This window comes from Sinohyriopsis cumingii, chromosome 11 (assembly GCF_028554795.1).
Source record: "Sinohyriopsis cumingii isolate HCF-2022 chromosome 11, ASM2855479v2, whole genome shotgun sequence".
In the NCBI taxonomy this organism is placed as follows: Eukaryota; Metazoa; Mollusca; class Bivalvia; order Unionida; family Unionidae; genus Sinohyriopsis; species Sinohyriopsis cumingii.
Window position 1 is genome coordinate 38470076 of NC_142971.1, and position 144179 is coordinate 38614254.

The window sequence follows — 144179 nt, forward strand, 5'->3', positions numbered from 1 at the left end:
AGACATTCATTATGCCCACCACAGCAGCCATGTTTTAAATCTTTAACACTACTCCTCCTGAAAGGGTGGGCTTGGTGTTTTCACTGAAAGATTTCTTATGATGTCGTCTAGTTGGTCATAAATTAAAAACTGGTGCCTAATCTTATGTCCAATATGGCCACCACAGCAGCCAGCTTGAAAATCTAGTTATTAATACTTCTTCTGAAAAGAAAGTCACATCAACTTGGAATTTTCACAAGAATACTTTTTTTAATGGCTATTCTTGGACATCAAATATCGCCACCAAAGTGTCTGTCCTGAAAATCCTGTTATCACTACTTCCTTCTAAATGGATGGTCACAAAAGGGTTCAAAAGGACTTGTATCATATCTAGTTAAACCTGCATGAACATGGTTCAGATCTGATTTAGGTATGTCACCATGAAACCCATTTCAGACATGCCAATCCTAACAAGACCTTCTCAGTAAGGCAGTTTTCTCTCACAAGTTATACCACTTTTTATTATGGTGTAACAAAATAACATGCCCTGCTATTGTCAAGCTCAAAAACTTGCATTTAAAAAGTCCAGATTTAAGACTGATGCGGCAATGAAAAACATTATGCTCAACTAAAAAGTTTGTCATGTTTACTTGGACCTTAATTACCTCCAGTACTGTTTGACAAACTGCAGTTCCAAACCCTAAGGTGCTCAGTGACTTCTTGCTGTCTCTCAACTTAAGTAATTCTTAAAAATGTTTTACATTTAATGTGGGATGTGGCAATGGTGATCAGCTTTCCTACTTTTTCCTCAAGAAAGTGAATATTTCCTTACATTCTTCTGTACTGATTATTACAACTTTTTAAGAGGTTTAATGTTCCTTCCATCCTGGAAATGTACCATGACACAATTTTTACAAGAAAAATAAGCAGCAGCTTGATCATGCAGATGTTTTGCTTCACAGAATATGTGCAGTTTAAGGGAACTGAGGTACTCCTGATCTGGTTTCCTGAGCCTTTACACTAAATATAATATAAAAACCAAATCCAAATCAAACACAAACAAGTCAGTATCCACATTTTACCACACACATATTTTCATGATTTGTGCTTTTATTCCATAAGTCTACATTTTAAGTATGATGTCCATAATGCTTGTGGAAAAATTTTAGGGGTTGACAGGTCTGCCATTTTGAAAATGTTGTAAATGCCTCCTCATCAGGAAAATCATGTCAGCATGGGATTTTAACCAGAAGTTGTTTATGATGTCTAGCTGGTCCTAAATGAAAATGGTTCCACTCAGATAACCAATATGGCCATTACAGTGGCCATTTTGAATATATTGTTTTTACTACTCTTTATGAATAAAAAGTGATATCATCACGGGTGTTTACCAGAAGACTACTCATGATGGTTGCTTCTATAAAAAAAATGATACCAATCTAACATCCGATATGTCCGCCATACCAGCCATCTTGAAAATCATATCAGTACAAAATTGAAAATCATATTGAAATGAGGTTTTATCTAGAAGATGATGTCTAGCTGGTCCTAAATACAAATTTGACTCTCCATGGTGACCATCTTGAAAATCTTGTTATCGCTGCACCTCCTAAATGGATGGTCATATTCACATGGGGTTTTCAGTTAAAGATCTGATTTAGGGGCCCCAAGTGGCTGAGTGGTCTAAAGCACTCTTCATTACGGAACACTGCCATCTCACCTGTCTGCGTGGGTTTGAGTCTAGGATTCGACCAATGTGGGTATGTGAGAAAGCTTGCCAGTAGCTTTTTGTGGGTCAGTGGTTCTTCCCGGGTTCTTCCTCCACCATTAATACTGGCCGCCATATATAGCCTATCGTGTGCTGAAAAATGGCATTAAACCCAACAACAACAACAACAACAACAGTTAAAGACTAATTACATCCATTATAGCCACAGTGTTAACTGTATTGGAAATCTTATCACGTCTTATCCTGAATGAATGGTTATTTTGATATGCAGATTTCACCAATGAAATTGTGCAGTGTTCTTCTGTTGACCATAAATAAAAATGGTGGCAACCTTTCATCCAGTTTGGCAACAAAAATGGCATTCCTGAAAATCTTGTTTTTCCTCCAGAATATTGGAGATGGTTTTAACACTCATCTGTTAAAAAGGACATGATTTATCTTTGATTCCTGGCCAGCAGAGCAACTCTTATTTGGCTTACAATAAATACAGTTCACTTTTCTGACAGAAATGAACAAGCTGAATTTGATATTTTGTATTATAAACAATACACTGAAACAGCTTACTATAATCTTGATCTCCAATTTATTATTAATCAGCAAACACTGATATAAATTGATGAATAAGTCAGATTTGATAAAGTAAAGCAATTTCAAGGTCAAATTTGTTCTCCATTAATCTTTTCTATAATTTAGTCGAGTCCTCAAAACATTCTGTCCCTGACCTCCAACTCCAAAAAGCGGAGGTCTGTCAGAAAGATGATTCACCTCAAGTATTTAGGCTGATGACAAATTTCTAAGGAATATTGTGACTTTATTCAAATTCTGAAATAACAATGGAGAGATTAACCAATTTCAAGTTACACTGACAGACTGAGTATAGTGAATATAAACTACAGCATATTTACTTATCAGTTCACATGACATGTCCATTCTTAAAGCATGACTTTAAATGCATTGTCACTCAAGTGCCTTCTTTAGGTAGAAAGAAGCCACCGTTTTGGTGAGGAAATAACTGGACATTGACTCTGGAAACCAGGTGAATATTTGATACCAGACTTTAACTGAGGAAATTTCTTTAGGGGATTCGGTAGAATGGCATTTTGAGAAAAAATGATTGCTATGTAATACTGATATGGGCAAATTTGACTGTACATGCACTTTAGACATGTTATATTACTGTAATGTTGTTGCAGCTGTACTTGTTTAGGTATTTATATCACTCAATGTAACTTTGGTAAAACCAATTTCAGTTGATATATGTGGATTGTGATAGAGATGAATAAATAAGGCCCAGTCCCAATAGAATGGAATTTTAACTGTCAAAACCAAATTTTGTTTAGTTGTCTTTAATGTGGTGTCTGCCTCCTGGGTGCAACATACAACACACTGCTTTCATTCCCTGTCATCCTACTGCTCCATTGGCCTAAGTGGTTAGAGCATCCACCTCATATGTGGGAGGTCGCAGGTTTAAACCCCAGCCAAGACTTACAAAAATGGTACTAGCAGCTGCCTTGCTTGGTACTCAGCATTAAGAGATTAGTGTTAGAACTGGTCAGCCTGGTGCCAAGATAATGTGACAAAGTGGGACATGATGTTACATGTCTGTGGTATGATACCCCAGTGCTAGATATCACTATAAACTGCCATAATGCGGACATTTAGTGATATGAGCAATTTTTTAAAGCTATTTAATCCAAATCACACACACACACACACACACAACATCCTTTCATCTTACCAGCTGACAAATGAAAGGTTCACAATAAAAAGCCTTAAAAAATTTTGACAAATTTTATTTCATGGATATCTTCATCTTCAAAATCTTACCATATAGAATTTGGATATTTGATGTCTAAAATAAATAAATATATTTCATAAAAATGATCTTATTGGTATTTACCTCAACATGAATAAAAAGATATGTACAGATATGATACCTTTGATTACTTTTTTAAAAGCTAATGCAGCCAATTGAGAATTATTGAATATACTTGTGTACAGTTCAGATCCATCTACAAACTACATAGACCCAGAGCTAAAGCTGTCATTGGGTACTCAGGCACCCACCCATTGAAAATAACCCAGGTAATAAAATGAGCAACAGGGTACCCATTTATTAAAAAACACAACATATTTCCAGTTAAGACCAAAGACATCAAGCAACATCAGGAGCGAGACAGAAGAACGTGTACATTTTGAAGCTCTTGTGTGACTTAGCTGCTTTGCATTTATTCATCATCAGCCTTCCATCTAATTTCTTTATTTTCTATTTATAGTAACTGTACATGAAGCATTTCCAAGAAAACAGATGGATTTCCTTAATATGAAACCACATGTTAGATTCATTACATTTTTATACAAACTTACATAGTTGACCAGTCTATATTTTTTAAAAATGGTGCTGAATAATAAGCAAAACAGGCATATTGATATGACTCATGGATCTTATATGATTGAAAAGGGACAGAAGAGAGGGATTTTGTTGAACTTAAAAGCATGTTGCATCCGGAAAAGGAGAGATTAAAGAATTTGACAGTGATGTAATACAGCATTCATCATTTGTGAATTATATAACCATTCAGCGAAAGTTAGACATGTACACTAGTTAAAGTGAGTGTTAAGCATAAATAATTTATCTGTTTTGTGTGTGTCTATACTCTCATCCTAATCCATGTGGATTTAGCCAATTTGTGACAAGCATTTGAACTCCATATCCAGGTAAGTAGCAAAAATAAATTTGTTTTTCATACAGTTTTCTATAATTATGGCATGTAATATATATATTGCTCTTTTTATGCTCAGAAAATGCTTTATGGCCACTTGTGTATACCTTTCTTGAGACTTGGCATTTATGAACCTACAACAAAGCAATTCAGGTTCACATTTAATACCATTTCCCTTTGATCTGGTACATGGGTCAATAGGACTGATGGGTACCCAGTAGATGTTTCCTAACATTTTGACAGCTTTGTTGTCTCTACAGTTTAATAGAAATAATTACTAGTGTTACGTGTTTAGGCTGTCATAAATAGTAACAAGAAAAAAAGTGAAGACAACAAGCTTTGTAAAATTTAACAAATAATTTATTTCCCTAGAAAAACATTGTAAAAATGAAGAAAAAAAAGAACTTATGGTTTTAAGAATCAAATCCAAAAATAATCCAAGTCCTAGTAATTAAATGTTCTAATGAAGTTGAGTTCAGGTCCCATCAAAATCCAAAATGGAAGGTGATGATGTAAGCTATAGTCAGTGTAGTACTGATGTGTCAACAATTCTTTGTTGAACCACAGAAAATAATATTCCAGTTTTGAATTCCGAATAAAATTTCAATAAATGTCTTTGTCTAAGAATTCTGTATGAGCACTTAAATATTCCCAGGGAAAAGAATTAATCTCTTAGAATCCAATAAACTGAAAACGGGTCACAACCTTCACAACTAATTGTTTTAAAAGCCCAACTGAAATTATTTCTCAAAACATCACTTTTAAATCTGACTACTGCACAATTCCGGTAAAACCAGAATTTCGAAATAACAACATACAGGCTATTTACATGTCTAAAGTCACATACCCCCAGTACAACCTCAATTTCACTCGTTAAATCCCACACTAAGAATAAATATAAAAAAATTTAAGTAAGTTTTTTACTTTAACTAATTCTGAATCAAGGTCAGGAACTAGGTCAGCACTAAGATACAAAGTTCTAATATTAGGCTTTTGAAAAACTGAACTGAATTTCTGGTAAATATCTAATCCAGTAAATTAAATTACATTACAATAGCATGTAATGGAATAAAAAATATATATATAAAATTTAAAACTAACAAACAAACAATTAAATCAAATCAAATATAAATTATATATAACACTAGAATAAACAAAATGGACCTGACCTGCTGCCTGCTGGTGCATTATGAAATGGCAGATCAGGGTTCATGTTTCCAGGTTAACCCAACTTGTATAATATATATATATATAAAATTTTGGGTTTTACACACTATTGGAAGTTTCTTCATAAAAGACAGAAGTGGCCTGCATAATTCTCAGAAAATGGAAATCTAAGTACAAAACCAGTGTAAAATTCTCTAAATCCCTCATAAAAAGTCAAATCATGTGTTGCCGATTAAGTTTTTTAACAAGAATTCTGTAAATTGGTTTTGTCATTTTACCAAGAAACTTTCAACTATAACTTAATACACAGGTGGGAAAAAGAGATTGCAAGGAAATGTACAATTTATTATATAATCTTTCTTATCGGGTGTTGTTTTCTTGGACTAGTAATGTTGAGGTGTACATGGTTGCTAACATGAAAATAATTATTTTTCAGGACTTGGAAGCTTTGTGTGTGTGTGTGTGTGATTTTTGAACTCTTTATAAACTACTGTGAATGCTTTGTTGCTAACTTGAATCAATTAATGTCACAAGTATATTGTGATACACAGTATATAAAATGACAAGGTGGATAGAATTAATACTGACATTATAAATTTGAGATCCACTTATCAGTAGGTAGATTTGACATGTACCTAGTAGCAACCATGTTCTGTTCACCTTTTGATTCACCAATTAAATTGAGCTTTCATACTCCTCACAGTGGAAAACCTCATTTGAAACATTCTGTAGCTATCAAAAATCTCCCAAACATGAATTACAATGCTTTTTCTCAAAAACTGCTGAAAATACACAGAATCCCAAAAAAGTGGACTCCAAAGATTTGAGAACATGAGCTTTTTTTAGTGTGTCAAATCCTTATTGTGGACGAGATCTCAATTTTAATCAGACTGGAATGGATTTACTACATAAGCATGTGCCATATGATATTTTTAAGCTTCAAATTTATTCACAGCTTATTTTTTTTTTTTGACTCAGTTTCCTCCCCCTCCAAATATTGCCATAATAATAGGTATTGTCACAACAACAGCTGCATAAATGAAAGTTACAGTCCCAATGGCATGAAATTTTAACTTTCTTTCCAAGTTTTGCTCTGTTGTTTTTAACATAGTCTCCACCTCAGGTCCAACATATACTATGCTGCCTTCATTTCCTTTTATCTTACTAGTTGCCAGCAACTTTTTAATGTCCTGAATTTCCTGATCTATATGTTTTTGTTGTGTTCTCACTAACCCTACAACTTCATCCACTTTAGCTGTCAGGGGAGATAATTCATTTTTGGGGACTAATTTGGTATCTGAAGCTGACCTTGAAGTTTGATGCCCAATTGTTTCTCTAACATCCCCAATAAAAGCCTCCACCTTCTGGTTTTGTTCTTTAAGGGAATCAAATAGCTGCATGGTGAGATCCTTGTAGTCCTTGCTACTTTCTGCAGATGTTGTAACAATCTGCCGCAGCTCTTTCATTCGCATGTGATTGTTGACTGTGGTTCCAACAATTCCAATCACCGCACCAATGACAGACCCTGTTATTCCCCAATACTTCATTCTCTCTGCTCGAGCTCTCTCCTTTTCATGACTTTCTCTTAATGCTGATGAAAGGACACTGAACTGCTCTTTTTCACCCTCCTCAAACAACTCCAGTTTATTTATGACTATCTTTTCCTCTTTTATTATTTCATTTTCCTGTGTAACAAGTTTTATATAAGCATCAGTGCCACGATTGGTCTTCTCTATCTCTGCTGAAATTGCTTTCAATTTGGCCTGGATGTTGGACAACTGTTGTTGCATTGTTCGTCTTTGTTCTTGTAGCTCCCTGTATGTATTTTCTGCCTGCAACAAAATCAGAAACAAAAAAAATTAAGTTATAACTGCTAAAATAATGTCATTCTCTTCAAGAATTTTCACTCAAACAAGCAAATATTGAAGTTTCAGAAGAAAATGTTCAGTCTTGATAGTCACTAAACTTACAAGCCCATATGAAACATGTGATTGTGTTAAATATAGACCTCATTTCAAACAAAAAGAGAAGTTAAGCATATGAAAATTCTAATTCACCTTAGTATAATGTTCTTTTTCAGAGCTACAATTATTTCATTATATACAGCCTTTGTCTTGAACATATATGTGGTGTATCATTTCCACTGCTTATGGTAGTGAAAGCTGTATTAATAGGAAAGAGAAAGAGGAGAATGATAAAGAGTCCTTCAAAGGGACTAGTGCCCTATTGGCTGAAAAAGAATTCCAGTTATTTAAAGACAAGTCTGCTTCTTTTTTATAACTGCTGAGTATATGAACCATTTCTGTTGTGAAACTCCAACATACACTTTACCAAACTTAGTAACAAAACTTTTTTCTTATGTTTGAATTAACGTGTTGGCAAATACGTTCAGTACAAAATTCATTGCCACTGCCTTGACTTTTAATCTGATTGCAGAAAACAATTCTGAACTTGTCTCGGTGTAAAAATATAATCACATAAGTTTTATTAAATCTTTATGTAATAGTTTTAAAAAAAGAATATAAGAAGTTATTCAAGTTATATCATTTAAGGTATTCAGATCTACAAACTGATAACATGATAAAATTCCATTCATACTTATTATGTTGTCATGTTTACAAACCAATCAAACTAAAAAACCAAGTCAAAACATTTTACTATTAAATCAGTGTTAGAGTGCGGACTATCACCTTGTTTTCAAATGTAACTAAACATAAAGTCTTATTGAACTTTATATGTAAATGTACAAGTCATTGTGCTTAAAAGCTCATCGATATATTTTGTTAAAATAAAACAAGCAACAAGCTCTGACTTGACCCCAAGGTCAGTTAGGTCTGGTATTTAAAATACTATGGCTCTGTTGGGTGTATATATCTTCCATTGGTTTACTTTAAGTATTCTTTGCTTAATGATGCAAACAAAGTTAATAGATGGACAGGACCAAATCAAGATGTATCATGTAGGTAGTTGACAGCATACAAACAATTTATGTAGGCAAGTAAAATTTGGTGTTAGTGTATTTAATTGAGGCCACATGAGAGAAGTGGGATCGCTTAACAATGGGTTGAACATTAAACTAGTGCCCAGAGCCTCTGGAGTTCAAGCCTACTTGCTGGTTGTTTTGAGCAGCCTTAATGTACCTCATTTCAGCTCATATGTTGGGGGTCTTTGGGGGGGGGGGGTCGTGACAACAAAATGGACTGACAAAAGGTAATGGCACTTGCTGGCAGAGTGAAAAGCTGTGTTAGCACTAGTCCATGTTTCCTCTAGCTCTGCTCTTCCCATTTTAGCTATTTTGACATAAGTAATCAAAAACAACTTAATGTTTAAATATCTAAAATGGGTTGGGAGGAAACTTGGGCTACATTGGCACAAGCACTATGAATACTACACCAACAAGCAGATCTCCAATTTTTATTTCTGACATTACTTCTAGTGGATACCAACTGAGCAAGACAGTATATAATGGATCTTACTGCAAAAATAATTCCAGACTATCAGCCAATTTTTAGTAATTAATAAATTTATTTGGACTGAACTTTGTATATGGATGGTAAGTAAAACCTCTTGTCTTTTAACCCACAGTATTAAATCCTACAGAACACTCACATTTTTAGTAGTAATCCCTGTCAGAACACCTATATTGCTGAAGCATGCATAGAAGGCAGCACCATTCCAAGGTAAGAGTAATGCATGGAGACTGCCTAGTAAGGATACAGTATATAACTAGGAACTTGATGTGTTACTCTAACCTTGTCTTCTAAGCATGCATCAGCAATTTTTGTTATAAAAAAAAAAGTCTACCGACGATGGATAAACAGGTGTTCTTTTGGTCAAAAGAAGAGGGATTTTACTTATGATCTGCATAAAAAGATCAGTCGAAATAAATGTATTACGAGATAGCAGTCGATAGTACAGCTACCAGTAATGTCAAATATATATTTTAAAAAAAAAGCAGAGATCTACTTGTTGGTCTATATGAATGTTTGGTAGTAAAATCAATCAGCCCTCAAACCTGTACTGGTACTGGTGGACCGTCCATCAATATCAGTCCAAGTCTGGAGGCTGATCTATCGGACTACATCATTGGCACCATACTTAAACAAACGTTCGCTGTTCAGTCCGTATCTAATCCTGCAAAGTAAGATGTCGACCCGGATGGTTAACACGACTATTGGGGTGGAAGCCTTACGTGATAAAAACCAACTCTACTGAACACATCTAGTCATACAGTTTCAAAACTTGACCTGTGTGACACTGTACTGTGCCTCTTTTACTTCTGTCAATCCAACAAAGTCTTCATAAGCCTGCAGCCAGCGACTGATGCGACCCCCTGTCATCTTCTCCAGGGCCTTGTCCGTTGCTGCGTGACCTGTGATAGACATCAAGCGAACAGACCGTGACCAGCTAAGAATGCCATGACATCTACATACAGATCCAAATCTTCGCCATGCCAGTGCCATTAGAAAATTAATATGAAGTGCAGAAGTGACCTAGTCGATAATGTTATTTCCTATTATTTTGGAAGTGCATACAAATCCTCCCTTATAAAGATTCAAACAAGGGAGGTAAACTTGTTGCATACAACTCGGCAGACAATGGCTGCTTTAAACTGATTCCAGGCTGATTCGGCAGCATGTGAAATAAAACCCAATGGAACACGCATATCTGATTTATATTAATAGTTATTGCAGTTTCTGTAAACATAGAGAATGTAAAAAGTTTATTTTCATCTGTTGCATTTACATAAGATAATTATTACCAAATTTATTATGAAATGTGAACAAAATTGATATAAGCTAACTTTATAATATTTAGATTTATTTTAACCTGAAGTAACTGTTCAGTATTTACATTAACGAAACTTTAAATTTATTTGAATTGATTTACCTTTAACAATCATTCTGAAACGTTTCGTTAATCAGGCCAGTATGATCAATTTTCAACACTATCAAACAGTAATGCATATAAATTTACACGTGACTTTTATATATTTTTCATGCAACTCGTTGGCCTATTTTTGCGGTGTATTTACCCACCCACCTACTTCAAAATTGCAAAGAGTTATTGATGAGTAGCTGTAATTACAAAAATGAGTTTGGTATTGGCTGCCGATGTGTTTTTTTTTTTTTTTTTTCCTAATTGTTCTAGTACTTCATGTAATATTTCCACGACAAATTTTTCTTGATCCCCGGTTGTACTGGAAAACTTCAATGGGATAAATAATTTCTACAAAAACGCTACTTCGCAACTGAGTTCGTTGTCGAGTTATTTCGACTGGGATAATTTCGACGTGAAACAATACTTGTTGTTGGTGGGAAACGCCACATCCCGAAAACTGTCATCGGGTAAAGTTAAAAATTTTATCAGAGTCGTCTCCCGTTTTCAAAGGACTATTTTTCAAGGGGTTGTTGTGCTTTTGTTGTTCTTGTTGTGACTTTAGTGGCCGTTGCTGCTGCCGACAGTATATTTTAACGTTGGATAGGAAGATATAGCCAATGCAGTTACTGAGCAAAACGGTCTACAGTTGTTCCTTGCCTTGCTGCAATTTGGTTTCCAGCAGCAGCTTCATTACACGAAGACGATTTGACAGAATAAGACGGATTTGTTACCTTAGAACACGTTCCCCACACGACATCCACGGTTAACGGTGGAATCAGAAGATAATTAGTATACGTGACGGAAAATATGTGCAGTGAACTCTGTCTCCTGTCAAGATTTTGTAAGTGAAATAACACAGAGTATGCCCTCGTCTCATTTCTAGGAAACTTTAATTTATATATCGAAATCTGTGAAAGTGTAAAAGGACTACACATGCATTTATTTTTTAGTCAGTCCATTAAGAAACCTTCAAATGTTTGTGGATGTGTTTTCTGGTTGGATTACCGCAGTCATTAATACCACACGAATATCTCGTCAATTTTTAAAGAGCGAAATTCTTTTACTTGCGATTAAATGTTTATGCCCAGTTAATTGTGAACTTGGAAATATTTCTTTTCAAAGTTACAAGTGTACAGATCAATAAAGCAGTGACTTCCGTATGATAGACGTCAGCTCTAAGACCAACTTGTCGATAGAAGGAAATGTTGGTTTCGAATCGGTTTGATTAAATGGCACGGTTTCGGTTGTTGTATAGTACACACGTTTTAAAAAATTGTAAACGTCATGGCCTTGGTAATTTCAGAATATCTGAGTTTTCTCTGAAAAAAAAGAAAATGAAATCGTCTTTCCCATTTTGTACACCATCTCCACGATATATAAATATGTGTGCGTGTGGGTGAATTTTCTCAAGACATCGATGTACAAGACTTAATTAGTAACGTTTGTAAACCTTTCTCTGGACCAAGGATTTCTGAGAAATCAAATCAATCACAATTAACTATTAATAATAAATTTTGTAATGCTTGTCATGACGACTGAACTCTTCTAGTAAATATGAGTTACCATCTTGACATGAAATGCATAGGCAAATATATACTTTTAATAACAGTGATCATGACATTTAAATGTGACTAGACGTTAGATAAATAAATAATAAATAAATAAATAATGTTAATATAATGTTACGATATAAAGGATATCTGCGCAAAGTTTACCTCATTAATTTATTTTGTACACATGCAACCCGGCACTACTACGGATGCCCTGCGTGTATACAAACAGGGCACATTCCGGTTGTACTTTGCCTGACACATTTTGTCTATTTGACCTATTAAAAACAATGTTGTGTAGAGTGCACTAGGTAAATAAAAAAATTCATGCAACGGAAACTTAAAGTAGGACTTCACTTATTATAAGGTTTTGTATTTTTTGAAACTCATTTGATCATTTAACAAAATTAAACAAACATGATGCAAAAGGAAGTTACGGCTACACTGAAATTCTGCAAATATTAGATTCTATAAGTTAGTTCAAATGACAGCTTATTTATTTAATTTGCTGGAAATGTGCATTTCTAATGCATTTGGCGGTGATTTTTCAGTCCTAATGTCACTTGTTTGTTTATTTTATATTTTGATTATGATACGAAATATATTGATTCCATGTTTAGCCATTTAAAGTATAACGAATTTCTTTCTCTCTCTGCCTCTCTCTCTCTCTCAAAGTTGAAAATGACTGCGTGCTGGTGAGATGCACCTGAAACGACACATAATACACTACTTTGATGTATCATGGAATACTGTAACGAATTTTCACAGTGAAGGCAACATTATTTTCCTAAACTGCATTAGTGAAACATTCAAATTAAAAATATTAAATACTCGTCAAAAGTAAGCTCTAACTATGTACATTTAAATCCAAATCAACCCTAGTCATAAAGAACATTTTAGATTTTGTGCATGGCTATACATATTTCATTCTTGCAACAAAGATTGCTAGTGGGGGAAAATCAGGGGTATACCTCTTTTTCTTTGAATTCTAGCCCAGTGCTGACTCTGAAACGTTACCTCATTAATGATATTTTGTTTTTATTTTCGGAAAATTAATCGAAAATTATGGAAACGTCAGTATGTGTATTTTTCATGAAACGGTATAGAGTAACTTTATCTGGTAACTTTCTATGGTTGTACAGAATTTCACACATGGATGAGCATCAGTAGTAAATGGGGCCACTTTAGCCTCAAGGGGAATTAGCATTAAAAACACCCCTGGGCCACTATAGCCTCAATGGAAATTTAACATTAACTACCCTGGGCCACTTTAGCCTCAATGGAAATTTAACATGGGCAAAAAACCCTGGATAAGATTAGCGACAATGGGAATTTAACATGGGGAATAGAGTTTGGGTCTGTCTAGGGACAAGGGGAATTGAACATGGGAATAGAGTTTGGGTCTGTCTAGGGACAAGGGGAATTGAACATGGGAATAGAGTTTGTGTTTGTCTAGGGACAAGGGGAATTGAACATGTTAGAAAAAAAAATACTTTAGGGACAAGGGGAATTGAACATGGGATTTTTTTTTTTTTAAAATTTTAAAAAATGGGTAGGCAATGGAAAGTCAGTCTCTTTTCGAGAAATGTGGGTGGCCCTGAAAAGGGCCTTTGGTTTTATGTTAATATTAACATAGACGGCATCTGTCACATCTTCTTCTTCTTAAACTCCTTCTAACTGCAGGTCCATACACAAGTACCCTCTTGAGGCATCCTTGTCTTTCTATGTAAACTCTTCTCATCCATAGACTAGTATCTGTCCTATCGACAACAGTCCACTTGGACCGGACATACATGGGTATGTCCGTCCTGAACATCATTGTTGACACAAGGGTGGAAGATTGAACGTAGGTCCACATCTTGAGGCTCCGAGAACAGGTGAGTGATCGCGCTGAACTGCGCTTATTTATAGGGAGAGGCAGGATTGAAACGGATTGAGTTCATTGACCAATCCAAACACGCGTGACAAAATTCAGTCAGCCCGCATCCAATCCGAAGAGAGCAGTCTGTGACGTCACGTGGTCTATATAGATTCGCTAGCGCCTGTGTGCATTCAATCTATGCGACAGTGATTCAACATGACGGAAACTCAGAAAACGATTCACTGGGGTGCACCAGCAGTGGAGACCACCCAAGGGAACCCGGACTTACTCTCAGAAGAGGTACATTGGGATTTTGTGGATTTTCTTACCTAGCAAGAATTTGTTCCGGAACCTTCGTCTCATTGTTCATTACCGCAAGTGGAGAATTTTAGACAGAGACAGAAAGAAGAATTGGAGAAATTTATGCAACGACAAAAGGAAGCGGAACAAGCTTTTCTCCTACAGCAACAGCAACAGCGACAAGAAGAGGTAAGAAAAAAACAAGAAGAAGAAGAAGTAGCAGCAAAGAAACAAGAGGGTGAAAATCAAACGGCCACGGTACTGTTGGACATTTTAGCGGAGTTAAGAAGTCTGAAACAAATGTATCAGACTTCTTTATCACGACCGAAGAGAATACGACCTTCCCGAGCTAAACACGCCAACCCTGTGACTAAGCCTACCGTACCACCCTTAGTGATTTCAACCCAATCATCATCATCAGAAGTAGGCCTCGGCCGTGGCAAAGGCTTAAGGCAGTTAAAGTTGATTGCTTAAACTCACCCCTACACCAAAAAAAGGCCCTTTTCAGGGCCACCCACTTCTCTCGAAAAGAGATAGCCTTTCAATTTGCCAATAACTCAAAAATCAACACAAAAAAAAAACAAAAAAACATTTTACCCCTATAGTACGTGTCTGTGTATGAGTGCGTGAGTGTAGCTTCTTATTTAAAATCAAAACTCAAAGACACTTACCTTATATAATTAATGTATTCTTTTGTCCATAGTTACAATCCAATTCACAACAGAGCACTTTAAAAAGTTCATACACTTCTTCTGTTCCTTTTTTTTATTCTCTCTGTTTTTTCAATTTCTTCTCCGTCACAGTCTTTTCCTCCTCTTCCTCCTCACTTTCTTCCCTTCTTCTTTTCTTCTCCTGTTTCTTTTTCTTCACCTGGCTGCTTTCTTCCTCCGAAGAATCTCTCTCTTCTTCTGAAGAATCCCTCTTTTATTCTGACTCCTCTTGTTTCTTTTTTGGGCAATCTGGAGACCAATGTCCTTTTTCTTGTCAATAATAACAGGTATCTTGACTTTTGTCTTTTCTAGCCCCTGTTTTTTATTCTTTTTTGACGGTCTGGACACTCTGAAGACCAATGCCCTTTCTTCTGACAGATATAGCAAGTATCTTGACTTTTATCTCGAAAGGAAGGAGAGTAGTCCGTCGGCTGGTCTGAAGATAATTTTCTAATGACCCCTCGCAAAGCTCTGATGAAACGTTCGATTTGGCTAGTCTCTTCCATCGTTGTGCTCGGTTTGAGAGTGAAATGAATAGTGAAAGGACAAGACACACACCCTTTTATATACGCTGGTTTGCTATGACTATAAATTAGTCTATGGTGTTTAAACTTGAGTCATTTGACGTTTTGCACTCAAGATGAAACGATCCTATTCATTCGAGAAGAAAGAAGAAGAAAGTAAGAGGCAGAAACGTGATCTATCGCCTCGTACCAGAGCTGAAGTCTTGGCACAAATTCATGCCAGTGATTTTGAACAGGACATGAGTGAACCAGAATCCGAACCCTCTAAACAAAGTTCACCACCCTTAGTCAACCCTGAAAAGTGCTATTCCATTCGAGAGACGGAAAAGCGCTCCTCTAGAAAATTTAGAACCACGGCTTACACCTACACAGTGAAGTTTAAAGATTTCAAGGCTGACGTACCGTTAGAGAAAGCAGAAGGGTTTATCACCGAGATGTGGGATTCTTTGCTCACCGCACTCAAGCGACAATGTCAACCCAAAGAAGACGATCGCTTGACACTATCCATAGATCACGACAGCTTGAAATCCCCTGTTTGGATCGAGTTTAGCAGACCCGCAGAACTGGCCCCTTCCAAAGTCATGGACAAGATTCAACACGTACAACAATCAAATGATCAGTTTGGCATCACCGATGGTAAAGCCACACTGAAAATGGCTCACGTCTCTCTTCCTCAAGGGACAGGACGCAAAAAGGTCTTATTAGTGAACGACCTTCGCAGCACCAAAAAGAGTCTCGTCCAAATTAACAACCCTCAAGACCTGATGTGTTTAGCCCGAGCCATCGTGGTGGGACGAACCTATGCCAACAAGAACGACACGACAGAATAGAAAAGAGCCTGGAAAACTATTTGACAATCGGACCGAGCCAAACAACGAAACGAAGCAGAACTCCTGTTACAACAAGCTGGCCTCTCCAAAGACACACCCTGTGGCATTCCTGAAATGCAAAAATTCCAAGATGTCCTAGCTCCACGCTACACCTTGAAAGTGCACCCTCAAGAAGTGCGTGGGCCTCTGTTGTTTCGAGGGAAAGACTTTAAGGATGGAAAATACATTCATGACTATTATCACGATGACCATTTCGATACCATTACCAGTATCACTGGATTCCTGGGATACAGATATTACTGTGAGAAATGTGACTATGGCTATAATAATCGAGAGCAACGCAAGCATTGTGGATTGAAATGCTCAGGATGTTTGGCCTCTCCACCCTGTCTGAGCGAAGGGCAAAAACCAGTGCATTGTCCTGCTTGTCTGCTCACGTTTGTCAGCCCTGCCTGTTACCAACAACATCTGAAGACGCAAGGTTCACAGCAGAAATGTGCTTGTCAACTGCTGCGATTGTGCCCTATATGTGGACAAGGCCTACGTACCAACAGTACCAAGGCACACGTATGTTCAGGAATGAAAAAATGTCACATTTGTCACCACATCGTGGACTTGGAACACCAATGCTACGTGCAAAAATACCAACCCCCACCAGAGAAAGAGGATGGACACAAGAAGAAAGGCAATTTCATCTTTTTCGATTTCGAATGCATGCAAGAGACTGGTATTCACATTCCTAATTTCTGCGTGGCTCATCGAGCGTGCAAGAAGTGCATTCAAGAACCTATCTTCAGTCATTGCCCTCACTGCAGCAAGATTCCTGGAGGGCGTGAAAATAATCTTTCGAGGACCGAACACGTTAGCCAATTTTGCCCAATGGGTCTTAGACCCCATCAACAAGACGTGGAGCCAAGAGGACATCGAACGTTACGGAGATTGTCATCGTCATGCCACAGTGATGGCTCACAATTTCTCCGGATACGATGGACAGTTTCTTCTCAGATACTATACGGAACAAGGCACCGAGCGTCCTAAAGTGACTTTGAACGGAGCCAAAATCATTTTCATGCAAGTGGGACAAGTGCAGTTTAAAGATTCGATGAGTTACTTGGCCATGCCTTTGAGTCGAATGCCTAAAACGTTTGGAATGACAGAAATGGCTAAAGGGTACTTTCCAAACTTTTTCAATACGGAAGCCAATCAACACGCCATTCAACCCCATTTGCCTGAGGCTCACTATTACGACCCCGACAACATGCGTACCGAACAACGAGAAGCTTTCTACGCTTGGTACCAGGCTCACGCCGCGGACCCTTTCGACTTTCAGGAAGAAATACTAAAGTATTGTCGTTCCGACGTGGACATTTTACGACGTCGCTGTGGAAAATTTCGAGAACTGTTCATGGAACACGGAGGGGTCGATCCTTTAAAAGAAGCTTGTACCATTGCCAAAGCGTGTTCCTTAGTGTACCGCCAACGATTCATGCCTGAAAACACCGTGGCTGTCATCAGTCCTCAAACGACCCACTATGTCAAACGTCAATACTCGGTCAAAGCCCTACGCTGGTTACATTACTTGTGCGACAAGGAAGACAAGTGGATTCAGCATGCCCGCAACGGAGGAGGTGAAAAGACCATGAGAACGCATTCGGTCGATGGCAGGGACTTAGAAAACCCCAAGATCGTGTACGAGATTAACGGTTGCTTATTTCACGGATGTCCCGTCTGTTATCCTGACCGTGGCACTAAAAATCAGTTTTTACAACGAACCATGGAAGACTTGTACCAGACCACTTGTCAGCGACGCCTAAAGTTAGAACAGGAAGGATACCAAGTGGTGGAAATGTGGGAACACGAATACGATCACCGTTTGAAAACCGATCCCGAGTTTAAACGCCTCGTGGAAAGTTACCAGTTCATGGACCCCCTGAACCCGAGGGATAGTTTGTACGGAGGAAGGACCAATGCCACCTGTTTGCTGCAGGACACCCACAATTGTTCACGGAACACATCGACCTGAAAAACATTCAACAGTACGAAGGCTTGATCAACTGCAAAGTTTTGCCTCCCACGGACTTGTACCATCCCGTCTTACCTCACCATTGCCAAGGCAAACTGATGTTTCCTTTGTGCCGTACTTGTGCCGAAACGTGGAACCAAGATCAACCTTGCCAGCACACCCAGGAAGAACGCGCCTTGACGGGGACGTGGGTCAGCGTAGAATTGTTCAAAGCTCTGGACATGGGATATCAACTGTTAGAAGTGTACGAAATTTGTCACTTTCCCAAGACACAACAATACCACAAGGGTGACCCCACGCAGAAAGGCATTTTCGCCGACTACGTGGATGCCTTTTTGAAACTGAAACAAGAAGCCAGTGGCTATCCGTCCTGGTGTCACACTCCCGAAGACCAAATACAATTCAAAGAGAAATACTGGGCACAAGAAGGCATTACTTTAGAACACATCGAGAAAAACGAAGGCAGGCGATCGTTTGCCAAAGTGATGTTAAATTGCTTGTGGGGTAAAATGGCACAACGTCCGTGTTTACCCAAGACGGAATATTTGACAGAACCTTCCCGCTACTTTCAGATGATTCACGACAAAACCAAATTCATGAAACACGTGGACGTCGTTCGCGAGGATTTGATCTTGGTCAATTACGAAGAAGATCTGGACTTTGTACAAGATGACCCTTTTGGAAATGTCATCATTGCGGCTTACGTGACAGCTCATGCTCGCTTAAAATTGTACGAAGCTTTAGAACTGTTAGGGGAACGCGTCCTGTACTTTGACACGGACAGTTGCATTTACATGCATCACCCGAGTCAACAGCACCCTGACATCGAAGGAGACCGTTTAGGAGCCTGGACAGACGAGCATCCCGACGACAAGATTCAAAGTTTCGTCAGTGGCGGTCGAAAAAATTACGGCTACGAATACCGGGACCCACAAGGAGAAGTGCACACGAAGTGTAAAGTGAAAGGATTGACTCTAAATTATCGTACCAGTAGTGTTGTCAACTTTGGGGTATTGAAAGAAGCCTTGCAATCTGGAGAAGATGAACACTTTAAAGTGACAACCTATCAACCGAACAAGATTGTACGTTTACCCACTCACCACATCGTCAGTCGACCCTTGGAAAAAGTCTATCAAATCGTGTACCAGAAGCGAGTGCGTCTTCCCAACCACTTTACTTTGCCGTTCGGTCACATCGATATCGGACAGTATATCAAAAGGAATCATATGCAAGGCCAATAGTAAATGGTCAAGTGTCAGAAAAACCCGTTACCGAGGACAACCATTCCCTTCAGGACAGGACTTTCTTTTACATTCCCAAAAGACCCTTTCGGGAGGACACTTGTGTGACAATACCTCATGTAAAGACTGTCAGAACATTACACTCTGTCCCTAAGACATCTTAGTGACCAAACACATGTTTTACAGAGACTTGTTTCTATTTCAAGTTGATCTTTTCCTTATGCCTTGTATCGTTGTACATAACTATTTGACTTTGATGTATTTTAGTCTGTCCTGTTTATTTTTGAAACATTCAATAAACGTGTCCTGAAAAAAGTATATAAACTCTTGTCTGGTCTGTTTTCGTGTCACAAGTGACATTCCTAACACTATGGCTACCTCTGCTGTCTCTGCTCCCTCTTCCTCTACTGTCAAAGTGATCGACAAACACTTAGATCGTGCCAGTTGGGAGGCTTTGTATCTTCGCCATCCCTTTAACATGCTCATTGCTGGACCTAGCGGTTTAGGCAAAACCGAATTCGTCAAACGCTTGATCGAACATAAACATCATTTGATCGATCGACCACCTCAACGGATCGTGTGGTGTTACAAAGAGTGGCAATCGGCGTACAGCCTCTTGCGAGAAAGTCAAGGCGATTCCATCGTGTTTGTGGAAGGCATTCCTAAAGAAGACGACGGCATCGTCTCTGACTCCCGTCAAACCCATTTGGTCATTTTCGACGACATGTTAGGAGAAGACGAAGAAGAAATTAAACTGTGGTTCACGCGCAAAGGGCATCATCGTAATGCCAGTGTCGTTTACATCACTCAAAATTTGTTTCAACAAAGTAAAGCCCATCGCACCATCAGTCTCAATGCGCATTACGTGGTCTTGTTTAAAAGCCCTCGAGATAAATCGCAAGTGCAAGTCTTAGCCAAACAGTTAGGGACACCTTGGCTGACTCAGGCGTACGACGATGCCACTCAAACTCCACACGCCTATTTACTCGTCGATTTGAAACCTACGACCCCCGAGGATTTGCGATTTCGTACCCACTTGTTTCACCACTGGTGCCAAGACGGAGGGCCTGTCCTGTACACGTCTCCGTCTTCGACTTAATTTCACTCCACAAAAAAATCTATAAAATCCTCAGACCCTTTTCGTCTGTCTCACACACATTTTGAACATGACGTCCCTTCAGTCGCATCTTCCCGTCAAATTGATTCGTGCCTTGTATGGCATCAGTCGAGAAAAAAATCCACAAATACGAGCTCGTGTCTTAGAAGCTAGTCTCAAAGAAGTCTTACGATGGTTCACGGTGACGGCACGTCAATTACTCCAAGGGATCATTCAGATTCCTCATCAAACCAAACGCTTTTTTGACCGAAACAAAGTCGCTTTGACCCAACTGGCCGATCCCCGCATCGACACTCAAACCAAAAAACAAATCATTTTGAAACCTGGAGGGAGCGGTACTCTAGGAGGGGTCATCATTCGCTCTCTCTTAAGATGGGATCCTAATGCCCCCAAACTTCTCCCCAAGAAAAAAGTCAACCGAAGCTCCAAAAAGAAGAAAAAGACCAGGTCCCCAAGGAGAACTTCTCCAGTGGCGGGACACTCCTCTTACCAGACATCACCCCGGAAAAAGAAAAGAAGCCCCCAGTAAAAGAAAAGTCCACAGAAGAAAACTAGTCGCAAGAGAGGCACTTCGGCCAGGACGCAACTTTACACTCGCAAACCACGACCTGCCACGGCGGTGACCGCGTCTCCGGCATCCTCAAGTTCATCCACTTCTCCGTTGATGACACCAAGAACTGAAGAGTACTTGGAGACGTTGATCGCACCAAGAACATCTCCGTTGATGACCCCAAGAAGAACTTCCCCAGTGGCAGGACCCTCCAATTTAGTGGCAGTGGCTGCTGCTCACAAAGTACCTTCTCCCAAAATCAAAGTCCATGAAAGATCGGGCATGTTACAAAGTTTACTGGATTTGTCCAAGCAAGAACTGGCTCGATTTAGTCCGTTGCGTACCCCTGCACGACGTGTAATGCCTGTCCTGAATTTGATACGACGTAAAGACAATCAGTGGCGACGCGTTCCAGTATAAAAAAAGGTGTGACCAAGTAGGGTATCAGTGCTTTTGGTGCTCCTGAAGACTCAAAGATGTCACCCTCCAGAAAACACCCCTCTTCTAAACAACCCCAAGGAAAGAAAAGGAAAGGACTGCCTGCTCGTTTAGTCAAACATGGGGACATGTCATCTGTCCTGTCCAAAGCTTCTCCACCTCTACGAAAAAAACTCATTCAATCAGCCTCCAAAGAGGTCATCGATACCGTGTGCGAATGCTGATTGAACGTCTTGAAAGGCACGATCCCTTTGTCCAAACATCAGAAACAATGCTTAGGCAAACATCGTCACGTTCTCCGCCAAATGGTTCAAAAGAAAATTCCCATTCGTCAAAAGAAGAAGATGTTGGTCCAACGTGGAGGCATTTTACCCCTCTTGTTAGGTCCTTTACTGAAAGGAGTCTTGGGAACTATATTGGGAGGACTGGTGGGAGCAAGATAAAAAGGCCCTCGGAAGTCCCAAGATCTCAGAATCGACCCCTGACAACCCCATGGAAGAACGAAAACTGGCTTTAGTGCCTTACAAACGATGGATGGAATACCATCGTTGGCAAGAACAACGCACCCCGCATTTACCTCCCAATCCCCATTTGAGCGAGATGTCCCAGTTACAATACGAATTGCAGTCCTTGATGGATCGCCAAGATTTGTCCGAAACAGAAAAATCGCAAAAGTACGGTCAACTCTTGCAACGACTGCAACTCTTTCACCAGAAAGCTTTAGACGAAACAGTTCTACCCACTCTGAAAGATTTTAAGACCTTGATGAAAAGTCCAGCACCATCACCAGTACCAGTACCACCACTACCAGTGACCAAGACAAAAAAAGGAGAAGAAGAAGAAGAAGAGTTTCAAACTCCACCAGAAAAAGTACGCAAGTTAACAACACCACCTACCTCCAGAATTGGATGGATTAAAAAGATGATGGCCACCCCTTCTTCATCACAAGAGAAAAAGAAAGTGAAGACAGAAGTGAAGACAGAAGTGAAACAAGAACCGATATCCCCCGCTCAGACATCCTCCTCTTCAACACCTATTGCCGGTCGCACACGCAAAGCATTGCAATCCAAGAAAATACCCCAAGAGAAAAAGAGTAGCATCCTCCAAGAGTGGGTGTCTTATTAACACACAAACAAACACAAAAGAAATGGAAAAAGTCTTAGCCAGCATTTACTACGATCCCTCCCATCCTGCAGGTTACGCAGGAGTTCAAAGATTGTATCGTGCTGCCAAAACTCGATTGAAAAGTCTCCGTTTACCTCAAGTGCAACGATGGTTACAAGAACAAGCTACCTACACTTTACACAAACCCATTCGACGCAAGTTTGCCAGAAGTCGCACCCGAGTGGAAGGCATCGATCATCAATGGCAAGCCGATTTAGCCGATGTCTCTCATTTGGCCAGCTACAATCGTGGCTACAAATATTTGTTTTGTGTCATCGACGTCTTTTCCAAATTTGCCTGGGTCGTACCCTTGACTTCCAAATCGAGCAGCGAGTTAGTGCGAGCTCTGCAACGAGTGTTGAAACAAAGCGGTCGTCACCCGCTTCGATGGCAAACGGACAAAGGCACCGAATTTCTGAACCAAGCTTTCCAAAAAGAATTAAAGAAACGTGACATTCATTTTTTTACCACCGAGAATCCCGAAACCAAAGCCAGCATCGTGGAACGTTTTCAACGCATTTTGAAAAAACGCATGTGGAAATATTTTACGCATCACCACACTCTGAAGTACATCGACATCTTACCGCACCTGGTGCAAGCGTACAACCAGTCTTACCATCGAAGCATCGGACGTGCCCCGCAAGAAGTAACTCCCGAGAACGAAGTGTTGGTGTTTGAGCGCCTGTTTGGTACGTCCCCGACGAGGGCTGTCCCCCAAGAAAAGTGGAGAGTTGACCATAGGAGATTGGATGCGCATTGGCAAAACCAAACGCACTTTCGACAAAGGTTACTTACCTGACTGGACGACCGAATTGTTTCGTGTCACTGGACGAGTGCATGGCCGTCATCCTGCCGTCTATAAATTGGAAGACATGAACGGAGAAGAGCTCAAAGGAACGTTTTATTTGCCCGAGTTACAACGTGTCACCAAAAAAGAAGACGACGTGTACGACATCGAAAGCATTCTCGAACGCAGAACCCTTAAAGTGGGCAAACGACGTGTCAAAGAAGTCAAAGTACGTTGGAAAGGATATCCACCCAGTTTTGATTCTTGGATCGACGCTTCGCAAGTCATCGACTATAAAAAGAAGTGACCATCATGCCCTTTCACACAGATGCAGCTACGTCGACCACTCCTTCACCAAGTTCTTCTGTGCAAGATTTACAAAAACAACCCTTGTGGGTGTGGTGCGGAGAACGTGTGCCTAAAACGCAAATCGTCTTTTTCTGCCAAATCTTCGTGGTGTATTGTGTCATCGGGGCAGCCATTGCCAATTTGAGTTTGCAACAAGGAGACAAACAATTGTGGACCATTTTATTGAGCAGTTGCATCGGTTACCTGCTTCCCAATCCCTCCCTGAAAATCTCTTCGAACGGGAACGATTGGAACCTTGTGTCCAGTGCCAGTGCCAGTCACCACTCCAACAACAACCAGAACCCCATTTTGAGCGGAGACACGCCTCTGACGTCCACTAACCCCTTGGACAGCCACAGAACTCTCGAATTATGAGTCACCAAAACCAATTTTACTTAACCTTACCCAGTGACAGTTCCATGGAGTTGTTTCCCCACAACACGTTGTGCTGTTACACGGCCAAATTACCTCAGGCCATCCCCTTAGATCACGAAGCCCATTGGAAAGTGGCTTTGGTAGAAATGATTCACCCTACACAAATCCAAAACATCACTGAAAAGCAAAACACTTTTGAGGTCGAAATCCTGAACCAACAATTGCAAGAAACCATAAATGAAATCGGGTTTTCAGGGGACATAAGACCATCCAACAATTCACCCTTCAATATATACACCTTGTAAATTCCGTCAGGGTTTTATTTTAGTGGCCAACATTTGGTGGACACCATCGCTTCCAGGTTCGAGTTAGCCTTTGGCAAAGCCCTGAACAGAATCAAAAAAAGTGTCACCCTGGAGTACCATAAAGTGGCTCGTCGCTTCCTGATGAAATTTCAGGACACCCAAACGTTGTCCATCAGTTTTAATCGTGACTTGTTTGATATTTTAGGTGGAGACACAAAAATGGCTCCACATTTTAAACCGAAGATCAACAGCAATACGGAATTTTACAAGTTTTTTCGATTCCCTGTAGAACTGAACCAAGGACTGAATTTGATCTTTGTGTATTCCGATGTGGTGGAGTACAACGTGGTGGGACACACCTCCGTGCCGTTACTCCGTGTCATTTCTTTCAAAGTGGATAGTGCCACGACCAGTGACCAGGAAGGTGGGAACACTTATCATGTCCACCGCGAATTTGTAAATCCTCACTATTTGCCCGTCAGTAAGTCTTATTTGGACACGGTCAACATTGCTATAAAAGGAGATCTGGGACAAAATATTCCATTCACCAAAGGAAAAGTCACGGTGAAACTCCATTTCCGAAAACGGCTCTCTCACGACTCGTAAGTCATGTATCCAGTGTACCGAGGGGTTGCTCGACAGCGAGGACACGGTTTAGGAGATATGTTAAATTCGGCCTTTCGTTCGGTGGCCCCAGTCTTGAAACCGATGGTGACACGCGGATTGCACGCTTTGAAAGATGCGGCACTGACGCAAGGCAAAGAATTTCTCCAAAATGTCATCATCGACAAACAAAACCCTAAAGAAGCCTTCATGAGGGCAGGCCAAAATGTCTTGCTGCAAACGGGCAAAGACCTTTTGGGCCAACGAGAAACACCTATAAATGCCCTGCAGGCTACCGAGTCAGGCATTCAACAAGGACAAGGCAGAAAGAGACGACGAAGAAAACACCCTTTCACCAGACTTCACACGTCTAAAGCTAGAAAGACAAAGAAAAGAAGAACCGTTCGAGACTTAGACGTTTTCGATTATTGAGAAAGAACAGAACAAAATGATGCACCGAGAGTCTTGCGCTTGTTCCAAGTCGGAACTGGATCTGTTTGCCATGCCACCCACCATGATTACCATGCAAGAATCCCAATGGGTGGAATTTCATCCCGTCTCCTCATTGACCGATTCCGCTTCCATCGAGTTTGAAATCAAAGGACAGCCCGAAGATTACATCGATCTGAATAGCAGTTACTTGTACCTGAAAGTCAAAGTTCTAGATAAGACAGGAGGTGATATAGACACTGAAGCAGTAGCTCCCGTCAACAATTTCATGCATTCCTTGTTCAGTGGAGTGGACTTGTACTTGAATAACAAACTAGTCAGTATCGGCATGGATTCTTACCCTTACCGTGCCTACCTGGAAAATCTCTTGACGTACGGAATAGACGCCAAGAACACTCATCTCGATGCCTGTGTGGTATGGGAAGGTGACGAAGCAGACCAGTTTGAAACATTGGAAACTGATACAACTGATAAAAAGAAAGAATACAATGAGGAATTTGTAGAACGAAGAAAGAGAATCATGGGACCCAACCAAAGTTTAGAACTGATGGATCGTTTGCATTTGGACATGTGGTTGCAAGAAAAATATTTGCTGAACGGGGTGGATGTCCGCCTGAGACTGAATCGTAGCAGTAGCGCTTTCCATTTAATGGCTGGTGCTGACGATTACAAAACCAAAATCCAAGAAGCCAGACTCTACGTACGCCGTGTGGAAATGTTACCTAAAGTGGGAAACGACATCAGTCAGACGTTGAGCAGAACGACCGCCAAGTATCCCATACGACGCATGGAAGTGAAAACCTTCACCATTCCCAAGGGACAGCGATCCATGATCGAAGATCATCTGTTCCAAGGACAGTTACCCAAACGTTTGATCGTTGGTATCGTCGAGAATACAGCCTTCAACGGAGCTGCCGAAAAAATCCTTTCTACTTTCAACCCTTTGGCGTGTCCAAGATCGAAGTCAGTCGCGATGGCAAGACCTTGTGTACCCGACCTTTCGAACCTGACTTTACCAAGAAGAATTACTTAAGATCGTACTTGTCCTTGTTCGAAGCCACCGGACAGTTAGGAACCAACACCAGTCACGGCATTACGTACGAGGATTATGCAGGAGGCTATGCTTTGTGGGCTTTTGATTTCACTCCAGACCAAGGCAGCGACGAGGGACATTTCCACCCTATAAAATCCGGCCAGATTCGTGTGGAAATTCAGTTTGCAAACCGAGTCCCTGATGAAACGGTGAACGTCATCCTGTATGCAGAATTCGATAATACGATAGAAATCAACAGTTTGAGAGAAGTCATTCTAGATTACTAGAAGCCATGGAAGACTGTTATCCCTCTTTACCTAGTGGAGAAACTTTGGAGATGGAATGTAAGGAGATCGTGGAAGAAGAAGAATCCCAAGACAAAGACGAAGAAGTTATCATGATGAAGTCAAGATGGCCAGAACAAGAAGCCCATTTAGTCTCCTGTTTTGCCAAACACTTGGTCGAAAAAATGACGGAATTGATCAAGAAAAATTGCTATGGATGTCAAAACGATCATCCCAGTCAAATTCAACACGATAAATGCCTGATGTTGAGTCAAGAAGAAAAATTGGACGAGTATCTGGACGAAGCTTCGAATCTCATCTCGGACGAAGTCGTGTGGCATCAGTGGTATAAAGACTTGCGTGAACATTCTTGTCCACCATTAACCACTCAAGAGATCGATCGTATCGAAGCTCTCCTGAATCAGAGTGAGGAGACGAAACGAAGAAACGGTTATTTGTCAGACATTTTCAAGCAAAAAGTCAGGATCGAATTGATGACTTATTATTACCTGTGAAGAAGAAAAAAACATGGATACCTGGGAACTTTATGACCTTTTGAACCACAGTTCGTATGCGGCTTCTTGGAATCCTGTCGTCTGTGCTAAAGATGAACTCCCTCATCGCAAACCTCAAGACCATCAAGCTTATGTCATCAACACGGACGACAGTCATCTCCCAGAAACCCACTGGGTAGCCGTTTACTTTCCTCAAGAAGGATGTGTGGAATATTTTGATTCGTATGGATTGCCCCCTTTGGAAGACAATATCATCGACTTTATGAGAAGAAATGCTCAGACTACCCGATTCAATAATGTGAAATTACAAGGCACAGATTCCTTGGTGTGCGGACAGTACTGTGTGTATTTTCTGCATCATCGCAGCCTGGGCTATTCCTTAGAACATTTAGTGACTTATTTTGATCCTCGTTCTTCTTCTAGAAACGATGTGAAAGTAGATCGATGGTTTTGTGACCATTATGCTTATCTTTTGTCTCAAGCTAGGAAACGTAGTGTCCATCAATGGCCTAATGACTTCCAACAGTGGAAATCACAATTTCATTCACAAGGTTGTCAGCCCTGTCCAAAATAATGTGTAAATTGAAAACAATGTTTGTGATTTGAAAAAATGTTTGATGTTATATGGTTGGATTATTGTTAAAAAATGTTAGAGTTGTTGGTTAGTGTTAAGTGATTTTGAATAAAAAAATGTTGTGTTTTGAAAAAAAAATGCCTTTGTCGTTTGTTTGGCTATAAGAATGTTGATTTATTCTCTTTGACTTCTTACTATCCCTCTCATGACACTTATTGAACGTTGCGGCTCGAGAAAACCGTGGAGGGATGTTTTCCTTCACGTCCGCGCTTTGACTTTAAGAACCGGGGGCAGTTTCCAGTCTAACCATCCATTGTCGACTCATCCTCCTACAAAGATGTGCTCCAAACTAGCTAAGCTAAACGAAGCCTACGTGAATTTGCACGGGGTCAGACACAGTCTGATACCGAAGCCAGAAGAGATAGAGAATGTGAGAATGCTAAAAGTCACTGAAGACATGATAGAAGAGCTCTTCAGAGAAGAAGTGAACAGGGAGAAAGAAGAATGGACAGAGAAGTACAGACTTCAGAGACAGCAGCAACAGCAACAACAACAGCAGCAGCAGCAGCAGCAGCAGGAACCTGAACCTGACAGAGGCTTTATCGATTGTCGTATCGACACCAAAGAGTTCTTCTCTTTCCGAAGAAGCAGACCTATCGTCAGAAAGTCTATCCTCAGAGGACGTCGCATTCTTAGAAACTAAAAGATTGCCATAGCAAACAAAAAAACAAACAAAGAAAAATAGCCCTTTTCAGGGCTACCCCAATACTCTAGAAAAGAAATAACAATCGATTTTGCCAATGTGTGTAGGTAGAGTAGTGTGAATATAAACACTAACTCTTTTTTATAGTGAGCGGGTATGTGTTTGTGTATATATGATTGTGTGTTTGTAAGTGCTCACGTACGTTGGTGTGGATAGTAGATTAAGATCATGTTTTTGGCTGTTTGGGGTGTGGGGAGAGTAGATTTGGGGGATTGATTGGATTGCTTTGCGTATGTGGATAGTATATTGAAGTGATTAATGAAAATTTTTTTTTAGAATAGTAATGGGTAGTATAAAAAAAAGTGAGTGTTTCTTTTAGGTCCGCGCGTTGTTTTGGTCATGATCTAGGTAAGATCAATTTTATGTTTTTAGGGGATGTTTTCCATCACGTCCGCGCTTTTACTATAAATTGAAACTCGCTCGGCAGTCTAGCTACCCTTGTTGATTGATCAGCACCACCAGAATGAACACCAGAATTGTAAAGCTTCTAGAACTCCAGATGCACCTGGCATATGCCAGGCGCATACTAAATGAACTGGCCGCGGAGGCCATTGTCGAAGAGGGAAGGATGAAAGAGGAGGAGGAAAGAAGAAAAAAGAAGAGAAAGAAAAAGAGAGAGGAAATTTCAGAATCCCAGAGAAAGAAAATTGGGATTCTGAAGCCACATATCCCGCCTCTGCTCTCCCCCAAAAAAGAGTGAAAAGAGACTGGAGAAGAAGATGTGTGTGTGGCGCCAGGCCAGGAAGGTGCCATCATTAGATAGGTGCATCTGGAGTTAAAAACAAACAGCCCTTTTCAGGGCTACCCAATACTCTAGAAAAGAAATAACAATATATTTGCCAATGTGTGTAGGCAGAGTAGTGTGAATATAAACACTGACTCTTTTTTCATAGTGTGAGTGTATGTGTTTGTGTTTGTGTTTGTGTGTTTGTGTTTGTAAGCGCTCACGTAAGTTGGTGTGAATAGTAGATTATGTATTTGTTTATTGTTTCTTAGCGTATGTGGAAAGTATAGTTTTTGTTTTGTAACCGTTCACGTACGATTGTGTGGATAGTAGATTATGGATTTGTTTATTGTTTCTTAGCGTATGTGGAGAGTATAGTTTGGTTTTTGTAACCGCTCACGTACGATTGTGTGGATAGTAGATTATGGGTTTGTTTATTGTTTTCTTAGCGTATGTGGAGAGTATAGTTTGGGTTTTGTAACCGCTCACGTACAATTGTGTGGATAGTAGATTATGGATTTGTTTATTGTTTGTTAGTGTATGTGTTTGTGTGTTTGTGTTTTGTAACCGCTCACGTACGATTGTGTGGATAGTAGATTATGGGTTTGTTTATTGTTTCTTAGCGTATGTGGAGAGTATAGTTTGGGTTTTGTAACCGCTCACGTACGATTGTGTGGATAGTAGATTATGGATTTAGTTTTAATGCTTTGCTTGTGTAAATAGTAGATTAGGGGTTTGTTAAATGTTGCTTCACTTATGTGGATAGTATATTATATGAAATGAGAAAAGTAGAGGATGTTTTCCTTCACGTCCGCGCTTTCACTATAAGAACCCACAAGGTTTGATGTTCAAACCATTCTACAAAGAATAAAAAAGAAGATGGAAGTGTCCCAACTGTTCAATGATTTAAGACATGTTTATTTTTGGATGGTGGATGGTGAATATGGAGTTGAAAGGATTGAAAGAGATTGGAGGTTAAGAACCAGTGTGCACTATGTGAACGAACTAAAATTAGCCAGGGAGATGATAGAAGGATTAATTGAAGAAGAAGTGAAGAGACTGAGAGGGCTAATAAATCCCCCTTATGTCAGAGTGGGAACATTAAAAGAGGCTCTGGAGAAGGTAGAAGAAGTAAGAAGGTTTTTGGAAGAGATAGAAAAAAGGTCAGAGTGGCCCTTTGTCAAAAGGAGTGTTGAAAGATTGAAAAAAGGGGAAGAAAAGATGAGAAAGGTGATAGATGAAGAAGTGGAGAAAATAAAGGACAGGTGGGCAAAAGATAGAAAAGAAGAAGAAGAAAATAGAAAGAAAAAGGAGGAACTAGAGAAACTGAACGCTAACTGGATAAAAATCCAACAGAAGTTCCGAGCCATGGGTCACCCGGACTGGATACCAGAAACAGAAAAGAAGAAGAAGAAAGGAATGATGGAAAAAATAAGAGGATGGCTACAGAAGTTAAGGAGTTAGAAGAAGAAGAAGAAGAAGAAGAAACCCAAAGGCCCTTTTCAGGGCCACCCACATTTCTCGAAAAGAGACTGACTTTCCATTGCCTACCCTTTTTTCAAAAAATTTTTAAAAAAAAAATCCCATGTTCAATTCCCCTTGTCCCTAAAGTAGTTTTTTTTCTAACATGTTCAATTCCCCTTGTCCCTAGACAAACCCAAACTCTATTCCCATGTTCAATTCCCATTGTCCCTAGACAAGCCCAAACTCTATTCCCATGTTCAATTCCCCTTGTCCCTAGACAGACCCAAACTCTATTCCCCATGTTCAATTCCCCTTGTCCCTAGACAGACCCAAACTCTGTTCCCCATGTTAAATTCCCATTGTCGCTAATCTTATCCAGGGTTTTTTGCCCATGTTAAATTTTCATTGAGGCTAAAGTGGCCCAGGGTAGTTAATGTTAAATTTCCATTGAGGCTATAGTGGCCCAGGGGTGTTTTTAATGCTAATTCCCCTTGAGGCTAAAGTGGCCCCATTTACTACTAGCATCCCAACGCAAGTATCCATCTTTATTACTCACTATCTTAATATACAAATTGACATGCTTGGTTAATGGTATACTATCAGCCGGAATCTTTACATAAGCAGGTGACTACAAGAATTTGTCATCAGTACATGACTCGTGCTGGCTTATTTTTTAGTATCTCTCACGTTGCACCAACATGTCATGAACATATGCAAGGCTACATAGCTCCATTCGCAAATATCTAACAGCTGATGCATCTAAAGCACTTGTGTGTTCATTAGTACTTTCAAGACAGGATTATTGTAACTCAGTTATGTCTGGTTGATCTCAATATCTACTTCAGAAACTTCAAAAAGTTCAAAACACAGCTGCTCAGATCATGCTTAGAGTACCACGATCAGAGTACACATCCCCGCTGCTCTGTACCCTACACTGGCTGTCCATTGGATCCAGAATCAAACACAAAATTTGTTCTCTGTGCTATGTTCCACTACTAAACGAAGTCATATAGACAACATTGTTTTGCACACCAGGGCCCAGTAACGTGAAATGAATTGCCCACTGAACTTAGATATAAAAACACAGTTATCCAATTAAAGAGTGTTCTCAAAGCTCACTTATTTTGACTGCAAGAATAAACTTAAAGACCTAATAATGATCCCTACCTTAAACATTTTCAGCATGTTTTTTTAATTAAATTTCGTCATGTTTTTTTTTTATATAAATATCATTATATATCTTTTTTAATGTTATAGGTGTTGTTTAATGTTGTAAACCGCTTAGAGCTAAAGATTAGGCGCTATACAAAGTCCGTATTAGTATTATTATTTAGAACTAATTTGATTTCTCACATTCAGTTCTTCTTTTGTCTCCGTTTTTGAAGAAATGCTCATTGTCAGTGCATCATTCCATACTCTGCATTGGTATTTATATGCCTCACCCGGCAATTGTTAGTATATCATGATTATAGTTCCTTCTTAAAAACAAATGTAATTTATTCATTGTTTTTTGAAAACTATTTAAAATTACATTTTACTGTTGAAACTAAATGCTTAAACTATTTCTTAACTCTTTCAGGAATTTGTTATGTATTTCAGATGATTGATGATGTTGAATCGCCAAATCTTTCTTTTACAATACTGAGAACCCGATTTAATATAGGTAACTACTGCAAAATCTTGCCTTATAGTAATTTTTAGACTTTAAAAGGTTATCTTGCAGAGGAGAAGTGGAAATGTCTTAAAGTGAAGCACAAAGCAAATGTATAAATGTATTTTCACTATGCTGACAAACCTGACACATCACAGTCTAAATCACAGGGGCTTGTATCATTGCTTTCATTACAATTTAACTGTCATACATATATATATAGTACATTATTTTATAGTATATGTATGATTGACAGATTAAATTGTAAGCAATGATATGAGACCCTATGATCTAAATCAGATCTTTACGTGAATTTGAGGTCTGATTTTAATCAAATTGAAACATGGTATGTCATGCTAAAAATTCATTTACCTCCTGACTTGGTCGTGTTTCGAGAAAACAAAAGGCCAAAGAGGAAGAAAAGAAACAAACCACCACCACTTTTAGTATATGCCCGTTACATGTAGCATGTATTAATGGTAAAAAGTCATGATTGGAACTGATGTAAAACTATCCCTTGGGCAGTTTAAATAACGGCAATTAAAGGCAAAGAGGTCAGGTATAAACCACCATTTCACATATTACTTAAACGGTTGACAATAGCTAGTAACATGATTGAATCCAAATCACCCACACATAAACATAGGTACAATAAACCCTGGAAAAGAAAAGTTAATAAATAATCTAGACTTACGAGTGAGACAGAGAAAGCTTGGTGATTCACAAAATGAATATTTTCTACATTTGCAGTTATACGTTGCCATCTCTTTTTAATCATGATAATGTTATAACTCTGCTTAATGCAAATGCTTTGATCATCTGTGTACAATTTAGAAATTCAGTATTTCAGAATTTTAAAAAGATTCTTTTGGAATTTATTTTGTGTTTATTCCGTTTTTAGCACCATGATTAGTCATATATGATAATGCCTGCAATCTCCACAACTATTGTCTGAACAGAGACCCAGTATTCTTCCGTGAAACATGGTTTCTTATGGACCGCTTCCACTGGTGCAATCATAAAGGTTATACTTAAATTTTACACATTTCATGCACAGCACAAATCAATGATAGCATTATATCTCGATATCATTGCACCTGTTAGCCTTACATTAGCATAGTGCTAAACAATATCAAAGCAATATTATTTACTCAGAAAATAAATTTACATCAAATGATAAATAGAATGTATAATTTTTATATGTTTTGTATAAATTTGATGAACTACTCTTAAGTTAATACAGTATTACACATAATGAACAGCTTGTAATATTGTTCAGCATGTTTCATAAATGTTATCTATTGAAAACTTTTTGCAGTATCCTTAGTGTATTATGTTTGAAGCGTTTACTAAATTTCTTTCTTTGTTACACCACAAGACAAGAAATCTTATAATAAATGCATAAACGCACATTAAGAAAGAAAAAAACACTTTATACATAAATTTTGTTGTATTTGCCACTATTCTATTTTGGTTTATTTTTCTGACAATTTGGTTCAAATTTGAATCTTGAATGCTTTCAGTTCTGCCTGAAACAATGAGACTAATTTGAATAAGTCATTAGACTGATAGCTTAATGTTTTATAGTGCAATGTTGAATAAACCTAACACATTTACACCATAACTGTAAAATTAACAAGTGCTTTTTTCTTTTCTTCAGGTTGCCATGTAGGATACAATGTATCCCATTACCTTCAATATGGGCATTTAAACTCCCAGGTAGCTGAACAACGTAATTCAACCTTAAAAAGGCTCAAGACCAAGCTGTCATACATGAATGTTGAGAACTTCAAAACTCATTTAAGACTATTTCTTTGGTTCCATAGCATGATATCATTATCCTTGCTACATCCATACATACCTGTGAAAGACATCCGATTGTTCATGGATCTTTCAAAAGTGTACTCGAAATTGAAAGTCTGATACATATATAGTGCTGATTATTTTTAAAACTTAGCTCCGTATATCACCTTATATTTTTATATTTAGTGTTGTTCCAGGTGATTTTACTCAAAAATTACTTGTTTGCATGTGGCACTATACATTTTTCAAATTTGCCACCATTTCTTAACAGGATTGAAATAGTTACTCCAGATTTATGTGAGATTCTTCATGCAGGGTTCCCACACTGCTGAAAGACAAGATAAAACAATGTTGTTGATGAAATGTGACCTGGTACTCACGATTACATTGCTAGTCATTTGAGTACACAAATCTAACAGCTCACATTTTCAAATGTTGTAGATAAAAAGATTTTAAAAAAATATTAAATGAAAGTCATATGCTGGTTGTAATAAAAATACAAAAATAAAAGAACACAGGATTCTCCATATTTATATATTCTTAGAACAACTTATGGAGTTTTTTTGTATCACCTGACTACCACGTTGACATGTGTTCTCCACTTGATTAAATGTTGTTTTTTTTACAAAAAGTATTTGACTTTCATTTAATATAATTGAATTTCTGTACAGCAACATCATAAAAACGTTTTTTTGTTGATATCACGTGACTATTGGACTTCCAATGTCATCATTTGAGATTTCTGAAGTCATGTGACTAGAAATGCAAATGGCGAGTACTGGGACAGATTTCATTTACGCCGTAGTTTCTTCTTGTCTGTCAATTGATTAACAACATAACAATTATAATACTTGTCATTTCTGAGAAAAAAAAATCATTTTCCTATCGATTTCATGCAGGTATGAGTCGATATAACATAAGTTTAAATTTTCTTGGCCCACTGGTAAGCGTCTATCATATATCGCTACCGCATGGTGACGGCAAATTGCAACATTTTGATATGCAGTTGCAATGACCACACACTCTGACCTAAAGGTCCAAATATGAAAAGTAGGGTGGGAATATTTGGAGGAAACTGAGAATAGAAAATGGACTGCTACTCGTTTTAAGCCAAATTTGTAGTCCAAAATGTTGAATCTCAGAACTGAAATGAGAAATTGTCATCACTTCTATTATATATTTACAAACGATACGAGCCCCTGTATCATTACAGGTTTGGGGACAGGTTTAATGAATTATTAGAAGTCACTTTGATTTTACAGAAAATTCAGTCCTTGTTTATATAACAGTATATAATTTTGAAGGTATTTTGTCAAAATGTTAATCAAAACTTATGAAAATGTTTTTTAAATGATGGATTTTTAACCAGATCATCTTAAGGAGATTAGATTGCTATTGAAGTCTTTAGAATTAAAGGTTTGAAAGGAAACAAAACATAAGTTATGTTCATTATCTTGTTCCCTCTTTATATAAGTGAAAAAGAGCAGACCATTCGCAAAAAAGCAGTTTAAACGGTAAAACAAATTTAGGTTCTTCTAAAGCAAAAGGTGTAATTCAGAAATGATTTTTCATATGCTAAAATATGTGATCTTCAAATGTAAATGTGATTTCCTGTTTAATGATATAAGTATATTTTTATTGCTATATAATTATAAATATTTTTAGATGATTGTATACAAGATTTTAGCAAGAACTATAAATAAATAATAGAATATATGTACAGTGATTGTGGTTATTTTTCTTGAAATTGTTCTGAAACTGGACTTTGGAAACTGGTCTTTTTGTAAAAACCTGATATGAGAAACCGTTTTTGTTGGCAGAAGGGGTCGTCTCTCATAGCAAGTTTTACTGTATGATAAATAGAAACCAAATAATGCATGACAACCAAGCAGACCTAACATCTTCGTTTCCTCATACAGCAGTACAGATTGACAAGTGCTTGTGTTTATTGTTTGACAAACATGCCATTGTAACCAAATGCAGATACTAGCACCTGTAACCAGCAAGTTACAGAAGTAGAATGAGATGATGAAGAAGACGACTTATATGCCCCTCTCTCTTCACCACTTTGCCTAGAAATCATTCAGTCATCAGAGATGTCAGTCATCATTCAATCATCAGAGATGTCAGTCATCATCCAATTTTTGGAGATGCCAGTCATCATCCCATACATCAGAATTGTCAGCCACCATCATAACGCAGGCCTGATAACTCTTATGATTTTGTTGTAAGTCTTAGGAAAATGGCACTTAAAATATAGACTTTCAGAATAAAAGCAAAAATTATGGAATTATGGTTGTTGCAATAAAATAAAAAATTATGGAATCTGGTTGTTGCAGTAAAATCGGGATAATTGGCTCATCTGTGTTTGATTTGGATCCGTGTTTTATATTCGATACAGATTAGATGCAGTGGAGTTGGTCAGGAACCAGACATAACTTGACAGTAGTGCCTCAGATGCTTTAACCTGCGTGTAATTTTCATGCAAAATGTCTGCATGATAAGACTGTTGATAGAGAATTTGCAAAGAATGGTGCCCAGCAAGTGATACACGTTGATGACGAAAGGGAAAATATGCCTCTTAAAAAGTTAATAAGCAGTACAGAACAACACAAAGGTATATTCAGATTCTTGTTGCAGAAAGGGCAACAATAACATTTATTGGATATCACATGTCAATCTGATTGTCTTGTGCACAAGAACTCGTATAGTTGATTAGAATTTACCTACATGTACTATAATAATGTACTATAATAATACTACAAAGGGGGACAACTCTCTCTTCTTGCAAGATCTGTTTAAGACTCATCACTGATATTTCAAGCTATACGTCACGTAGTGTAATAAATTTGGTATGACTTTAATTCGAGCATATGATTTTATTTGCATACCGAAAGTTTTAATAACTAGAATTCCTTTTTCACATGCTACTGCTCGATAATGGTCATGATAGTGCCTGCTTTATATTCAAGGGCAATGCACTGAATGGAATACTGGCCATATAATGGTCAACAGAAAATCTGGTTCTCATTAGGTGTAATCATTTTTGGTTTATCATTGAGAGGGCAGTAATCCATTCGGTGCATTGCATAGGTGGTTCACTCTAGGAGACGGCTTCCTTGAACCGGGCAACAGTCTGAATTGTGATTCAGAGTGGATTATGGTCTCCCACCTTGTCATTGCTAGAAAATAACAATAACAGGCCCTCCCCGCCCCCAAAAAAAGTTGTGTATCATAACATAAATGAAGTATAACATACACCAGGTAAGAAAAACTGCAGATAAACATGAAGTCTAACATACACCAGGTAAGAAAAACTGCAAATATTATAGCACAGACAAAACAAAGAATATAGCACACAAACACACCATATAGCTTATATACGCCCACATCATTAACAGTATTAAATGGCCCACCCCACCTCAAATCTGTGTTGGTACTGATGGGTATATGTGTCTAATGTCACCTGTTTATTAACATATGGAATTTTGCTTCAGAGGCCCTTAGTGGTCTAAAGCGCTCTCCGTTACGAATCACTTCCATCTCACCTCTGTCTGTGTGGGTTCGAGACTCGGATACAGCCAATGTGGGTATGTGAGAAAGCTTTCCAGTAGCTTCTCGTGGTCGGTGGTTCTTTCCGTGGTTTTCCCAGGTTCTTCCTCCACCATTAATTCTGGCCGCCATGTATAGCAGCCTTTCGTGTGCTGAAAAATAGCGTTAAACCCTACAACAACAACAACAACAATTTTGCTGCATGCAAATCTTTCCGATCACACCTGCATACACTGTAGTTCCGACAAAGCATTTTGTGATAGTGTATATAGTTCAGACAACAGCATTTGGTGATTGCGCGAAATTCAAAATTGCCACACAACAGAGTTCTGCTATTCCACGTGGATTTGCAAGTCGACAAACATAGGATTTGATCTGGAAATTTTATGTACATATCACCAAATGAATCGCGGTAAGTAACTATTAGTGTATAAAATTTACACCGATGTGGTGAGACAAGGTTGCAGATTATTGACGGTTTTAATGAATAGACGATATCGGCTCTTAAATCGATGGCCAATATTATACATGTGTGGGGATGATCTATCGCCCTACAGTGATCTGTACATGAGAACGCTTTCGACCACTTGGCCATCAAGGGCTATATGATCATTTCTTTGTAACAATTTGCTTTTCTATCTACAAATTGTCATCTTGTGATCCTATAATTTAAAATGAAAACAATGTCCATTATTTTTCAAAGTCAACCAATTTATCCGAGGTTATTGATTTAAATAACTTTGTCTTTGAACATAATTTTTATTTCTTAATCTTAAATCTTCTAGCATTGGGTTTTAAAACAAATGTCTGTAATTAAATTTAATCGATAATTAATACTGACTTTTGTTAGTTTTTTACACCTGTAAATGAAAATTCCAAAAATTTGGTAAAATGTTATTGAAAGTCAGTAACATGCTGATTCGGACCAGTGTTATTCGACTCTGATTATGGGTTGATTCGGATCAAATGCCTGGCTAATTCAGACCTTATGAAATAGTATTTAGTTTCGTCCGGGATTTAAATGTGACATTTTCATTTGTTTCAAATATATTTTTCATTATTTCCCACGTACATGATGATTTCGCAACATTGTTTGTTTTCCTGCACATACTAGGTTGGGTATGTCAATGCCTTTATTAGATTTGTGTAGAATTTATCGTGATAATGTCCATTGTAATATATATTAATATTACTAAATAAAAATTTATAATAAAAAATGAGAGCGAGGTCCTGTATAATTTATTATTTAGTTCCACGCAGTATCTCATGTGACTAGCATGCGTCTATATTCTCTTGTGGACCTCGTAAGATATTTGAATAATCTTTATTGAAAGCACCGTATGTTATTTTATTATTAATTCAAAATATATCATGTAATGTTTTGGTAATTAATAACACGGAACAAAAATTCAAGCAGTTCACTTGTGTTCGTCTATATCGACTGATCTCATGACACGCCTTTACAGTCGATTATAAAGCTTGCGAAAACAGTACAAAGTACTAAAAGAAATCAAGTATGTGTGTTCCACAGTTTTTCTTAATATATTTCACAAGTTCAGATTACACATAGCAATTGTAATTGCACTGAAACCGTCTCAAGTATAAAATAATTTAAAAGTCACTGTAACTAAAGCTTGAGACATTTGTAAAATATACTTTTGATTTATAAGTGTTTCTCTCACTGGTTCGCGCGCGTGTGTGTGTGTGTGTGTTAATAAAAAAAATATTATGATTTGCTTTTCACAAAGGAAGCAGATTAACTGATATGTAATTGTGTGGTGTTCATGGTCCACTATTCCTTTTTATTTGTATTGTTTAAATACAACAAAATGCAATGGGTGTATCGTGAGTTTAGTTATTATAAAGTATGACTTGTAATCCCAAATTTTGCTTGAGTAGTTTCAACAAATTGTATTGGCTAAATTATGCAAAAGAGGTTGGGATAGAAGTTGCATTTAGTATGTAATTATGTAATGAAGCAAAGTCATTATCAACTGGTCTGAGGAAGTGAAATGTTAATAACAGCCTTTATACTTATAATCAAACGAAGTAATCTTACTTCAACCGCTTCGATTACTAATGTACTGTTGAAACTACTCAAACATAGTCATATTGTATAAAGATGCAAATAAAAGAATGTTTATAGAGATCGGGACGGTCACTTCATTAAAACAAAGTATTCGATTTTACCTTTGAAATATGTGCTGATGAAAATATGACTCTACACACCTTTTGCATACTGGACTGTCTGTCAGGTGAAAGTCGTGATGATATTCTGATTCTAGTAAGAATAACAGAGTATCTGCGATTACCAGAGAGATGCTATGAAGGAACGCCATTAAATAATAATATTTTCATGCATGGTATTGCATATGAGAAGAGATAAGTTAATGAAAGATTTATGTTTATTTCAAGTCGGTAATTTAGTAAAGAAAAGTTTTGTCGATTATGGAAATTGTATATTGTCGTATCCGATGAAAGGGGGTAGCAGTGAATTTAAATGGCTTGGTGAATCATTATAAATAATTATGTGTAAAATGCCGAGTTTTTAGATTTTTTTCTTGATGAGAGCGGGGACATGGCGCATTTATCATAATTATTGCGTGCGTGGGCGCTTCTGGTTAAACATGCGACTATTCTGGCAACCTCTAGGTGAGAAATGCTAGAGACAGATCATTTATTAAAGCTATTAATCAGAACAAACAACACAAACGACATAGGCTAAATACAAAAAACAGCAACCTTGAAATGAAGTGAAAAATCACACTAAATTGGAAAGGGAAATTATTATAAATGTAATGAAAATTCGGATATTCTACAAACCAACGCAAAAGACGTTTGTAGGTTCACACAACACTTAGTTAAACAATCACTATCCCATAATATACCACCGCTACTGTTCGCGAATAATGATGGCACATTGAAAAGCAATAATTATATTATATTATCAGTATTACTTTATTACTTTGCGTCAAATTATTTTACTTTCCTTATTCCGCTATAAAATAAAAACAATAATCATGCCTGACCTTGGTTCATCCATTTATCTCTTAGCATTTATAACCATATCACAATCTAATATTCACTGTTCTTTTTATTCATTAAAGTAATTATTATAAGTATTCATATAAGTTTGAAAACAGAATCCGAGGAGCTACACTTTAAAAAAAGAAAAGAATTATCCAGTCGTACATTGGAACGTTACACCACCCATACCGTCGGCCCACACCAGATTCACATCAACTGTGTCCCAATCGTTAAAACAATAATCGCACAAATATTTATTTTTTGTTGCTATGAAGTCATTTATGATGATTACAATATTATAAATATTTTTGGGCACGATTCTGATTCTAGTTAGTCGTATTTTTAATTACATTTAATCGCTAATTGATAATGCCTTTTGTTAGTTTTATGTTCAGACTTTTGTAAAACATGCTCATCACCATTTTGTATACATTTTCTTTTACAATCCCTAACACATGTCAGTCAACTCATGGGTTTAAGCTACATTTAGCCAGTAATTGTTTTTCTTATGTTGGGGTGGGGAGGCATTTAAAAAAGAAGTGTTTTCATGTTTTTCGGTTTCACCCTTAAGGTATGTTTTTCTTTTTCTAACAGAATTTTGATAAAAAGATAATTTAGATAAAATTTTGGATAGGGTATTTTATTTTCTCTAGTGTATTCTAAAGGGTTGTTCATCCGATATAGGCTTCAATGTCCTAGTCGAATTCTCTTCCCTTTGTGTTTGAAAGTGACCTTTGCTAAGGGTATCCATGTCCTGTGTATGCTATATGTATATTTGCTATATTGTGTGTGTGCTATAGATTTGTATGTAAGGACAGCATAATTGTAAAATTTCCCCTCAAGTTTTCATATAATAGGTGATATGAATTTTAATTTAAAAAAATTTATTTTTCAATTTGTTTCTTTCGTATAATTTGGAAATCTGGTTTGAATGAGAAATGGTAGCTGTTTAAAAATTGAAAAAAAAAGAACAATGTTTTGGTGTATGTGATCTGGTGAGACATTTCTCATTTGTAGCATTGTTTTCCAAGGATGCATCAGTCATGTCCATTTTGGGGATCCACACTATATTTACTCTTGTGCTTCTCCTTATGATGGACATAACCATTTTCACACAGAAACCCACCATCTCTATATCCATATGTCAAACATGTTAGAAGGCTGGCATTTGAATTCGTCTCAAACTGGACTTGAACCTATGCAGCAAGTGTAAAAATCAGCACCTATTGCCTTTTTCTCTTGAACCAGCATACACTCAATCATACCCTTGAAGACAATGAAAAGGGCTACATGTTCATGAAAAGTTGCTCACTTGCCAAGTGCATAGCTTAACACTCATATATTCCCCCAAAATCCACAAAGAACACACACACACGAGCACATACTTCATAATTTTGCATGGTTTCCTGCATGTGTCTGTTATAGTTCAATGATGGCTCATTTGGTGGGGGTAGGACATTTGGCCTGTGCCTCACCCAACTGGGGGCCTCAAAAAGCAATGATATGGATATGTTTTGGCATTCACATCATTTCCAAATTTCAATATATCAAGGGCCTAGGGGCCTGGTTCAATGTGTCCATCCTATGCTCATTTCCATGCTATAACTTAAAAGTTGTATGTGATTTTAAAAATATTACATGAATGATACTCATTTGCATATAAACATATCAGGCAAAGACATTGTTAGATAAGAAAGTGTTAAGATTTATTGGATGGCAAAACAGAGAGGGAGGGAGGAATATTGCATAAATGACATGTTCTTAGTCCAATTAATGAAAAAATTTCATATGGTCCACAAAACTGCACATAAGCATACAATAAATTTACATGTTTTGTCAATCAATTAATAGGACTATTAGCATAGACATAAGATTTTTATCATTATTAACCTTATGTTGTCAAACAAAATACTGGATACAAATTAAATGATGAAGAGAAAGGTGTTACAGTCATCTGTAACTTGCACATAATCCAGTGCCATCAATGTTATTAAGATTATTTATAAGGAACAAAAATGGCATTTGGTACACGCTAGCACTAAAATTTATGACAGCACATGGGCAGGTAGAAGCCAACAAAACATGTAAAAAATGAAACAAGGTTTCATGATGTAAATTTTTAATTTTAAAAAAATTGATTAATAAAAATATTTGATTAACACAGATACACTTTCGATTACAAGAACAGGCAAGTAAGGTAATAATATGCACATTCCACAAGAGTGTTACTTAAGAAAAGCCTTCAACATTTTGTCTTGATTATCAAGTGACCATGGGAAAAGCATTTACATTACACACGTTAAATGTTTATGAGTTTCAAGATTGTTTTTATTTTTCTCTTGCTCCCTTCCCCCAATGCGTAGGGCTCAGTTTCATAGAGTATATATAAAGATCACAGAAGGATCAAAGTCCTTTATGCTTAGTCACATGTTAACAAGATTACCATTAAAGGTATATTATACTCTTACTCCATATTTGTACTCCTCTAGTTGACAAATTTAATATCACCATAACATAATATGCCATTCCTTATCAAAAGTATATAAAAAGAATGACTGGTCTTCGTGTGGTGATCCAAATTTGTAATGGCGCTGAATGAAAACCAAAATGTTCCTATTACAATATCTGTTGAATGCATTTGGATATAACTTTGAATATAAACAAAGCATATGACAGACATAATGGAACTGTGAATAATAATATGAAAATTGTAGTACATAAAGACCTAATATCTTTCTACAGATAGAATACCAAAAGTTATGTAAATTTGTTACTCTAAGATGTTGGTAATGTTTACAAATGATACATGCACACTATTTATCTTGTACAATTGATAATAACTATAAATTAAAAATGTTAAAAAATGACCTGAAACAGAATAACATCAAGACATTTCAAAGTTTTTGGCATCTTTGTTTTCATCAACAGATATTTAATGAAATCATGATATGAAGAAACACCATGTTGGGAATCAGTCATTTGGGAGTTCCTAGATAGCCCATTGTTTGAGAAAGCATTTGTAAAACTTAATTGGTGAACGCAAGGTTAAAAATAATGATATTATGCTTGTTCAAATGAATCAATCAAGATTAATTTAACAACCATTCATGTCAAGCAGAAATATCCAGATGTGAAACCAATAAAATTGGCATGAATTATGTGTGTCAAGAACTTCAAGTGATAACCGATAAATAGAAAGCTTTATGCTGTACATTTTTATATGCTTGAATCTGAACTAATTTCCACGATTTCTAACATGATCATTGCTTTCTAAGTGCATAAATTGGTACAAAGTTTACAAAAGTTATATTCACAACCCTTGGCAGCATATCAGGAGGTATGTCAAAGAAAACGATCAGTCAGAATAAAATGCAGAGCTAGCAATTATCAACTTCTACATCTTTGCTTTGTTTTTCACATGTTGTAAAACTTATTCTCCAAAATGAAAGGTTAATGACTTTGCTAAAACAATCTGTCACTAAACAATCTACATGATACACACCACAATTAAGAGTTTAAAATCTGATTTTGAAATCATTTTTCATCTAACTCAGACATAATTAAATCACAAATAGCACTTCGTCCATTTTTTCTACATCATTAGGATCAACTGGTTTGTCCCACCTCACGTCAAAGTTCTTATTTACCTGTAACGATATGTTCACATAATTTGTGTATAAGTAAGATATCTTTAAAACTAAAAAAGAAAGTATGAACAACTTTCTTCTTTTATAAAACACAAGTATATTTAATGGAAAACATGCCAGAATGACATATATAAACATGTACATATATAAGCTACATGGCTAAAATGAGTATTTACATAAGTGAAAAAATTACTTTGTCTTAGTAGGCATATACACAAAATATTTAAAATTAAACATTTATCTACAAGTATGATTTTAGATGTGCATGAGTGTGTTCATACTATACATATGCCTTTTTGTCATCTTCCTGCCTGTAACATTAAAACTTGTATTTGAAACTAAATCCTATTATAAAAACACATGTAAATATTTAAATACCTGAAGCATTAGCACTTTGGCAAACATGAGGACAAATACACCGCAATCCCTCCCATTCGTCTGGCACCTGTAAAGAATAATGTTCGACAAAACCCTTTAAAGTGTGGTTATGTATCTCAGTTGTAACAAAAGTGCAAAATCTTCAGTACGATACCATATAAAAAATTCTTAACATTGGTGATATTGCCAGCAAAATAATAATAGGCATGACTTATCATGCAAAAACATGTGTGGCATAAATCAAACTAAATTTAAATGCTTAATTTTTTATTTCAGTATATTATGCAGTAAGAAATGAAAAAGATGCTGATGTATTGAGTGTATTTGTGTTCATACTGAATATTATATTAAAATTTAATTGCAAATTTTTACCTTCTACCTACACACCTGCTACAGCTGTATTTTAAATTTTGAGTATGTCCACATTTTTTCTTCTCCATTTTGGAAACTAATTTACAGTCACTGAGTAAAGTTTCTTTTACCAAAAATAAGTTTTTGCCCCATAACAGTCAAATCATAAATGTAATAACACCATTTAACCAAAATGTGGGGTTTAATTACAGCAAGAAATAAATTTACCTTGGGGTAGATAACTCTGAAGTTATCAATTTTTCCTTTTGTTTCAAAGATCCTGAAGTATTGAAGAATAAAAATGCAATCAGTACATTCACAGACAATACGTACACAAACTTCAAATATGGTATTTAAGCAAAAGACTTTGAAGAGAGATTATACTTCATTTCAAGGAGCAGATGAGATTTTCCAAACATACAAGTAAATTCTTGATAAGATCTAAGATGCTTTGGAGATAATGTAATCTTTTAGAGCCAAAGATTAGAGTCTGTGTCTTCCTGATAATCATTCACATCTTATTAAAATCAATAATCAATATTTAAAGAAGCTATATATATATATATATATATATATATATATATATATATATATATATATATATATATATATATATATATATATAGGTACATGTATTATTAGTTTTAGCTAATACTAATAAAATAAGGAAAAATGACAATGATTTAGAGTGTGTTGTAATATAGGTAAAAAGACAACATTTTTATATCATTGCTGTTCTAATGGTAAAAATTATATCAAGAACAAGGGAAACAGGAATTTGTTACACTGTCTACCTTTGTAGATTTCTTGCAACTGCATCATATGTTCCATTCAACGAACACAGTATGAATATTTCATGTCCCACATAATTTACTGCAGCAAGATACCAATGGACACTGAGAAAGAAAACATGATGATGTCTTAAAAAGAAATATTTATTTCTTGAAAAAGTAATAGAGTCAGTGAAGAAGACTTCTACCAAATCCTAACATTATCACCTAAAGCGCGTGCAAAGTTACAAGAAATTCTTTTTTCTAAGTGGAACAATGTAAAATATCTGCACTATGTAAGTGTCTGGAAAAGATAACATTTATAAAGCACAAAAATTGATATAATGGTGTGGCATAGATCCCCTATATCTGCATAGAAGGTTCACTTCATATTATTTTTCTTGGTTTGAAGTGAAACGTGGTCAGTGTTAAACTAAAACAACGTCATGAACAGGCTGAAGTTCATTTCAATCCTATCTGACTGTTATAAGAACAAATACAAATTTCATGTAGCTAAGAAACATGTGATATATTGATTTCAGCCAGACTTCACAAACCCCAACAAGTTGCAGAAACAGCGCACATTCTGTACTTACTTATTACAACCTGGCAGCAAAGCAAACTTGCACTCTTCCTGTTCTACACTTATTTCTCGCTGAAGCTTCCTAAAATGTTACATGAAGATAGCAGGGTACAGTACATATTGTGGCCTGTGCTACAATTCAATCAATGTATTCAAAAACGAAATTAATAATGTATTAATGTGTAGGACAACCAGCAACAAAGTGTCCTAATCCAAGTTACATCACCGACAAAGAAATATCATGTGAAAGAATTAAAAAGGTATCAATGTTGTTTTATTGTCCATTCACACTATAGCACTATGTTAATATACCATGTGAAAGAATTAAAAAAATATCAATGTTGTTTTATTGTCCATTCACACTATAGCACTATGTTAATATTCTTGATATTTAACTATATCTTATAAAAGCATAGTGTTCATTTATATACTTTATAAATACACTATACATGTGTATATATAATTCAAAGTGTAGAAATGTAAATGGTCTATTTAAGATGATTTGAACAAAGGTCCTAATGAAACATATAGTTGCAAAGGACCATATAGAGAACACACGCACACACACACACACACACACATATATATATATATATATATATATATATATATATATATATATATATATATATATATATATATATATATATATATATATATATAACACTTATACAAGAATCTTACACACTGGTGTGTAAATTGCTTTGAACAAAGCTGCTAGTGTGACATGTTGTTGCATAGGGTCTAAATAAGAACAACCTGCTGTATTTGTTTTGATAATTCATTTTGGATGAAAGAAAGAAAAGGATTCAACATATGAAATGGGATTGAAACCCAACAACATGCTTTCACTGAAGTAGTTAATACTCTTCACAGAATGTTCTGAATTTAATCCTTTGGGTAAGAATATTGATTGTAACCAAATAATGTAGATTGCCATTTACATGAGAAAACAAGTTACAGAGGTAATTATGATGCATTCATCCTACCATATATCCATTTTGTGAGACTGAATCTGAGTCCCAAATGAACTGAGCTGTACTGAAAAATCTGACCTTCCAGTCTGATCCTTCAACATCCTGAAACATTTAAGACTCGTAATTGCTATGACTGTTTTCCTGTTTGGACATTTGCAACTGAATTATATGGTAATTTATTTAAAGATACATTATTGCAGAGTGCACAGTAAATTGATTTTTAATTTAATAAATCACTTATGATAACTAATACATTGGCCAGATATGTTAGCACTCACTCAATTATTCCAAAAAATGACATTAGACTGGAATGAAAGAAAATTTTCATGAGCATCCCTTTAGGAATAAGACTGAAACACTTACACTAAAACGCAGTCCACGACATGGTCATCAAGCTACTGTCCTGTTAAAACTCTTTGAAGATCAGATTTCCAAATCTCCATCTTTTTATATATGAAAATTCTAAATGAGAAAGGATGTTACACGTTATAATGAGTATGATATGATTGTTTAAAGGACATAAATTTGCATTTAACACCAAATCAGCACAATAGTGCCAAGGAAAATTAAAATTCACAAAATGTACAAATGCTGTATTTGTTTTGACAATTCATTTTGGATGAATTACTGCTTCAGTGATATATATATATATATACACACATGCACATACACATACTGCATATGTATATAAAATATATATATACAGTATATAAATTAAGGTAACATATGTACAAATTTGTAACAAATGTAGTCATAATTTGTGAAAAAAATTGTTTTATTAAAAAGGTCAGAATTTCTTGTGTAATAAGAACAATACAGCCTTAGAGTGAACATTAACATACTTTCGTTTCATATGGAGGAAGTTTACAAACTTTACAAGAGTGTGTTCAAGTGTCATTAGTATTGGAGGATTATTTGGACCTATTCCAAATAGCCATTCCTGTTCTGTGTCAAATCCAGTTAATAATATGGTTTTAAAAAATTCAAACTGTGTCAGCTATGTATGCATATTAAATGCACAATTGGCTTCTCATCATTATTCCAATATAATTCTGTTTCACAGAGAAATTAATTTTGAAGATAATTATAATGCTGTATAAATTATTACAGTTTTATATCTCATATGAGTCTTATTTTGAAAATGTACCCTTAGTCTTAGTACAAACTAAAGCAATGGGAATTATGAATAAAAATTTCCACAGAGAAAGTAAATAATTACCTTTGATCTCCAGTTTCTTCTCTAGCTGGTTAAACAACATGTCTGCAAAACATGTGCATGATCAGCAACAAAACTATCATATTCATAAAATGAACCTAGATATGTAATAAAGTTTAAAACACTGAATGTTTTACATAGCACTTTTAATGTTATTAAACAATTTAGAAGATGTAATAATAACAGAACATCAATTAATGTAAGGTGTCAAAATGTAAAAATTTGGATGAGTAAAAACGAGAGACAGACAATTATAGTATGAAAACAATTTCTTTATATGAATTATGTGAAGAAGTTTTCTGGGTCATCCAAATTACCGTTACAAAAATAACACATTTATATGCAGGACAGACACATTTTTTCATGAATACTATGCAAGATATGGGTTGTGAAAGTTGACTTTGTTTTTTGATTTTTGTTACTTGTGACTGGCATTTTATATATCAAATATCTGTCCTAACCTAAGGGTCAGGTCAGATGTAATTTCTCTCTTCTGTCTCTTCCTTTGGGTTGGCAGCTCATCTGAAATATTGAAACAAAAGAAAAGAACATGATGACAGATAGATCAGAAGTTTAAAGATTTAATATTATATGAAAAGTGTACTGCACATATATGGAGGATTTAAATTTGAGAATTTTCTATTCTTCAAGTAATTATCATAATTCATACAAAATAATTTGAACAATTGAGGATATTTAAATCTGAGGCAGCTGACACATGAAAATTACAAGACTTGAAACAATTACTGATATACAAAAGGTTGGTAAATAATCAAATACTGGTAATATCCATGTTTTTAACCTGCAACTGTTTCAAGCACAAGTTACTATTTCAAATTAAACATAATAAATATACCCGAGTTCTCCCATCTTTTTGGGTTCGCTTTCGTACAGGTGTTGAAACAACTGCAAACAAAATTAACAAATCCTTTACACCTAAATGCAAAAAGTAAGTAAATATATCATTAAAAAATATTGGTAATTGTTTAATTCTTAAAGCATACATTGTGGATCCAAAGTGGTTATAAGACAACTTAAAAATCACATTATTCGTACATGAAATATGCAGCTTGCTGACACTGGAATCTGCCATATAAATGGGAAAAATTTCATGATAACACAGTCATCAAATCAAGGTTCACAATCGGTCTCCTAAATGAGTTGACGTCAGTTGTCTTTTACTATCTGCACATTTCGTCATCATACCTAAAACATTAATAAAACATTTCCACAATTTAAATTTTAAGTAACTGACAATATTTTAATTACAAATTACTTCAGTTTCTCCGTGTCTTGCCTACTTTAACACTTCTTTAGACAACATCACTTCTGTACTGTTTGGGAGTACATTAGGGGGTTATCATGAGTTTTCCTCCTAAGACCTATGGAATTAAGTGTATATGGTGCAGTGATCACAATAAGGAGTGGAACATTGTATGCCTCACAATCACAAGTATTTTGTCTGATTATGAAGGAACGGAAACATATTTCGCCACTATTTCACTTATTTCTACCTTTCCTATCATTACTCTTCAACCTGTCATAATGTTCCTATATTCTTGATGGAACACCATCTGTTGTTTAATAGTGCGACCGCAAAAAACATGGATATCGAAAGATGTAATATTCCCACATTTGCAGATCCCACCTTGAACAAAATAGTCATTTATAAACTCGCTATTTCATTTTCATAAACATTACTGACTTAAATAAAAATGATCTTCTTTAAATTATTTGTTTAGAAAGAATTAACAGAAAATGGGTTTCCTTTTTGTTATTCACTGGTATTGAAATATTACAGAAATGTATAACGCGCAGCCATGAAAATGAACAGTCATTAACATAAATTTGAATTATAGTTTCTTTAATAGGTGCTCTGCATTCTGCTTGGTGGCAATTTGCAGCACTTATTGCCTCTTAATTTTATCTCGTAAATGGTTATTAGCGGTATTTACAAGGGCTAAAATGCATTTCTTCTGTCTCACTGTCAGGCGCAGACACGACTTGTCAAAAGATTAGTGTCTTTTACAACAAGTACGGAGTGTTATACCTTTTGTATTCATCATAAAATTTTGCAATTGCAGATTTCAATAACTATCTTGATCCTATTCTTGGCTAAATATTACAATTAGCAAGGGAGATAACAACCAAAGCATAGCAATAACGTACCACATTAAACACGAAGAAAACTTAAATTATATAGTATATGCCATGGTACATCGTTGGTTGTGTAAGTGTGATTCATAACTTTGATAGCTTAATTTTAGCTACAGAATAGATTAGATGGATTTTAAACGAGCAAATAAAATGGGAAAAAAAGTGGTGAGAAAATACAGAGAGAGTATGTATATTTTATATTACAATACCTTTAGGTATTATATTCGATAGTACATTTAATTAATCCATTCCAAAGTAATCTCATATGTTTTAATTAATTAATTAATAAATTAATTCATCCATTTATTAATATTTAATTAATTAATTAATTAATTAATTAATTAATTAATTAAGTAATGAATGAATGAATGAATGAATAAATTAATAATAATGTAAATAATAATAATGATAATAATACTTATAATAATATTAACATAACTACAATAGAAATTACATAACTTAAACTACAGTAAATTAATGATAAGTATAACAAGTGTAATTATTCCATTCCTAATTGATCATACTTGTCCTGACATCAAAAGCAGAAGAAAAAATTCCATTAAAGTGGATTAAGAAGAGGAATTATTTTTTCATGTTTAAAGAAGGAAAATTGACGAGAAAAAAATTATACAAATGTCTAACTTTAATTAGACACATTAAATGTTGACACCATATGAAACGTCCATGTTGTTTCTTCATGCCACCTTTTAATTAAAGTTACTGCACCATGTACAAACTATTAAATTTTATATAAGGAGTTATTACTGAGTAATAGTGTTAAATCTTACTCTATTGTTATCATTGAATTTTATCGTGTGAGATAAAGTGCGAGCTAGTAAGTAAGCTTTTTTCTTCATTGTAACATTTAAAATTATTAAAATTGTGCAAGTTTAAATTAATGTAAATAATTAATTTACAGTTAATGGTAAATACATTTTAAATTTGATTTATGAGTATAGATTATTTAAAGTCTGCATTGTGGAAATATGTTAGCATATTAATTATATAAGAAATTGAAAGATATCATGAAAACATACTGATATTAGGTTATGAGAAAAAAGTAATGTTAAGTTGCAATTCATGTTTCAAGTTGTATCATGTTTAGGCAGTTGTAAAAATATTTAAGTCATTTTTGTACAGGTAACTTTTAAACAAACGCATTCTTCCATTTCCTTAGAACGTTCGGCGGTGCATTACGCATATTAGTTACCTCACAAGAAGCTTCTTATCTACAGAGAGTATGAGGATACAATGATCGGTCCCTCAGCCAATACGAGAACTGGCGAGACAAGCTATGGCTGATCGCTCAAGGCTGAGATCGCCAGAAATGAGTTGCTATTATACCTATATCTACACAGAGTATGAGGCTACAAAAAACCGGCAGACACTGGGTAATTCCGGAACTGCGTTTGTATATGGTAGGCTGATTAGGTGAATTGGTTAAATGCATTTCTTTGTAGCTGAAATATATCAGTTGTTGTATGCACCTTTCTTTTCTTGTGTATCGTGCACAAAGCGTTATGATACATTCACAATAGGAGCACCTGACAACAATACACAGCCAGAAAGGAACTGGAAAAGTACGAATATTGCAATGTAACATGTTTTCGAGGATGCATGTCTAATTAAAGACAATGCCAGCATTAATTGTCTATGTGCATTGTGGAAGCATTGTACCAAATTGGTGTTATAATTGCGATAAAAGTTTGTGTGTGCAATTTAGCTAAATCGAGATCGTTATCAGCAACCTTATCCACCGAAACAGCAAACATAGTTCCCTTTTAAACAGGCTGCACGATTCACCCAAAACCACCCAAAACCTGCTCCAATCCACCACAAACAGTATGTAAATCAAATGAAATATAATCAAAACCACAAGAAAACATTGGAAATAGTACTATCTTGTTGAAACAGAAGACAAATTATGCCGCATTTATTATTTACATCGAATGGAAATGACAAAAGGGAGACAAATGTTACTGGATTCATCACCATATCAAGTCAAAGGCGGACCCAGTATGTTCCAAGTACAAACGGCCTCATTGTGAATCAACAAGAATGACAACAGTAACATATGCACGATATTATAAAATGTTTACATGTATTTGTTATTGTCTTTATTAACATTTTGTTGTCGCTAAGGGCTATAGCAGTCTATTATGTTTCTTGTTGACATTTTAAATAAAAATAAAATTTTGAAATCATGTAAAGGTACTGATTCTTTATTTTTTTATTTTTGTAAAACTAAGTGCTTATGCATTATTTTCTTTATAATTCAATTCACTGCATTTAAGAATAGTATTGTCGTTGGTTAAAACTGAATGCTAATGATAAAGCAATCTTCTGAGCGTGTGATTCATTGATGTGAGACAGATGTGAAGATCTATAAATACATACATATAAATGTTAGGCAAAAACTTTGAGTGCATGAAGTGACAAAGCGGTGGTCCACAGATGTTACAGATGGCTGTACAAATCAAATTAGTGAGTAGATAAGCATAGGGAGTTCTACAATGAATGAGAATGGTGAATTATTTTGTAATTTCTATTGTTTAAGGCAAACTATTATTCTAATACATGCTTTGACAAAGCGGCGGTTCACGGAAGTTACAGATGGCAGTATAAATCAAATTAGTAGATAAAAATAGCGTGTTCTACAATGAATGATAATGGTGAATTATTTTGTAATTTCTATAGTTTAAGGCAAACAATGCATATGCAACAAACTATTATTCTAATACATGCTTTGACAAAGCGGCGGTCCACGGAAGTTACAGATGGTGGTACAAATCAAAGACGTGAGTAAATAAAAGGTAGGATGTTCTAACATTAATGAGAATGGTGAGATTATTTGGTAATTGTTTTAAATGGTATATATACAAAGTTTGCAATAGCAATTTTTATCATTTTAGAATTTATGCTTCAACGAGTATAATTTGCTACATGACATATATATATATCTTTATTTTAATTTAATTGTGCAGAATGGGTCCAAAACGCGCCAAGAAATATCCTTGTTGTAGTTGTAGTACAACTTGTGCATTTGAGTGTGTTTACTGTATTACGTGTGCAAATTGGTACCATATACAGTGTCAGTCCATGAGTGACGAAGAACTAAGACAATGGGGAGAATTGGATTTGGATTATGTGTGTATCTCCTGTTGTTCTTTGAATGGATCAAGGTTTGACTTTGTCAGTGCACTACAACGTCTCGGGATGGTGAGTAAATGACAAATTTAGTTAATGGTTGTTTTTTAACATAAAAGTAAGCCTTCTGTCTGTGCTTGTAAGCACGATAAACTAGAGCAGTACCCTATTAACCATTTCAAGCATGCCGAGGGATCATCAGCAGAATTGAATAGCCAAATGAAGTAATAAAATGATGATATTTATATTCTGTGTACACCGTAACTAAAATCGGATAATATTTTAGCTGCATATCTCTAACATGTTTCGAACTGTGATGTCTGACACCGTTACTATTTTTATATTTTAAATGTATTATCAGTAAACGGTAATAATATATGGCTATATTTTATATGCATTATCAGTAAACGGTATTAATATATGGCTATATTTTAAATGTATTATCAGTAAATGGTATTAATATATGGCTATATTTATATTAGAACTAACACTGAAGAAACTATGACAATAAAAATATTAAAATATTAAATTAAAATAAATAATTTAAAATATAAATTAGATTTAATTAAAATAAAGGTTTTGAAATGCACATTCAACTGGAGATCAACAAGTTTTATCAATTTGCATAATAGTTAAATTTTTCTTTTGTAGTTTCAATTTCTGTCCACATTTCATCTTGTTTTATAACCCCAAATTTTAGTCTTTCCGTACTGAAATAATAACTTTGTATTGATGTGAATATCTAGTTCGAATGAATTATTAATATCATGTAGTTTTATAATTCCATTCCAGTTTTCCATCTGCATATTGTTTCTGGTACGTCTATTTTTAATAAAAACTAAAAGAAAAAAAACCCAGTAATATGTCAATGCAAACTAGATTAAATGTAGGAAAAAGAAGAATTCTTTGATATAGAACTTGGACGAATAATGCCTATGTACATATGGCTGGTAACACGAGACACAAAAAGTGGCGGGCAACAAATTGTTGGTTTAGTGTGCATGCTGTGTTAGTCCATTAAACACGGTAATTACTATTGATCAAATAAGATGAAGATTTAATCTCTTTAGCTGATAGATCTGGCTGATTTGAAGCCTTGAAAACTCGCACAGTACAAGGCAGATTTTTTTAAAAAAATACACATTCATTAATGTGGATAGTCACTTTATGCTGATCGGAAAACATAGTTCTTGTTTATATCAAAGAGAAGAAACACTATTCTTTGATGTTAAATGTCGTCTGCAAAAATCTCAGCCTAATGCTGATAATATGCCTGTAGATTATAGGTCTGGCTAGCAGTGCCTCCTTTTGTTTGTTTGGATTTACGCTAGATGATATACATTTTGACCTTAAATTGTAATGCTGTTTGGAATCAGACTGTTTACTTTCCACACATTTCATTTATATCACGCCATTTGGAATATGAGTTCATCATTCCATTCTGTTCTTCAGACCATTTCACCTAATGCCAGATCATTTGGAATCTGAATATATCATTTCATTTTTGGGGTTAAATCATTTCATATTAGACTACATAATTTCATTTAATAATTCGTCTTTTGAATTCAGAATTTATCAATCCCTTTTGTTGTTTAAATCATTTTATTTAATACCAGATCATTTGGATTTTAAATTCATGATTTCATTTATTGAGTTAAATCATTTCATTATAATTGTAATTTAACTTGTATAATATTATATCATTTATAGGCTGCAAGATCAAAAGACCTAGATAAATTAACTGCTGCTGTTGATAGAAAACTGCTTTTTAAGCCCCGGCTATCTATTCATGTGAAGCAACATACAGACTTCCCAAGCCCATCGCTGCATATATCATGGCCAACTACGTCGACGACGTATATGGTAATCCCATAACAACCACAGGTGATGGGAACTGCCTGTATAATGCTATTTCTATACTACTCTTTGGCAATTAAGCTCTTGCAACTCAATTGAGATATCTAACATGTATACAGTTGGTGAAAAACATGAGTGCATATATGAATCACCCAATTAGCAATGAATTATACTTGGTATCCAGCGACTACGATAAAGCATGTTTTGATGCTGGTACAAGTGGAGCTTTTTCCAATGCTTGGCATTTACTAGCTCTTAGTGATGTCATGATGCACCAAATAAGAAGCATATACCCAAATGTTAATGGTGATAAAGATGGTGCCGGGATCTACCTCAACAAAATCTTTTATCTAAGTAATCCGCTCGAGTCCGCTTCACCGTTGACCGTATTGTGGTATTCGATAGGAAAAATGCCGGAGCCAAATGTGTATTAAAACCTGAAGCACTTTGCGGCAGTCACTGACGTTATAGAACGTGGAATAAATGCGAAGTGACAACAAAGAGAGCAGCTGATGATGACAACAATTATGATGATGGAGCCACACAATCACGCAAACAACTGCCATTAAAAGTTCGTCAACTATCGTTCAGTTGGTTCGAGGATGGTAACAATACTTATTGTTATGATGCTGACAAGATGATGGTGTCGGAGATGATGAAGTCAAAGCATATGCTGATAAATACATACATACATTAGACAGTGTTATTTCTAGCTTTAATGCTCCTATGGAGAACGAGAATGGTGCAGATCATCACAAAAATGAAGTTTTTATGTGTCAAAACAACGAAGGTTGCATAAATAAATTGAAGCAAAATGGTAAATTTTTAAACAACGAAGACATTTTATCGATTCTCACTAAAACCAACAATTGCCAAACTGATATACCCCCAGGGCCTAAAAATAATGTTTATGTTGTAATAGACATAACTGGTAATAGCCATAAAGGCAAACATGAATTTCCCGATGATTGTGGTGTATGGGACACGCATGCGGGAACTACTGTCAACCAGACGTTTTTGCTTGAATCAGAAAATAGACTGTGTCTGGTTTATACAAAAAACAATTTCATATGTATGAAACAGGTACAAAATAAGAATATTACGTATATTCCCATTGAACCGCAACCTGAAGAGGTACTTTCATTCCACAGATATTACACCAAGCTTAAAGGAGATGAAAAATTTAAAAAACTTGTAACAACTATAATTAAGGCACCCAGTCAAATCAGTTTTATCCAAAAACTTGCTGTTGTAGAATACTGTGGGGAAAGGTCATTAAAAATTAATCAACCACATGGAAACAGTAAGCGTAATGAGTCCTATAGGCGAACAAATCCAAACATTCTAAGAGAAGCTGTAAATGATATAGGAGAGACAAAGGCTATGGATAGATATTTGCAGATGAATAAGGAAGATAGCTTTACTGCGCCAAAATCGTCTAGGCAAATTCAAGACAAAATTTATAGAGAAAAGAAAATCAAAACATCTGAACCAGGAAATAAAAATCTGGCCGATGATTTATTAGAAATTTTAGGTGAGCTTCACACAAATGACTGTCCAGGAAGTGATTCTGACAAAAAGAAAAAGCCCGGTCATTATACTGTATACTACAGAACAAATTTTAGACTTGATCAAAAATTGTTCAGGACATGATAAAAGCATTATTGGAATAGACCGAACTTTTAACTTGGGTAAGGTCTTTGTAACTGCAATGTCGTACAAAAATAGAAGCATTATAAACAGGAAAACTGATCAATACCCTATTTTCTTAGGTCCACTATGTTTTCATTGGGAGTCCGATGAAAACACATATTACAAATTCTTTTCACATATTCGTGAAAAAATTGGTGATGATAAGTTTATATTTGGTATGGAAGATGAAAAAGCTTTGACAAATGCTCTAAGATCGAATTTTTGTAATGCAGAATATTTATATTGTACTAAGCATGTTAAAGACAACATTCGGCACTCTTTGCATAAACATGGATGTGACGATCTTGTCACAAAATCAATATTTCGTATGCTTTTCAATGAAGACAGTGGTTTAATATTCAGTTAAGATGATGTTGAGTTTGCGAAGCGAGAAGAAGATCTGGAATGTATTTAAAACAATATCCCAATTTCGAACAGTACTTCAAAAAGTTCATATGTCAAAAAATTAAAATGTTCGTGTATGAACCACTAAAAAACAAAACTATCACAAGTCTTTGGACAAACAACAACTCAGAATCTATCAATAATTAACTTAAGCAGGTTGCTGATTGGAAACAACACAAGATTCCCGAATTAATCAACAGGTTATATAGTGTAACTCAAGGTCAGTTTATAGATTTGCGTCGCGCACTATATGGCTCTGGCAATTATAAATTATTTGGTCCTTCCTCTTCATATTTAATTGATGAAACAATTTGGCGCTCAAAAACATCAGCAGAAAACACAAGAATCTTTACACAACTTTTACAGAAGCAACTAAATTCCAATACTTCGAAGTATATACATTCATCCAATGGAAAATTCCAATGCATCCGGCAGAAAATAGATGTGGGACGAAAACCTGGGCAAAGAAAGCGTGCAAAGGTGGAACGAACATCGCAAATGAAATCGCGATAATATAGATCAATGACCATTGTTCCAGTTTTTGAATTGGTTTTATGTAAAATTCTTTGCAATGTTTATAATTTTTGTTGAATTTGTTGCATACATTACTTGTATTATTTTGATTGTATTAATGCTTTGATTTAAAATTGAGTTGAACTTCATTAGTTTACTGTTGATACACTTTATTTGTGACATTTAACAGTAGTTATATAATAAATTAATATGTACTTTCTTTTCTGCAAGTGATGCGACATTAAACTAAAAAGAAGCTGAAAACTGCACATTTTGGCGACAGTTCGTACAGTAAAAAATTTAATATTAACAGCATGTATTGCAATTTATACAGAAGTTTAATGCTTCAGCTATTAATAATAAAAACATATTAATATTGATTTAATATTGATTTCTTAAGTTGTTTGAACAAGAAAAGCAGGCATGCAAAGATACTTGTTTCATTGCAATCAAAACATTAGATTTGCCGCGTACGCAGTTATGAAAATCGGTTTGAAAATAGCGGACTATTTCCAAATGCATAAATAGTACATGCAAGATTTTATATAGGATCGGAGAAATTATTATGCAACATTAAGTGTGTTGTTTGCATTGTACCGAGTTTATCTCTTTTAGTTTGTGCTTCCAGTCCGTCTTCGAAATTTGAAATTGTCTGTAACTGTCAGCGAGTCGGTATTCATTAGTACCAATTAATGCACATCTCAAGTCTTTGAACTGTCCGTCCACCAAGTCATTTAAATGAACAAGATATCCTCCTCCTTATCCTTACAATATTCCAGTGTGCGTATTTCATTATGAAAATGAAAATGATAATTTAACGAATAGAGATTATTTAATCAGCAGCCATTGGTTATCATTGGACTTCATAACACTATTATACGTATTTCATCTGCTAATACTGTGGACTTGTACTGCACGTCATTTAATCCCAGCTTGAAAGACAATTCGGCACAACTTTGCGATAGTTGTATCAAGTTCTTTTTCTTCAAACAGCACTTTTGCAAGATATATATATAACTTAAGTTGGACAAAATTTTTATCCCAAAATAATATATGCATCTGCACAACGCCATGTGTGTACGTTTGTAAAACCCGCGAAATGGGAACTACACAGCATTAAAACATCAGCCATCTTATAAAAGGCGGAGATGTTGCCCTTGTTGAGTAATGTTTTACTAGTATATGCAAATAATGCCATTGACAAAGAAGTGAATACTCATGGGTATTGAAGAAAAGCTGTCATAATAGGAATACTGTGTGTACTTTTTTCTTCTGAATTTTATTATCGTTGAACAATCGATATGGAAAATGTAGCTACTCTGAATCTCTGGCCAAATAATTTTGTTGTGATATAAATTCCCAAACAAATACGGAAATGATTTGCAAGGCAGTTTTGCATCTATCTTTATATTTAGGTTATTTATCCCGGCATTATTAATAAATCATACTATGTATTTATTAGTAAGAGATTAAGCATTATAATTATGTAACAATTGTATTAGACACTATTAATAGTAAAAGTTATTTTCTTTCAAAATTTCGCAATTTTCAGCTATGGTATATACAATATTGCGTTTCGGTACGTTCCGGTGTTTCTATGCACCGTAATCGGAGTACATATTTATAAATTTTTAATTGGCAGTGAGACATGCCATATTTGATAGAAATCTAAAATCTATTATAAAGAAATTATTTGGTACTTTCAGTTGTTCGTTGTATTGTAATGTTGTGTTAATCGCATTTGATGTAATGTAATTTTGATTACTGTATTTGATTTTGTCCAGAATAGTGTTTAGTTATGTCTGGTGATGAATATAGTAACATTTGTCTCCCTTGTTTCAGTGTTTATTTCCAATCGAAAAAATAAAGGCAGTCGATCGTGTCGTCTGTTTCAACAAAGTAATACTCTATCCAGTGTTTTCTTGTAGTTATGAGCATGATTAGCATCATGTTTTTAGTGGTTTTGGGCAGGTTTTGGGTGGTTTTGGGTGAATCGTGCTGCTGCTTTTAAACCTTTTTGAAAGACCAATCACATTCCCCAATGAGAGACAATAGTTTGTACCTTTGTAATAGGACAAGAAGAATAAACTATGCAGAATTGTATCCTTGAGAAAGTATGTTTACTATATAATTTGGTATGTAAGACCTGGACGCTGATATTTATGTTTTGGGCGTCTATTTCTTACTGCTTAAATAACGGTGTTGTGTAGCGTGTTTTGATGTCTATTAACATTGTAATGAAAGTCAAATTTTCAGGAATATCTCACACAACTAGCAGCCAATAAAGAAGCTTTTCTACAAATTAAATTCATAATGATTTAGTCAGACATTGCTTAATCTGATGTCTTTTTTCTAATAAATTCAAATTCTCACAAAAGAAATGGACCTGTTTTAAAGTTTCATTGGCCTTCATTTCAGTTGGCTGGGATGCAATGGAAGCTGGGAATTCCAAAATAAGTTTAAGTTTAAGTACACTTTAACAAAACAAAAACAAGATAATATTAAAGAAAGTGTTTAGATAGCTGTGGTTCTTTCAAGATTCTTATCATCCTTTCATCCGACTTTGGTATTCTTGGCTTCCATTGCATTCCAGTGAACTGAAATGTAGGCCAGCGGAACTTGAACACATGTCCATTTGCTTGTGTGGGAATTTGAATTAAGTAGGAAAAAGACATCAGATTATGTAAAGTCTGACTAAAACATAACTTTAAATTTTAGAAAAGCGCCAGTATGGGCTGCCAAGTGTGAGAGATATTCCTGAAAATTTGTATTTGTCGTTTTGATGTTAAATGACATTGGAACACGCTACACAGCACTGTTATAAGATCAGTAAGATCTTGATGCCCAAAACATAAATATCGGCATCGAGGTCTTACAATGCATTTGGATGAGTCTTTACTTCTGTGAATTTTCATTTACCTACATGGGTGTCAGGAGCAGACATGAAAGGCTTTATAGATAAATACATACATGTATTGAGAGACAATTTTTGTAACTCTGGAAATTAGTTTCACATCTAACCCGTGAATTCTTAACTTAGGTATTTTAATTCACAGTGACACTTTAAGTTAATATTGGTGTCGTTTTAAATATGAAAAGTTTACTTTTCAGAGTTATAAAACACCTTTTGATGAGTTAGACCAGTGAAAAGTTAAGCTGAAGAATGTCAGCGATTTGTAATTTTTCATCTGTGCATACATTACTCTTGGACCTGGCAACTTGTATTTTCAGCACCTTTATTAATACATTGTCATGCCAAAGCAAAGATGCCAGCTGATGTTTCTGTAAGTGAATATAGCATCTAACATGACAAATATTGCTAAATTATAACTGGAGAATTATAACTGGAGGAGTTGTTTAATTGTCTCCATATATTTCCACTAACTTCTAGGCTATATTCACCAGGTTTATCCGTTTATAAAGCACATAATGTTATGACAATCACTTATTGGTCAACATTTTCTTGAGATCATGTTGTTTGGGATAATAAGCCATCATTTGCAGGCACCTTTGTTTAGTTCTTTAGTGAAATGGTTTACTTCAGATGGAAACCTGCTGCAGCTATTGGAGCTATTAAGCTTGATTGCCATAATATTATCACATGCATCAGTACTTCATTCAGCAGCATGAAATTTTCATATGTGAAATATTTTACTATCACTAAGTAATATATGTAGATGAAATGCAACAGGGTTCTCAGCAAACCCTTTGGTTTAATACTTGAAATTTAAATGTGACCCATTTCTGATGCATGGAAATGGCAACTGTGTATTTGTTTGATGCATGTTGATTCATGCTGGAGCATCAGTCATAAACATTGTGAAAAGGCCCATGTAAGGTGGCTTCTCACCAAAATTATCATGTTAGCAGAGACTTAGTGGATTACCTTCATTTATTAGCCCACCAAAGCTATGGGCCCAGCGGTTATCACTCTGAAAGTGGCCCATATGAATTCCATCTCATAGTCTCCTACAATCACGGTGAGTATTCCATGTTTTTGTTTTTATTTGCCATTTGTGGCTTCATCATGAGCCTTCCACGAAACGCAAATGGTACGGAGTATGTGAGTGTGTGGTTATGACCTACCACATCCCACCCAGGGATCTCGCTAGGATTTTAAGACAAGGAGTACAGTTCTCCCAGTTTGGTAAAAATGTACATGTGCATAGAGGGTTATTAAAGATTGAGGGGGTACACATGGTACCACTGTACTTTGTTTGCTTCAGTAAGATTTGTTGTGTACATACATAGCAGGAGAGATGCATAAAGGTCAGAGTATTTTTTTTAAAGTTGAAAGCTTATTTGGATGATTATATATTTTTGTTTTTTTACAAGAGTGCACTAAATGTAAATTTATTTTCAGATTGGTTGTTACCATGAAGTCCTGGTCTGATGGTCTACTGAAGTTGGTGGCTAAGTGCAACAATTTTGAATTGCCTGGTATGTAACAGCAGCGTATTGAAGCTCACACTAACCTGATTCTCAGACAAAGTGATCACTGTTCATTTACAAACATAAATGCGTTGCATGGATCAATTTTATGATATAAATACACTGCCATGAGCGACCACTTCAGGAATGCAGCCAGCAACCATGATTTTTTTTACAAAATGTGCATTTTGACACTGTGTGAATGACTGCATCAAAAAACGTATGAACACCACTGACCTCAGTTTAATCCTTTGCAGAGATGACCATTTAAGAGGGATCCTAGGCATGGTGCAGGTTGTTGTAAACAATACTGCTTTAAATGACCATATTGCAGATAGACATAAAAATGCCACTAACTTTAATTCTTTTTAACTGCAATCACCTAAAAAATAAAAATTGTTTTAATATTGTGTCTATATATATATATATATATATATATATATATATATATATATATATATATATATATATATATATAGTGTGACCCTGCTATAACGCACTCCATTATAACGTGAATTCAGATATAACACGGTCATGGTGTGGCTCCCAAAATTTCATATACATGTATTTTTCTTGTGCACAAAAAGAATTCTTAAAAAGTACAAAAAAATGTAAAAAGTTGCTTATCATTTTGGGGAAGAGATCGCATATGAATAATACAAGACGATCATGGCCTGGCTCCTGAAATTTTATATGTATTTTTCATGTACATGAAAAAGTATTTTTTTCTTAAAAGTAAGAAGAAGATAAAACACCTAATTTTTTTATTCTGGGATTGTTTTTCCTTATTGGCTGCAAAACATACCATGTGGCTTCTTTTATTTGTTGGCGACATTGTTGGCTTTTTAAACTTTTATATACAACCATTTTTTTGGAGTGCAGAAATTCAGAGGCCCCATAAAAAAAGCTGCAAACTGCATATAAAATGCACTGAAATGTATCTATTGTTACATAAGCAAATTCTTTGTTCATACTGACAAACCGTCTAAACAGTGCATTGTTATATCATAATCCGCTTATCCTGACATCTAGCACAAGTTCAGTATGTTGTGAGATATCCGCTTTTTTGTTGTTGACATTTCTGGTAACGGAAACCAACCAGATGAGGCATTGTCTCATAATCTATCTTTCATCGGATTTTCAACTGCTCGCAAGTAATTAATATAGTTACAAAGACTGACATTTTTAGGTAAAATTCCTCTTTGTTTCACTCAGAATTAAATCCTTCAGAACGCTCATGTTTTCTGTAATAATCCCTGTGATCAAAACACCTGCGTCTCTATCATCCGCTGACCCTTTGTTAATTTTCAGACGCACGTGTGGAAGGCATCATCACGCTAGTACCACAAATGTATAAAAATAAAAAATAAAAATACATCTTACTTATTGGTTTATTCAGTAGGCATGGAGGGACAGTAACTAGAATAGTCTAAACGATGGCCAATTCCTTTTTAAAAATGTACACAGATACAATAGTTTGGTGAAATTTCAAAGGAAATGGATTCCCTTTGAAGCACTGACTGTTATGAAAACGTACTCAGCAAATGGAAAAAATACCAGTCTCAATCATGCAATACAGTTATTTGATGTTGCCGCCACAATAAGAAATGGGCCTTCATTTGGTTCTCGAAAGCTGTCCTATAGCAGTGACTTCAATAGGACATGCACCCTTCATCAAAGAAAGCTGACTACAATTTTTCAATAACAGCAAAGAACTTTTCATCAAAGGAAGTCAGTACCAAGCTTAAATAAAAGTGATGGAATCGATGGATTTTTGCATTTTCCAACGTGACTGGAACACGTTAACTGTGCTGTGAAAGTTTCCTTTTTGTAGGGAAAAAGTTTATGCCAACGGCGGCTTAAAACACAAACTAACTTTTACTGACTTGGTATGTACTTTAAAATAAATGTGCTTCGTCATTCGTTACGTGATTGTGATATGTTTTTCCACTGAATTCAGACCAATATGACCTGTTACATAATTGATGAATATTTTAAAGCTGTGTGTGCGTATTTTTGATGGAATCACTTGTATTGTGGATTCAATGTATATGATGAGGTTCGCAGGTGAGTAGACGGTGTTGATACTCTATTCATGCTATAAATTAGACGTATCTATAAACAGGATTCACGTATATGTACCAATTCATGGTTCTCTTCTGTTTTCACTACAGGTGTATTTCTCATTTAATATGCATCAATTCAAGATGGTAACTGTGCGGACAAAGCATGTATTTTACCGCCCGCTTTTATTACCCACCCACCCCTAAAAAATATTTGTGGGTGTGGGTACATTTTCTTCAGCTAACTGACTTGGTTGCATATAACACGGTTCGGTATATAACGCGGTCGGATTTTATGGCTCCCAACTACCGTGTTATAGCGGGGTCACACTGTATATATATATGGACACAAAAATTCGTAACAACGCAAATTTCAAAATGGTTTCCCAGTGTTTCAGGTAAACAAGCTCTTTGTCAAGTGAAAAAATATCTTACGTATACAAAACAAACACTTGACAATCTATGAAAAATTCTGGACTCCTACATGATTGCCACAATTTACAACAAAAGATATAGCAATACAAAGTTGTGTAAAGCTAAAAGGCAAGCAGGTCCTTTTGTCTATCACATAGTGAACCAGTACGTTTGGACCTAATTTTAAGTTGTGAACGAATGGCAGAAACACAGCATGGCAAGAGATCAATGCCATACGTACAGGATTTGATAAAGTAATTATATCCTTTTAGAATAATGCAAGGAGGTTCTGAAGGAAACATGTTACAGTAACTTTGTTGGAATAATGGACAAGAACTATAATAATAAAGTTTTTCTGCTTCGCCTTTGTGACAAAATTCAGATTGTAGTAGAAGTTATTTTGTGGATGCATGTTGGGATTTGGTTTGGTTATGTATGGTACAGCAACACAGATGAGTCATTTAGTGTCAAGGCAATTAGAGTAAAGTGCCTTGCCCAAGGACACACCATGTTAGTTGACCCAGGCTGGTCTGGCGGTAGGATTCAAATCTGCAGCTTTCAGTTATAAGTCCAGTATGCCAGCCACCATGGTCCCTCTGCAATAATCGTTGTGTTGCACATCAAAACAGGTCATTGTGATCGACTTGTAAGGTTTAATCACCATTGCTTAAAACTGTCAGTCATACCATAGTTTGAAGGGGTATCTTGTTTGGCAAAGGTTTTCAGTGTGTGTGTCTGTTACAATGTATGCACAAGGTGTAACAGCACGTCAGCACTATCCTGGATATTGTGCTTAGTAAGCTTAAGTATAAAAACAATTAAAAATCAAAAATCCTTTTTTAAACTTCATTCATTTAGGAATGTCTTTCCTGTATTGGCAGGTAGGATGACATTCTTGGTATTTTGCCATCACAAATTGAGTTTTACCCTGTCAGTGTAATCCCTAATATATATACTCGTGTACAGGTCAGATCCAACTGCACAAACCCAGATCTGCTGTTGCAATATTCACTAGCTGGTTGGTGTTTAGCTAGTTAGAACTAATTAGTAGAACAAACAATGACCTCAATTGGCTGACACATTATGTAGCAGCAGATCTTTGTCTCTGTTGTTTGCTGTTGGATCCAGCTTACATGTACAAATAGTACAGTGCTACCCTGCTATAACACAGCAGTTGGGAGTCATAGAACCTGACCTTGTTATAGACTGAACATTGTTATAAGCAACCAGGTCAGGCAGATGAAGAAAATAATGCAGTACCCCCCAAAATTTGTGTGTGGGGGGGGGGAAGTAATAGATGTGGGCACAAACGTACGTACTTCATTGGCACAGTTGCCATCTTAAGTCGATGATGAGCAATATGCCTGTAGTGAAAACAGAGAAAGCATATATAATATTTTACTTTATTCAGAGAACCACACATTGGTACCTTTATGTGTATACCCAGGTTGCACAACCATTTTCGGCCATGGGCCAGATTGCATTTTCTCAGACTACTCGAGGGCCGCAAACACTAATTTCTTTAATATAATTAATCATGGGTCAGATTTTTGTATTGTTTTAATTTACCCGGATTGCCAGACAACACGTTTGCGGGCCAGGAATTGTGTACCCCTGGTGTATACTGTTTATATATACATGTCTAATGTATAGTATGAATAGAATATCAACACCGTGTACTCAGCCGCGAACCTCATCAAGCAGCAGGGGGGGCGAATCGGACATTTTGTCCAATCGTTATTTTGCTTAATTATTACTTTCTGCACTCAACGATCTAGTGTCGTCAGCGCCTGGTAAAAAAAAAAACGACGACGTCGTTGGGGGATCGTCCAATCGTCATTTGGTTTAATTAACACCTTCTGCGCGCCGATCCCCAGCGTCGTCAGCGTCCGGTAAGCACATCGACGACCGCGTCGATGTCATTGCCCCCCCCCCCCCCGCTGCTAAGTGGCTATTTACAATTTAACCGAATATTTGGTCAAGTCCGATACGATATCGTGTCCGAGGATCATGTAAATTTATCGTTACAAATCCATGTGGGGTCGACTGAGCATGACTAAAAAAGTTTCGAAAAACATTGAAGTCCATGTCACCGCCGCACCATGTCTGCCAAATATTTCGTAGCGTGTGTGTATCAACGCCGTTGAACACAGCAAGAATATTACAGTTGTCTCTAATTACTTTTGGAATCTGAGTGTATCGTTGAGTGACATATATCACGTCAGTGTTTTTATGCCTGCCTCTGGAAATTATCCTAGCTGGGTTTTTTTGATTGTCTAACATAACATCATCGTACACGACTAGATTGTTAACGTCGCCATCAATATCATCAATACCCGGTGCATCATTGATATCCGTAATAAACTCAATAACATTTTTTTTAGCGATCGCTGATGCATTCTCGTTGAAATCTTTCAACACCTCGTAGCATCGTTGATCATCTACGCTAGGAGCAACCAAATACAACTTATCCCACTTCATCCATCTCATTATTAAATTGAGTAACAATTGCGTCTTGCCGGATCCAGATGGTCCGATGATAATCATCCGGATCGAGTTTGGTAACGCTGCAACATGCTTAACTGGTTCTCTTGTTTTAGTCGCCGAAAAATCAATTATATTCATATCTCTATACATAAATTATGGATCTATATTGTGTGAAGTGTAGAGTACGTACTGGCACAAATGATATGACAACCGTTACGACAAGAAATAACAGATCGGCGCTTACTGGCAAGTGTGTACAATGCGGTACAAAGAAATTTAGATTTATTTCTATTAGACCCGGAGATGTTTTAAAAAAAAGCGAGGAGGTGACATCGCAGCCAAATTGGCAAAACTCCCCGGAACACCGTGGGCTAAGTATCCAGGAGAAAAACACCTCCCAGGATATAACTACTGTGGCCCCGGAACACGATTAGATATTAGACTCGATGATCAAAATCAGCCCAAACCCGGTGAGTATCCAATAAACGCTATCGATAAGGCGTGTCATGCTCATGATGTTGCTTACAAAAGTAGCGATCTGCAACAGCGTCATATCGCGGATGTAAAATTAATTCACGCGCTAAATGCTATTCCTGATAAATCCGTCAAAGAAAAATTGGCCTCATGGTTGGTAAAATCGGCTATGAAAGGTAAATTAATGATTGGAAGCGGAGCTTCTGGCGCTGGTAATTGAAAACGATAGCGTTTATAATAACAACATGGAATCCATCTATTATTCTCCGAGAGGATACTGGAAGGGGAAGGCCGCAATTGGTAAGCTTGCAAGCACTGCAAAGGTAACAAAGACCACTGCGGCTAATTGGTTATCCAAACAGGCTATATGGCAAATCTATCTACCACCGCCTAAACAAATCAACTTCTCGCGCTTTGATGTCAGCGTACCTAATGAAGTTCATCAGGCTGATATACTATTTTTGCCGCATGACAATGGTTACAAATACGCGCTAACCGTAGTTGATGTTGCGAGTCGATACAAACAAGCGGAGCCGTTAAAAACAAAGTCGGCAACTGAAGTAGCCGCTGCGTTTGAAAGAATTTATCGAAGAGGCCCTCTGCGCTGGCCAAATCTATTACAAGTTGATCCCGGTAGTGAATTTCGCGGCGCTGTTTTATCAACGCTGAAACATCATAGCGTCGCGATACGACGAGGTCATACTGCGCTACATCGTGATCAGGCAATTGTTGAACGATTCAATCGGACTCTCGCTGAACGGTTATTTGGATATCAATACGCGAAGGAATTCATCCAAGAAAAACGATCTCGTGAATGGGTTAAAAGGTTGCCAGGTGTAATTGCAGCGTTAAATAACGAGATTACCCGAGCAATCAACATGAAGCCCAGCGACGCGATTAAATACGAGTATATACCCGGAAAATCAAAAATAAATAGCGTTTCCAAGCCGATTCTTGGCGATGTCACTGTTAGATATCTATATGAACCAGGAGAGCTTGAAGGCGGTAAAAAAAGAGCTACTGATCCTATTTGGAGTGTTACCACACATAACATATCAACGATAACACGATCAACTGGTAGACCACCGATCTATAGACTGGATTCAACTGCTCCTCAGCGCGGATTTACACGCGAGCAACTACAAGTGATACCTAACGATACTCAATTGCCCCCACGTGGTCTTAACTAGCGCCGTTGCGTCTATTGCACTCAAGACAGGTCAACCTCACATTGTTTTTGACATGACCGAGACTATTATCGATTCTATCCACGGTAAATTGGCGAGTGTCTTTATCCGAATAACGCCAACTCATTATACAATTGCAACTCGCGCAGTGATTATTCTGTTGTTGTCGTAGCGAGATTATTAATTCGGCATCAATATCAAAACGCCGCTGTTTTTTTTTATCCTGTTGGCGGTAACCCGAGAGTTTTCTATCAATGACGCTTGCATCGATGGTGACTTTGTCGCCGGCTTCGTCACTGACTTCGTCAACAACAATTCTTCGAAGCTGATTTATCCTTCGTACTCTGGACACTGCAAGATAGACTAGATTCGACCATTCGATGCGATTATCAACTATCCAAACAATTGTGTCCGTGATGGTTAGTCCCTGCGAGGAATGTATTGTTGTTGCGTATCCTAGCGTCCACGGGGATTTATCAGCACGTAGCGCGTCCTCGACGACACCGATATCAACGAGCACGATATCATTCAGCACGAGAATTTGTTTTTCTGTCCGGCCTGGAATTTCAACTTCAATGTTCTGCCGCCGTGTGTCCGCGGGTCTATAACATAACGGCACTGGACGCGTTGGAAACTTTTCCTTATGCAACGTAAACAACTTCCGCTGAAGTGTGTCTCTGACTATCTTTCTACTCGCTACAATTAAATCGTTTGGTCTCCATGTTTCCCAGAATTCATTCAACGGCGTTTCCGGAATCACCTCGCGGATTATTTCACATTGAATTCTATCCGGCTGTAATCTGATTAGTTTTTTAACCTCGCGCAGTTGTTCATCAAGTGCTCGGTAATCAGTATCGGTTTCTTCATAATAGTCCACGAACCCGCTCAACCAATCATGTGGACCCTCGCCGACAAATGGTGGTGGTTGGCCATGGTCCCCACACATGATTACCGCTGTATTCGCGCGCAGCAACCACTCAAGAAACATTTGTAAAGTATCTAACGAAACAGTACATATCTCATCCCAGATGATAATGTCGGGAATAAATTTTTCACCCATTCGATCAGGAGTCCACTCACCGCCGCTGTATCGAAAAAAGCTGTGATAAGTAACGGCGTCAACATTTCGTTGTTTTATCTCTCGCGCTAGTCTATGGGTCGGTGTAAGCACGATTATACTTGCCCGCGTTCGAAATAATTCAATTGCCCGAGTCGTCTTTCCCGACCCGCCACAGCCGCTTAAATAAACCGTCTTGTGTCTACAAATTGGATCAGAACACGATGGTGCATTAGACCATTCTGACAATTTATCACCGCGTAAGTAGTTGTTCTCAACGGTGACATCTGCTGACGGGGAATAATCGCGTCGTATTTCATTTTTAATTCTCCATGTACCCCAACTCTCGTCCGGACTAGTAAACTCGGCTACGTTTCCCTTATACGCTACGTCAATATAAAATGAATCAACGGCTACTCTAACCGCGGTATCGGGAAATCTATTTATCATCGAGAATAAATTAATAGCGGCATAACCCAGCATAGACGCCCTCAAATGCGGGTATGCCGGGCTGTCTCCATCGCTGTAGGTAACAACTGTACCCAACCTCGTTCCATTGGACAAGAAAGCTGTTTTGCAGTTCACGTATCTATTTTTTGCCACTGCGTCCTTGATTACGAAATCATATTCTGCGTCATCTATAATCAGCCGTGAGCAATATCGTTTGTAGTCGTAGTTTTTTCCACCTTGTGTGAACTTACCGATTATTCTTCTACCGAGATCTTTTGCCTCGCGGTTTCGTTGGTTGAATATCCTCCTGGACCATTCGATGATATATTCCTCGTCGGCATCAATGTTTTTTCTGGACTCGTCAATTATGCTATCTAGACGCTCCGGTTCTGGTAACCAGACTTCAGTCTGTGCCCGGTATGATATAATTGCGTCACTGACAATCAACGAAACTAGCATGCTACAATCAATCATATACCGTAGCAGCGCTATTGGCAGCCACTTCTTTTCAGCCATGTGTCTACCGATCCAAATATAGCAACAGCGATGGAGTCCTGCCGCGAATTCAAATGATACTATGCGAGCAAATCCGGTTAAATCAAAATCAGGCAGTGGTCCATTAATAGCAACACGAGTCATTTCATGACTGGGGTGTCCAAATCGTCTAAAGTACTCAGCGGCGGATCCATACCCGAGAAAACTTGCTGGATAACAGGCAACCATATCAACCGAGATCATAGCGTCGCGGTTGTATTCAGTGTTCCATAATCCACCGTGATAATACTCCAAACAACTGGATTGTACATCCGGCAGAAATTCCTTGCGCGTTGGTCTCCACGCATTTTTCCTTGCTGCAACATGAGCTACAACCGATGGAATCGTAAAACAATTTGTTAGCAGTTGTTCATCATGCTCTTCAAATTCTATGGCGGTTTTTTTCATCCTGTTGTGAAATGCTTCAGTGCGATATAATTCGCCGTTTGGTCTTACAAACTGATCAAAGGTATCCGCATCGTTTTCAGCGCTGCGAAGTAACCACACTGATACAGGGTCGTTTTTACACAAATAAGCGATAGCATCAAATAGTTTCCTCTCCGCGAGAAAACCGTCCTTGGAGAATTGTTCTCCCAGGAATTCTTCGGGTATATACTTTACTGTTCTATCTCGTGGAAATATTGTGATCGCGGGCGTCCATGCGTGTTCGTTATGATCAATAATTTTGATTGGGGCTCCCTTCGATTTATACTTCGATTCGTATAATACTTCACCGGTTATCGTTGTAACGGTTATTGGAAATCTCAGCGATGTTTCTAATCTCGTTATGTCGCTGATGGTTGCTCCACGCTCTTTTACGGTTAGTTCCCACTGGTTGATTTTGCTACGTCGTAAATCAGTCAATTTGTTTCCTCGACATGCATTTGTAAAATGCTCTATTATTCGTTCTGCTACACAATTTATCCCAGTTGACTGTTTCATCGGTTTCAGTTTTCCGATATCAGGTTTCTTATTTAACGGGTATATTCCATAAACAACTGCTGTTTCAGGATACGCTCGTTCATAGTATGGTCTATCAATTCCTGTTAACAACCCCGGCTTGGAGTCGCGGCTGACAATGACTGTTTTCTTGTCGCTGAAAACTGGTTCAAATTTATCACGTATGATCCAATCGCCTGATTCCACCCGGACAATGAATTTTACTCTGAAGAAATACTTTTTACCGTCAAGTTGTGATATTATCATTGCTGCGCGGTTGTCGTTCATGGTAGCATCAACAACACCATCAATTCGAAATGCTGACCAACTATGAGATGCACCATCACGCTTGAATTCATTGATACAATCGCGTATTTTACTCAACAGGGTTTTATCGTTTATTAACGCTTTTGGTGTGTCCTTGAGGACTCTATCGAGATTGAATTTAATATTTTTCCAGGGCTTAATTGCTGCTAATCTCTCGAACTCATCCATATAATTAAAACAAGTATTTAAATGAAAGAATATAGTATAATGAATAAATGCAAATGGTTGATGATTGGGTCGACAACCCCGTGCAATAAATCATGCAGAGGTGAATTCTGCGGGTATCATTTACAAAGCGTTCGTAATGGTTCTCTTGGCCCCCTCCCGTGCTTGGTTTGTCACGTCGGTGTAAGAGGAAAATCGCAGTTGTGTATCAATTGTGGCGGAAAGCGATACAGGGAACTAAAACGCTATTACGATAAACGAATAAAAAACGCCGTCATCGACCCCACCGCCGACTTCGTCATCAAAACCCCCCAAGACTACGTTGAAAGATTCATAATTAAACCAAATAATAAATTAGACAAGTAGTATTATTATACAAATGGACCTAGAATTTCAGCCGCATCCTGTGCTCGTTAATTACGAGGCATCTCGCGACGGCATTGTTAGAAACCGCAGACTGAAGAAGCCGGTTGGTACCGTAAATAATCACGGATATTTGGTTCCGGGAAAAAAATCTATCTTGTTCATAGGGCGGTATTTGAAGCATTTAACGGATTAATCGAGAATGGGCTTGTTATTGATCATATTAATAATAATAAGACTGATAATTCTCTTACAAACTTGCAAGCTATCTCGCAAAGTCAAAATACCAAAAAAGGGGAAACTGGTAAATACTCAAAGAAAGCAAAACCCGTAAAGTCATTTGATACAACAACTCACGAGGAAAAAATATTTCAGTCGATGAATGAGGCAGGAAAATATTTTGACATTTGTATCGCCTCAATACGAAGAGTAGCAGAACGAGTATATCAAACAGCGATCTCAAAAAAGACGGATCACAGAATTCGATTTTCATATATAACATCAAAGGGAGATAACTCGTTTTGTGATAGCGTCGCATGACAAGAGTTACGTCCCTTGAAGTCCAATTAATGTTGCGATTAATTAATCATTTTACGATGAAAACTAATGAAATACACGCTGTTATCTAACAGCTGTATTCTTTTTTTTAATGTTTTATTTGGTTTCATTTAACTGCCGTGAAACACCATTAATAAGTATTTAACGATTCAAGGGAATTCAAATTAACACACACCTTGTGACTGACGCCGCTGTATTAGTCACTTTATATATAAGATGACTCGTTATAAGCCTGGGGCTTTCGAAAGCCAATTCAACTAATCAAAACTAACCCACGCTCTTGACCCGGGCGTGTGGTTGTCTTTTGTTCACAATCATGCAACTGGGTTAATTTAATTGGGTTGCTTTTGATTGGTTGAATTGGCCGTAGAGTTCCGCCCCGCCGTTTTATGTTTGTGCTGTCTTGTGTCGTCCCATCAATCATTTCATTGTAAATATATTCATCCTTAATTAAGTACATGTAGTGATGTCCCCCAAGCATATCTTCTGGGCGGTCTACGATGACGTTTGTCACCCTAGGCCTCCCTCTCGGAGATGTATGCTTTGGGGTTCCAAGATATGAATGTCCTTAATTAAGTATATGTATATGCCTGTAATCTGCCACAACACTCGAGTGGAGATCTACGGCATTGTACTGTCCATACAAAAAACGGGGTCAAAAATGACCCCCAATAATTTTATTAAAATTTTTGATATTAGAAATAAGATGTTTATAAGAATAATGAATATCGAAGACATCAATAATATATTAACTGAGATTTCAAAATTAAAAAATCAAGGAATTGAATTATCTGATGGTCTCGACAGTGAAAAAATATTATCCGATTATGAGATTATTAACGAACAGTCGAAACGGGGGCGTTTTACCCTGGCCCGCGAGTACTTTTTTATAAAACGATTACAACATACGATTAATGAGAACCTGTACCACAATGACGCAAATGCATTCATTGGACTATTCACTGCCGTTGAAATAATACGAAAAAAACTCGGACGTGTTTATGAACGACGCCGGGAGATTTCTAGTAAGATCAAAAACATTAGAAGGATTATAGACGAAAACTCCGTGGAGCCCCCGATGGTACACTCGGCGGAAAATTAGAAATTTGCTGAGCAATTTACAATAATGGTAGGTGAATCACTTACTACTCGGCTAGCCAGAGAGCGACTAGCAGCGCTTAGAAAGTTTATACCGTTACGAGACAGAGTGAGAGAGAAACTTCAAACGCGACAACAAATGCAAACTGATTTTGCTGTTGGAAGTGAACAGTTATTTGCCCCGGTAACTAAAGCGACTAAGGATGTTACGGCGGTAACTGTACCCGTTCTTGGTGCGCTTGAAAAGATAGCGGCAGAGACAAAACAAACAAAAAGGTCTTTAGAAACACTCCCTGCAAAAATAGCGGCTGCTACAACACGGAGGCCACCACCACTCGCTATAACCGAACCACAAGAACCTTATGTTACAATGACCGACGAGGAAGAACTAGGCGCTACTGCGAAAGAACCAGAAGAAGAAATACCCGAAGAAACACCAGAAGAAGAAATACCGGAAGAAAAAGAGGGGAATATACCCCGTATTGTACTCAAGAAGAGCACAATAGATCAAATTAGAGACTTCAGCAACAGGGAAGAATTAATTAATTTTACTGCCAACAATTTTGCTAAGAGCATACGAGATAAGAAGCATATCAATAGCGGTTACGAGAAAAATATAAAGTCGTTAAAGGACTGGGCAAGAATAGTGTATTTAGCAAGTAAACATAAAGATGCATTACCACATCGTAGTAAATCCGATTACGACGCATTCCACAAGGAAGTTAAGAGTATAACACCAAAAAAAGGAAAAGGATACTCTGTTGGTAAAGAATCCTACGGCGTTACCTGTCCTAATAGTGTTCTCAGTGATATATCACGGCTGGAAGTACTAATCGGAGGAAAACGAGCCGGAAATAACTCTCCGGAAATAATCAATGAGGCCGCTGATATTTGCAAGCGGTTATTTACAGGCGGTATTATGGACATTAATGCATATCGAACGCTCATAGACGAGCTCGTGGATGATTAATTGGAAAACTGGTGTTTTTAATAAGGATGATCATACACTACAACCACGATAAACCAGTACTCGTCTACGTGGTAAACTCGCGATTGCCTGTTTACCGCGCGTACTATGGAGATGGTCTCGGTAGCACCATTGCGGGGTTATTTACAAGAATGGCTCCAAAAGTAGCGCCGTTAGCCAAACAATTAGGAATGAAGGCTATTGATGTTATTCGTGATAAGGGTATTAGTGCCATTGGAGATGTTGCCGGAAAGGCGTTTTCTGCCGCGCGGGACAAACTAATGTCGTTGGTGAGAAGAAAAAAACAAAAACCACCGGTGATGCCATCAACGACAGTGATGCCTGCAAATGTCAGTAAAGTAATAAATAACGCCGTGGAAGAAAAATTAGAGTCGTTGGCGACTTCGCCATCCGCCGATGCGGCAACCAACACGCTCATGAACGCGATAGCGGGGAGTGGTTTAAATTCAAAGAATTTACGACGAAAAAATCGCAATTGAAAACATCAACATGATAAATAATAGAATGTTTGCGCGTACCGCTGATCCCGCGTTTGATATGGATGCCCCAGTGCGCAGGGATGATTCTGTCCGTGATTATCAATATTATTCTTATTATGCAGCGCAACCCGACCTACGATCGCGAATTGAACTTCAAGTCCAAGATACCAGTAAATACTTTCTGCCGTGTGAAGCGTTTATCGAAATTGAGGGAGAACTCGTGACAAATGCCGCCGATAATACACCATACGCAGATGACCATCGTGTTCGAGTTGGCTTCGTCAACAACGGTATCATGGCGTTATTTGAGAGCGCCAGATATCTTATTGACGGGCGAGAAATTGAATCAATAGAACGCGAGGTTGATGTTGCAACGACGATAATTGGGTTGGCGAGATACTCGGATGATTATACAAGATCGGCGGGTCCATCTATGATGTTTGCGAAGGACACCACCAATAACGCTGACCATATTCAGTACATCAACGTGCTGGCGGAAAGAGATACCGCAACTGACCCACAGGCTGAAGCAGCCAATCCAGACCGCAGAGCAAGACCAGGCGCTAATTTTAATATTATAAAAAGCATCAACAATGATTACAATCTAGGATTCGCAGCACGAGTAGGAATGTTGCAAGGACCACGCCGACAGTTTTCATGCGCGATTCCACTCCATCACATATTTGGATTCTGCAGAAATGTCAGAAAAGTTGTCTATGGGGCTAAGCATACAATCGCGCTGACGCGAAGGGGCGATGATAACAATGCAATATGGCATGCTGCTGGCGTCGCTGCCGGTAAAGTCATTTTAACTAAAATGGCATTGTGGATGCCGGTGCTGACTCCATCAGTTACCACGGAGGCACGATTGTTAGCATTTATGGAACAGGGAGGGAAATCGTTGTTGAGTTGGCTAGCGGTAACAACTGATGCTAAAGAAGATAACGTCGCCGATACGTTTACATGGCACTTGGCGTCAAAACAGGGTGTTTCAGCCCCGCGTCATATATTCATAGCGCTACAGAATAGGGAACGATTGGGCAGTCAAGAACGCAGCCATATGATATTTGATCAATTAGGAGTCAGGGATGTTTCGCTGAGAATAAACGGACAACAGGAACCATCCGAGGATATACAGCTTAATTACGGCGACAACCATATCGCACGTGTGTACCATCGATTGCTGTCGTATATGGGTCGTGATCAAAACGTCGACACTGGTTTGCAAATATCACAACTTGATTTTAAAAACCTGTATCCGATTTATTATTTTTCGCTGAAACATCTTGATTTAACGAGACAATCCGTCGTTGATATACACTTCCGAGCTCGTATAGCCCCGGGTGGTGTTAATTATAGAGCGGTTGCTGTCATTCTCAGCGATAAATCAATGCTGCTAGAAGGTGTTGGTGGACGAATGAGAATCGTTGATGCGCCAGTGGAAAACATGTAATTGAAAGCACAAAACGCGTTTACAATAAATGTCGTATAGTGTCGTCAGTGTAGAGTTGACTGATGGTCAAGTCAAGAAATTACGATCAAAGTCGGCTAAACAATGCGGAACCACAATAACGCTGAAGCCGTCGCAGATGGCGGGTGGTAATCATAAGATATCGTTGACGGCGCGTCAAATAAAACATTTCAATAATGCGATGAAGAATAAAAAGGGTGTTCAAATAGATTTTTCAGCCGCAGCAATTAAAAACATGGAAAAGACCGGTGGGATATTTCCGCTGTTAGCTGCGATTCCGGCATTAATTGCCGCGGCCGCACCAGCAGTGGCTAAGGCGGCGGCGTTGGGGGCCGTTGGTACCGCGGCGGGAATGGCATTGAAGAAGGCAACCGGGAAAGGCTACAAAAAAAAACGACCCGTAGCCGGAAAGGGTCTAAGACTACCGGGAACCCCGTATTCATGGTATTCGGGAAAGGGTCTAAGACTACCGGGAACCGTTTATTAACGCAGGAGTCAATGACTCCTGAGTCAATGACTCCCATGTCTAATTTTGATTTAATAGACGCCGCAAACGCGTTAGCGATAAAAAACTTCAGAGGTGTTTTTATGAGGGATCAATTACCGGCGGCCCCAAGGAATACTGAAACCGGTATAATTAACCTCGATGGGTCCTCCGGAGCGGGAACTCATTGGGTTGCATACGCGATTGATCCGCGTGCGATCGTCTATTTTGATTCATACGGGTTAGCCCCGCCGAAAGAGTTTATGCGGTATATCCGGGCGTGTTCAGCCCCGGCGTGTTCAGCCCGGGTTTTTTATTCCACGCTGCCAACACAGCAGTTAAGTGACCCACCGATATGCGGCCGTGAGGTATTGAACGTACTCGCGGCGATTTCATCATCGCGAAAACCACCTCATGTGGTTGTAAACGAATACACTAGTAGGGTCGTAGAAGCTCAACGGATTTTAGAGAATAACATTTACAATAATAATGATTGATATTTGGGGACGACCGGTTTCGGCGCTGAAAGAATCCACGGAAACGGCCGCCGCCGACATAAAAAAACTAATTGAGGATGAAATCGCTGATATGTTGAATTTAACAAGTGTTGACCCGGGCGAAATAGTTGTATTTCAAGACCGCCAGGGTAAATTGAAATCCGGTAATATGTCACTGAATGACGTTTTAACACGACAGCGTGATGCCGACGAGGGCTCTATCGCGTTGTGTACCGCCGACGGACGAATCAGACCGGGTGGGCATATATCAGCGGTGACATTAGTCCAGGACGGTTTTACAAGGTTAGATAGATCGGTGACCGAACTTGACGCGCAGGTGAAAAAATCTGCCACCGAGGTGAAAAAATCTGTCGCCGAGGTGAAAAAATCTGTCACCGATATACAACTCACTACCGCTAGTTTTTTTGGAACCCCGACGGTAACCGAACCGAATCTTGCAACAATAAAAAATACTATTTTGGAGTTTACGACGCTGTCGGGCCAATTTACCTCGTTACGAAAAAATGTTAACAGGATCGATGACAACTTTGATAAATTCCTTGGTAAAAAAAATACCAAACCGGATGAAATCACAATAACTATAAATGATATCACTGCGTATGGACAGGAAATAGAAACAATCAAAACTGATGTTGCAACGAACAAAAGGAGTGTAGACGCGCATGAACGGGAAATAGAAATAATCGGTGCTAATGTTGCAACGATCATAAATAATGTAGACTCGCATGGACGGAAAATAGAAATAATCAGAACTGATGTTACAACGATCATAAATAACATGAACGCGCATACACAGGAAATAGGAACAATCAAAACTGATATTGAAGCGGACAAAAAGGGTGTGGACGCGCATACACAGGAAATAGGAACAATCAAAACTGATATTGAAGCGAACAAAAAAAATATAGACGCGTATTGGCGGGGAATAGGATTAATCAAAACTGATGTTGCAGCGAACAAAAAGGGTATAGACGTGCATACATATGAAATAGGAACAATCAAACTTGATGTTGCAGCAAACAAAAAAAGTATGACCGAGAATACACGGGAAATAGAAACAATCAAAACTAATGTTGCAGCGAACAAGAATAATATAGACGCGCATTGGCAGGAAGTAGGAATAATCAGAACTGATGTTGAAGCTATTAAAGACGGACTACCGAGAGTAGCAGAGCAATTCGAAAAAATAAAAAACCCTCATGAAAACATCATCAACACAGTATACACAATTCGGCATGGATCATTCGATTGGACTCCTACACAGAATACAGTAAATATCACCGCAACTGTTAAGGGTATTTATCGATTGACACTGGTTTCAATGATGCAGTTTAATATATTATCGTCGAGTTCATCCGGGTTTAACAATACAATATCAACAATTATAGACAAGAACGCAACTGAACTGTTTACAATTTATGCCGTTGATAGAAATCTAGCCGGGGCAAACATTACATGGTATGTGGAATTTGTAGCGAATCTAAGTAATTAAAAACACTAGCTCTTTTAAAATAAAAATGACCACCAAGGAAATTGAATCAGAGGTATCACCTACGTCACATCAATATCGATTCGATACCGCAAAAGAATTTTCCGCGAACTTGAAAACGCTTTCCGAACAATACCGTGCAAAAATAAAAAAATACCGTCGTAAAATAACCGCCATCGACGCGGTCGTGTACTCAGTGTCGGGCATAGTAGCTGGCGCCGGTGTTATTTTATCCACGGTAACCACGATAGCCCCGATCGCTGTTCCAATCGCTGTTTCCGCGATGACAACAGTTGCTGGAGTCGCCAACGCAATCACTAGGAAGATATCATCGTGTTTTCAGAAAAAACTCAACGAGTACACAGTAAAACATCAAATAGTATCCGACGCGTACTCGAAATTATCCGGGTTGATCTCGTTATCGATTGATAATTTGTTCGTATCCGATGTTGAATTCTCCACGATGGTCCAGTTGTATAGCTCCGCGATGTCAAAAATCGAGGATTTTCAACTGGAAGCCGAAACCACCTGGTTGTTGAAATTAGACACTAAAGACAACGAATAATAATAATGTCGCTGAACCCCGAAGGGTTTCAATTACTTCAGCGGATCGCGGAGAACACCACTCCGGTACAAACAAATATGATATCAATAACGTCAACGAAACCCGAATTCAGTGTGAACTTCCCATCGCCGGTTCCAGTAAAGGAAATAGCGCTGGCAAAATTGCGAGTATATCACAGTTGGCCTAATATCCGAGCGGACGCATTTAACGGACAACAACCTAATAACTCGCTGGTTTTTACACGGACAAATAAACCCGATGGGACCCCAGACTGGGAGGAGGTTACAATACCAACTGGGTCATACCAAATAGAACAAATCAATAAAGAATTTCAACGCAGGATAAAATCGATCACAGGAAAGGAATCAAAAATCGCTATTACGGTTCATGAACCGACGTTATCGTCGACGATTGAAATAAGCACACCGGGGTATATGGTTGATATCTATAACAGTTCAATAAGAACCATACTAGGTTGGCCTAAGAATCCACCTCATGAAAACCCCGCGGACTTGTACACGAATGAGCAATCGTATCATGAGATTATTCCCACTTATCAAGGTGTTTTGTCCACTACAAAAAACGCGTTATTACCCGGCAGGTTTATATTTCAAGACAGGAATAACATGCAATGGTATTTTCGGCATAGGGCACATCCTGAATCGCGCGCCACATTCATAATTAATTTAAGTAATATCACTAATGCGTTTGTCGAGATTAATCGTATTTGCCAATTACAACTAGAACAGCTACGGAAAACAAAAGCACGAAAACACGTTGAGGTGTTAAATCAACTTATATCAGACATGGAATATATTAATGAACGAATCATCGGGACAATATCCGCTAACAGCGATGATAATAAACAAAAATTCCTAACCGAGTATAATATCGCAGAAGCCGATTTACCCGATTTCAGGTTTCCAGAATACAACGCGCCAGAACTAAGAAAGTCTCTTAATGATTCTCTCAGTTCATCAACTTATATCCTCAGACACGATAACGGAGATGATGGTAGGCATATTGCCCCGTACAACGTAAATATCGCATCGGTGATAGCAATCAATCTAGTATGTGATGTTATCGAAGGAAGTTACCAGGTGGATACCAAGCAATCAAATCAGGCTCAACAGGGGTATATCCTTTATTCATTTTCACCAACAGCCCCTCCGGGATTTTTAATCGTTGAGAGTCCAATTAATCCGGTCTATATGCGATGTCATGATCGGTTTTTAACGAGAATTAATTTTAGACTTACCGATCAGTCAAATAACCTAATTGATCTACAAGAGGAGGAGTTAGTGATCACTCTGTTTGTAAGATCATAAAGACTTTCATTGTAAATAACTCCTTAGCAGCAGGGGGGGGGGCAATGACATCGACGCGGTCGTTGATGTGCTTACCGGACGCTGACGACGCTGGGGATCGGCGCGCAGAAGGTGTTAATTAAACCAAATGACGATTGGACGATCCCCCAACGACGTCGTCGTTTTTTTTTTTACCAGGCGCTGACGACACTAGATCGTTGAGTGCAGAAAGTAATAATTAAGCAAAATAACGATTGGACAAAATGTCCGATTCGCCCCCCCTGCTGCTCATCACATACATTAAATCCACAATACAAGTAATTCCATCGAAAATATGCACACAGAGAGATTTAAAATATTAACTAATTTTGTCACACATAGGTCTGAATTCATTGGAAATAAATAGCACAATCACGTAACAAATGATGAAGCACATTTACTTTTCAGTACATCCCAAGTCGGTAAAAGTTGGTTTGCGTTTTAAGTCACAATTGGTAGCTCTTGTAAGCATAAACTTTTTTGCTGCAAAAAGGAAACTTTCATGACACAGTCACGTTGGAAAACAAAACAATCCATCAGATTCCATTGCTTTTGTTTAAGTTTGGTACGGACTTCCTTTGAAGAAAGATTCTTTGTTTTTCTTGAAGATTGTAGTCTGCTTTCTTTGATCAAGTGTGCAAATGTTATTGAAGCTTCTGCTAAAGGACATCTATGGAGAAACAAACAAATGCCCATTTCTTATTGTGGCGGAAACATAAAATAATTGTATTGCATGGTTGAGACCAGTCTTTCCATTTGCTTAGTACGTTTTTATAACAATCAGTGCTTCAAAGGTAATCTGTTTTCTTTGAATTTCAGCAAACTATTTTATCTGGGTACATTTTTTAAAAAAGGAATTGGCTGTCGTTTGGTCAATTGTAGTTACTGTTCCTCCCTGCCTATTGAATAGACCAACAAGTACAATTATCTTCTTTTGGTTTATTTAAATTTTTTTACATTTGTGGTAGTGTAGTGATGCTGCCTTCCACACATGCATCAAAAATTATAAAAGGGTCAGTGGACAATAGAGACGCAGGTGTTCTGGTCTGATGACAGGGATTAATACAGAAAGTGTGACTGTTTTGAAGGATTTAATTTTGACTGATAAGAAGAATTTGTTTATGTAACAAAGGTAAATTTCAGTGTTTTTTTGTCAAGTTTGGGGCCTCTCAATTTCTCCACTCCAAACCAGTGGTTGTATATAGGAATATAAATAGCCAACAATGTTGCCAATAAACAAACAAAAATTGCCAGATGATATATTTGCTTCAAATAAGGAAACAAAATCGCAATTTGTGACATTGGCGAAGCCCTGCACGATCCATGAATAAACTTTTTACACATTATTTTTAGTACTTTTAAGAGGAAAAAAATATTTTTTCATGTACGAGAAAAATACATGGAACATTTCAGGAGCCATGCCACGATCGTCTTGTGCGTGATCTCTCCCCCAAAAGGATAATAAACCTTTTAATTTTAGTGTACGAGAAAAATGCATGTATATGAAATTCTGGTATGCACGGCACGACTGTGTTATATCCAAATTTGTGTTGTAGTGGAGCGTGTTTTAGTTGGGTCACACTGTATATAAAGTACATGTTTTTCTAGTGGTATACTAACTTTAAAGGCCTGGTATACTTCAGTAGGAGAGCTTCCCAGTCCTAACAGTTTAAAAAAATATGTGGAGAAAATACCACCAAAAGGACAGTTTATGTGGGTCCACTTCATATGAAGCATCTTGGTGTCATGAAAGAATGAATGTTTTTGAAGTGTTTGTTTTAGATTTTGTTGTTGCAATTTTTCTTTTCTTGTTAAATAGTACTTTACATTCATATGTCGTAACTGTTAAAATTCATTCATCAGAATGATATGCAACAGAATATCTAACATAGATGGTATATGAAACGACCTGGTAATGAGATGGGTGGATTGCATTTCTTATTATCTTTGTTTTAGGATCTTCAAAGGGTACTTGTCTACCTTTTATAGTCAGTGGCCAACAGGTGGGTCTGGTACGGGAAGATATATTGGAACATTTGAAACCATACACTGACGTCTTTGAGATCCAAAATACAAATCATGGACAGAACAATGGCCGCATAACACCTGGTGTTTATCTTCTTGAGAAATACCAGTCCGTAGAGGAGAGGAATGAGGTGATGAAACATGTTCTGGAAGACCTTAGGAAGAAAAATGGTTTGGTTAGTCTGCGTGGCTGGAGAAATGAGGTAATAAAAAGTGATTTTTTTTTCTCCTTCTGTGCAAAGCATTTGCAGTTATATCACTTGTTGTTTTGGGGTTTAATGCCATTTCTCAGCACAAGATAGGCTGTGTATGGCAGCCAGTTTAAGTGGTGGAGGAAGAATCTGGGAAAAACCTGGTAAGAACCACTGACCCATACAAAAGCTACTGGCAGCTTTCTCACATTTCCATATTGGGCAATCATGAGACTTAAACCTACATGGACAGAGGTGAGAGGGAAGTGATCATTAAAGTTATGTGCTTAGGCCAATCATCCACCCTGGGTCCCTATGTTGTTGTGATAAATCATGATGTCATTCTTTATTTTCACTTTCTCAACTTGAGAGGTAAATGATAAAAAAAAAATGAGCTGCACACATTTTTCTTTCAAGATATTTTAAAATGTCATAAGTGCACGTTAAGAAAATATTTTTGCCCAAAATCTGAAAATTTATTTTATAATTCAAAGATAGAGGTAGCCATGACAGCTAAGTTGGTAGAGGCTCAGACTCTTAATCCAAAGGTCACAGGTTGGCTGCCTTGGTGTGTCCGTGAGAATGAATCCTTCATTATGCATGAGTTTACAATAGAAAAATCCATCCAGTGGTCAGAATTTTGCATCAGAGACATACACAAGACTTTGGAGGAGCATCAGAAAAAAAATTATTATCCCAAGAGTGACATTTTTCTATTCAACACCCATTCATATTGAAGAATCATTTCCCTCACATTCCTGACTGTAAAAGGAGAATTAAGTCAAGACGTTGTATTATCGATACTGATGTTACTTTTGAACACTAAAACATCCATTGAAAACTTCCTTACCTTACAGTAGAGTGTAAAACGTTAGGTTTACACTGAGAAATTGATAAATGATATTTAAATACTTAAGCTGAAAATATTAATCCTAATTATATTTTGTAAGTTGTTGTTTTAGAATTAGCATCATATGCTTTGTAGATTCTGCGTAAAGACAGTAGGTCTACGGTAACAGTAAATGTATCTATTTGCTGAGAAAATGTGTCACATCGACATGTATATTTTGGTCAAAGTACTTTACAGAGCTAGGCTAGCAGTAGTTGTATTTTGGATAGTGCTATGCATATTTCGTTGTGTGGGATAACTATATAATTTTAGAAAAAGCAAACAATTAAAAAGTGTCTGCAGGAATGAAAAAGTAAAACCCAACATTCTCAGATTATTTTTATTTTAATAAAACCCACTAATACTTTGCTTGTGACCTCATTTTTGTTTTTGTATTTTTTAAAGCAGAATGTCATCACTGAAATTACTGTTATTAAACTTTGTACATTTTGTGAAGCACCTAAATTTCTCGGGATTCTTTGCTCTTTCACAATCAGTGCATTTCAATCTTTCACAATCAGTGCATTTGAATGTATTGTAGTGGACTGGTCTTTGAATATGAAACAGCATTGTGTAAATCTGTAAAAGAGCATTCTGCACTTTGTACTGGAACTGGGCTGACAGTAAGTTACTAGTAATGTAGTGGATGTCCACTTTTACATAAGTATATTGCTGTAACATTCTAATTGGTGCAATAAAACTTAATTCAAACATTATGAGATATGTCAAGAACAATCCATCATGACTGCTTTTTCCAGTCCATGTTTTAAACAGTTTGGAAGGGTTAAGTTTCACTGTGAGAACATGGAATTTTTGTAATCCATGATTCATATACAGTACGTGTCAGTCCTGGCATATCTTATCGGAAGAAAGTGCCTGTTAAAATACACCTTTACCGTAACGATTTTCTTGCAGTATATGACATAGCATACCTATTCTTAGGTTGTTGTTGTGTTTGTTTTGGTTAAATCAGTCTGTGTTTTATTGGGCATAACCATATTGGGGAGAAGAAAAAACTGCCACATTGTAGAGAAAGGGAGCTAACTCTTCAGTTTGATACATCCAGATTATGGGGACTGTTTATGACTGGTTATGTGTAATTATTATGATAAGCTTCAACCACACGACATATACCCAGGTAATAATTTCTTTCGTATGTATTTAAGTATTAAACTGGATACATTTTATTTATTTATTTTGTTTTAATACCATTTTTAACACATTGTTGGCTTTATGTTGCCAAGGTAATGGGAACCAAGTACTTTTCCCAGGACAATATGAGAAAGCCAACTCAGGCTGCCCTAGGTGGGCATCAGACTGACAGATATTATGATTTGGACTCTTTTTCAACCAAGCTGCTACATCTTTCATCAGATACAGTAATATGGATATTAATTATTGCTTGTAATGTTCTGTCTCTTGTTGCAGACATATGATGTCAGATGCAAAAGGTCGGATCCTGGGATGATGAAAATGGAGAGATCTGGTTGCTGTAAGTTGACATAGAGCAGTCAAGTTTTTTTGATGTAGAAAGAACAAATTCCTTTGTGATGCATATTCCTCCAATTGTAATTAAAGTCTACAATCTTTAAGGTTGATGCACAGATATAATTGTTATAAAGGCTTCAATTTTGCCTCCATTCCTCACCAGTATTAAGAGATTGTGTATTTAGAACATTTTATATAAACAGATGCATATACATTCTCACATCATTTAAGAAATTTCCTGTTGTACTGGTTTTAAAATTAGGGTTTGTAGGTAGTTTTTATATATAAAAAACCAATGTATATACTTTAATGATTAGTATACATAATGTACTAAGCACTTCAAGTAATTGGCTAAACCAACTCTTATTAGATGCACAAATCAATTTCGTGAATTTTTAATTTTGTAAAAATTAATTATTATTTTTAACATATGATAATGATTAGTATATATAATGTTCTAAACATTTCAAGTACTTGGCTAAACCAATTCAATTAGATGCACAAATCAATTTCAGGTGTTTTTCAGAATTTGTTTTTCTAATTGGGGGATGGGGGGTTGGCAAAAAGTAGGAACAGTTGGCCAACCAGAAACACATATTTTTTTGGCCTATGCAGGGTACAAAATTTATATGTACACTAATCACAGTATTCCTTTATTTGGACCTGTACATCTTTAAGCTAAGTGCAGAATACATGCATACATGAATCAAAGTAATGCTTTATTTGGACCTGTACGTCTTTAAGCTGAGTGAATACATACATACATGAATCACAGTAATGCCTTATTTGGACCTGTACATCTTTAAGCCAGGTGCAGAATACATGCATACATGAATCACAGTATTCCTTTATTTGGACCTGTACGTCTTTAAGCCAGGTGCAGAATACATGTATACATGAATCACATTATTCCTTTATTTGGACCTGTACGTCTTTAAGCCAGGTGCAGAATACATGCATATATGAATCAGAGTATTCCTTTTTTTGGACCTGTACGTCTTTAAGCCAGGTGCAGAATACATGCATATATGAATCACAGTACTGTTTTATTTGGACCTGTACATCTTTCAGCTGAGTTAATACATACATATGTGAATCACAGTACTGCCTTATTTGGACCTGTACATCTTTCAGCTGAGTGAATACATACATACATGAATTACAGTAATGCCTCATTTGGACCTGTACATCTATAAATTAATCTGATTATTAATAGAAATAATGTCTCGAGCACCCAAAACTTAAAAGCTCTTCTGTGTACAGGAACACAACAACTGCAATTTGAATGTTAGTCTCGTAAATGTGTCTTGCTGGACTCAACATTTTCGGTGAAGTGATCATTTCCTGCAGTCTGAATGATATGAAAATAGAGTGAAGAGAGCTTAGATCATCATGGCTTACATCTGAGATGGCGTCTACAAGCTAGAGGTGATACAGGCCTCTTTCTAACTCCATTTTTAGAAAAAATTAAAGTCTGATAAATTTGTTTTTCATGTGTTATAACTGTAAAAACCATACTGTTTTGCAGTCAGATCGTTTATAGATTTCCGTTTAATGCAATAAACGGCCGTCAAACATGGGCTGGTATTTTGGACTTTGTAGAATATATGCTCAATTCAGCAATTTCAAACTTGAAATTAAATGTGGGCAGACTTGCTCCACAAAGAAATTTGGATAGTTTGTTTATCTGTTGTGGGCAGACTTGTGGTCTAAGTATCATCATGGCTGAAGGTTTGAGATGGTGACTAAAAGCTAAAATATTTACAAATTTTACTGCCTAGAACTGGCACTTTGTTATTGTTACATAGTATTCACCCCCATGTTGGAGTACCATTGCATGAATGGATCATCATCATGATGGGGTTTTCACTTAAAGACTTCTTACGATGTCTAGATAATCCAAAATGAAAATGGTGCCAACTTGACATCTGATATGGCCACCACAAAAGGCATCTTGAAATTCTTATTGCTACTCCTCCTGAATAGAAAGATTTATTGTGTTCACTGTGTTTCTTGTAAATTTTTTATAAATGAAAAATAAATATTTTATTCCAAGTAAAAAAATGTAATGTATACAAAAAATTAATTACAATATTGGGGAAGACATCATGCATGAAAAAACATAAAAGACCCCAACATTCAGGACTCCAAAATATCTACATGATCTTCAGTGTTAAATTACATGCATCATATGGAATTGTGCAAAAGCATGCACTTGTATATGCTGGATGAATTTGGTTATATGTGTGTGTCTTGGAATAGACAAATTCAAAAATGGATAAGTATAACATGGACTAAAGTGTGTCGTCACATTTATTATTCTTTTACCTGGTGATCCAGGTAAGGTCTGCCCCTATAAGAGAGACATTTCAGCTTTTCTTCCTGCCATTTAGTTCAGTGTACCACATTATCTCTGTGTAACCTAAGTTTTTGTTAAAGATAAAACAGTAATAATGTAAATAAAATTTATTCAAAATGCTGCCATACTCCTTCATTGCAAAGATATGTAATGAAAATCTTGTCCTACATCCAGTATGGCAAGCACAGTGGTGTGTATCTTGTCGCTCATGAATATCAGAGGTAGTTTCAACACTCAGCAGTTAACAACAAAAAGTATTTCATTATTTGAAATTATTTTTGGACAGAAGAGCTCCAGTCCCATCCAGGGACTTATTATTGTTATCATTATTATTGTTATTATTTTGATTAATATTATTATATCAACAGATTGTGTTTAGTGCACTACAGGCAAAATCATCAAGTAAATGTTTATATTCTATCTAAAAGTTATGTTCCACACATAGTTAATGTATTTGCTCACCTGAATCCTTCCTTAAATCTGATCTTTGTTTTATGTATGCAGTACAAGACACCAATTTCACTACTAATTGACAGCGTAGATATGACTGAAACAGAGGTGTGACTCTTTGTATGGCCAGCTTGTATAATTAGACTTAGGCCTGTCATGAATACGGAATTAAATGAAGCTCAGTATGGCTGTTGTTAGTAACACATGAACTGAAACTTTGATTGCCTGTACAGGCAAGTTTTATAAATATTGAATATCTCTCTGCAAAGATTAACATATTTTTAATAGCAGTAACATATTACCTTCCAATATTACATTGCTTACCTTTGGGATGCTTCATGATTCCTTCCTCTATTAGGATGGAAGGTTCTAGAACCAAGAAAAGAACCTGGTCCCAGTCTGATGCCAATGTCACAGCTTAAAGCAGGGGAAGCCATTATTTTGGTTAGAAAACACCTGGCTGTTGGCCACAGCAAGCATGTAACTGTTACATACATGAATTTTATATAGAAAATTTGCCAGAAGGAATGACTGTTGTGACTGTGTGGTGGTTTTATGAAGGTGACCATTAGAATAGGTTTGGATGTACTATTTAAAATCTTTTGTCATCTGTTTCAAGTGCAGACCTAATAACAGCATTACTTTTGCAATGAAACCATTTTTAGGTTGATTTTTTAAATCTAAAAATGCAGCCTTGTGAATTAATAATTTAAAAAAATATATATTTTAAGTTCAGCAAATGATTTATGGATATCAATGGAAATTCAAGGTAAAATGTAAAATATATTTGTATATTTAATCTTTTTTCAACATGCAGCTGTATTTGGAAACACGATAATTGTCTGTGAGTACAAAAGCATCACCTCATACCATATACATGACATCAAGAAAATTTGAGAGGGAGCAGAATGTTGTCCTTTTAAGTTTGTGAACAGCAGATGAATTACGTGATCAGCTATTGTAAAGTCAGCACACACTTTGCAGCTCCAAGTGTTGTTGACAATGCCACTTTTTACCCATAGGTATCATAGCAATATGAACTCTATGATAGATTGGACATAAAATGTGGATGTTACCTACATTTCATGTTAAATAATGACAAAGTCTTGCACAGTTTTAATAATCAGTTATAGAAGTTGATAAAGTCAGTGAAAAGCACACAATTACCAGTGTTTTCTACTACAAAAATGATTGCACAATTATCTTCTAAATTGATTGAATTGCCTATTAAAAAATGCAAGCATGTGAAAATTGCACAGTCATATTTTTGAGAATAACAAAACTTGGTACAATAATATTAACAAAGAACAATTAGATGTTGTAGGCACCTGACTTCGAGATCGACCAATATAATCAAGTGAGTTTTCTGAGTTAAGAAATGATTTGCTTTTATTGATTATCTAATTATTAAAAACATCTTAACAACTGTCCTTGGCAAGGTTGTACCATGGTTAACATGGCAGTTTTCGGTATTCATTGTATTGTTGATGCTGTTACATGTATCTGTAATGCATACGATGTGCCATTATAGACCACTGGTTACAAAACTTGGTAGCCATGAGGAGACCTTCCCCCTACCTTGACTTGAAACAATCATATTTAGTAAACTGAAAAGAATTTGTGTGCAGATTGAAAATCTGAATGAAATGTGTCACTTCAAGCCTCAGTAGAATCTTGTTCTGACATTTCCTGCTTGCGGGAGAAATGACCAGAGAAGTATTGGTAGGAATACACTACAGTTTTACGGGTTTGATGATTTGCCTCGTACAGAGAGCACCGCATATGTTGCAACAGAAAAGACAGAGCACGTTCTAGATATGACTTTCTGCTGCCTTACGAATAGAAGCAAATTACATGACTTTCTCTCTTTCTGCTGTCTTATGAATAGAAGCAACTTCGAATATAGTTTTTAATGGTGGCAAATTACATGACTTTCTTTCCTTCTGCTGCCTTATGAATAGAAGCAACTTCAAATATAGTTTTTAATGGTGGCAAATTACATCTGAGGTTTCTTTTCAACTTGATGGAAAAACAGAATGTGCTAAATAATTCTCAGCCTTTTCCTCAAAAACAAGCTTTAAACACATTATATTCTTAGATATGATGCAAATAATATAATACCATATTCACTCACACTCACATATTCACTGGCACAGATTTCTGGGTAATGAAAGTGTGACTTGTACATTTGTTTAGCAGTTCAAGTTTATAGAAAGAAGAATTATGGCATTTTCACACTCTGTGCTAAGAAGCCTTTAAAACATAGATGTGTAGTTTTTGAATGGCAGCATTTTTTTGGGAAAAATTCTACATGTGACTCAGAGTGGCCATTGTATGCAGTACTTTAATGTTAACGCCAAACATCTACATCAAGAGTACGAAAATTGGCATTAAGTACTAAGGCATCTCTCATTATTCATTGTATAGTTTGCAGTATTCCAATAAGTATGTTAAATTTTGAAGTAGATGTTCTTGTCATTGTTTCAACATTTTTGAAACCTGTTTGCAATAACATACAAGAATATCAGCAAGCCTTTGTTGAGGTCATTAAATTTTGTTTCACAAATTTGGAACATGCAGCTTAAAGTGTGCTAATTTACACTTTATAAAAATAGAAACTCAGAATGTTGATAAAGTTAAAATTGGAATGAAAAACCCTGCCAACAGCTTTTCAGTTTCTTTTGATTGCATTGGATTTAGGAAAGTTGGAAAGCATAATGGATTATTTCTTAAGCAGATGCAGAGGGCAAAATACATGGATTTAATTTTCTTTCTTATTGTCAGGTCTGTTTGGAACAATGCAGTATGGTGTCCACATTAATGGGTACTTCTATGACAAGGCTGGTCAGCTGATGATGTGGCTAGGACGGAGGTCAAAGACAAAGCCAACATACCCGGACATGCTTGACAACATGGTAATGACCTGAACGTGCAGGTTGTATATCTGCAGATTTGTGGATATCTTGTGGTCAGTCATGTCCATCTCTGATTGAATTAGTGCATGCATCCTCTGCCCATTTTTATATTTTCCTTGTAACTTGAATTCCACACTGATTGAATAAAGGTGATCATATTTGGTACGTGTTTCACAAGGATTACATGGCAACAAAGGTTTCAGATCTTGAATGCAACCAAGGATATCCATCTTGACGTAAACTAGTGACTGATTCAACCTTATTTCTGATGTAAGTTTTTTTCTGCCTTCTCCCTGAAGAGATCCTTTGAAACAAGTCCCAGACACTGTGCCTAATCAATCTGCGATGTTTTGAATATTATAGACTGTGAACAGAACCTACCAGAATGTTCCTTAGAATCCTTCTTGTTAATTTCATTGTCCTTGTTGTAAATTTCAGTGTGCTGGTGGTTTGGCCTCGGGCCTAGGGATTATGGAGTGTGCCATCAAGGAATGTCAGGAGGAGGCTTCTGTTGAGGACAGATATCTGAAGAATCTGAAATCTGTAGGCTGTATTAGGTATGTTAATGCTTATTAGTGGCCTGGTTCTGTTAGGTATGTTAATGCTTATTAGTGGCCTGGTTCTGTTAGGTATGTTAATGCTTATTAGTGGCCTGGTTCCATTAGGTATGTTAATGCTTCTTAGTGGCCTGGTTCTGTTAGGTATGTTAATGCTTATTAGTGGCCTGGTTCCATTAGGTATGTTAATGCTTATTAGTGGCCTGGTTCCTTTGGGTATGTTAATGCTTATTAGTGGTCTGTTTCCATTAGGTATGTTGGTGCTTATTAGTGGCCTGGTCCCATTAGGTATGTTGGTGCTTATTAGGGGCCTGGTCCCATTAGATATGTATATGCTTATTAGGGGCTTGGTCCCATTAGGTATGTTAGTGCTTATTAGGGGCCTGATCCCATTAGGTATGTTAGTGCTTATTAGTGGCCTGGTCCCATTAGGTATGTTAGTGCTTATTAGGGGCCTGGTCCTATTAGATATGTTAGTGCTTAATAGGGTTTTGTTAAGAGCTCCATACATTTAGAGAGTGCATGGGAAAATCTTTCACTATTTTTTTACTACAAATACCATATAAGGCAGTGTGCTCATTTGTTTATTACTTTCTGTCAATCAGTATTCATAGATTTTTCACGATATCTACATAAATAAATGCAAAGAAAATAACACTTTTTTATAGTAAATTTTGGACAGGTCTTAAACTAAGTTTTGAAATCTAGATCTGTGTACTTAAATTGTTCTGGATATTTATTCATTAATTTTTATATTTAAATAAGCAACTTTAGCTTAAATATCAGCTTGATCAGTAAAATAGTATTCAGATATATCTTCAATATGCTGTGAGGTCAAGTCAAGTGTTTCTTGCAGACCTTGTTCCAATAATAATGTTTATTACAATTCAATAGAAATAGAAAATATAATAATGATGATGATGATGATGATAATAATAATGATAAATGCGGGTTTGATATATATATATATATATATATATATATATATATATATATATATATATATATATATATATATATCTTGAAAAGAATTTAATCAGTACTCCACCTAAATGGATGGTCATATCAACATGGATGGTCATATCAACATGGGGTTTTCACTAAGAGACTTCTTAAATGTCCGGTTGGTCCACCATGGTCCACCAACTTGAAAATCCAGAAGAAGTCGTATGATGTGATAGTTGGTACTAAATGAAAATGATTTGACAATCTGGTCCACCATGGTCCACCAACTTGAAAATCCAGAAGAAGTCGTATGATGTGATAGTTGGTACTAAATGAAAATGATTTGACAGTCTGGTCCACCATAGTCCACCAACTTGAAAATCCAGAAGAATTTGTATGATGTGATAGTTGGTACTAAATGAAAATGATTTGACAGTCTGGTCCACCATGGTCCACCAACTTGAAAATCCAGAAGAAGTCGTATGATGTGATAGTAGGTACTAAATGAAAATGATTTGACAATCTGGTCCACCATGGTCCACCAACTTGAAAATCCAGAAGAAGTCGTATGATGTGATAGTAGGTACTAAATGAAAATGATTTGACAGTCTGGTCCACCATGGTCCACCAACTTGAAAATCCAGAAGAAGTCGTATGATGTGATAGTTGGTACTAAATGAAAATGGTGCTGATTTGACAATCTGGTAACCAGAAGAAGTCTTATGATATGATGGTACTAAATGAAAATGATTTGACAATCTGGTAGCCAGAAGAAGTCTTAGGATGTGATAGTTGGTAATAAATGAAAATGATTTGACAGTCTGGTCCACCATAGTCCACCAACTTGAAAATCCAGAAGAAGTCATATGATGTGATAGTTGGTACTAAATGAAAATGGTGCTGATTTGACAATCTGGTAACCAGAAGAAGTCTTATGATATGATAGTTGGTACTAAATGAAAATGATTTGACAATCTGGTAGCCAGAAGAAGTCTTAGGATGTGATAGTTGGTACTAAATGAAAATGATTTGACAGTCTGGTAGCCAGAAGAAGTCTCAAAGAAAAATTGGTCATTGACCAGAGGATCTTTCGGGATGACCTGTTGTCTTTTGTCCACTGTCTGTTATCTGTCCATTAGCTCAAATTTGTTATTTCTATTTCTCCTAAACATTTGGTCAGATTACCTTAAAACTTCACACACAAATTCATCCTAAAGTCATTTTGGTCCTAAATGAAATTGGTGCAGCTTGGACTTCTTGATAGTCTTTTTACCACTCCTCCTTATTGATGATCAGATCTTAACAACATGGGATATTTGCTGATAGACTTATTGTGATATTTAGTTAGCCCTAAATGAAGAAGGTGCCAGTCTGACAGCCACAGCAGTCATGTTGAAAATCTTAGTCACTACTCTTCCTGGATGGATGGTTTTATCAACATGGGGTTTTCACCTGAAAACTTATATGATATGTAGTTTATCCTGAATTAAGATGGTGCCAATCTGATGTCTGTTATGGCCACTACAGTGGCCATCATGAAAACATTTATATTTCTTCTGAATGGATGGTCATATCAACATGGGTGTTTCACTGAAAGACTTCTTATAATGTCTAGTTGGTCCTAAATGAAAATGGTGCCAATGTGGCAGTCTTGAAAATCTTAATTTTGCTACTTCTTCTGAATATAAAGTGGTGTTTTCATTTGTAAACATTTTATGTCTTGTTGGTCATAAATGTAAATGGTGCTGATCTCATGTCTAATATAGCCACTACAGCAGCCATCTTGAAATTCTTGAACATAATTCATGTTGAAATTAGGGTTTCAGCAGAAGACTTCCTATAATGTCTAGTTGGTCCTAAATGAAAATGGCACCACTGCTGCCATCTTGAGAACTTGTTATGCGACTCCACCTTGAATGGGACTTCTTATGATGTCTAGTTAGTCATAAATGGTACCAATCTGACCTGCAATATGGCTGCCATGATGGTCATCTTGAAAAAGTTATTGCTGCAACTTCAAGATGGCTGGCCATATCACCATTGTGCTTTCATCAGATGACTTTTTATGCTGTCTATTTGGTTTGAATTGGAAATGGTTTGCATTGGATATCCAATATGGCCTCAGTGGCAGCCATCTTGGAAATCTTGTTACTCCTGCAGAAATGAGTCATATCATCATGGGCTTTTAACCAGAAGACTTTTTTAAAGGTCTTTTTATCCTAAATTAAAATGATACTGAGCCAATGTCCAATATGGCAATTATGACAATTCTGTTGTTAATACTCCTCTTATATGCAGCCTCATTTTGACATGTGGTTTTAATCAGAAGAGTTCTTATGGTGTGTAGTTGGTCCTTAATAAAAATTATGCAGATTGACCCTCAGTTTGGCCACCATGGTGGCTATCTTGAAAATATGGATGGTTGTATCAAAATTGGGTTTTCACCAATAGTCTTCTTATGATATCAAGTTGGTCCAAAATAAAAATGGTGCCAATTTGACATCCAGTATATTCACCACAGCAGGTAATTTGAAATTGTTATTGCTGAAGAAGATCAGAGGTAATTTCAGTACTATGCAGCTAAAAGAAGAATTAGTTGTATTTTAAATTCCTGGAAATTGTTTTCACTCAGTAGAGCATCAGTCCCTTTGGAAGACCCTGTTTTATCCATTGTGACAAGTTCCAGGTCAGTGGCCATGAGACAAAATATTGTCCTATATTTACAGGTATTTGGGGAACCTGTTAAGTCAGAAAAGTAAGCCTTTTTATTAAACCCAATTTAGTATGTCAAAGTTCCTCAGCAATATCAGAGATATTTTAGTACTCAGCAGTTTAAAAAGAAGAAAAGTTTTATTTTGAATTTCTGGAAATTCTTTTCAGTCTGTTGAGAGGGTCTGACTTTTCAAAAGACTTTTGTTTCTTAAAACCCAAGCCTTTAGATAGGTCTGACTTCAACTTTTTGAGATATATGTGGTCCATTTATTGCCACATGCTTGTAATTGAGTAATTAGTAATGGACTTTGATCAAGCTTCTTCCAGGTGCCCTCTATAACTTTAGGATTGAGTGTAAGGGCCACATAAATGGAATTGGACAAATTGTAGCATGTTGGGGTTTCTTAATAGTATTTCAGATGATTTCAAGTGTTGGCAGATAAAAGATTCCAAGTTATCTTTGCTAGTCAAGGTTCCGATTTGATAACCCTATCTACACCTTAGTGTATTGAGCAGATATTTATGTGTTTCAGTCTGTGAATTTCATTGCCTGTGGCAGCAAGCCACTGCATCCAGTGAAAATTAAGTTTTTTCAGATTTGAACACTATTCCTACATGATCGAGACGAGGGGAGTACACAATTTGAATGGACTGTTAAATAAGCAATTTTCCACTGCCGGTCTGTGTTTGCACAAATACCTTTCACTCAAATAAACCTGTATGGGGTCATCCATTTTGTTCGTACAAAAAAATCTGGCAAAGCTTGACCCACCCCATACACATGCATAATTTTGTACTCGCACCCCACCTGCATACATATGCTTGACGCCCCCCCCCCCAATTTCCATAGAGCGGCCTATATTTAATCCATGCAGAAACCATAAAAGGATTAATAATATTAATGTGTTTAATAAAACAGATAGTCCACCGACGTTGAATGTCTGGCTGCATCAAAAAGTAAGCTGCATAACTTTAAACAGTTTGTCTAGTGTCCACTAAAATTGAAATGCTGACTGAAACCAGTTGAACAGGTTACGAATTAGAAAAATTATTATCGAGGTTTCACCCCCCCCCATTTCCTATGCATACGTACATTATCAGTAGACCCCCCCCATACGCAAGCATTTGCATGTGGGTTACTCCCCCCTCTTTGTGTACATGCTAAATGGATGGCCCCAAATGGCTTCTTTCTGGTACACAGTCATACTTTCAATGTTGAACTCACAAAATATCCTTTTTAGGTCAATTGCCATCACCATTTTCAGCCCGTGTACAATGCACAATGCTACTGGGTAGTTGGCATTACATACTAAGGAAAGCAACTCATGAAGTTCAATAGATGTCGCTAGGACAAAGCACCAATATATCTGTTCGATCTGCCAAGGCGTAGATAGGCTTATCATATTGAAACCTTGGCTAGCGAAGATGATTCCAAGTAGAAAAGAAATCGATCTCATGGCTTACTTTAAATTTTCTTGACCACTAAGCATCAGCCACATGGAGGAAATCAGTTTTAAAAATTACTTTGGACATGCAATACAGCTGCCGATCTATGGTCTTCAGTATTTCTTTGGTACCAACTTAAATTCTGATTGTCTTTTTAGCCACTGTTACGAAGACAGCAGAGGAGTCCATCCTGAATGCCAATTTGTCTTTGACCTGGAACTGTCTGAGGACTTTGAACCTAACAGTACTGATGGAGAAGTCGGTAGCTTTTCATTACATACAATAGAAGAGGTAATTGAACATTTATTCTTGAACATGAATTGGCAGATAGCAAGACACAGATGTCATTAGCACATAGCAAGATAGATGTATCAGAGCAGAAATCAATATATTGGTGTTATGGCAGTAAACAAGTTATTGATGTTGCAGAAAGCAATATATTGGTCTTTTAGCAGAAAGCAAGATAATGGTCTTTTAGCAGAAAGCAATATATTGGTGTTATAGCAGAAAGCAGGATATTGGTGTTGTAGCAGAAAGCAGGATATTGGTCTTTTAGCAGAAAGCAAGATATTGATGTGAAAGCAGAAAGCAGTATATTCGTGTTCTAGCAGAATGCAAGATATTTGTGTTATGGCAGAAAGCAATATATTGGTCTTATAGCAGAAAGCAAGATATTCTTGTGAAAGCAGAAAGCAATATATTAGTGTTATGGCAGATAGCAAGATATTGGTGTTAAATCAGAAAGCAAGATAATGGTGTTATAGTAGAAAGCAAGATATTGGCTTGACAGTAGAAAGCAAAATATTGTCAAGACAGCAGAAAGCAAGATATAGTTACCATGCAAGACATTTTAAATTTGCCCCATTTGCCACATATGAGTGATGAATGAGCTCAAAACTCTCAAATGGTAATTTTCTGACTTTACATGTTGGATGTAAGGCACCAGTGCTCAAAAAATGCAATGCCAGGACACCTCTAATTTCAGATCAGGCCCCTCCTGTATTCTATGTGAGATCCCTGTTGCATTTGTCAAAAAGAAATTTCATTTGCCTGAGAAAACTTTGCTCATGCTGACAAAATGTGGAAACTTATTTTCAGGATCTTACAAGACTAGTAAATTATTTAACTACCTGTATAGACCATTATGAAGATCATTTATTATACTTGTATCTAAAAGCTGCAAACTTTGTGTAGAAATTGAAGAATCTGATCTATGAATGGGAAAAAGATTGCATGAGTTACTATAATTAGTGCTCACATGGCTTTAACATATATGTGATTCTAAAATACCATTTTGTATCTTTTTTTGCAAGAAACCAGGTAGAACCAGTCTAGTGGGTACCAAATCTGTTCCAGCAATGGTTACCACCAGTGAAATATGCATGACAGTGTAATGGGATGAAGGCTAGCATGTTAACTGATTACTTTATTGTTGTAATCTGGAAAGTTTAGGCCAGATGTGAGATGTTTGTTGAGGTATTTAAAATAATAAATGTATCAAGTAGTGGCTTTTAAGTCTTTGATTAAAATTTGCTGATCCTTTGATGGATTCAAGATATAAAAAAAGGAAAGACAGACTAAAAATGATTTTGGCAATAACACTTAAGTATTTTGATTTTATTTTGTTATGGTCTTGTTTAATTGCTATTGCATTGTTCAAGCTGTTTGAAGTTAAAGTTTATGAATAATATTTCAGCTGTCCCTTGCTCATGCTTCCATTAGTATAATGAAACACTGGTTAAACATATTAAGTGGCACCTATGAACAACATCAAAAGTGTAAAACATTAACACATGCATCAGATGCTAATGGACATTAACATTGTTGATCCACTGAATAATAAGGACATTGTTTGAGAAATTAGACATGGCTGGCTGATAACATTGCTTTACATTAAATTTTTGGGGATCCAAAATAAACACACAAGTCAATTTAATAAGTTTTCATCTTTCCCTCTTTGAAGAGTAGCAATTGCAACATTATACGACAAATAATATTAAAAGAATGGGCAGTTTTTGACATATGAAAATTGGCATCTGGGCTTGTGGATTTTTTATTTCACAACACCAGCCCTGGGCCTGTGTTCAACAAAATTATTCTTTGAACACTGTGTAGCCATAAATATCCAATGCATTTCTTTGGTCTTTATGATTTCATAATTGTTTAAACATTCTATAGTCGCACAGTACAAGACAAAATAGGCCTGAAAGCCTACCTGGTCGACTTACTGAAAGAAACCTTAAATTATATAATTGGCCTGGGGTCTTTAGTGTATGTTAGTTTCTTACACAATGTGTTTTTAACTAAATAGTTTTGTGGCATTAACACATCAGTCCTTCAGAACAAAATATTTGTACTCTAGGGTCAGGTTTATTTATAGAAAAGATGCTAGCAACAACAAACAACTAAGAATTTCTTTTATAATTCCCCAATACTTGATTAGGGACCTGATGAAATAAAACTTCACCCTGAGATTTTACTAAAAATGCCCATCATTTAGGTGCCACATATTTTTGAACTAGTAAATCTGTTTGTCATTTATTAAATTAATTTGTAAAAACAATGGAAATAAATATTGATGTTAGTTGACATTCTGTTGTATAGCATTTTGAAAGAAAAAATGATTTTTTGTAAGTAATTATTTTGAGAAGAAGCAGTGAATCAAGGTACGATAATACTTGCATTAAAACAATAGCAGATCCAAAACCAGAAATGACACCTTTTCCAGTAGATTGAATAATTTGGTATTTATTAATGTTTTCTTTTTGTTACAAGTTATTATATTTTTTGACAAGTTATTAAACCTCCTTAAAATGTTTTTTTTTTTTTATTTCACAAATATCTGGTGGCCATGCTAATTTTCACAACAATGTGTCTAGTACGAGCCATTATAATTTCAGATTGCGGAGCAAGACATAGGTGTTACTGGTGCATAGTACAATATAAGTATCACTAATTACTGTTAGCAGATAGGAGGGCATAGTTACTGTTAGCAGATAGGAGGACATAGTTACTGTTAGCAGATAGGAAGGCATAGTTACTATTAGCAGATAGGAAGACATAGTTACTATTAGCAGATAGGAAGACATAGTTACTATTAGCAGATAGGAAGACATAGTTACTATTAGCAGATAGGAAGACATAGTTACTATTAGCAGATAGGAAGACATAGTTACTATTAGCAGATAGGAAGACATAGTTACTATTAGCAGATAGGAAGACATAGTTACTATTAGCAGATAGGAAGACATAGTTACTGTTAGCAGATAGGAAGACATAGTTACTGTTAGCAGATAGGAAGACATAGTTACTATTAGCAGATAGGAAGACATAGTTACTATTAGCAGATAGGAAGACATAGTTACTATTAGCAGATAGGAAGACATAGTTACTATTAGCAGATAGGACATAGTTACTGTTAGCAGATAGGAGGACATAGTTACTGTTAGCAGATAGGAAGACATAGTTACTGTTAGCAGATAGGAAGACATAGTTACTATTAGCAGATAGGAAGACATAGTTACTATTAGCAGATAGGAAGACATAGTTACTGTTAGCAGATAGGAAGACATAGTTACTATTAGCAGATAGGAAGACATAGTTACTATTAGCAGATAGGAAGACATAGTTACTATTAGCAGATAGGAAGACATAGTTACTATTAGCAGATAGGAAGACATAGTTACTATTAGCAGATAGGAAGACATAGTTACTGTTAGCAGATAGGAAGACATAGTTACTATTAGCAGATAGGAAGACATAGTTACTATTAGCAGATAGGAAGACATAGTTACTATTAGCAGATAGGAAGACATAGTTACTATTAGCAGATAGGAAGACATAGTTACTATTAGCAGATAGGAAGACATAGTTACTATTAGCAGATAGGACATAGTTACTGTTAGCAGATAGGAGGACATAGTTACTGTTAGCAGATAGGAAGACATAGTTACTGTTAGCAGATAGGAAGGCATAGTTACTATTAGCAGATATGAAGACATAGTTACTATTAGCAGATAGGAAGACATAGTTACTGTTAGAAGATAGGAAGACATAGTGACCATTAGTCGATTGGAAGACATAGTTACCATATTAAAGCTTTTGCCAGTGTAATTATTGCGCTGTTTAATTTCATTTTATTACGCACTTCTTGCATTGTCTTGATAAAACAAGTTTGCCTGTTTGAACAGTTTTTATATTTGTTGTATACACTTGTTTTCATTTTGTTATTTCTTCTGTCTTACGTTACAAAAGTCTCAGTCAGTTGTAAAAAGTGCAGGTATTTTAAAGTCGTGGAGGACAACCATCAGACATGCCGTGCTTGAGCAAATTGCTTATTTATTCAAATATTTCAGATAAATTTCTCATTAGAGTTCTGAGGACTTGTCTTCTTTTCATTTAGTTGAATTGCTTTCACTTTCATTCGAAACTGACAATTTCTGGTGAGATTGTACACTTTTTGCAACAAGCTATTCCTTCATTGGCAATTTATATTTATTTCATGAGATGTTTAGTATTTACAAAAGAAGCGAGCTTGTCACATGATTGACTTTGTTTGGGGATTTTCTTTGCCTTTCAAGTACATTGTGTTATCTATGCAAGAGAAGCCATAATGGCTAACATATCATTTTTACTATCTGGCAGTTGGATGTCAGGCTGCATTGAGCTAAACAATACTGTACTTCTCATTGGGTGGCTTTTGTCATCTTGATAACTATCAGTTGTAATAGTAGCCATTAAATTACGAAAGTGATAGAATCTAACATCTAAGGAACACGTGCCAGTATTTATGATCAGATTGTTTATTTCTTTTTATGAATTAAAGTTACTTGATTGGCATGTTGGAACAGCTGTTTAGTTGAGTTTAAGAATCAACAAATGTTAGAGATATATACTTATATATTATTTTTGAGCATAAACTCATCATTCCCTCTGGATTCTGACTATAAAAAGCTAAAGGCCACTGGTCATTAGGGCCATTGAAGAGGGGTACCACTGCATTAGATCAGAATACTCTACACTCACACAGGACTCATGTAGAATTTGCAAAATGAAATACAAGTGATTTCCAGGGGTCTGCCTTTGAAAATAATGTTGCAATTTGAGACATAATGGAGTTTCTTGGTTGGCACACCTTGTCTTCATTCTTCGGCTTCTGTTTGCCTGACATGGCTTGCCAGTAAGGAGCTGAATCTTGCTGGGCCACTGGTAACTGGCCAGACAGTTAGAATTCCAGCCTGTGGCATGACTTTGCAACTTCACTAGATTCACCTGGGAAACATTTGAATGTAGGGCAATAGCCAGATGCTGGATCCCACAGGGATAGCCCTCACACACTCACACTTGTATAAACACATGGAGAAGTGAATCCTTTCAGTGGAGCAGTCACTATGTAAGTATTTTCTGTTATAGATTTTGCTGAAGCTTAAACTGGTACAATCTGGGATACATGTGGCCCCCTAGCAGAAACAAGGGGATTTTATCTAAGAGTTATTATTACCTTTTGTTTATTTAAAAAGATATACTATATAATAAAAAAAAGACAGATCCCCCTTTTTTTGAAGGACTGGATTCATTTGTACATATCATTAGCAGATTGCAAGACATATGTCATTTCCAGCTAATATGATGTAGGTGTTATTCACTGATAGCATGACATGTCATTTCTAGCTAGTAAGATGTAGATATCATTCACTGAAGCAAGACATATGTTATTGCTGGCTAATAAGATATAGGTGTCATTAGCAGAGACCAATATGTACATGTCATTAGCAGATAAAAAGATTTACATTTTATTAGCAGATAGCAAGATATAGGTGTCTTTAGGACATAGTAAATGTCCCTCCCTCCTCCAAGCTCCACATGAAGGGAATGGAACCAGATTTTAAAATCATTGTTCACATCGGCTAACCACCACCAGTCATATCGAAAAGTTTGAAAGCTGTCTTAACCTGTGTTAGATGAGCTGCATGATATTACAGAGATCAGACCACTACTTCATATCTCATAGAACTTTATGTTAGTAAATTGAAAAATAAAAATAATTTTTTTTTTAGGGTGGAATAAAAACCAGGCATGCTTCCATTCATCGGAGTTAGGAAAATTGTTTTCAGCCTGAAAATACAGGTTTTGTGCAGCGTTTAATTTAGCTTAATCTTGTACTCCTAAGCAGGGATACTCCCATCCTGTACCTAATAACATGGCCTCACACTAAAATTCTGTATGTCATTTTTGTCATTTGGAAATTAAATACATGATATCTAAATAAGTTTTTGTTTTGTTGTTGTCAACTGTAGTATACAAATTGAAGTTTATGAAATATATAATGGAAGAAAATTGAATCCATGTTCTTGCCAATAGGTGCATGTCATAATATTTAATACTAGACTGGTTCTCAGGCTGTAAAATAATCAGCAGTCTGATGCTGACATATATACATGCAAGCCTGTCTGGACAGGCAGGATAATATAGTCATGGTGCCAGAAATGTTTCTCATTCACATCCTTTTGGAAAATCATTTGCCTTGAACATTGGTGTGAAAAAGTATGGTTCTTTATGGCACATAGCTCAAAGAAGAAAAGCCCATCAAAGACCCCAGCATAGGGTTATAATGTTTTTGCTTTTGTTTGGATTGGTGTGTTACAGTACGTCAATTCAGGTAGGCTATTTTGTGTTGATGCTTTTGGAGTTAAAGGCCTTGCCCACAGACATGCCATGCCAGCTGACCTGAGCTGATCAGACTGTACAATCAAACCCATACCTTTTCTATTGTGTTTCTGGCGTGCTTCTGCCTTCATTAGTAGCCTCTTTTGACACATAGGAGGACATATTGGGCTTATTTTCCTCCAAAAGCTTGAAGGGTGCTGTGTTTTGGAGAGCACACAGTATTCACCCTTTCTTCAGATGTCTGTAGATACAAATTTTACTAATGAATTAAAATTTCATAATATGGGTTTACCTCGTTTCTGAGAATACATTGATTTATTTCACTGGTGTTATGAGATTGGAATTTAATACTGTTTTTTGATAATTGATTTATTTTGATAGTATTCTGAAAGAGGAATTGGAATCCTGTTTATAAATATTTTATTTATGTCAGTTGTATTCTGAGAGAGGAATGGAAAACTGCGAATAATTTATTTTTGTTACTAATATTCTGAGAAAGTGATGAAATAATGCTTATTGATAACTTATTTTTGCCACTAGTATTTGGGGAAAGGGATGGAATACTGTTTATAGATAATTAATTTTTGTTACTAGTATTCTGAGATAGAGATGGAATACTGTTTATTGATAATAGATTTTTGCCACTTGCATTCTGAGAGGGGGGTGGAATACTGTTTACTGACGATTGATTTTTGTCACTAGTATTTTGAGAGAGGGATGGAGTACTGTTTATTGATACCTGATTTTTGCTGCTAGTATTCAGAGATAGGGATGGAATACTGTTTATTGACAATTGATTTTTGTTTGTAGTATGGTGAGACAGAGATGGAATACTGCAGACCTGCCAACCCTTACAAGTTTGCCCGATGTCTGACAAAAATGACCCTTAAAATATGGACTTACAGAATAAAAGGAAAAAACTAAAGAAATACGATTCTTGTGGTAAAATCCAGATAATTGGTTCATCCTTGTTTTATTTGGATCCAGGTTTCATATTAGCTTTAGTGGAATTAGAGAACCAGACTAACTTTACAGTAGTACTTCAGACACTTTAAACTGCACATAGCTTTCCATGCAAAGCATCTGCATGATCAATCTGTTGATTATATAATTCTTTTAAAAATATCATCCTGCTATGATATATGTTAAGGACAAAAAGAAAATATAAGCCTCTTAAAAAAGTTTTGGTAATCAGTACAGAAGAATAAAAAGGAATATTCAGATTTGACTGAATAGAAGCAGGAAGGGACACAATTACGTTTATTGGACATTACCTGTCAATTTGAGTTTGTCACATGGCAGTAGATATGATTGCTGTCATCATGTGAAATGAAGAAAAAATTCCAAGAATTACATCAAGTTTTGAGATAGTAGCAACAAACCATTGAGCTTCAAAGGGTTTGGAACTGAAGTTTGTGTAACTGTACTAGACGTAAATAAAGTATAATTGTTTACTTTACAAACTTTTCAGATGAACACAATCTTTACCGTTGATGCATCATTTTGGAATACCAAACTTTTTAAATACACGTTTTCCAACTTGACAGTACCAGTACATTATATTTTATTACATTTTACTGAAAACTGGTCAGACTTACTGAAAAATCAACTGCCTTACTGAGACGATCTTGTTAGGTTTGGCAGGTCTGATACTGTTTATTGATAATTGATTTTGCCAACAGCCTTCTGAGATAGAGATGGAATACTGTTTGCTGACAATTGATTTTGCCACTAGCATTCTGAGATAGGGATGGAATACTGTTTGCTGACAATTGATTTGGCCACCAGCATTCTGAGATAGGGATGGAATACTGTTTATTGATAATTGATTTTGCCAATAGCATTCTGAGAGAGGGATGGAATACTGTTTGCTGACAGTTAATTTTGTCACTAGCATTCTGACTAAGGGATGGAATACTGTTTGCTGAGAATTGATTTTGTCACAGAGAGGGATGGAATACTATTTATTGATAATTGATTTATGTTGTATTCTGAGAGATGGATTAAATACTGTTTATTGATACTTGAATTGTATTGCTAAATTAAACATTTTTGTTTTGTGGCTTTTGGCATTTTAAATTATTGTCCTTTTTTTCCAGGTAAAGACTCTGATAGTTTCAGACGAATTTAAACCCAACTGTGCACTAGTCATCTTAGATTTTCTAATGCGACATGGTATAGTGACACCTGACAATGGTGGGTATGAAGCTGAAGGTAGACTTAAATACTGAAACCTTTAGCTTGTATGCTGTTCTTAAACAATGGCAGCATTTCATGTACAGTCATACATGGTAATAAGTAATATCCAGAATACTCACAAATTTCTTTATTGTATTAGTATTATGTTATGATAATGTACTATAGTATTGTAGTGCATTTGGTATATGCATTACGATATATATATATATATATATATATATATATATATATATATATATATATATATATATATATATATATATATCACACCTGTATGAGTATGGTAAAGTATATGTTGATGACTTCTTACCTCACTCTCTGTATATCGACAAGACTTGTGTCTTTTTTTTGTTGTATGACTGTTAATAGCTGTCTTCATTTGTATCCCATGTGTAGAAAGAATTTTAAAAAAAAAACATATCTGAAGCTTGGTTTTATTTGTTTCTCTATACAATTTGCTAAACTATATACTCGTGTAAAAGTTGGATCCAATTGCAAATTGCACAGACCTAGATCTGCCATCATATAATGTATCAATAGATCTGGATCTGTGCAGCTTGTTAGGACTAATATGTAAAGCAAACATCAACCCTGACCTCCCAGCAGATTATACAGTATCATATCATGGTCCATGTTAATTGCAGTTGGACCCAACCTATATGCATGTATATGTGGTAGCTTATGAACACTGTATGACTGGGTAGTTTGCCCTTGTATGTTCAAGGTGAAAGTTTTTATTATTATTATGCCACAGTGGCAGGGGCATGTAATTTGTCCTGACACCTTTCTAGTTCTTCTACACTGTGTTAAGATGAACGTGTTATGGCATTGTCTATCTATTAACATTTGATTGTGGAGGTTTTACGGTTGGATAGATTTATTTTATTTAAACAAGTATCAGGGCTTGAAATTGTATTGTATAACATAACCTAGTCCCCTGCTTTAAGGTCAGGGATGGAAATGTGGGGAAATTTGGGCACAAAAAGTCCCTATGGGATGTCCATACCTTGGCCTCAAAAGCTGATTGGATTTTGCAGGACTCAAGTCTGCTTCGTCTCAAGTGGATCTAAACAAAGAGGAGGGTGTGGCTGGTCCTCTCCTAGATCATTCGTGTGCAACTTCCTCCAGGGCACAGGCCGGATAAATGATATTTAAAGTCACACTTTATAATGTAAATTAATTGATAAAACTAGTTCATTGGACCACTGGCTGTATTTTGTCCTTGATGATTTGAGAAGGTTGAGATATTCTTGTCCTAATAAGCAATGGCAGTCCAATCAATCCCCACAAATTGAGGGACAAGAATACCCCTTTTTCCCAGATCTCCCTTCCCAAAGGAAGGAGCCCAACAGAGACATTGGTATGAGAAGCTCTGCCTCCTTCAAAAAGCAAATGGAGGATGGTGATGTCCTCTTGTGTTGGTGGCTATTATAGGTTTGATGAGGAACCGGCTGTGCAAGTCACTTCTCCCTTCCGATCCTTGCATCTTCTCACCTGTTAGTTCAGGTATTTGAGAAGGAACAAATGTTCAGTATGGCAGTTAGTGATATTTAGTATGTTCTCCACCAGACTTGTGTCCAAAGCCTTTGGTCTCAAAGGACAAGAAAACCCTCTCTAGTTTGGAGGGACTGCCCAGGGCAGCATACACACATATTTGTTTCTGTATGCTCAATCCATCTTTAAATCCCCTCCCTTGTACACTGGTGTATTTCTGGTGGGGAGTTTAGTGGGGACCTGGGCCACCAGGTCAAAACTCTGGTGGCACTGTAGATTAAGGCTTGTATTCATGTAACTATAGCTTTGTAAGCCAATCTTTTTTTGGGCTGCTACATTCAGTCATTTGAAAGAATAAACTTAATCTCCAGTGATGCAGCAGCACCAACTGAAGGCACCTGTGAAGATGTTGAGGCATGCTATGTCCACATTCATTGCTATTTCTGTGGAGTTGCTCCACTTCCTCAGGGATGTTGTTCTGAATACTTCAAAGGTCTTGCTAGGTCACAGTAAGAACCATATGAGAGCTGCTTTTTGAAGGGTCTCATTGATGGTGGTCTGCTGGTACCTATTTTGCATAGGGTTTAATTTTTAAATGAAAACGAATTTCCCAAGTTGTCTCACTGGTTATCCTGGCAATTGTAAAGAGATCTTGTATGTGTTTGGCGTTGTTAAAGAACTTGTAATTCCCTTGATTTTGCTGTATGATGAATGTAATTTGAGTTACAGGGTATACAGCTTGGCTTTACTTCAGATATGCACCTTTCAAACAAGTGATAGTTCCCCATGGACATTATCACTTCCTGGATTTCAAAGCTAAATTTTAAAATAATGAGCTCATAACAGTTTGGTTTTTACTTTTTATTTATTTTTTTCCATTGCATTTTCAGAATCTGGTATTGCATACTGTGGTAAAATTTGTTTTGCCTATTTTAATGACTTATAAAGTTACCTTACTTCGTGACTAGTTCAGTCCAATTTGTTTAGCATATAGGGGTAGCCATTTTGGTAAGTTGAGTGCTTAGATCATGTACAGTTTCCACAAGGATAGTATTGAAAGAAATTTCAGCCACAGTACATGAAAGTAGCATAGAGGTGTGCGTACATTCTCTTCATTTTGCATGTTGCAAATGGAAACAACTTCACCTTACTATTGTCACTCTGTGAGAAGTACATAACATTTGTGGAGTACCACCAAATAGACCATATAGGTATTATTATTAGATGATTTAATTTTGGTTGTATTGCTTGCATCAAAATAGTCCTTTTGAATAATTTCCATGTATTTCTCCACAGAACAGCTTTCATTAGTAGCAAAGTACCACACGTCTCCCCCTCCCCGACTGCACAAAGAAATATGAATTATTTAAAAAATGCAAATTGCATTTTCTCAATACAGCAACCAGTGTTATGATAAAAGACAGGAACATGCCACATGCCACAGTTATTTCTGATTTGTCACATACATTTTAAAGGGATGTAATAGATAGGTTCACAGAGGTGAAAGGGTAAAACATTTGCTAGTACTTCTACCCCAGTATATTGAAGAAAGCAAATCTTTGTCATCATATTTTCCTTAATCTTATTAAAAAATAAATGAAAAGAAATATTTTTTGCAATATTTTTTTTTATAAAAAATTTTTAAGACTTTTGTGTTCAAAAACACCAGTCATTTATTTCTAATGTCTCTTTTCAGAACCAAACTACCCATATTTGAATGAAATGATGCATTTCCCCATGCAGAGCACATATCTCACCTTTGGAGATTGCTGAAACTGATGAATTGTCAATGGTTTTTCTCAAAAACTGCTGAAAATACACAGAGTCACAAAAAAGTGGAATACAAACAACAAACTCCAAAGGTTTGCAGAACATGAGCTTTTTTTGTGTGTCCAATCCTTGTTGTGTAAGAGATCTCAATTTTAATCAGACTGGAATGGATTTACTCAGTAAGCATGTGCCATATGATATTTTTAAGCTACAAATTTATTCACAGCTATATATTTTTTTATTGACTCAGTCTCCTCTCCCTCCAAACATTGCCATAATAATAGATATTGTCACAACAATAGCTGCATAAATGAAAGTTACTGTCCCAATGGCATGAAATTTTAACTTTTCTTTCCAAGTTTTGCTCTGTTGTTTTTAACATAGTCTCCACCTCAGGTCCAACATATACTATGCTGCCTTCATTTCCTTTTATCTTACTAGTTGCCAGCAACTTTTTAATGTCCTGAATTTCCTGATCTATTTGTTTTTGCTGTGTTCTCACTAACCCTACAACTTCATCCACTTTAGCTGTCAGGGGAGATAATTCATTTTTGGGGACTAATTTGGTATCTGAAGCTGACCTTGAAGTTTGATGCCCAGTTGTTTCTCTAACATCCCCAATAACATCCTCCACCTTCCTGTTTTGTTCTTTAAGGGAATCAAATAGTTGCATGGTGAGATCCTTGTAGTCCATGCTATTTTCTGCAGATGTTGTAACAATCTGCCACAGCTCTTTCATTCGCATATGATTGTTGACTGTGGATCCAACAATTCCAATCACAGCACCGATGACAGACCCTGTTACTCCCCAATACTTCATTCTCTCTGCTCGAGCTCTCTCCTTTTCATGAGTTTCTCTTAATGCTGATGAAAGGACACTGAACTGCTCTTTTTCACCCTCCTCAAACAACTCCAGTTTATTTATGACTATCTTTTCCTCTTTTATTATTTCATTTTCCTGTGTAACAAGTTTTATATAAGCATCAGTGCCATGATTGGTCCTCTCTGTCTCTGCTGAAATTGCTTTCTATTTGGTCTGGATGTTGGACAACTGTTGTTGCATTGTTTGTCTTTGTTCTTGTAGCTCCCTGTATGTATTTTCTGCCTGCAACAAAATCAGAAACATCAAGAAAGAAAAACAATTAAGTTATAACTGCTAGAATAATGTCAGCGTCTTCAAGAATTTTCACTTAAACAAGCACCTATCGAAATTTCAGAAAAAAATGTCCAGTCTTGATAGTCACTAAACTTACAAGAACATAATATGAAACTTGTGATTGTCTTAAATATAGATCTCATTTCAAACAAAAAGAGAAGTTAAGCATATGAAAATTCTAATTCTAATTCACCTTAGTATGATGTTCTTTTCCAGAGCTACAGTTAATTCATTACATACAACCTATGTCTTGAACGTATATGTGGTGTATCATTTCCACTGCTTATGGTAGTGAAAGCTGTATTAATAGGAAAGAGATGGAGGAGAAGGATAAAGAGTCCTTCAAAGGGACTAATGCCCCATTGGCTGAAAAAAATTCGTTACTTAAAAACAAGTCTGTTTCTTCTTTATAACTGCTGAGGATAAGAACCATTTCTGTTGTGAAACTCCAACATGCACCTTATCAAACTTATTAACAAAACTTTTTTCTTATGTTTGAATTAACGTGTTGGCAAATACGTTCAGTACAAAATTCATTGCCACTGCCTTGACTTTTAATCTGATTGCAGAAAACAATTCTGAACTTGTCTCGGTGTAAAAATATAATCACATAAGTTTGATTAAATCTTTATGTAATAGTTTTAAAAAAGGAATATAAGAAGTTATTCAAGTTATATCATTTAAGGTATTCAGATCTACAAACTGATAACATGATAAAATTCCATTCATACTTATTATGTTGTCATGTTTACAAACCAATCAAACTAAAAAACCAAGTCAAAACATTTTACTGTTAAATCAGTGTTAGAGTGTGGACTATCAACTTGTTTTTAAATGCAACTAAATATAAAGTCTTATTGAACTTTATATGTAAATGTACAAGTCATTGTGCTTATAAACTTATAAGCTCATTGATATCTTTTGTTAAAATAAAGCAAGCAACAAGCTCTGATTTGACCCCAAGGTCAATTAGGTCTGGTATTCCAATACTATGGCTCTGTTGGGTGTATATATCTTCCATTGGTCTACTTCACGTATTCTTTGCTTAATGATGCTAACAAAGTTAATGGATAGACAGGACCAAATCAACATGTAGGCAGTTGACAGCATTCAAACAATTTATGTAGGCAAGTAAAATTTGGTGCTAGTGTTTTTAATTGAGGCCACATGAGAGGAGTGGGATAGCTCAACAATGGGTTGAACATTAAACTAGTGCCCATTGCCTCAGGAGTTCAAGCCTACTTGCTGGTTGTTTTGAGCAGCCTTAATGTACCTCGTCTCAGCTCAGCTGTTGGGAGTTTTTTGTGGCAACAAAATGGACTGACAAAAGCTAATGGCACTTGCTGGCGGAGTGAAAAGCCATGTTGGCACTAGTCCAGGTTTCCTCTAACTCTGCTCTTCCCATTTAAGGTATTTTGACATAAGTAATCAAAAACAACTTAATGTTAAAATATCTAAAATGGGTTGGGAGGAAACTTGGGCTACATTGGCACAAGCACTATGAATACTACACCAACAAGCAGATCTCCGATTTTTATTTCTGACATTACTGGTAGTAGATACCAACTGGGTGAGACAGTATATAATGGATCTTTCTGCAAAAATAATTAGACTAACAGCCAATTTCTAGTAATTAATAAATTTATTTGGACTGACCTTTGTATGTGGATGGTAAGTAAAATCCCTCATCTTTTGACCCACAGCATTAAATCTTACAGAACACTCACATTTTTAGTAGTAATCCTTGTCAGAACACCTATTAAATTGCTGAAGCATGCATAGAAGGCAGCATCATTCCAAGGTAAGAGTAATGCCTGGAGACTGCCTAGCAAGGATATAGTATATAACTAGGAACTTGATGTGTTACTCTTACCTTGCCTTCTAAGCATGCATCAGCAATTTTAAAAAAACAAGTCTACAGACAATGGATAAACAGGTGTTCTTTTGGTCAAAAGAAGAGGGATTTTACTTATGATCTGGATAACAAGGTCAGTCGAAATAAATGTATTACCAGAGAGCAGCTGATAGTCCCGCTACCAGTAATGTCAGATAAAAAAAGTGCAGAGATCTACTTGTTGGTCTAGTAGTAAGATAAATCAGCCTTCAGACCTGTACTGGTACTGGTGGACTGTCCATCAATATCAGTCCAACTCTGGAGGCTGGTCTATCGGACTACACCATTGGCACCATACTTGAACCTATAGAAAAGAAATGTTCACTGTTCAGTCCATATCTAATCCTGCAAAGCAAGATGTCGACCCGGATGGTTAACACAACTGTCGGGGGGTGGGGGGCCTAACATTATAAAAACCAGTTCTACTGGACACATCTAGTCCTATAGTTTCAAAACTTGACCTGTGTGACACTGTACTGTGCCTCTTTACTTCTGTCAATCCGACAAAGTCTTCATAAGCCTGCAGCCAGTGACTGATGTGGCCCCCAGTCATCTTCTCCAGGGCCTTGTCTGTTGCTGCGTGACCTGTGATAGACATCAAGCGAACATACTGTGACCAGCTAAGAATGCCATATGATCTACATACAGATCCAAACCTTCACCATGCCAGTGCCATTAGAAAATTAATATGAAGTGCAGATTCGACCTAGTCGATAATGTTATTTCCTATTATTTTGGAAGTGCATACAAATCCTCCCTTGTAGAGATTCAAACAAGGGAGGTAAACTTGTTGCATAAAAATCGGTAGACCATGGCTGCTTTAGATCGGATGCCAGGCTGATTCGGAGCATGTGAAATATAAGAAACACCATGGAACACGCATATCTGATTTATTTGAGTAGTTATTGCAGTTTCTGTAAACATAGAGAATGTAAAAAGTTGATTTTTCATCTGTTGCATTTACATAAATAGACGATAATTATTACCAAATTTATTATGAAATTAGAACAAAATTGATATGAGCTAACTTTATAGTATTTAGATTTCTTTTAACCAAAGTAACTGTTCATTGTTTACAATTACGAAACTTTACATTTATTTGAATTGATTTACCTTTAACAATCATTCTGAAACTTTACGTTAATCAGGCCAGTATGATCGACTTTCAACACTTTCAAACAGTAATGCATATAAATTTACATGTGGCTTTTATTGATTTTTCATGTGACTTGTTTGGGCTATTTTTGCAGTGTATTTACCCACCCACCTACTTCCGAAATTGCAAAGAGTTATTGATGAGTAGCAATAGTATCACATACTTGTCATTGAATTTTTATCATTTGAGTAAAATCTACTTAACTGATGACACTCTGCAGCCCCATCCCAGCACATAGAACTAGTTAGAGCTTCAAGTATGATCCCTTATTGATCTATCTCTAATAGTAGTGTAGTGGGACCCTTTGGGGCAAATGAGAAATATATAGGCACAACAGCCTGGGATGATATGGGGCAAAATTTTATAGGGCATATGAGAACAAAGAAGGAAAAACACCCTGGGACGATATAGGGCACAAATGGGAAATTGAAAATGGGAAATTTAACATGGGTGGGACTATACAGGGCAGGTAACGTTACAGGACTGAGCAAAGTTATAGATTGATATAACACATATACAACAGACCAAACACTGATACAACAGTTTAAAAAAAAATGTTTGGGGGTTAGGCAAGAAAGTAAAATTTTTTCGAGGCAAATGAGGGGCCCTGAAAAGGGCCTTTGGGTTTATGTTAACATCATGCTGTTAACATAGAGGGCATCGCATAGGTCTTTGTTTCCTCAAACTTTGTCTGACTTCTGGGCCATAAATCAAAACCTTCTTTAAACAGCCTTGCCTCTCCACATAAATTCTTCTTTTCCAAACGCTTGTATCCATCATCTTGACAATGGTCCACGATGATCTAACATACATGGGTAAGTCCATACAGAACAGCATTGAAGATACGAGAGTAGAGGATTCTACGTTGGTCCACATCTTGTGACGAGAACAGGTGAAGGAATGCAGCGAACTGCGGTTTTTTATAGGGGAAGGGAGGATCGAAATGGATTGAGTTTATTGACCAATCCAAACACGCGTTACAATACTCAATCACCACACAGAGTCATTTGTCCAATCCGAAGAGAGCAGTCTGTGACGTCACATTCCCTATATAGAGACACTAGCGTCTATGTGCAGTCAATCCATGCAACACCGTTTTCAAACATGATGGAAACTAAGAAGACAATAAATTGGGGTGCACTGGCTGTGGAAATGAAAAGCGATGGAATAGCATCGACTGCTCAATTGGGCCTGGACTTATTTCCAGAAGAGGTTAATTTTAATTGGGATTTTGTGGATTTTCTTTCGTAAGAATTTGTTCCTGAACCAGTACCTTCGCCACCTTCTCCTTCTTTACCACACATGGAGAATTTTAAACAGAGACAGAAAGAAGAATTTGAGAAATTTATACAGCAGCAAAAAGGAAGCAGAACAAGCTTTTCTCCTTCAGCAACAGCAGCAAGAAGAAGTGGCAAGAAGGAAACAACAAGAAGAAGCAGCAAAGAAACAAGAAGTGAACGTCAAACAGTCGCGGTACTGTTAGACATTTTAGCAGAGTTAAGAAGTCTGAAACAAATGTATCAGACTTCTTTATTACGACTGAAGAGAAAAAGACCTTCTCAAGCTAAACAATCTAACCCTGTGACTACGCCTGCCATACCACCCTTAGTGATTTCTACCAAATCATCATCGACAGTACGCAGTCCAGAAGTAGTCCTTGGTCGTTGCAAAGGCATAAGGCAGTTATAGTTGATTGCTTCCTAAGTTTGTTGTTTAAACAAACAAATACCCAAAAGGCCCTTTTCAGGGCCACCCATTTCTCTCGAAAAGAGATACTATTTCAATTGCCAACATCAATTAAAATTCAAAAAACCCATTTTACCCTTATGGTACGTGTGAATGTATGAGTGCATGAGTGTAGATTCTTATTCTAAAAATCAAAACCAAGAGACACTTACTTTTTAATCCAATTCACAGTACAACATAACACTTAAAAAGGTTCTTTGGCTTCTTCTGTGTCTGTATTCACTCTCTGTTTTTTAAATTTCTTCACTTTCACGGCTTTTTCCTCCACTTCTTCCTTACTTTCTCCCCTTCTCCTTTTCTTCTCATGTTTCTCTTTCTGCACCTGTCTGGGGGAAGCTACCTCTTCTTCCTCTTCATAATCCCTCTCTTCTTCTTCTTCTTGCTCCTGTTGTTTCTTAGGGCAATCTGAAGACCAATGTCCTTTTTCTTGACAGTGATAACAGGTATCTTGACTTTTGTCTCTTCTAGCCCCTGTTTTGCTTTATTGACGGTCTGGACACTCTGAAGACCAGTGCCCTTTCTTTTTACAGATACAGCAAGTATCTTGACTTTTATCTCGAAAGGAGGGTGAGTAGTCCATCGGCTTGTCTGAAGAAAATTTTCTGATAACCCTTTGCAAAGCTCTTATTGAAAGTTCGATCTGTGTATGCTCTTCCATCGTTCTGCTTGGTTTGAGAGTGAAATAAATATGGGAAGGCAAGATTCACACCCTTTATATATACGCTGGTCTGCCATGGATATAAAGTGACCCATGGTGTTTAACATGTAGTCATTTGACTTCTTGTAGTCAAGATGAAACTATCGAATCAATTCGAGAAGAAAGAAGAAAGTAAGAGGCAGAAACGTGATCTGTCGCCTCGTACAATAGCTGAAGTCTTGGCACAAATTCATGCCAGTGATTTTGAAGATGACATGAGTGAACCAGAATCCAGACCCAGCGATTCTACATCCAGTCAAAGTTCACCACCCTTAAGTAAACCCTGAAAATTACTGTCACATTCGAGAGACGGAAAAGCACTTCTCTAGAAAACTTAGAGACATGGCTTACACTTACAGGGTGAAGTTTAAAGTTTTTAAGACCGACATACTGCTGGAGAAAGCAGAGGGCTTCATCACCGATGTGTGGGATTCTTTGTTAACCACACTGAAACACCAATGTCAAGCCAAAGAAGACGATCGCTTGAGACTTTACATTCATCACGATGGTTTGAAATCCCATTTGGATTGAGTTTAGTAGCCCAGCAGAATTGACCCCTTCCAAAGTCATGGACAAGATACAACACGTGCAACAATCCAATGACCAATTTCACATCACTGATGGAAAAGCGACACTGTTCCTAACTCGCGTCTCTCTCCCCAAGGGGACCGGACATCGCAGAAAAGTGTTATTAGTGGACGACCTTCACAGCACCAAAAAGAGTCTCGTCCAGATTAACAGCCCTCAAGACCACATGTGTTTAGCCAGGGCCATCGTGGTGGGACGAACGTATGGCAACAAGAACGACATGGCAGAATGGAAAAGAGTCTGGGTTAAAATTCGAAAATTGGACCGAGCCAAACAACGAAGTGAAGCAGAACTCCTGTCACAACAAGCAGGCCTGTCCAAAGACACCCTGTAGCATTGCTGAAATGCAAAAATTGCAAGATGTCTTGGCTCCACGCTACACCTTGAAAGTGCACCCTCAAGAAGTGTGCGGGTCTTTGTTGTTTCGAGGCAAAGATTTTAAGGATGGAAAATACATTCACGTCTATTATCACCATGAACATTTCGATACCATTACCAATATCACTGGATTCCTGGGATATGGTTATTACTGTGAGAAATGTGACTATGGCTATAACAATCAAGAGCAACACAAACATTGTGGATCGAAACGTTCAGGATGTTTGGCCTCTCAACCCTGTCTGGACAAAGGACAAGAACGAGTGCATTGCCCTGCTTGTCTGCGTACTTTTGTCAGCCCTGCCTGTTACCAACAACATTTGAAGACACAAGGTTCACAGCAGAAATGTGCTTAACTGCTGATATTGTGTCCAACGTGTGGACAAGGCATACTTACCAATAATGCCAAGGCACTCGTATGTTCAGGAAAGAAGCGATGTCACATTTGTCACCAAATCGTGGACTTGGAACACCGATGCTACATTCAGAAATACCAACCACAACAAGAGAAATATGATGAGCACAAGAAGAGAGGCAATTTCATCTTTTTTGATTTTGAATGCATGCAAGAGACCGGCATTAACATTCCTAATTTCTGTGTGGCTCATCGAGCATGCGAGAAGTGCATCCAAGAGTCTATCTTTAGTTATTGCCCTCACTGCAGCAAGATTCCTGGAGGACGTGAAAAAATATTTTGTGGACTGAACACGCTGGCCAAGTTTGCCCGATGGATCTTAGAGCCCTCGACGAGACATGGAGCCAAGAGCACATCGAACGTTATGGAGATTGTCATCACCATGCCACGGTGATGGCTCACAATTTCCCTGGATACGATGGACAGTTTCTTTTGAGATACTATATGGAACATGGCACTGAACGTCCTAAAGTCACTTTGAACGGAGCCGAAATCATTTCCATGCAAGTGGGACAAGTACAGTTTAAAGATTTGATGAGTTACTTGGCCATGCCTTTGAGTCGAATGCCTGAAACGTTTGGAATGACAGAAATGGCCAAAGGTTACTTTCCTCACTTTTTCAATACCGAAGCCAATCAACATGCCGTTCTACCCCATTTGCCTGAGGCTAAAGACTACAACCCCGACAACATGCACACCGAACGAGAAACTTTCTACGCTTGGTACCAGGCCCATGTCTCTGACCCTTTCGGCTTTCAGGAAGAAATGTTAAAGTATTGCCGTTCCAAAGTGGACATTTTACGACGTTGCTGTGGAAAATTTCAAGAACTGTTCATGGAACACGGAGGGGTCGATCCTTTGAAAGAAGCTTGCACCATTGCCAAAGCGTGTTCCTTAGTGTACAGCCAACGATTCATGCCTGAAAACACTCTGGCACTCATTAGCCCTCAAACGACCAGCTTTGTCTAATGTTAATACTCGGTCAAAGCCCTACGCTTGTTACATTACTTGTGCGACAAGGAAGACAAATGGATTCAGCATGCCCGCAACGGAGGGGGTGAAAAGACCATTGGAACATATTCAGTAGATGGCTGGGACTTTGAAAACCCCAAGATCGTGTACGAGTTTAATGGTTGCCTATTTCACGGATGTCCCGTCTGCTACCCTGAACGTGGCACAAAAAATCAGTGTTTACAACGAACCATGGAAGACTTGTACCAGGCCACTTGTTAGTGACGCCTAAAGTTAGAACAGCAAGGATACCAAGTGATGAAAATGTGGGAACACGAGTATGATCACCGTTTGAAAACCGATCCCGAGTTTAAACACATCGTAGAAAGTTACAAGTTGATGGACCCCCTGAACCCGAGGGACAGTTTGTACGGAGGAAGGACAAATGCCACCTGTTTGCTGTACCAAGCCGACAAAGAGAAAGGAGAAGAAATCAAATACTTGGACGTGTGCTCACTGTATCCGTACGTGTGCAAATATTGTCGCTTTCCTGCAGGGCACCCACAATTGCTGACGGAACACATTGACCTGGACCACATTCGATAATGCGAAGGCTTGATTAAATGTAAAGTCTTGCCTCCCACGGACTTGTACCATCCCGTGTTTACTGGTTTTCATTGTGGATGTCAAAACTGATGTTTCCCTTGTGTCGTACTTGTGCCAAATTGTGCAACCAAGACCAGCCTTGTCAGCACACCCAGGAAGAACGCACCGTGACAGGGACGTGGGTCAGCGTGGAATTGTTTAAAGCTCTAGATCTGGGATACCAGCTGTTAGAAGTATACAAAATTTACCACTTTCCCAAGACACAACATTACCACAAGGGTGACCCCACTCAGAAAGCCATTTTCGCAGACTACGTTGATGCGGTTTTGAAACTGAAACAAGAAGCCATGGTGTCACACTCCCGAAGATGAAAAGACATTCAAAGAGAAATACTGTGAGCAGGATGGTACCACTTTAGACCACATAGAGAAAAATGAAGGCAGGCGATCGTTTGCCAGAGTGATGTTAGATTGCCTGTGGGGTAAAATGGTACAGCAACCGTGTTTACCCAAGACAGAATATTTGACAGAACCTTCCTGCTACTTCCAGATGATTCACGACAAAAGCGAATACATGAAACACGTGGACATCGTTTGTGAGGATTTGATCTTAGTCAATTATGAAGAAGATCTGGACTTTGTACAAGCCGACGAATTCGGAAATGTCATCATTGCGGCTTACGTGACAGCCCATGCTCGCTTAAAATTGTACGAAGCTTTAGAACTGTTAGGCAATCGTGTCCTGTACATTGACACTGACTGTTCCATTTACATCGATCGCATGGGTCAACATCACCCTAACATCGAAGGAGACCATTTAGGAGCCTGGACAGACGAGCACCCCGACGAGAAGATTTTAAGTTTCGCTAGTGGCAGTCCTAAAAATTACGGTTACTAATACCGGGACAAACAAGGAGAAGTGCACACGGAGTGTAAAGTGAAAGGATTGACTCTCAGTTATCGTATCAGTCGAGTGGTAAACTTTGGCATATTGAAAGAAGCCTTGCAGTCTGGAGAGGTGGGAAACTTTAAAGTGACCACCTACCAACCAAACAAGATTGTACGTTTACCCACTCACCAAATCGTCAGTCGACCCTTGGAAAAAGTCTATCAAATCGTGTACCAGAAGCGAATGAGACTTTCCAACCACTTCAGTTTGCCGTACGGTCACATCAATATTGGCCAGGATATAAAAAGGGACAATATGCAAGATTGATAGTTCATTGTGACTACCAGGACTAAGCGAACAAGATGAATACTTTCAGAGAAACACAAGGCAAGTTCAGACAGGCACAATTCAAGTTTAGGGCCTCTGAAGTGGAGTGTGATGCCGAGCCTTGCGATGTGAGCAATGTTGTACGCTGTGACCTCAGTGATGCAGTAAAGCATCATGGGAACTTTGTTCTCACTACTACTACCACTACACCTATTATGGAAAGTAATGCTGTGCATGTCAAACCTGACGGATGCGAAAGCGATGCTGCTCCTTATCGTGGACACTTTACTGGTTTTCATTGTGGATGTCAACCTTCACGTTTGACACCCTACGGATGTCATTCAGCCCTGAGCAAACTCCTATCGATGTCACCCTACCCTCATCGAGAACCTGTGAAAGACGAATATTCATTCCCATTGCATTTGCCTGAATACTGCAACTTTGAAAATCGTTTTCAATCATTCAAAGGAAAATGGCCTAAGTATCTGGGAGGACCAACCCCCGAAGAATTAGCCAGAGCCGGATTTTTCTACTTGGGTGAAGGGCATAAAGTCAAGTGCTTCAGTTGCGGTGTGTCACTTCACCACTGGGAACCACAAGATTCGGCCTACCTGGAACATGCTTGATGGTCTCTGAATTGTCACTACCTACTTTTAGTGGGACCAAGTCATTGAAGTAACCTACCATGTCGTTGAAGAAAGCAGATTGGCTAGGAGTCAAGCATTGGAGATCACTGAGACCAGTATTTAAACCCCATTTAAAAAATGATATTGAATCATTACCTAAAGAACTGCAAGAGAAGATCTACAAGGAAGTTTGGCAGGGACTTGCCAGAGCGAAATCTCAATGGGTGACTGTAGAACTTTTGTGTCGAGAAATTCACAAGAGGAAAGTGAAAGAAGTCAACAAATGTGTTAGATTTCTCTGGATCAAGGGTGCGTTCATCCTATTATACCGCTTTAGACCGTTTACATTAGAAGATTTCATTGACAGTCTTGTGCGTTACCATGAATGGCAGTGGCCAGAAATTACTCACTATGTTGATTACTTTTGCTCTAGGAGAAGATTGTAAATGCAATAATACTGACTTAATCATGGATACTTCACAAGAGAATATTCGTGGCTTGCCTGTGGAATTAAGAGAAAGGATTTACCAAGAACTGGTCAAAATTCAAGTGAAACGTAAAGAACAATTGCATCGGTGTTTAAATCAATGGTATCTGGAAGCTATAAAAGGACTGATTCAGTTGAAAGTGTTCCATTGGTCAGACATTCATTAACTACCCCTTGGTTCAAAGGATTGGTTTGTTATTGATGATTCTATGTGCTACCAGGTAGACTTACTGCAACAAATTCAAGAGGAAGAGTTAGAGAGTTACCAAAATCTTTTACACAATGTCACCTTAGTGAAAGAGTAAAATAATAAAATAAACTAGAGACAAACAGTCATACATATAATTATATTGTTATAAACGATATACAATATATCAATTTAAATTATACAATTTTATATAGTGCATTAGCATTAAGTCCATTAGGATACAGAGTATCTAACTTGTGAATCAAATAAGTTTCTTTTAGGAATCTATTCATGTCACCATGCACAATATCTATTGGCATGAAAGAAATTGAATAAATTACAAACTTATTTCCAAAATAGAAATTATCCTACATACATACTTGATTCTGCACTGAACAAAGCCTTTAATCTTAGTCAACACGAGGCTTTAAACACAGCAGAATGTAAAATAGAGAGAGATGTAATTCCTTTCACAATACAATATAATCCTTCATTACCTAATATAGGTCGTATAATTAATAAATATTATAGTCTCCTAAATTTATCCAATAAAACTAGCATCAAATCACTTTTCAAAATTAAACCAGTTCTCGCATATAGAAGACCCAAGAAGTTGCAAGATTTTTTAATCAGAACTAAACAGACAGAAAATAAAAAAATACACTTTTCGTCATCTAAATGTAACAGACACCGGTGTTCTCAATGTGCAAACATAAGAGAAAGTACTTCTTTCAGTAGTGCTAATACAAAAGAGGTATTTTCTCTACACGATAACACTAACTGCATATCAACTGATGTGATTTATTTAATAACCTGTAAAAAATGTAGCATGCAATATGTTGGACAAACACTACAACAAGTTTCTAAGAGAATGAATAATCATCGCTTTCATATAAAAAATTATAGAGATCCTCAGTTTTCCTCTAATGTTTCAACACACTTTAACACCAATAATCACTCTCTACTTGATTTTTCTTTCATGCCAGTAGATATTGTGCATGGTGACATGAATAGACACATAAAAGAAACTTATTGGATTCATAAGTTAGATACTCTGTATCCTAATGGACTTAATGCTAATGCACTATATAAAATTGTATAATCTAAATTGATATATTGTATATCCTTTATAACAATATAATTATATGTATGACTGTTTGTCTCTAGTTTATTTTATTTTACTAATTCAAGTTTCATTAGAGACTCGTGTATCTTTTAGAGCCTGTTATATATAATTGTTATGATAAAGCATATCATTTATGACGTTACATAATGACGTAATTGTTGTTTTAAAAAAAAGACGTCATCCGTTACTTTCAAAACATTTTGTACCTGAAGAAGCATACATTAAATGCGAAACTAGTTGCACAGAATTTTCGGCGTTTGTGTTGTATTTTTATCACAATTCTTAGTGAAAGAGGAAACTTCTGAACAAACTGTGATGTGCAAGTTAGTGACTAAACGATTTAGATTCACTACTGGAGTAAAACCATGTCTGTGCAGACAGTACACTTACTGTTTTCGACAAAAACGAGAGTTTTAGTATGACCTGCTCATGATAGTTTATAAGAGAACATTCCTGGTTTGCCAATGGAATTGAGAGAACGCATTCACCGAGAACTGGTCACTGGTCAAAATTCAAGGGAAACGTAAAGAACAATTGCATCCGTTACGTCACTGGTGTTTAAACCTCTGGTACCTGAATGCTATATGAGGACTGATTAATGAGAAAGTGTTCCAGTGGTCAGACCTTGTTAAACACTTCGAGGTCGCGAATGAACAACATGTTCATGATTTTCGTTACTTCGAGGTTCACCTACTGCAACGAATTGAGGAAGAAGAGTTGAAGTATTACAAAAATCTTTTATGCAAGTGGAAGAGGAAACTTCTGAACGAACTCTGAACTGTAGGTTAGTGTTTGGAGCATTTAGATTCCCAACTGGAGAACGAATATCTCTGGGCAGAAAGTACATTTCCTGCTCCTGAAAAAAAGAGGGTATAAAAACAGGCTTCCATGCCAAGGCTTTCATCAAAAGTGATTCAACAGATTCCGTGGAAGGAACTCAATGACAGCATTCAAACCGTGGATGATTACCATCACTTATTACAAGAACTGTTTCCGTTGAATTTGGGTCGACATGTGGTGTGTGTCTTAGTGACTTGTTTTCAGGGATTTTGTTTACCAGCCCATTCCTTGTGGACTCTTTACGAACAGTACTTACCACCCAAATGGCCTTAAATGGTCACGAGAGACTCATTTTGCTCGAAGCCGTGCGTTTTCATCTGGAATACGTATCGACCTCTACGGGAAAAAAAGATTCATCAACTTTTAGCTACCGAAGAGGTGTATGACGATGTGGGTGCAGCTTGTGACTTACACCCCCATTGGACAGGTTTTGGGGTTTTGAGGTTTGGACCCAAGAAGTGGCCCATTATGCTTGAGAGTTGTGATCCTTCCTTTCAGCGTCCAAGGAAAAAAGTCACTTTTTAACCTGTGTTGGTGACAGTACCAGAAGAACCCGTCACTGAGGACAAGACTGTCATGGACATTCCTGAAAGACCCTTTTGGGAGGACACTTGTGTGACATTACCCCTGTAGAACCTGTAAGAACATTGCCCAAAACATGTTGTACAGAGACTTGTTTCTATTTCACTTTGATCGTTTTAATGTGCATTTTATCGTTGTACTTAAGCCTTTGGCTTTTATGTATTTTAGTCTTTCGTGTTTATTTTTGAAACATCAATAAACGTGTCCTGAAAAAAAGTATAAAAACTCTTGTCTTGTTTGTTTTCGTGTCACAAGTGACATTGCTGACACCATGGCTACATCTACTGTCTCTGCTCCCTCTTCCTCCACTTTCAAAGTCATCGATGAACACTTAGATCGTGCCAGTTGGGAGGCTTTGTATCTTCGCCATCCCTTTAACATGCTCATTGCTGGACCTAGCGGTTCAGGCAAACCCGAATTTGTCAAACGTTTCATCGATCATAAACATCATTTGATCGATCGTCCACCTAAACGAATCGGTGGTGTTACAAAGAATGGCAATCAGCATACAGCCTCTTGCAAGAAAGTCAAGGCGATTCCATCGTGTTTGTGGAAGGCATTCCTAACGAAGACGACAAAATTGTGTCTGACCCCCATCAAACCCATTTGGTCATTTTCGACGACATGTTAGGAGAAGACGATAAAGAAATTAAACTGTGGTTTACGCGCAAAGGGCATCATCATAATGCCAGTTTCATTTACATCACTCAAAATTTGTTTCAACAAAGTATAGTCCATCGCACCATTAGTCTCACTGCTCATTATGTGGTTTTGTTTAAAAGCCCTCGAGATAAATCGTAAGTGCAAGTCTTAGCCAAACAGTTAGGAACGCCTTGGCTAACTCAGGCGTACGACGATGTCACTCAAACTCCACACGCCTATTTACTCGTCGATTTGAAACCCACTACCTCCGATTATTTGCGATTTCGTACCCATTTGTTTCACCACTGGTGTCAAGATGGAGGGCCTGTCCTGTACATGTCTCCATCCTCGACTTAACCCAAACAAAAATCTATGAAAACCTCTGACACTTTTCGTCTGTCTCACACAGCGTCTACATGACGTCCCTTCAGTCTCATCTTCCCGTTAAATTGATTCGTGCCTTGTATGGCATCAGTCACGAAAAAAATCCACAAATACTTGCTCGTGTCTTAGAAGCCAGTCTCAAAGAAGTCTTGCGATGGTTCACGGTGACAGCACGTCAATTACTTCAAGGCATCATTCAGATTCCTCATGAAACCAAACGCCTTTTTGATAGAAACAAAGTAGCTTTGACCCAACTGGCCGATCCCCGCATCGACACTCAAACCAAAAAGCAAATCATTTTGAAACCTAGAGGGAGCGGTACTCTAGGAGGTGTCATCATTTGCTCCCTCTTAAGATGGGTTCCTGATGCTCCCAAAGTTCTCCCCAAGGAAAAAGCCACTCCCAAAAAAGCCAAACGAAGCCCCAAGAAGAAAAAGAGCAACGGTGTCAAGACCAGGGCACGACCCCAGAAAAAGAAAGCCCCCAGAAAAGAGACACTGAAGTCCCCAGAAAAAGAAAAGCCCACAGAAAACAGCTTCTACTCGCAAGATAGGCACTTCAGCCAGGAGGCAACCTTACATTCGCAAACCACGACCTGCAATGACGGTGACCGCATCTCCGGTAACCTCAGGTTCATCCACTTCACCGTTGATGACACCTTGGAAGCCCGTGTCTCCAAGAACTTCTCCTCCAGGGGTGACACCCTCCTCCTCTTTAACTGCAGTGTCAGCTGCTCACAAAGTACCTGCTCCCAAAATCAAAGTCCAAGAGAGATCGGACATGGTACAGAGTTGACTGGATTTGTTCAAGCATGAACTGGCTCGATTTAGTCCGTTGCGAACCCCTGCACGACTTGTGATGCATGTCCTCAAGTTGATACGACGTAAAAACAATCAGTGGCGACGCGTTCCTGTATAAAGAAGGCCTGAGACAAAATATGGGTATCAGTGTTTTTGTGCTCCTGAAGAACCAAAGATGTCACCCTACAGAAAACATCCCTCTTCTAAACCCAAAGGAAAGAAATGGAAAGGACTGCCTCCTCGTTTAGTCAAACATGGGGACATGTCTGTCCTGTCCAAAGCTTCTCCAACCATGCGGGAAAAAAACTCATTCAAACGGCCTCCAAAGATGTCATCGATACCATGTGCGAATGTTGTTTGAAAGTTTTGAAAGGCACGATTCCTTTGTCAAAACACCAGAAACAATGCTTAGGCAAACATCGTCACGTTCTTTGCCAAATGGTTCAAAAGAAAATCCCCATTCGTCAAAAGATGTTGGTCCAACGTGGAGGAATTTTGCCACTATTGTTAGGCCCATTGCTGAAAGGAGTCTTGGGAACCATGTTGGGAGGACTTGTGGGAGCAAGATAAAAAGGACCTCTGGAGTCCCAAGATCACAGACGTGACCCTTGACATCGAATGGAAGGACGAAAACTAGCTTTAGTGCTTTACAAACGATGGATGGAATACCATTGTTGGCAAGAACAACGGACCCCGCATTTGCCTCCCAGTTCTAATTTGATCGAGACGTCCCAGTTACAACACAAGCTGCAGTCATTGATGTATCACCACGATTTGTCCGAAACAGAAAAATCACAAAAGTACGGTCAACTCTTGCAACGATTGCAACTCTTTCACCAGAAAGCTTTAGACGAAACAGCTCTACCCACTCTGAAAGATTTTAAGACCTTGATGAAAAGCCCATCCCCCATACCACCGCAACCACCACCACCACTACCGTCCCCAGGGGTCATGACAGAAGCTCCCCCACGAAAGCCTGAGGAAGAAGAGATACGAGAAGTTTTTCAAACACCATCAGCAGCTCCCATTTCTAGTAAGATTGCAGTGTCCTTGTTGACCCCTTCCCCCACACCCCAACGAGAAGAAATGAAAGCTTGGGTTAAAAAGATGATGTCCACTCCTCCTTCGACAGAAGTGAAAAAGAAAGAAGGGAAACCAGAAGTGAAAAAAGAAAAGAAGGCCAAAGCCATTCCATTACCACCTCCACCACTAGCTTCGACTTCTACTCCCATGGTCCATCGGACACGTAAATCCGTTTCCAAACCACCCTTTCGCCCCATTCAAAGTAGCAACAGCGAGGAGTGGGTAACTTATTAACAAATAAAAAAAAATGGAGAAAGTGTTAACCAGCATTTACTACGATCCATCCCATTCTGCAGGTTACGGAGGGGTTCAAAAATTGTATCGTGCTGCCAAAACTCGACTGAAAAGTCTCCGTTTACCTCAAGTGCAACGATGGTTACAAGAACAAGCCACCTACACTTTACACAAACCCATTCGACACAAGTTTTCCAGAAGTCACACCCAAGTGGAAGGCATTGATCATCAATGGCAAGCCGATTTAGCCGATGTCTCTCATTTGGCCACCTACAATCCTGGCTACAAATATTTGTTTTGTGTCATTGACGTCTTTTCCAAATTTGCCTGGGTCGTGCCATTGACTTCAAATCGAGCAGCGAGTTAGTGCCAGCCCTGCAACGGGTGTTGAAACAAAGCGGTCGTCACCCTCTTCGATGGCAAACGGACAAATGTACCGAATTTCTGAACCAAGCTTTCCAAAAAGAATTAAAGAACATTCATTTTTTAACACCGAGAATCCTGAAACCAAGGCCAGCATCGTGAAACGTTTTCAACGCACTTTGAAAGAACGCATGTGGAAATATTTTATGCATCACCACACTCTCAAGTACATCAACATCTTACCGCACCTGATTCAAACATACAACCAATCTTACCATCGAAGCATTAGACGTGACCCGCAAGATGTGACTCCCGACAACGAAGTGCTGGTTTCTGATCGCTTGTTTGGTACGTCCCCAACGGGGTCTGTCCCCAAGAAAGGTGAAGTGTTGACCGTAGGAGATTGGGTGCGCATTGGCAAAACCAAACGCACATTCGACAAAGGTTACTTACCTTACTGGACCACCGAATTGTTTCGTGACACTGGACGAGTGCATGGCCATCATCCTGTCGTCTATAAATTGGAAGACATGAACGGAGAAATGTTAAAAGGAACGTTTTACTTGCCCGAGTTACAACGTGTCACCAAAAAAGAAGACGTGTACAACATCAAAAGCATTCTCGAATGCAGAACCCGTAAAGTGGGAAAACGACGTGTCAAAGAAGTCAAAGTGCATTGGAAAAGATATCCTCCCAGTTTTGATTCTTGGATCGACGCTTCGCAAGTCATCGACTATAAAAAGAAGTGACCATCATGCCCTTTCACACAGACTCAGCTACTGCTACCACTCCTTCACCCAGTTCTTCTCTGCAAGATTTGGGTGTGTTGTGGAGAACTTGTGCCTAAAACGCAAATCGTCTTTTTCTGCCAAATCTTTGTGGTCTATTGTGTCATCGGTGCAGCCATCGCCAATTTGAGTTTGCAACAAGGAGACAAACAATTGTGGACCATTTTATTGAGCAGTTGCATCGCTTCTTCCCAATCCATCCCTGAAATTCACCTCGAACGGGAACAACGGGAATCTTGTGTCTGGTGCCATTCACCACTCCAACAACAACAACCCCATTTTGGGCGGAGACAATCCTCTAACTAACAGTAACCCCTCGGACAGACACAGAACTCTGGAATTATGAGCCACCATAACTAATTTTACTTAACCTTACCAAGTGACAGTTCCATGGACGTGTTTCCCGATAACACTTTGTGCTGTTACACAGCCAAATTACCTCAGGTTATCTAATTAGATCAGGAAGCCTATTGGGAAGTGGCTTTAGTGGAAATCATTCACCCGACCCAAGTCCTCAATGTCCTTCCAAATCAAAAAATTTTTACGCTTGAAGTTCATGACGAGCAAATGCAAAAGTACTTGAATAATTTTAAATTTGAGAATAAAACATATAATGAACAAACTCAAAAGTGGACCTGCCACTTGATCATTCCCCCAGGCTATTATTTTAGTGGTCAACATTTGGTAAGCACCATTGCATCCAGGTTTAATGTCGTGTTTCTTAAAGCTTTGGAGAGGTCAGAAAAAGTGTCACCCTTGAGTACCACAAAGTAGCTCGTCGCTTCCTGATGAAATTTGAGGGGGGTAAAACGATGTATATTGTATTTTGTCCTGAATTGTTTAACATCTTGGGCGGGAACATGGAGATGAGGATGGCAATAATCAAGAAAAACGAATTATCAGTCATTTCCGACAACGATTCTTTTATAAAGTTATTTCGTTCCCCAGTAGAAATGAACCAAGGACTGAATTTGATCTTTGTGTACTCCGATGTGGTGGAGTACAATGTGGGACATACCTCCGTACCGTTACTGCGTGTCATTCCTTTTAAAAGTGGATTCTGCCACGGCCACTGACGAGGAAGGTGGAAACACCTATCACGTTCACCGCGAATTTGTACATCCTCATTTGCCCGTCAGTAAGTCGTATTTTGACATTGTCAACGTTGCTATAAAATGAGATCTTGGACAAAATATTCCATTCCCCAAAGGAAAAGTCACGGTGAAACTCCATTTTCGAAAACGGTTCTCTAACGAGTTGTAAGTCATGTATCCAGTGTACCGAGGTGTCGCTTGACAGCGAGGACATGGTTTAGGAGATATGTTAAAATCGGCCTTTCGTTCGGTGGCTCCAGTGTTGACACCAATGGTGACACGAGGATTGCACGCCTTGAAAAATGCCGCACTGACGCAAGGCAAAGAATTTCTCCAAAATGTCATCATCGACAAACAAAACCCTAAAGAAGCTTTCTTGAGAGCAGGCAAAAATGTCTTGTTGCAAACGGGTAGACATTTTGGGCCAACGAGAAACTCCTATAAATGCCCTGAACGCTACCGAGTCAGGCATTCCTACTTTCCTGACGAAACAGCAAGAACAAGGCAGAAAGAGACGAAGAAGAAAACACCCTTTCACAAGACTTCACACTTATAAACCTAGAAAGACAAAGAAAAGAAGAACTGCTCGAGACTTAGACGTTTTCGATTATTAAATTATTGAGAAACAGAAAAATGATGCACCCAGAGTCTTGTGCCTGTTCCAAGTCGGAACTGGATCTGTTTGCCATGCCACCCACCATGATGACGATGCAAGAATCCCAGTGGGTCGAATTTCATCCCGTCTCCTCTTTGACGGATTCAGCTCCCATTGAGTTTGATATCAAAGGTCAGCCCGAAGATTACATTGATCTGAATAGCAGTTACCTGTACTTGAAAGTCAAAATGATCAAAACGGACAACACTAATCCAGGAGCCAATGCTAGAATATCTCCTGTCAACAATTTCATGCATTCCTTGTTCAGCGAAGTGGACTTGTACTTGAATAACAAACTGGTCAGCAGCAGCATGGATACTTACCCTTATCGAGCGTACCTGGAAAATCTCTTGACGTACGGAAAAGAAGCCAAGAATACTCATCCGGATGCTTGCGTGGTATGGAAACCTGACACAGCGGGTGAGAACACGTTTAACGATACAGCCCTGACAGCAGATGACGATCCTCACAATGTGGGGTTTAATGACCGCTGTAAGAAAATTCTGCAAGGACGTAGTTTAGAACTGTTGGATCGTTTGCATTTGGACATGTGGTTACAAGAAAAGTATTTGCTGAATGGAGTGGATATCCGTCTGAGACTGAATCGTAGCAGTGCCGCTTTCCATTTGATGGCCAATGCCAACGAATACAAAACTATCATCGAAGAAGGCAGACTCTACGTGCGTCGTGTGGAAGTGTTACCTAAAGTGGGAAATGACATCAGTCACACTTTGAGCAGAACGACTGCCAAGTATTCGATACGAAGAGTGGAAGTGAAAACGTTCACTATTCCTGCTGAACAGCGATCCATGATCGAAGATCATCTATTCCAAGGACAATTACCCAAACGTTTGATCATTGGCATCGTCAAGAATTCAGCCTTCAGTGGACTTCACAACGAAAACCCTTTCCAGTTTCAACATAACAACGTAGCCAGAATCGAAGTCAGTCGCGATGGCAAGACACTATGTACCAGACCCTTTGAGCCTAAGTTTGATGACAGGAATTATTTGAGATCGTACTTGTCCCTGTACGAAGCCACCGGACAGTTAGGGACCAACACCAGTCACGGTATTTCGTACGAGGATTATGCAGGAGGCTATGCTTTGTGGGCTTTTGATTTCACTCACGACCAAGGCAGCGACGAGGGACATTTCCACCCTATAAAATCCGGCCAGATTCGTGTGGAACTTCAGTTTGCGAATCCACTGCCCCCAGATAATACAGGGAACGTCATCCTGTATGCAGAATTCGATAATACGATAGAAACCAACACTTTGAGAGAAGTCATTTTAGACTATTAGAAACCATGGAAGACTGTTATCCCTGTTTACGTAGTGGAGAATCTTTGGACATGGAATTTGAGGAGACCATGAAAGGAGAACCCCAGGACAAAGACGATGAAGTCATAATGATGAAGTCCAGATGGCCAGAACAAGAAGAACATTTAGTCTCCTGTTTTGCTACATACCTGTCAGAAAAAATTAAGGAATTGATCAAGAAAGATTGCTATGGATGTCACAATGATCATCCCAGTCAAATTCAACACGATAAATGTCTGATGTTAAGTCAAGAAGAAAAATTGGACGAATATCTGGACGAAGCTTGGAGTCTCATATCGGAAGAAGACGTGTTGTAACAGTGGTATAAAGGCTTGCGTGACCATTCTTGTCCTCCATTAACAACTCGAGAGATCCATCGCATAGAAGCTCTCTTGGATCAGAGTTGGGAGACGAGGCGAAGAAACGGTTACTTGTCAGACATTTTCAAGTAAAAAGTCAGGATCGAAATGATCACTTATTATTACCTGTGAAGAAAAAACAACACAGACATGGATACCTGGGAACTTTATTACCTTTTGAACCACATTTCGTACACTGCTTCTTGGAATCATGTCCTTATGTGCTAAAGATGAACTACCTCATCGCAAACCTCAAGACCATCAAGCTTACGTGATCAACACGGACGACAGTCATCTCCCAGGAACCCACTGAGTAGCCGTCTACTTTCGTCATGAAGGATGTGTGGAATATTTCGATTCTTATGGATTGCCTCCTTTGGAAGACGATATCATTGACTTTATGAGAAGAAATTTTCAGACAACACGATTCAATAATGTGAAATTACAAGGCACATATTCATTGGTGTGTGGACAATATTGTGTGTATTTTCTGCATCAACGCAGTCTGGGATATTCTTTAGAACATTTAGTGCCTGATTTTGATCGTCATTCTTCTAGAAACGATGATAGAGTAGATCGATGGTTTTGTGACCATTATGGCTATATTTTGTCTCTAGCTAGGAAACGTAGTGTACATCAATGGCCCAATGACTTCCAATAGTGGAAATCTCAATTTCATTCACAACGTTGTTAGCCATGTCCAGAATAGATAGTTGAATAATGTTTGTTAGTTCATTGAATGGTTAATGTTAAAAAAAAATTGTTATTTGTTAGTTATTTGAGTAAAAAATGTTGTATTTTGGAAAAAAATGCGTTTGTCATTTGTTTTGCCATGGGTATCATGATTCATGCTCTTTGACTTCTCTGTATCCGTCACATTACACTAATTTAGCGTTCAGACTCGAAACCGTGTAGGGATGTTTTCCTTCGCGTCTGCGCTTTTACCATAAAAGCGGGGAAGTCTCCAGTCTGGCCATCCATTGTCGACTCATTCTCCTAATGTGCTCAAGATTAGCGAAGCTGAACGAAGCCTACGTGAATTTGCATCGTGTCAGACACAGTCTGATACCAAAACCTGAAGAGATAGAGAATTGTAGAATGTTAAAAGTCACTGAAGACCTGATAGAAGATCTCTTCAGAGAAGAAATTAACACGGAAAAAGAAGAATGGACGGAGAAGTACAAACTTAAGAAACAGCAGAGAGAGCAGCAGCAGCAACAGCGGCATGAACCTGACAGAGGCTTTGTCGACTATCGTGTCGACACCAAAGAGTTCTCCTTCTCTTTCCGAAGAAGCAGACCTTATCCTGTGAGAAAGTCTGCCACCAGAGGAGGTCGCAATCTTAGACCATAAAAGATTGCCATAGCTCCTCGTTCACACCACAAAATAGCCCTTTTCAGGGCTACCCCATACTCTAGGAAAGAAATAATCATTCCATTGCCTATGATAGGTTAGTCAGTTAGAAAAAATTAGAAGTGCGTCTATAAGCACGTGATTTCTTTATCTTGGTTAGAAAGTGTGTGTATACGAATTTTCTTTAAGTTGCTTGTCAATCCAACTAAGAAACATGAGTGTGTGGTGTGACTATTCCCACTCATGTTTAAAGCCTTTCAGTCAGGTTGTTAGGGACTAGTTAGTCCTACACCCGAGTAGCTAAATTTAAAAGTACTCTGTGAGTACATAAAAGCCTGGGGGATGAGGCTCTCATTCCTTCCCCCAGGAGTAATTAAAAATCACGCGGTGCGTGAATAAAACAGTGATGCATGCTCCTAAGGAGCGAAAAATCACTTTAATTCAACTAAGCAAGCAAGTTCTGGGTGTCAGGGGATGTTTTCCTTCACGTCCGTGCTTAAAGTGTTTATAGGAAGCACTCGTCAGTCATTCCAGGGTTATATAAATAAATTTAAACAACTCAGATCAAATAGATAAGAAAACAGACTATTCAGTAGAGACCACCAAGACTAGGAGGCCTTGACGTCTCTCCGAGACTCGAGCTATCGACAAGGACAACTATCTGGATTCAAATTTTAAAAAAAAGAGTAAAGTAATACAAAAAAATACTAAAATAAAGAACTCCTTACTAAGAACTTAAAATATAGAGTAACATAAGTAAATAATAAAAATAAGAACCCCCTCATTAATTTTTGACACAACACAAATAGGGGACTAAGCCAGTTAAATAGGGACAGCCCAGCGTAGGAGCCCTTGACGTCTCTCAGAGATTCGATCAATCGACAAGGATTATTATATGGGCCTAAACAAATACACATGGCTTGGAAAACAAAAATTACAACTCTATATAAATTTTTATCGACAAGGACAACTATCTAGATGGAGAAAAAAAAATTTAAAAAATAATATATATATATATATACATAATCAGGAAAACCAAATTACAAACTGTTCAACTCAAAACTGGTTATGACGAACTATAAATTAAGAACTTAAATACCAAGTAAAACAAATAAATACTAAAATTAAGAATCCCCCATACATTTCTGACACAACAAAAATAGGGGGCCAGGCCAATAAAATAGGGACCGCCCGGCGTAGGAGCCCTTGACTTCTCTTAGAAGATTCGATTAATCGACAAGGATTACTGTCTGAGTCTAAATAAAAATACACATGGCCTGGAAAAATTACAACACTATAAAAACTCATTACAATTGTATATTACAGTTAAAACACAATATATAAAAGGAGGTTTTTTTAAAAAAAAAAACGTATATATTTTAATAAAAAATAAAAAAATAATATCCTCTTTATTACCTTACTTCTATCTACTATATCTTACAATTCCTTTTATCATAACACTCTATAACATCATAACACGCTCACAACATCCTGAAACTGTACTAAAATAACACTGGTCAACAGTGAAATCATTACTGACTTGAAAAGGCCCTAATCTGTAGTATTTTGGTGTGCCGAACACGAATATAACCGTGAAAAATTTGTATTGGCTCTCGTTTTGAAGATATTCATATACCTCATTTTCTATGTTTCACTGTGTAAATTTCTCCAGTAGGACTGCAGCAACATCCGGAATAATGATGTAACATTGCATAATACCATCATGCTCACATCATCCACAGTTGATTGCATCATTTTCTGATGCAATGCAATACTAATGCCATGCGGCTGCTGAAGTAAGTTGACGTCAGCAGTGTACTATACATGTGTAGGCCTATTATACTAATGCCAGGCGGCTGCTGAAGCTGACGTAAGCAGTGTACTATATAAAGCCCAATCAGATAGGTTCAGCATTTAAAATATTTTAGACGTTGTGTGAGACAGTTCAAGCTACTGTTACATAAAACTTATTATTTTATCCATTTACGTACAATAAAGAACAGTAATGCCTCGAAAGTGTGTTAATACCGCGGACAATTTTTGCTATATTTGTGGGGAAGTGACATTTGCCAACCAGAAGAAAAGTATCAATTCTCAAGTGAAGAAGGCATATCATCTTTACTTCGGATGCAAGGTTGGTGACCAAGACAAGCCTTGGGCTCCGCATATATGCTGTGCTACATGTACAACACAGCTTTCACAGTGGTTGAATTGCAAAAGGTCATCAATGCCGTTTGCAGTCCCAATGGTGTGGAGAGAGCCAAGCAACCACCTAAATGACTGTTACTTCTGCTTGGTTCCTCCTCTTTCCGGCGGAATAACGAAGCAAAAGAAGTCGAGAATAGTCTACCCAAACATTCCGTCTGCATTGAGACCAGTTCCACATGGTGAGGGACTTCCTATTCCAGAACCTCCAGCAGAATATTCTCTTGATTCATCTGACGAAGACAAAGGTGAGTCGACCTGTTCTTCTCCTGGTCCATCAGCATGCAGTGATCCAGATTTTCACTGTGGTGCATCATCAACCCCACACAGAATAACACAGGAAGAACTAAATGACCTGATTCGTGATTTGGACTTATCAAAGAACAAGGCAGAATTGCTAGGATCAAGACTCCAACAATGGAATCTTCTAGAAGAAGATGTCACAATTACTGCATATCGAAAGCGCCACCAGCAATTGGAGCCTTTCTTCAGAAAGGAAAGTAATCTGATATTCTGTTCCGATATTGAGGGCCTCATGAATGCTTTAAAAATCACTCATGACCCACAAGAATGGAGACTATTTGTGGACTCTTCGAAACTGAGTCTCAAGGCTGTGCTTTTGCACAATGGAAACATTCTTCCATCTATTCCAGTAGCGTATGCTGTCCACATGAAAGAGACATACGATAACTTAAGGCAGCTACTGAATTCCATTGAGTATAACAAGTACAGCTGGCACCTCTGTGGTGATTTGAAGGTAGTTGCCCTTTTAATGGAACTGCAGCAAGGATATACAAAATACATGTGTTTCTTATGCGAGTGGGATAGCCGAGCAAGGGAAATGCACTACATGAGGAAGGAATGGACTCACAGGCAGAATGTAGCCATTGGAGAGAAGAATATCCAACACCCAGCTCTGGTTGAGGCTCAGAAAATCTTGCTACCACCCCTTCACATCAAACTAGGTTTGATGAAGAACTTCGTGAAAGCCATTGACCGGACTTTGCCAGCATTCCGATACCTGCATGAAAAATTCCCTCGACTCAGCGAAGCAAAGATTAAAGAGGGAGTTTTTGTGGGTCCTCAGATTCGAGAGCTTTTCAAAGATGACCGGTTCAACAACTTGCTGGAAGGTGACGCGAAACAAGCATGGAATGCTTTTCGCCTAGTTTCTACAAACTTCCTCGGAAATGTTAGGGCAGAAAACTATAAGGAACTAGTAGAAGACATGTTGATGAAGTATAAGAAACTTGGCTGCAATATGTCTCTAAAGATTCACTTCCTTCATTCCCATTTGGATTTCTTTCCTAGCAACTGTGGTATTGTTAGTGATGAACACGGCGAACGTTTTCATCAAGATATCGCAACAATGGAACAAAGATACCAGGGAAAATGGTCCACTACAATGCTGGCTGACTACTGCTGGACACTCCTCAGAGATGCTCCCGAACAGCTGTACAAGAGACAGGCGAAGAAATCTAAGATGTAGTCAATGACTTGATTTTTTATAGGTAGGCTATTACAGTTGACCTTTTACTATTGGAATGCATTTCGTTATGTAAACATTAATTTCTTGCAGATTACAAAAAAACTAGAGCCAATTTTGCAATTTGACTGTCATATTCGTGTTCAGCACATAAAAATTGATAAGAATTGACTAATTTTATTTCAGTAACATGACTTTTGTAAAAATTTGTTGTCCAGTGTAACTAACACCATTACCTAGGTGGCAGCCATATATAATGTATAGATCTACTCTCAACACTCCCAGTTAGAACGTATAAGGTGGTCTCGAACCCAGACCATCAGGGCCGCCCACAATACATGATAGGACCCCAAATCAGAACATATAAGGTAGTCTAAAAGCCCAAAGACTATCAGGTCCGGCAGCGCAAGGCTGAAAGTAAACCTAGATACGGGAAATAAGACCCCAAATAAGACAATAAGGTGGTCTAATCACAAAGACCATCAGGACCAGCGGCACAAGGCTGCAAACTAAAACCAATCTAGAATATATCATTAATGACCCCAAGCACTCCTAAACAGCTAAAGTGGTCTCAAAAAGCCCAAGACCAGTAGGGCCTGCCACACAATGTGGCAACATCCATATCCATAACCAACGCTGTCAACCTAGGTCCCAACTATATATCTAACCTACTCTCTAATAACAGCAGTTTTATTCCAAAATTATAAGACGACAATTTAGACCACGCATACCCTGGAGTCAGAAAGCAGTACCAACCTGTATCCAAAGACCGCCTCCCGGGCCTCAACCCTGCCTCCACTACCACGAATGCAGTGCACGCATTAAAAAGCAGCACAAGCGAACTTAGGTTGGGGCCAGTCCCACTAATTTAGGCCCTTCACTCATATCGATCGAAACTCAAAAGTACCTCGATCTGAGGGCCCAGTTAATAAGTATTCTGTGAACACGTTAAAGCCTGGGGAAAGTGGCACTACTTCCTTTCCTCAGGAGTAATTAAAAATCACGCTATGCGTGAACTAACCAGTGGTACATGCTCCTGGTGAGCGAACATCACTTTAATTTAAATGATAGATAGATAGTCATTCCATTCCATTCGATTCAAGACCGCCGAGGGGAGAAGAGCACCTAACCGACTACCGGACTACAAACACGAGATACCTATCTTGGCACGCACTTCACCTTGATAGATGTTTTTTTTTTCTTTTTTTTTTTTTTTTTTTCTGATTTGGAAATCTTTTAGCCGTCAAATCTTACAGGGTGCAATCCAACCAAGGAGGGATAGACCGCCTAGCAGCCTTAGCCGCCATCTTGACCAGTGCAGACAAAGGAAATCCAGCCAAGCAGCCCGCCCCGCAGCCATTTTGGATCATACCACCTCGTATAGTAATTAAGTACTTTAGTACAAGGTAGGAAAATTACTAAGCCTGCGGGCAATCAAAACTGTGCTGTTTACAACTCACTAAATATATTTTACCTTTCTTATACAAAACTCCTTACTTACTTAATTTGCCGCCTATTCTCTTAAACAGTCTCTAGGAACCATACTAGAATCAGCTGGACTGAATCCACACGTGGTAATAGCACGCATATATCATTGTGTGATTTTCAGTCATAGAGAATAAATACGTCAAATTATACAACTAACTAACCTCTACTTTTTTCTCACAATAACAATTCTAGCTGTTAGCACCGTTCCCGAAAACTGGCACTAGGAAACATACTAGTACCACGCCTGGTCAGAATCCTCACAAGTTACAAGCACAAGCTAACCGCTGTGAGATTTTCCGATACACGGAACTTAACAGCACTTCCTTCTCCTTTTCTAACCACAACTGCTATTAACAATATAATAACTTATAATCAAACCTTCCTCAAAACCCAAACTAGGAATGTCTCAACCAATTACAACAAACTTAACTTTCAAGCTAGAAATCAAATCAAGAGAGACAATAGACTAAAAAAGGAAATGAAAACCCACAATACCCCCACCCCTATGACACCAAACTCGCAAATAATCATAGGGAAATTGGACCTCAGTGCAAACTCCAAGCACTTAGAACTCTGCGAAAAGAAACTCAGCTTTTCCTCAACCCCTGAAAGGAATGATCTAATAACACTTCATTTAACCACCCCTGAGAGAAACGAATTAATTCAAACATTAGCAGCCGATCTAAGTATCAACTTAAAAACTTATTAAATCTATCGGCAAACAAGGAATTAGACGATACAATACCTATAGAAACCCCAATATCGCCACTCCAAAAACAAGACCGGCCACCCACCCCCAACTACATGGCCATTGCACAATCCCCGGAGGAAAAAAAAAAAAACTATAGCCACGATAATAGGAAACACACCGAAAATGGGGACCGACACATCTAACGGAAATAACTACACCCAAAATGGCGCCCAAGGGGACGATAACTTCACTCCCCTTCCCCCCCCCCCCCTTTCATACCAGTATCAGCAAACCCAAATACCATAATAGTCAGACCCCCGGACCATCAAAACCGTTAACTGAGAAACAATTACTCAGCAGCCAAAACAAATCACAAGTTAACCCACCCACCACAACCACTAAATCAAACCCTAATGTATGGGATGGTAAAGGGAAGGGACCCATGTACAACAAGAACAAACCTACCCCCCAAAATAACTCAAACACCCCCACCCCCAAAGAACCCCCCCCCCAAAAAAAAAAAAAAAAAGATTTCGTATCACCCCATAGAGCACACCCTGTATATCAGTAGCAACTCAAATAAACTGCTAAACTTAACCATTAAGTCTTACACAGTCCCAACTTAGGATTCATCAGGGACAATTCACAATATTCAGACCAAACACAAGATACATAATAGTACACTGCATCGCTCGCAGTCAAATGGCCAAACTCCTTGAAGTTGAAACAATTAATAACATTAGGGTTAAAGTCGAAATACACAAGCAGATAGGGATAAAGAACCAAATATCCAAAACACACAATAGCAACCAGACCCCAACAGCTAAAAACAATAACCCCCGAACAAATAACTTAAACACCCCCCCCACCCCACCCCCGCATGAACAACCCCACCTTTAAAGCAGTTCTCAAACTCACAGGACAAAATAAAGGGATAGATAATGAAACCCTCACTGCCAAACTCAAAGACAGTGGTACACCCATAAATAGGGCTTATAAACTTAAAAATCACCTAGGACAAGAAACAAACACAGCGATCCTGGAATCAAACGCCCCACTCTCAACCATGATTAGACTAGGGCACTCTGGGGCACGTCACCGCCTTGAGATCTACATAAACCCAGGTTATGTAGCAACTGCCAACACTGGAGACACTTCTCTAACAAATGTAGATATACCAAACTATGCTACAAATGCTGGGGCAATCACAAAGGCGAATGTCGTAGAGCAACACCTAAATGCACTGACTGCAGGGGCCCCCACCTACCGCAATTCCACTAATGCCCCACCACTATCAAGGGACATCAAACTATAGAAATCCTGAATAATAAGCAAATACCGTACCATGCGGCAAAAAAATTAACACCCAGTATCAAAAATCACCACAATGTCATGACCACAAACAAACCAGCAACTGAAGCAACCACAACCCAAACACAAAACCAACCAAGGTCAACCAAGACCAAATAAGCAAGATATACCTATAATCAAACTCCACAAAACCCCACAACCTCATTCGGAGGAAACATATTACCAACTCAAAAAATAAACCACTGTCAAACCCGACACTGAAAAAGTTACTCCAAGAGATCAAAACCGAGCTTATTAACAACCACCACTCCATCGTGGACAAAACAGATAGTAAGCAAAATCGAATTAACTTTAAAATTAACAACACAACCCACAATACAAACAATCAATAAAGGACCACCCCAATAATTAATTATACAACAACCCGCAATATAACAATATGGCAATGGAATGCTAGAGGGTTAACAAGTAATATCAGTGAACGTTAAGCTAAACTACAAAATATAGAACACAAACCAGATATTATCTGTATACAAGAAACAAAAATAACAAGCCGAACTAAACAAATACCTAAACTCCCAGGTTATTTCCCAGGCCACTTCAAAAATCGAACAACAGGACATATTTACAGCAGATAATATTTGAAATGCAACAACAGTAACCATAATACCAACCCAAGATAGCAACGAAGCATTTGAAGTTCAGTCCCTCATAATTCACACAGGCAAGGGTAACATACAAGTATTTAACAGCTATGACCCAGGGGGAAAATCAGACACAACTAATTTAATAACATATAAGCAAATAAATGACCACAGACAAGTAGACCAGATCGTCATCTGTGGAGATTTCAATGCCCATGACGAGCTGTGTATGTGTGTGTGGGGGGGGGGGGGGGGTGACGGACAAAAGAGGCAGAGTGATTGAAGAATGGACCGCTGAGTCTAACCTGACCATTTTATACGACGGCACAAAAACACACCTCAGCCAAGAAAACGGTCTCATGTCCGCCATCGACCTCACCATTTGCTCGCCTTCAATAACCCAGGTGGCAAACTGGAGGGTGGATCAAACCGACCCCTTGGGCAGTGACCACTTCCCAGTAATAGTTACCCTGCAGATGACGGTCCAGTACAATTCGCTCAAAAGAACCCCTAGATGGATATACCAAAAAGCAGATTGGATAACATTTAAAGAAACTCTACGCAAAGTAGACACCAAAAACCTAGAAAATGACAATACTAACAACTTTTATGAAAACCTGATTGACATCATACTAAAGGCAGCCAACACCAACATACCCAAAACTAGTGGTAACCCAAATAAACAAGCTGTCCCATTAGGAATGATGAATGCAAACAAGCCATCACTGATAAGAAAAAAGCTCTCAATAACTTTAAATGCTCTAAAAACTCTATTGACTTCACTATATATAAACAAAGGGAAAAGAACCTTAAAAACCTAATTAAACAGGCAAAGGAAACGACTTGGCATAAGTACTGCACAAATATCATTATCACAACTAGTACCAAACAAGTCTGGGATAAGATTAGATCAATTAGAGGGAAGTCAACTAACACCACCCCCCAAAATAGCTGGAGCAATTACTAATAAAGAAAAAGCTGGCCGACTAGCTCATCATTTCTCAGAGATGAGCAGTAACACCAACCACACCCCAGCATTTCAAATACATACGGACAAAGTAGAAAAAAAACCCCATAATAATCTCTTTAAAGACCTCGGTCCCAAAGTATCGAACCTAAATAAAGACATTACAACTTACGAATGGGATCTAGCATTAAAAACCAAAAATGAAACTAGCCCAGGGGAAGATCAAATAAGATACACCATATATAAAAATATCCCAAATAACGTTAAACAAACAATTATCAAATTACTAAACCAAATATGGACCTCAGGCAAACTACCCGATAAATGGAAGCATGCAGTAGTAATTCCAATACCTAAGCAAGGAAAAGATCCTAATGATATTAGCTCTTACAGACCGATTTCCATAACAAGATTTGTAAGATCATGGAAACCATAGTCACCAACCGACTGAAACACCACCTAGAGAGCAATAATTTAATCTCTGATAATCAATGCGGATTTAGAAATAAAAGATCCACCACGGATCAACTAATACGACTGGAAACCGCAATAAAATTAGCGTTCAACTCCAAACGCCAAGATGATAGGAATTTAATTGCAGTATTTATTGACCTCGAAAATGCATTGACCTTGTATGGACAAAAGACTTATTAACAAAACTCAACCACTATGCCATCACAGATCGAATGTTCAATTTCATTGAAAATTTCCTCGCCGATCGTAAAATAACAGAGTTGGCGACACCTGCTCTGAACCACACACTTGAATACGGTACACCACAAGGGAGCGTACTCAGTCCAACCCTTTTCAACATCATGATTCATGACTTGGACACCAACTTAACATCAAAGCTAATTGAACTTTCACAATTCGCAGATGATAGTGGACTATGGAGAGCAGGAAATCCCTCCAACCACAAAGTAATCGGC

General features: G+C 37.5%; 3 protein-coding genes, 1 long non-coding RNA gene and 1 pseudogene across 4 annotated transcripts; 2 read left to right on the top strand and 3 right to left on the bottom strand.

The window, feature by feature from the left end:
* Positions 1 to 3484: 3484 nt before the first annotated feature.
* Positions 3485 to 10134, bottom strand: LOC149787944 (mitochondrial potassium channel-like). The gene is made up of 2 exons (XM_089974212.1): positions 9846 to 10134; positions 3485 to 7430 (listed from the first exon to the last, which is right to left on the bottom strand). Exons 1-2 carry the CDS (start codon positions 10059 to 10061, stop codon positions 6573 to 6575), a joined length of 1074 nt encoding a protein of 357 aa, XP_089830338.1. The 5' UTR covers positions 10062 to 10134; the 3' UTR covers positions 3485 to 6572.
* Positions 10135 to 32591: 22457 nt separating this feature from the next.
* Positions 32592 to 35025, top strand: LOC149787945 (uncharacterized). The gene is made up of 3 exons (XR_016424395.1): positions 32592 to 32675; positions 33565 to 33687; positions 34324 to 35025. It is a non-coding gene; the product is annotated as an uncharacterized LOC149787945 (long non-coding RNA).
* Positions 35026 to 44572: 9547 nt separating this feature from the next.
* On the bottom strand, positions 44573 to 48014 carry LOC149787946 (uncharacterized). Its single transcript, XM_089975689.1, has 6 exons — positions 47764 to 48014; positions 46788 to 46856; positions 46216 to 46317; positions 45650 to 45701; positions 45071 to 45137; positions 44573 to 44692 (listed from the first exon to the last, which is right to left on the bottom strand). The coding sequence occupies exons 1-6, from the start codon at positions 47850 to 47852 to the stop codon at positions 44685 to 44687; spliced, it is 387 nt and encodes a 128-aa protein (XP_089831815.1). The 5' UTR covers positions 47853 to 48014; the 3' UTR covers positions 44573 to 44684.
* A 4342-nt stretch (positions 48015 to 52356) lies between these two features.
* LOC149787947 (uncharacterized) lies at positions 52357 to 110797 on the top strand. Its single transcript, XM_089974213.1, has 9 exons — positions 52357 to 52542; positions 63102 to 63178; positions 84582 to 84853; positions 87159 to 87222; positions 92812 to 92942; positions 93381 to 93499; positions 98761 to 98893; positions 107368 to 107464; positions 110658 to 110797. The coding sequence occupies exons 2-9, from the start codon at positions 63115 to 63117 to the stop codon at positions 110732 to 110734; spliced, it is 957 nt and encodes a 318-aa protein (XP_089830339.1). The 5' UTR covers positions 52357 to 52542; positions 63102 to 63114; the 3' UTR covers positions 110735 to 110797.
* Positions 110798 to 110969: 172 nt separating this feature from the next.
* Positions 110970 to 114511, bottom strand: LOC149787948 (mitochondrial potassium channel-like; annotated as a pseudogene).
* Positions 114512 to 144179: the final 29668 nt, after the last annotated feature.

What these genes read in the sequence shown, in the direction of transcription:
- LOC149787944 (XM_089974212.1), bottom strand. Translation starts at nt 10,061, where the DNA reads ATGGCACTGGCATGGCGAAGATTTGGATCTGTATGTAGATGTCATGGC. An exon ending in CACAGTACAGTGTCACACAG is followed by an intron (nt 7,431 to 9,845) that starts GTCAAGTTTTGA and finishes ATTTTGTTGCAG; the next exon opens with GCAGAAAATACATACAGGGA.
- LOC149787946 (XM_089975689.1), bottom strand. Translation starts at nt 47,852, where the DNA reads ATGTTGAAGGATCAGACTGGAAGGTCAGATTTTTCAGTACAGCTCAGT. An exon ending in GTTGCAAGAAATCTACAAAG is followed by an intron (nt 45,702 to 46,215) that starts GTAGACAGTGTA and finishes TCAATACTTCAG; the next exon opens with GATCTTTGAAACAAAAGGAA. An exon ending in TCAGAGTTATCTACCCCAAG is followed by an intron (nt 45,138 to 45,649) that starts GTAAATTTATTT and finishes TATTCTTTACAG; the next exon opens with GTGCCAGACGAATGGGAGGG.
- LOC149787947 (XM_089974213.1), top strand. Translation starts at nt 63,115, where the DNA reads ATGAAGTCCTGGTCTGATGGTCTACTGAAGTTGGTGGCTAAGTGCAAC. An exon ending in TGCGTGGCTGGAGAAATGAG is followed by an intron (nt 84,854 to 87,158) that starts GTAATAAAAAGT and finishes CTCTTGTTGCAG; the next exon opens with ACATATGATGTCAGATGCAA. An exon ending in AATGGAGAGATCTGGTTGCT is followed by an intron (nt 87,223 to 92,811) that starts GTAAGTTGACAT and finishes TCTTATTGTCAG; the next exon opens with GTCTGTTTGGAACAATGCAG.